Genomic DNA, 144,179 nt, shown 5'->3' on the forward strand with positions numbered 1-144,179 from the left:
TCCTGGAGCCTGCTTTGGATTCTGTGTCTCCCTCTCTCTCTGCCCCTCCCCAACTTGCATTCTGTCTCTCTCTCAAAATAAATACACATTAAACTGTTTTTTAAAAAAAGAAAGGGTCAGACTTTATGACTCTTAAAAAAAAAAAAAAACAACAAGTGTCCTCCTTAATACTCTTCACCCATTCATCCCATCCCCTATCCACCTTCCTCCATCAATCCTCAGTTTGTTCTCTATGATTAAGAGTCTCTTATGGCTTGCTTACCCCTCTTCTTTTTTTTCCTTTCCCCTATGTCCATCTGTTTTGTTTCTTAAATTCCACTTATGAATGAAATAAGCTGGTATTTGTCTTTCTCTGACTGACTTATTTCACTTATCATAATATATTCTAGTTCCACACACCTCATTGCAAATGGCAAGATTTCATTCTTTTTGATGGCTGAGTAATGTTCCATTGTATATTTGTACATCTTCTTTATCCATTCATTAGTCAATGGACATTTGGGTTCATTTCATAATTTGACTATTGTTGATAACACTGCTGTAAACATTGGGATGCATGTACTCCTTCAAATCAGCATTTTTATATCCTTTGGATAAATACCTAGTAGTGCAATTGATGGGTCATAGGGTAGTTCTGTCTTTACCATTTTGAGGAACCTCCATACTGTTTTCCAGAGTGGCTGCACCAGTTTGAATTCCCACCAGAACTGTAATTAAATTTAATTGTATGTTTAATTTAAGGAATTATAATGATGACACTGTATTTACTATTAGTGAAAACATAATTAATGTTAGGGCAGTACACAAATTTGCATCAGTTTCCAAAGAGGCTTTGTGTTCTAATGGAAAAAAACACTGGAAGAGCAACCAAAATATCGGACTTCCAAGTCCAATACTAGCCACATGGCAATGAGCGAATCTTTTGTTTCTTCTGCAGTTGATCTTTCTTATATTTCAAATGGGTGTCATACTAGCTCTCTTCTCCTCTCACAGGAATGTGAAATTCTAATGAGATAATATATATACATGTACTTTATAAAGTATAAAACATAACACAAATGTGACAAAATTATTACTAGATTGCTACTAAGTGAAATACTAATATTTCTCAGTTAATTCTGAATAGTTTCCATAATTCCAGAGTAATTAGGTTTCAGAGGTGGTGTAGCTTCCTCAAAAAGGTAAATAGATTGATGGATGGGTAGGTGGATAGGTAGTTAAAAGTATATGTATTCAGATTTTTCTTAAAAATATTATTTTCTAAGGAAAATTCAAAATGTATTTAGAAAGCTCCTCTTTCTGAATAAATGATTTTAGAGCGTTAATATCATTGCAAATGTCTCAACTCACTAAATACCACTGTGTAATTTATATACTTTTTTTAAAAGCAAAGTTGCTCAAGCAGCAAATTCAAAGTGGCAGGACTCTTTATATCATATATGCAGCATTATTAATTTTGCAGCATCTCCAGGAGATGCTAAAAATAGCATCCCGTTAAATCACAAATGTACACAGAGTTCTCTAAGGTCTAGGTATTCACAAGTAAAGATGAAGGCATTAAAAAGCTCATTAATATAATAATAGTGTGAGCAAAACAGATATTGCCTTAAGCAGTACAATTACTAGTCAATAACTCCTTATCAGTTTTCCATTATAATCTCTTTATTGTACTACTTCACTTCTTATCCTTTGATCTAGTAATTCTGTTTCTACACCTTTAGGCCCTTTTGTTATTTTCTGGCAAGAAAACTGATCTAGTAAAGATTGGAAACAATCAATCTACATTTAAGAGTTTTCACTAAATCTTTATTAATACTGACTTTAAAAAGTTTAAGGTTTCTTTTTCTTTTTCAGTGGTTATCAAGATGTGACTATGATGTGCATTGGTACTCTTTTCTATATTCTGATTGGACTTGTTGAACTTTTATCTGTGGGTTCATAGTTTTCATCTAATTAGGATAGTCATTGGCCATTATTTCTTTAAATAATTTTTCTTCCCTCTTCTGGCCATATGCTCTTTGTGCTTCATTCTATTACCATGTCTTCAAGCACACTGATCTTTTCTTTCACAGTATCTAATCTTAATACCATCTAGGGTATGATTTATTTGAAATATTGCTTTACACCCAAAAGTGCTTGGTCTTATTTATTTATTTTTTTTACAAATTTTCATCCCATTGCTATCTTCTAGTCCATTCCTCATAATAGTAATATTGTTTATATTCTTGCATATCTGGGGCATACACATTTATAGCTATTTTAAGATACTTATCTGGTAATTCCCTTATCCCTAATCATTTTTGCATCTCTTTCATTTGATTCATTTTTTTCTGCTGCCATGAAAAGCCACATTTTTTTCATGCTTTTTTGCATACCTAGTAATTTTGTATTGGATCCTGGACCTTATGAATTTTACATTGTTGGGTGATTCATTTTGTCTTATTTCATTCAAGAGGTTTGGACTTTTCTGGGGCATACTTGCATTCTTGCAGTCAATTTGATCTTTTTGGGACAGCTATTAAACATGATGAAGGTGGTTTCAAAGAAGTCTTTAGTCTACAGCTGAGTTGGCTCAACTTCTGAAGTGATACTATCACCATATGTGAACTATCCCTGAGGCCCCATAAATTTAAATGTATTTCTGCTTTGATATTTTTTCAAATCTAGGATTTGTTTAGATTGCTTGTACTCTAACCACCTCATGGAATTTCACCCCTTCCGCTTACAGACCACTAATAAGGTAAATATTCTAAGAGACCCCTCTTTAGTTCTCTGAAGCTCTCTCTCTCTCGCTCTCTCGCTCTCTCTCTCTCTCTATGCTCTTGACTCCTCTCCAGGATTCTTTCCAGCACAGGTGAGCTTTATCTCCTTTGACTCTGATGTCTGGCTCTTCATCTCACTGAGATTGTTTGTTTGTTTGTTTGTTTGTTTTGGTTTCTCTTTTCCTGGATGACAACCTGGAAACTGCCTTCAGAAAATAACCTATGTTAATCATAAGGTTGATTTATTTGTTTCCTTTCTCTCAGGGATCACAGTCCTGTTCTGGTTGTTGTCTAATGTCTGAAACCTGCAGATATATAGACGATAGATGATAGATAGGTAGATAGATAGATAGATAGATAGATAGATAGATAGATAGAAGCAGGGTCATTCTCATAGCACTGCATTGACAGAAGTGAAAATGCCCTTGAAGCTATGGAAAAAAAAAATGTCCTATTTCTTTTCACTGAAAGAGTCCAGAAATAATGACATATCATGAACATAAGGATATCCAGTACCTAGATCTTTGTTTTAAAATACTAATCACCAAAATGAGCCAGTACTCCTTAGAGCATATTTTAAATATGGAAGAGAGAAAGTAGAAAAGATGAACCTGGAAATTCTTGTTACATGAGAAAGTAAAAAATGCTAAAAAATTGATGGAAATATGTCAAATTCTTATAGGTGCCTGAACAGGTCATACGGACATTTGGCAAATACTTTAGGAGTTCAAACGAAACACAGATAAGCCAATGTTGTAGGAGTAAGGGTCTTTCTGAAAATAAAGAGATACATTATTGGAATAATAAAATAAATATAGATTCATCCTAACAAAAACCAAAACAAAACCTTTATAGGATAAAAAAGATCCACCAACAATTTAACTGTCATGTAGAAAAATTGAACACTCAGTGAAGATAACAAAATCAAGATTCCCTACAACTTTTCATCTATAATGTTTTGCATATAATTCAATATTTGTTTTAATGTGTATTCACTTTTGAGAGAGAGAGAGAGAGGAGAGAGAGAGAGAGGGAGAATGCATGGAAGCAAGGGAGGAGAGAGAGAGGAGGACACAGGATCCAAAGCGGGCTCTGTGCTGACAGCAGAAGTCCAATGCGGGACTTGAACTCATGAACCATGAGACCATGACTTGAGAGGAAGTTGGAAGTTTAACTGATTGAGCCACCTTAGGTGCCCCAATAATTAAATCTTAATAGACATGTGAAGAAGCAGGGAAGTGTGATCCATAATCAAAAGAGACAATAAGTGAATAGAAAAAAAAAAATACTCAGATGGTGGATTTGTTGGAATTAGCAGACAAACACTTCAAGATAACTACTAGAAATATGTTAAATAATTTACAGTAAATGATGAATAGAATGGTAAATAGGGAATTTCAGGAGAGATATGAAATCTCTTTAAAATGCACCCAGGGTCACCTAGGTGGCTTAGTCAGTTAAGCATCCGACTTCAGCTCAGGTCATGATCTCACAGTCTGTAGGTTCGAGCCCCACGTCAGGCTCTGTGCTGACAGCTCAGAGCCTGGAGCCTGCTTTAGATTCTGTGGCTCCCTCTCTCTCTGCCCCTCCTCTGCTTGTGCTCTCTCTCTCTCTCTCTCTCTCAAAAAATAAATAAACATTTAAAAAAAATTTAAATGCAGCCAAAGAAAATCTCAGAACTAAAAAGATTCAACATATAAAGTAATTTATTTTTTATTATATTGTTTAATTTTTAGTTATATTTACTTTTTTGTTTATTTATTTATTTTAGAGAGAGGGAGGGAGAGAGAGGATGTGCTTGCAGCTTAGGAGCAGAGGGAGAGAGACTCTTAAGCAGGTTCTATGTTCAGCATATAGCCTGATGCAGGGCTCAATCTCACAATCCTGGGATCATGACCTGAACTGAAATCAAGAGTTGGATGCTCAAACAACTGAGCCACCCAGGCACCCCAAAATAAAATTATTGAATGGGACTGATGGCAGATAGAACACTGCGGAGAAAAGAATCAGTATACTTGGAGACCAGTAAAGAGAAACTAAACTGAAGCACCAATTATCTTATCTAATATGAAGCACAGATAGAAAGAAAAGATTGAAAGAAATAAACAGAACCACAATGACCTAGGAGATAATAAGCCATCTATAACATGTGTAATTGGTGTCCTAGAAGGCAGAGAAAAAGTGATAATATATATATATATATATATATATATATATATATATATATATATATATATATAAATGTTATATATATATAAGCATATATATATGCATATATATATAATATATATATGCATATATATAATATACATATAATATATATGCATATATATAATATATAACATATATATAATATATAATATATTATATATAAGCACTGCCCTCAAAAAACTCTTTAAAGTATTAACCCACACAGCCAAGAAGAAAGGAAACCCAAAGGTAAACATAGTGAAAACCACTCAGGGTCACAAATAACCAAACTACTCAGTCTAAGATATAAAGAAAACATCTTGAAAGCAACCAGTAAAAAAAAAAAGAAAAAAGAGAGAAAAAAGGAAAGAAAAAGAGAGAGTGTGATATATACCATGGAGAAACAATAAGCAGGATAACTAATCTATCAGGCGTAACGGAGGACATAAGGCAATAAAATGACATCTTTTAAGGCTTTAAAAAACAAACTTACTTAGAATTTTAAGGATAATGAATGTATTCTTCAAAAAGGAAGGCAAAATAAAGACACGTTCAGATGAACAAAACTCAAGAGAATGGGCATTACTGCAAGAGCCACCATAGGAAGTGAATCAGGCTGAAGAAAATTGAGTGGGAATAATTCTTACATTATATGTGGAGATGTATGATATTAATTCAAGGTAGATGAAAAGTTAAGGAAGCATATTTTACTTCCTAAAATAACCACCATGAAGCTAATTGAAGGAGTTAATAATAACATTCCATATAGAAGATAAAATGGAATACTGAAAACAGTGATTTCAAAAGAAAGCTGCAGGGGGATGGAAACGGGGATTCCCAGTTCAGTGCTTTGCTTTTTTAAGGTGAACTAAACTCTGCTGACCCTGCAGCAGAAAATTACTAAAGAAATAGATGGCTTTTTACAAAAACTGAGGGGGAAGAAGAAAATTGGAATGCTAGGCAGGTAGGACTTTGAGAAAGTGTAGGAGCAACTGGGAAATGATGTGTTGAGGAATATGACTATATTTTTCAAGAAAATGGCTTGGTAGCATACAAAGATGGGAAACTCTGTGTAAACAGAATATTCAAGGTCAGCTGGGTGAGGCATTCAACTACTGTGTGAGCTACGTTGCAGAAATTAAACTTCCAAAGAGGGAGTACTTTCACTGCAATTCTAAATGGGATGTTAAATGTGTCCTCCTTTGGAGACAGTAACTTGGGATGTTGAATGTCACTGAAAGATCTTTCTTTGAATTGGATGTGGTAGGGCTTCCCAAAGGCATTATTCAACTCTAGCTTCTCAGGGATCAGGTAAGAGCCTGAAAATTAATAAGAAATAGAGCTGCACTTTATTTCTCTGAAAATCTATTAACAGAGGTGTCCACCCAGGCCCTCACACAGCCTTTGACTTAAGGTGTGGGAGCAGCAGTTGTGGGGACCCTCATTCCCCTCTTTCACATTTGGCAAGTTCTTTGTGAAACTGGAAGTAACCTCGAGGTCCCAGTCTAGAACATCGTGAAAGAGAGTTTTCCAACAACAGGGTTCACGGGTCACTTTTCAGTAGATGGAAATATTGGGACCCACAAACCTTCCACCGGTTGGTTCTGGGGCTGGGTTCAGTCCACAGGTGGTCTCTACTAAAGGCTCACCTACCTGAATATTCAGCCTAGGGGAACCCTGTGGTCTGCATCCCAGCCCCAACCAGGTGCTTTCAACACAGATAACCCTGGTTTCTTCCAAACCTTCAGGCCACTCAGCCTTGTCTCGCTCACGATTGGGCTGGGAGAAAACAAGAAGAAATGCCAATTTGTGGAGTTTTCCCGCCTCACGCACGTCAATTTATCTCCCACAGGATGGATGTATCCCAGTGATTCCCAGGACACAGCATCCAGTGACTCTTTTCCTCATTGAATTTTGCAAATGACATTGAACTGACCATTCAAAATGAAAAATAACAAAGTGATTTCATTGTTTCCTTAAAAAAAAAATAAGTCATTAGGAACAACGGGACAGAGAATGAAAAATGAAAATGATAATGAAAAATAGAAGACAAATAGAACACAAATAGATCAACAATTATGTCAAATAAATGTGGACTAAATGCTCCAAGTAAGAGTCAGAGATTGATGGGGTGCCTGGGTGGCTCGGTTGGTTAAGCATCTGACTTTGGCTCAGGTCATGATCTCAGAGTCTGTGGGTTTGAGCCCCACATCGGGCTATGTGCTGACAGCTCAGAGCCTGGAGCCTGCCTTGTATTCTGTGCCTCCCTCTCTCTGCCCCTCCCCCACTCTTGCTCTCTCTCTCTCTCTCTCTCTCTCTCTCCCTCTCTGTCTCCGTCAAAAATAAACATTAAAAAATTTAAAAAAGTCTGAGATTGTCAAACTAGATAAATAAGCAAGACTCATCTATATGCAAGTTATAAGAGATTAATTTTAGGGAGCCTGGGTAGCTCAGTCAGGTTGAGCATCAGACTCTTGATTTTGGGTCAGGTCATAAACCTAGGGTCATGGGATCTAGCCCCACATCAGGCTCAGCATTGAGCATGGACCCTGCTTAGTATTCTCTCTCTCTCTCTCTCTCTCTCTCTCTCTCTCTCTCTCTCTCTCTCTCTCTCTCTCCCTCCCTCCCTCCCTCCCTCTCCCCCTCTCTTCTGCTCATGCATGCTCTCTCTCTCAAAACAAAAAAAAACAGAGAGAGAGAGAGAGAGATGATTTTTCAACATAGGAAAGTTGAAAGCAAAAACATGGAAAAGTACACTATGTGAAAACAGTATAGTAAAGCTGATATGACTATACTAATATCAGATAAAGACTTCTGGACATAGGGTATTACCAGATATAAGAAATATTCATAATGATAAAAAATTCAATTTAACAAGATCTAAAATATTAAACCTGTATTCACCCACTAACAGATCTCAACAAAGCACAAAGTAATAACTGTCAGAGTAAAAGGGAAAGCTAGAGAAATCCATCATTATTATTGGACATGCTGTATGTTCTCATTTACATATATTTCTAGAACCCAAAATACTGATCTCATCTGAGGAAAATCTCAATAATGGTTGGTTTTGTTGGAGGTTTGTCTGTAAAGAGCAAGATGTATTGTCTCAGTATGATAAAAAATACTTTTTTTCTTGATTGGGATGGGAATTTTACAGAAGTACACATTTGCCAAACTCCTTTAGCTATCTACTTAAATATTTGCACTTTATTGCTTTTAAATTCTATCTTAACAAAACCTCAAAGTACTGTCCAGTATTCTACATAATGCCCTTTTGTCATTTACATTTAATATTGGATATTTATATGTATTATTTCCCTGTTAGAGTTCTGCTTATAACACTTTGCCCAATTTTGATCATTAATCAGTATCAATTGAAAAAATAAAAATGAACTGTAAATATTGAATCCAACATTTTATTTATTTTTATTTTTTATTTTTTTTTAAGCTTGGATTTTCACTTGCTTTATCTTTTTTTTTTCAATATATGAAGTTTATTGTCAAATTGGTTTCCATACAACACCCAGTGCTCATCCCAAAAGGTGCCCTCCTCAATACCCATCACCCACCCTCCCCTCCCTCCCACCCCCCATCAACCCTCAGTTTGTTCTCAGTTTTTAACAGTCTCTTATGCTTTGGCTCTCTCCCACTCTAACCTCTTTTTTTTTTTTTTCCTTCCCCTCCCCCATGGGTTTCTGTTAAGTTTCTCAGAATCCACCTAAGAGTGAAACCATATAGTATCTGTCTTTCTCTGTATGGCTTATTTCACTTAGCATCACACTCTCCAGTTCCATCCATGTTGCTAAAAAGGGCCATATTTCATTCTTTCTCATTGCCACGTAGTACTCCATTGTGTATATAAACCACAATTTCTTTATCCATTCATCAGTTGATGGACATTTAGGCTCTTTCCGTAATTTGGCTATTGTTGAGAGTGCTGCTATAAACATTGGGGTACAAGTGCCCCTATGCATCAGTACTCCTGTATCCCTTGGGTAAATTCCTAGCAGTGCTATTGCTGGGTCATAGGGTAGGTCTATTTTTAATTTTCTGAGGAACCTCCACACTGCTTTCCAGAGTGGCTGCACCAATTTGCATTCCCACCAACAGTGCAAGAGGGTTCCCGTTTCTCCACATCCTCGCCAGCATCTATAGTCTCCTGATTTCTTCATTTTGGACACTCTGACTGGCGTGAGGTGATATCTGAGTGTGGTTTTGATTTGTATTTCCCTGATGAGGAGTGACATTGGGCATCTTTTCATGTGCCTGTTGGCCATCCGGATGTCTTCTTTAGAGAAGTGTCTATTCATGTTTTCTGCCCATTTCTTCACTGGGTTGTTTGTTTTTTGGGTGTGGAGTTTGGTGAGCTCTTTATAGATTTTGGATACTAGCCCTTTGTCCAATATGTCATTTGCAAATATCTTTTCCCATTCTGTTGGTTGCCTTTTAGTTTTGTTGGTTGTTTCCTTTGCTGTGCAGAAGCTTCTTATCTTCATAAGGTCCCAGTAGTTCATTTTTGCTTTTAATTCCCTTGCCTTTGGTGAATCCAACATTTTAAATAGGATTAACTTTATTGTGTATTGTAGAGTAGGTGTTGGTAACAGTCAACATAGCCCCTAGCCTAAATTTGGCCCACTTCTTGTTTTGTATGATCCAAAGCTAAGATTAGTTTTTGTATTGTACATGGTAGGAAAAAAAATCAAAAGAAGAAAATATTGTGTGACGAGTTAAAATTATATAAAATTCCACTTCAGAAAACATTAAGTTTTATTATAACACAGGAAAGTAAAAGGATGAGAAAAGATCTGTGGTTCCTCGATACCTCAGTTAGTTAAATGTCCGACTCTAGGTTTCTGCTCAGGTCATGATCTCCTGGTTCATGAGTTCCAGCTCTGTGCTGAGGACACAGAGCCTGCTTGGGATTCTTTTTCTCTCTTCCTCTCTCTCTCTCTTTCTGCCTTTCTTCCTCTCTGTCTCTGTGTCAAAATAAATAAATAAACTTTAAAAAAAAAAAAAAAGGATGAGAAAAGATCGATCATGCAAACACTTAGCATGATACGGCTAATAGGATTTTCCTGGTATCAAATAAACGAGGCTTTAGGTTGAGAGGTTTTGTCAGATACAAATAAGGAGAATTCAAAAAGGCAAAAGTTGAAAGAGTTGCAGGCGCTGCTGAAATAGAGCCCAGGAATCTGGACTGCAGTAAGCCTTCAGGCCCTCTGTAACAAAACCTGCTGTGGAGTAATGGCAATAACAAAATATTTCTTAATCATGAGCCATGCAAATAATCAGCTGTTTCACAAGATACAAAGTGGCAGATGGGGTCATGCAGCAGATTTAGTAAGAGTATAAGTGATTATGTAGGCTACAGGAGTGGATACAATTTGGAAGGATGGGAGATAAGGAGATAACTGGTTTCTGCCTACACAGTTTCAGCAGCTTTGCAAAGATGAGATTTATAAATACTTTATAAATTAAAGAAATTAACTACAGCATCACTAAACTGAAAGTACCACCTACACCACTTGCACAGTGTTCTATTAATAGTGAGTGAAGCATTAGCTGCCAAGGCCTTGGAATAAATTATTATGGAATTAGACCTCGCAGAGATGAGTTATTGCCTCTCATATGCACATTACTTGTAGCAAGAAAATACCATATTTGGAGTCAATCTCTTGTAGAGTCCAAAAGCTACACACAGTTACAATGACATAAGAGCTTAGACTTACAGCCTTATTAATGTTTTATAGAAATGAGGTGGAGAAGATAAAATGGATAATAATTTAAATGAAGATGAGATGGCTCTTCAATACTTTTTGGTCCTTTTTTGGTCTCTCAGCTACTTCTAAGAGTACAAGCAGGCATTCCTTGTTTTAAGAAAAACTCGTTATTCTATGGCACTACTTATTAAGGAGAGAATAAATTCAGTATTAATTACATGAAAGATTATAGTTAGAAAAATGCTGAGGTCCACGTTTAATTAATTGTGGTCGATCCCTGCAATGTGAGTGAAAGGATGTGTCAGAACAGGATCATCTGCCTATAATTAATATAATGGTTATCATTCTTCCTACAAATAAAAACCCTGTTGAGAATTTCTTGGTCAAAATGGGAAATGTATGACTAGGATGGAATATAAGGGTAATTCGCAGTTCGAGGGTCTCATGTGGCCAGGCCTTAGGAAAGAAACTGGAATTTAGAATTTTCCCTTGAAGAGGGGTGCCATAATAGAGATTAAATGTTTACATTCCTGGGGTGCCTAGGTGGCTCCGTAAGTTAAGTGGTTGACTCTTGATTTCAGCTCAGGTCATGATCTTGCAGTTCGTGGGATCGAGGCCAGTGTTTGGTTCTGAGCTGACAGCTCGGAGCCTGCTTGGGATACTCTTGTCTCCCTCTCTCTCTGCCCCTCTCCCAGTCATGTGCTCTTTCTGTTTCTCTCTCAAAATAAATAAACATTAAAAAAAAAAAAAATGTCTACATTCCTTGCTAAGGAACTCTTCAGCCCAGTTGGTGTCAATAGATCACCACTCCTGGTCTGACCACAGTGGATCCTGTGGTTCTATTACTGTGTTCAGAGAAAGAGATCTCATTGTTTTTGTTTTTTTGTTGTGTTTTTTTTTTTTTTAATTTTGTTTATTTTGAGAGAGATAGAGACACTGCAAGCAGGGGAGGGGCAAAGAAAGAGGGAGAATCCCAAACAGGCTCCACCTGGTCAGTACAGAGCACAACAAGGGCCTCAAACTCATGAACTGTGAGGTCATGACCTGACTCTTACCCCACTGAGCCACCCAGGTGACCCATCTGTTCTTTTTTTCTTTATTCTTCTTATTTTTTTAACATTATTATTATTATTTTTTTTTTTACCATTTCTTTTCTTTTCTTTTCTGTTGGTTATAGTTCTTAGTCTTCTAATCTGACCAGTACTCACTAGTCAAACCAGAGACTATAATAATAAGGCTGAGCTAATAATGTATCAGTTGTCTCAAAAACAGTCTCATCCATAAAACAAAAATGGTTTGCTTGCCCTGGTTATGACTTTATAGAATTGATTAGTAGAAAAATGAAATTATGTATGTTAATAATATTTGCAATTTTTTGGCACCAATCATATAGATTTCTTCACTATATTTAAAGAATTTCTTTCTTTGTGGTTCTTTTTAGAAAGCTAAGCTCCCTGCACACACTATAGAAGTTAAAAATGCTAGATTCTCACATTCCAAGTCTCCCTAATACCTCAAGCATGAACATGTGACCTACATGGGCTACTCAGGGGCATTCATAAGGGACTGCATGTGGCACAACATAGAATTGCCATGAGTAGGATATTGTGTTGGGCCATGGCAACAACACTGACCAGATCTGATGACCCTACTTAATACCTTGACCCCGTGTTTCCTTTAGTTTCAAAGCCTGGATCTTCTAGCCTGCTAGTGCTTTTTCTATGCTTTTAATTAAAATAAATAAACTCAATAGATTTTCAATAAATTTATTTTCTATTTAGGCATAAAAGATCCAGATCTACTTGAGTTGGTTTTTGTTGCTTGCAACTTAAAACTCTAATAAATAGTGAAAGTACTCATAAAATACAATTCATTAATGTTGTATATTTGATTTCCATTTGTAGCCCTCAATCCACCAATCTGGAAAGTTATTGAGAAAATAATAACAAGAAGATAAGCTTACCATGAGTCAATGCCCTTTAAAAATAGACATCTAAATGTATTTTTCAGATTTCATTGAAAGGGCATTAGGACTTCTGCATTTAATCATAAATAAATTTCACCTCAAAAACAACAAAAAAGCACTAGAAACAAATTTAGAGCTTTGGTTAATAATATGCACATTGAAGTTTTTGTGGGAATATACTGATTCTATAACTTTGCTTGAAATGCATCAAGAAATAAGATAGATGAGTCAATGGCCAGAGGGATGTGTATATGAATATGGATGAATAGATATGTGATAAAACAAATATAATAAAATGTTGATTTCAGCCCTGACATAGTGTATACGTGAATTTTCACTCTGAAATTCTTTCTGCTTTTCTGTGTGTTTAAAATTATCATAATGAAATGTTGGAAAAAAATAAACATCTAGTGATTTGACACCTCATAATATAAAAAATTCATTCTCAATATTTCTATGCATTTGAGAATCTAGAAAAATCTCTATTCCTACTACCTCCACAGTGCTCTTTTACGTTGCTTTAAACCCACTTACCTTTGAAGTTTCTAAGTTGAGTGTATACCATACTTGCTGTTTACAATGGGTCATCTTAGTTATTCCTTTCAAGTTTTAATTCCACAATGAATAATTATGTCTTTCAGAAATCCACAAGAGCAAAATCTGAAAATGTAAATTATGTTTCCTCACTACTCAGAGATATTTGGTGTACATTTCTCTAGAATTTGCTTTACTAAATGCCCTTTAAAAAGTTGGAGAGACTAAAGCAAATGTATGGGAAGTATGTATTATCTTTGTCATTTAATAGATCGGGCCAGAAACTCGGCTTCTTAAAATCCAAATTTATCATTTCCCACTTGCACCTTATCATGACAAATATTTGTTTTTATCCTTCAGATTTCTCATTGACCTATTCCATGGGTATTTTATGTTCTATTGATTTTCTCAGCTACTACAATATTGTACATGTATTTCATAATACAATATTATTGGATTGTACTCTCTCAGTAGTTTGGGGACTGAGGTGTTTATCAAGTACTGCCTAATAGGCATCACCATGAATAGTGCCATAAAAATCATATAAAGGAAATAAAACTCATCTTAAGAAATATTAAACAGGTCATTTTGTTGAATGGTTAAGATAGGCAACATCTCTGAGCCTTAGTACTTAAACCTGAACAGCTTTAAAAGAAGTAACATAACACGCTCGTAGCACCTCATCCAGTATATGCCATATGCCCAGTCAGCGTAAGAGATAATTTCTATTAGTATGTTACTTTTGATTTGTACACTGCCAGCATATTTACAGAGCAAACTGCAAAAATCATTTATACTCAGGGGCGCCTGGGTGGCGCAGTCGGTTAAGCGTCCGACTTCAGCCAGGTCACGATCTCACGGTCCGTGAGTTCGAGCCCCGCGTCAGGCTCTGGGCTGATGGCTCGGAGCCTGGAGCCTGTTTCCGATTCTGTGTCTCCCTCTCTCTCTGCCCCTCCCCCGTTCATGCTCTGTCTCTCTCTGTCCCAAAAATAAATTAAAAAAAACGTTGAAAAAAAATTAAAAAAAAAAAATCATTTATACTCAAAAGAAGTTTCAACATTTTCCCTTGAATAATTTTTAACATTATCGTTATTTTTATTATGCCCTTTTTCACTGATAATGCAATCCTATCTTTAGCTTAGACAGGTTCTGACACCACAAAGTCTGGATTTTTTGAGCCTTGGTAAATGAGATTTTGTTATTTAAAAATCTAAGATAATGAACCTTACCTGGTGCTTTATAGTCTTTGGTAAGACATCATTCTTTTACCTCTATTCTGGACTAACAACTCTGGTACTCCATTTGTGTGCAGTGAGTCATTAGAGAAAGTAAAGACTTTCTTCCTAAAATTATATAATATTATTTTTTTTCTTTTTGAATTAAAGGTTTCCCATTTGTCATGTAATAGCCATTACTAATCTGTTCAAATCATTTGCAAAATTCTCACTTTCCATCATGCTTGCTACATTTTTCCAATCATAAAGAAGAACAGATGATATATTAATTTTGCTGTCTTCCTTATCTAATGGAATTTCTCTTCCAACCCACCTTATGTGAGTCAACTGACATGTGGCAAGTACCAGCCTCACAGATGGATCAGTAATGACAATCACACAATTGCTGCATTTTGCAACACAGGTGCTTGGATTGGCTTTGCCTGCTGGCCAGCAATTTACAGATTTTTGGCAGACCCCCACGGTTGTAAAAAGAAGCAAAGAGAGAGCACATACTCATTCAACTGGCACTCATCCTTCTCTGCAGTGGGTCCTATGGTGAGCCAGACTCACTGCTATCATTGCTTCTTAGTCCCTGAATCACTGTCAGGTTCTTAACCCCTATCTGCAACTTGTAAGGAAACCATTTTGGTTTAATTATAAATGTGTCAATTTAGTATGGAAATAATGTGTTCCTTTATGCAATATTTACTACCAAAAAAAAAAAAAAAGTAGAAATTAAGACACTTTTTCTTCCGAATCCAAAATGAAATGTTTTTACAGCAAACATAAAAATACACTTAAAAAGAGATTGTCTTTTAAAAAAGGTCATATTTTTGCTATTAATTTTTCAAGTTTGACCTTTGATTTTCCAAATATTCCTTTGTCCTTCAAACTTGAAGATGTATCTGGAGAGAGTGATTGCTATTTATATGTATGTGGGTGAGTATGAAAATGCTGCTCATGAGCCATTTTTCAGCATGAGTGCATATGAAAATTTGTCTTTAGTGAGAATTTATGCACTTGGCTGGTTTCCAGGAATCTTAATATGAATTGGAGATAGACTCACCCTTGAGGAACTCATGGTAGAGTTGACGAGAATGTCAGTGTGACACCTTCCACTAAAAAGTATGAATAAAGGAAGTAGTACTGCTGGGGGAGAGGCTTGAAAAGGGTCAAGGAAAACAATAGAAAGAAACTGACGTATGTACTTAAGGCTTACAGGATGTGTACTTCATTAGGAAAGTACACAGATGTAGTCAGTTTGAACAAAGGGAAATGGTTTGTTTTGGAAAACGGGATTTATTGTGTTTGTTGGGAATAACTAAAGATATGGTTGGAGAGATAGTCTTGAATCAGACATGAAGATGCAGTGATTTATCCTAAGGAGTATGGGGCTGATTTGAATATAGGCCATGTCCAGAACAGAACATTACACTAGTTAACTCGTTCCACTTCCTGAGCTTCCCCATCTCACTGCACCATAGTAAACCCAGTGAATCTACCTGAAATCTTAGAGTCATTCTCCAGTCTTTCTTTTCTTTCACACCCCATATCAAAACATTAAAAAGCTTTAATTTCATCTTCAAAGCGTATTCCGTCTTCTTATCTGGACCGTCACCAATATTATTCACTTTCAAGCCACAGTCATTTACTGGGTGGACTATTATAATAGACTCGTTATTGGTCGTCCTGCTTCTGTTTGGACTACCTTTCCCCCGAATCCATTTGCCACACAACAGAATGATCTTTTAAAATCGAAATAAAGTCACATTATTCTGCCTTTTTCCCTCCTAAAAAGCTGTCCACTGAAGATTCTAGAATAAAATGCAAAGTCCTAACATTCAGGAGACCTTGCATGGTTCAACTTCATCTCTTGTGGCAGGTGCTATCTTTTCTAAACTCCAATCTTTTCCTCAAACACAATAAGCTTATTTTTTGCCCTGAGGTCTTTGCACTAGCCTAGAATGTTCTTTCTCAGATATTGGCATGACAGTCCCATTCTTGTTATTTTCATCTCAGGTGTAGGTATCACTGACTTGCCAGGGCGGGGGGGCATTTCTGACCATGGAACCTACCTCATCCAGAAGTACATTATCACTGCTCTTCTAAGTAAAACCCCTGAGTGGTTGGAAATGGGAATAAGAAAATTGGAACAGAATGTGAGACAATGTACTGCTTTCTTTATCAAGAAAGTTGTGTAACAAAAAAAATGTGAACTATAATATCTTATGTGTATGAGTCATATTTGCTTTATTCAGAAATTACAGAAGGCAGTATGGTGGAAATTCTGGGAAGAATGAGCTTTATCTCAATCGGAAAACAGACCTGATTATCTGACAAAGCACCTATCTGGGCACGTATTTTTCCCTTTGTTGCCTTCCTTTTATTTGTCAACAGAAATGGGATGAAGGGAGCACGTATGCATAACATGAATATCAAAGGAATTCTGTCTGGTTACTATGCCAAAATGTTGGCGTTACTTTTCCTCTGTCTTATCAGAGAAGGAAACGGCTTGGGGTAGGCAGGCCTCACAACCATTCCAACAACATAGGATATAGATACATTCTGATATTGATTGAAGCAAACTGTAAGTGCCCATTTAAACATTCCATTATGGAAATTAATTAAAACTATAAATTGTATTTTTATTTAAGGAGTTTTGGGGCTTTTTTTTTTTTTTTTTTTTTTTGTAAAAGAATCAATGCCTTGATTGAAATCCCAGAGTTCTGTGCCACAGGGCATGGAAGAGTCATTTTTGGCATGGAAATGTTAAAGGCAGCTGTTACTGGTTATTTGTAGATATTGAGGAACTTTAGTAAATCTCTTGCCCAGTGTAGAATTTTGACTAGCACTGCCTTCAGGAGTCCTCCAGGATTAGTCCATAGCAAGATGATGCTCTAAGTAGTAGAAGGTATTAACAGGTCAGATGGAATTATTTAACATCATTCCATAATATTGCTGAACAATGTCTGCCCAAAGGAACAGTATGGGTATTTATTGTGGTTGCATTTTGTTCCCCCTGACAATAATTAAACAACAGACTGGCTACCTTTTTAAAAGTACATGCTATTATTTGTTTTGAATAGATAATATATGCACATGATGCAAGGTATAAAAGTCACTCAAAGAACATACAAAATAATTCTCAGTCCCACATTTTTAAAAAAATTTATTTGCTTTGAGGGGAGGGTAAGGGGCAGAGAGATAAGGAGAGAGAGAGAGAGAGAGAGAGAGAGAGAGAGAGAGAATCCCAAGCAGGCCCCATACTGTTAGCACAGAGCTCGATGTGGGGCTTGAACTTACCAACAAAAAGATCATGACCTGAGCCGAAACAAACAGTCAGATGCTTAACCAACTGAGCCACCCAGGTGCCACCCCAGTCCCACATTTTTATCACAGCCATCTAGTTCCTTAGAGGCATTCACTGTTAACTCTTCTTAGATGTGCTTCCAGAGATCATCTAAGTACATCCAAGCAGATATCCCATGCATATTGTCTTTAAATAGAAATCATAATCCATCTATAATATTATGCACATTGATTTATTCCAAAATATCTTGGAGATTTTTCCATATTCACACATAAATTTCCTATCTAACTACTGCATGGTATTCCATTTTATGGATAAACCAAATTACCTTCAATACTTTCCTGTTATTGGACATTTAAATTGTGCTTTTAGGGGCGCCTGGGTGGCGCAGTCGGTTAGGCGTCCGACTTCAGCCAGGTCACGATCTCGCGGTCCGTGAGTTCGAGCCCCGCGTCAGGCTCTGGGCTGATGGCTCGGAGCCTGGAGCCTGTTTCCGATTCTGTGTCTCCCTCTCTCTCTGCCCCTCCCCCGTTCATGCTCTGTCTCTCTCTGTCCCAAAAATAAATAAAAAAAAAAAAAAAAAACAAAAAAAAAAAAACGTAAATTGTGCTTTTAACTATCTAATAAAAATGAACTTTTTTAAAAAAAGTCTTGTGGAATTCCTAGGATATGTGTAGTACTCTCCCCCACCCCCACCCCCACCCCCGCTGAGAAATTGTGTCCTTTCTCAATCTATAGACAAAAAGTTGTACTTAACAAATTTCTTGATTATGTGAATTCTCTTTTTTCTATTTTAGTTCTCAAGCTTAGCAAGCTGATTGTATTAGATCTCTTTTTAAATTTTTTTCCTATTAACCTTTGTCTTTTTTTTTTACTCCTTCATTCCTTTTTTTTTTTTTTTTTTTTTTTTTTTTTTTTTACTTCCTTTTCAATCCTATCATGTTTTCAGTGAGGATAGTTTTTGTGTTGCTCCTAATGTGGGCTTTATACCTGAGATTTTATTTTTTTCTCTTCTTTCCTGTGCTTTGCTAACTCACGTGCTGTCTTTCTCTGTTATCTACCATATCTGTCTTGGATTCTTGCACCTCTGCTTTGAACTTGAGGTCATATAATTTTTTGCTTTATCATTAAGATTTTTTTAAATCTAATGGCAATATATTTGATCACAATTTTTATCTGGCCCATGAAATCTCTTCTTCCTTAGTGTTTTTTGTCCATTTTTCCATTTTCTTCCCTTTTATTCTAGCATTTTCCTGTAAACGCTGTTCTTGTTTCTTAATTTCAATGAACTCAGTTCTGGGACCAATAATTTGCCAAAATTTTATTGTGAGGCAGGAATTTTTCTTAGGACATTTTTTTTAAATTTTTTAAACATTTATTTATTTTTGAGAGACAGAGAGAGACAGAGTATGAATGGGGGAGGGGCAGAGAGAGAGGGAGCCACAGAATCTGAAGCAGGCTCTAGGCTCTGAGCTGTCAGCACAGAGCCCCACGTGGGGCTTGAACCCATGAACCGTGAGATCATGACCTGAGCTGAAGTCAGATGCTTAACTGACTGAGTCACCCAGGCGCCCCAGGACATTATTAAATTAAAGCAGTATTTCCTTCGTTTATCACTGAAATAAATTATTATATTCAAAATAAATTTTGCTATTAATGATGGCATTTAACATCTTTTGGCTTAATGGTCCCCAAATGTTCATCTTGGCCTTTATTGACAAAGGCTATCTTAAAATATTGAAAAGAAGAAGAATTGGGTGATTTAATATGTGTGGGCAGTAAGAGTTGATTTATTCCAACTCAAGGTTGGCAGCACCAGGCCTCTTGACTCTTAATTGAAAAGGACACCTCAATGAAAAATAACAGGAGTCCTCAAATGCTATTGAACATATAAGCATATCATATAATATATTCTGAGAGCTATGGAACCTACTGCAGAGAAATAAAAATCGTTAGTAGACGTGCTACTCAAACTGAAAATTGCTGTGTTCAGTAAAAATAATCTTATATTCCTATGTGATGGTGTTGACATACATTTTTGTTTTGTTTTTTACAGAATAATTAATATCAATATTGTGATCACCAGCTGATATCACTATTTCACCTACTTTTCTTGGGCTATATACCTCCTTGCGATTCTGATGAAAGATTTTGACACACTGGTCTACCTACAGTTTTTGAGGATATAATTTTGTTCTTCTTTTTCTAGCACAGGAATTTCTGCCCTGGTGTCACACATAATTCCATCCTATCTATTGCTTTACATTTTCAGGATTTTTTTAAACTTTACCTCTACAGGTCGGCAGCATTTGGACTCTATCATTTAAACTAATCATATTTCAAGTTCTAAAAACTGAGCCAGGCAAAGAGTAAACAGTTCTCTGAAGGAAAATGCTCATGCAATCCCAGGGCCATGGAAGGCGGAAATAATGAAAAATAAGACAAATAAGTAAAATGAAAAGTAAACTGGAGTGGGACATTGCTGAGGCAATTTCTGTCTATCACATCTTAGAGAAGAAACTCTCTGGAACCCAGATAAATATCCCTTTTGTGGCAGGACCCACCACAAGAATTTCTCCATAGACCCTACCAGATGTCAGATTTCCACATGTTAAATTAAAGTTCTATTAAAGATAATTTGTCTCCTTTTGTTTGTGTCTGAAGGAGTAGACTAGAAATACTCACCTATTTCTGCCCAAATCTCAACATTTGTATCACATAATACTGTGTTGGCATAGACTTATGGAAAAATAATTCATCCAAAAATGACTATATCCAAAAACAACCTGCTTTTGAAATTCTGTTAGGAAATAAATAAGGAATTTTTAGAATACTTATGAATATAAAAGAATCTGTTTTTTAAAAGACCAAAGGGAGTTTTTGCATTTATGAAATTATAACAATAAATCATGAAGAAAGAAAAAGGTGAAATAAGAAAAACTGTATGGTGCAAAACACATGTTATAAAATTTAATGAAAATAATGGTGGTGATAAAAATAATGGATTAGCTATAGAAGACAAATCTTGGAGAAGAAAAAGGCACTGGAGGGAAAGTGTTCAAATCAGAGTATTTCTGAGGAGAGGAATAAAATAAAGTGAAAGTAGGTCTGAAGTGGGGCAGATCCAGGTAATCAGACCCATGTATCACATACCATGCTGGTGAGGACAGAGTGGACAGAATAAAAATAACGAAGACGTATGTCTGAAAACTTTCATCAGAAAAAGACATATTTCAACTGGCAGGTTGCAAATACCTTTGAAAACCTAGGGAAAATTATGTTAGATAAATAATATTTATCATGGTGAACTTTGATGGCTATGTATTTGTTTCCTGTGGCTGCTGTAATCCATTAATACTGACTTGATGGCTTAAACGATGCAAATTTATTCTGTCACAGTTCAAGAGGTAGGAAATTTGAGATCAGTTTCACTGTGTCAAAATCAAGGTGACAGCAAGGCCACCTGCCCCATGGGCTCTAGGGAAGAATTTGTTCTTTGTCTCTTTTGGCTTCTGGTGGCTGCTGGCATTCTTTGGCTTGTGGCTGAATCACTCCAGCCTCTGCCTCTGTGGTCACACTGCCTTCTCTTCTCAGTGTCAGCGTTCCCTCCTCTTACAATGATACATGCATGTGATTACATTTACCACTCTCCTAGATTATCCAGTGTTCTCTCTCTCTCTCTCTCTCTCTCTCTCTCTCTCTCTTGATCTCCAATTTAATCATTTTTGCAAAATTCCTTAATGCAATATAAGGCAACATTTATAAGTACTGGGGATTAGGAAGTGGACGTCTTTTGGGGGGCCATTATTTAGCCTGTGATTTAGATGTATGTATGCATGTATGCATGTATGTATAAATTTTGCAAGCCTCCAAGCACAAGATACAGATTACATACATGGAAACAAAATTCTAGTTGTTCTTAGACTATCATTCTGTAGAGAATTCTACAGTGTTGAGGAAAAATGGTGGTATTACAAATTCAACCAAATACTCATTTATTTGCAAAGGCAACCAGAAGATTTTCTCAGCTCTAAAAAAGCTCAATTTAGTTTTCCTGAAGATAAAATTTTGTTGCATTACAGATGGATGGGAGATGATTCAAGGTTAGAAAGTTAAAAAGAGGGAAGTTTTTTATAAAAGTCTGGCAATAAGCACTGTAGCTTAACAGAGACTTAAACATCAAATTAAATCTCCATGCTGGAGTGCTTCTCTGCTCAGGCCAGATTTACACTCAGTCTCTAGGTATTCTCCTTCAGTCCTGTGACTTTGCATACCATCTGTATGCTGGAGACAACCTGATTTATATTTCTAATCTAGGCATCTCCTCTCAAGTCAACTCTCACTTAACCATGGTTTTTTTTCCTTTTTCTTATATACCTGATAGGCATCTGAAAGTTAACACACCCTGAACCAAACTCTTGTGTCTCTATTTAGACCTGGTGAACCTTTAGCTTTCCCTGTCTCAGAATATGGCAAATCTATTTAACCAATTATTTAAGCAGAAGATCTTGTATCCATTGTTTATTTTTCCCTGTCTTTTGGCAAATCCCATTGGCGGTTGTTTAGAGATATAAGAACTATCACACCTCTCACTCTGTGGCTCCTACCTAGCTGGAGCCATTCTCCTCTCTTGCCTCAAATAATTAAACATCTTGCTCTGCACCCACACTTGCTTTTGTATAGTCCAGCCTCCAAGGAACCAGAGTGACCTGAACTAAAGTATGATCATGACTGCATTACTTAGCTGCTCAGAGCCCTGCAATGGCTTGCAAGCTGCCCCTGTCACTTCCTGACTTCATCTCCTACCACCCTCTCTTATTTCCTCCAAGAGTTAGGCCTCCTGGCTGTTTCCTTAACACATGAGTTAGGGGAAGGTCTTCCCAGGGCCTTATGTTTGTCCCTTTTCACTGAATTGTTCGCCCAGATACTTGCATGGCTGGCTGCCTCAGTTCTTTCAGGATTGGCTCACATATCCCCTGTTGTCCAGGCCCCACCATAAATCTCTATTTCCTCACTCTGCCAAAAATTTGTTCATGGGTCTGACATTACACAACTGTATACATTTCATTTACAGTTTCATTGTATATCTCACACCACTAGAATGTGAGTTTCATAAGAGCAGAGGCTTTTTCTTTTTTGATCATTGCTATATCCCCTGGGCTTAAAAGTATATATAACAACTAATAACAGCTGTTAATATTTTTCAATAAACACATTAAATGAAAAAATAGTGAAAAAAAATTTATCCCAGTATATTCTAAAACACATTTTGAAATATATATGTCATGTAAGCATATATATTTTTATGTATGTAATATATAATAATTCATGAATATATGCATATGGAATGCCCTCTCCCCACAAAAAAAAGATTCTCTTTGGTCAGTATGAGTATAGTTTTTTTTTACTTTTTCATATTTTCTAAGTTTTTTCAATAAACATATATTTTTAGTTTTTAATTTTTTTAAGAAACAGACTTTTTTTTTTCTTTCTTTTTTTTTTTTTTAAGAGACAGAGAGCATGAAAGAGGGAGAGGAGCAAAAGCAGAGAGAGAGAGAGTTGTAAGCAGGCTCCACACTCAGCATGGAGTCTAATGAGGGGCTTGATCCCACAACCCTAGGATCATGACTTGAGCTGAAATCAAGGATCGAGGGCTCGACAGACTGAATCACCCAGGCACCCCCAACAAATATTTTTAAAATTAGGACTTGTGCTATTAACATATCTTTTTTATAGATGAATAAGACAGAAGAGGAGAGAATAATTAATTGGTGTATGGATATGCAATCATCAAGTTGTTTTTGAAGATGAAGGTAGCTGCCATTTTATATGGCAAGGAGTCCTCTTCTAAAGCTACCTTTAAAATTTGTTTAGGGGTGCCTGGGCGACTCCATTGGTTAAGCCTCTGACTCTAGCTTTCTGTTCAGGTCATGATCTCACAATTTTGTGAGATCAGGCCCTGCACTGGGCTCTGCACTGGCAGTGAGGAGCTGCTAGGGATTTTCTCTCCCCCTTTCTCTCTCTGCCCCTCCCCCACTCATACTGTCTCTGTCCCTCTCAAAATAAATAAACTTAAAAAATAAAATAAAACAAGATAAAACAAAACAAAAATAAAACAAAATAAAATTTGTTTAGTAGGAGTACCTTAAATGGGAAAATGTCCCAAGACATTCCACTACAAAATTTCTTTACATGGATACAAGCCAGACTCACTTAAATTGACAATGATGATAGTAATGTGATAAATCAAATACTTCTTGTTAGGACATCCGTATATAATAGTTTAAATTTTGTTCTTCTAAAAGATAGTCACAGTTTAAAAGAGTTAAAAGATGATCAAAGGATATCCTTAGAGGCATGCGTAGGTGGCTCAGTTGGTTGAGCATCTGACTCTTGATTTCTACTCAGGTTATGAACATTGGGTGGTGGGATTGCTCCGAGCTCAATATGGAGCCTGTTTAAGATTCTGTCTCTCCTGGGGCGCCTGGGTGGCGCAGTCGGTTAAGCGTCCGACTTCAGCCAGGTCACGATCTCGCGGTCCGTGAGTTCGAGCCCCGCGTCGGGCTCTGGGCTGATGGCTCGGAGCCTGGAGCCTGCTTCCGATTCTGTGTCTCCCTCTCTCTCTGCCCCTCCCCCATTCATGCTCTGTCTCTCTCTGTCCCAAAAAATAAATAAAAAAAAAAACGTTGAAAAAAAAAATTAAAAAAAAAAAAAAAAAAAAAAAAAAAAGATTCTGTCTCTCCTTCCCACTGCTTGTCTCCCCAACCTGTGCTCTCTCTATCTCAAAAAAAAAAAAAAAAAAAAAAAAAAAAAAAAAAAAAAAGAAAAGAAGAGAAAAGAAAAAGAATGTTTTCCAGGTGATATAAAATTTATATGGAATAGTGGAATTCTATGTAGCAGTGCCAACCATTGGTCAAGAAGTTTAGGTGCTCTGGAATTTGATGCATTCCTTGGTAGCCTTCAATCTACTCCAAGATAAATAAATAGTTGCCTCTGTAACTGACTGTAATACCAGGTAAGCAGACAGGGGACATGGTACTCACCCTCTGTCTTTGAAAGCTTCAAAAGTCTTTTTTTTTTTTTTTTAAAGGTAAATCTTCTCTTGACCCCCACAACCTTTTTACATTTTTTATTTATTTTTGGGACAGAGAGAGACAGAGCATGAACGGGGGAGGGGCAGAGAGAGAGGGAGACACAGAATCGGAAACAAGCTCCAGGCTCCGAGCCATCAGCCCAGAGCCTGACGCGGGGCTCGAACTCACGGACCGCGAGATCGTGACCTGGCTGAAGTCGGACGCTTAACCGACTGCACCACCCAGGCGCCCCTCAAAAGTCTTAAAGAAGGAATGGTGTTCTGTTAGAATTCTAACTTAATATTTTGCACATGACTTCAAAGGGACAACTCCAAGGGAGGTTATTAAAATTTTATCTTTCACGGTTTTGTGAAAATGTTAATTCACTTACCAAAGAGAATATTACACACACATTTGGTTTAAAATTGAAATACCACAGCAGATGTTAGCATTTGAGTTTTTCACTTACTTATTACCTTGCACAAAGATAGTAACTCCAAAATTAGCATATTACAATGTTGTAAAACAAAGATAACACATTGAAGCTAAAGAAAACCAGGGAAATATCTTTAAGAACAGTGGGAGAAGAATCCTTTTGGATTAAAAATGTTGTTTTCTGCGTGGAACTATAAACTAAAGATTCATTTCTGTTGATGGTGAAAAACCAAAGCTAACCCAAGTTGTGTTCCTCTCAAAAACTCATATCTTTCTAGTAAACCTGTTTAAAAAAATAATATGAAATTACAAATACAAAATTACATATAGTGCCTTCAGAGGAGTCCTTGCAAGTGAAGATTCCTTAAGTTATATTAGCTTCATGATAAATCTTTCTCTGTGAAAATGTTATTTTTCATCTGTTCCCAAAGGCCTAGCAGTATAATGGAAATATGCATTACAGATGTAAATGTAATCCTTTATATCACTAGTGGCTTCTAGACAACAGCACAAAGATCTATAGTTATTCCTTTGCATTAATAAAAAGGAAAAAGAAAGAGTAAAGGAGAGAAGAAAAAAATAAAAGAAATCATATATGCAAAATGAGAGAATCCATTTGCTCATGGCCACTCTAATAGGAAAACAGTATGAACATGAAAACTTAAATTTGATATAGAAGGGGAAAAAATGCTAGAATATTAAGAAATGCTAAAAATGAAAGACACCAAAGACTTGAGATTAACACAGAAATGCAAATTATTATCTGCTTAAAAAATTGGTAGAAATGTGACTGTGCCCCAGGCACTTTATTTTTTTTTAACGTTTTATTTATTTTTGAGACAGAGAGAGACAGAGCATGAACGGGGGAGGGGCAGAGAGAGAGGGAGACACAGAATCGGAAGCAGGCTCCAGGCTCTGAGCCATCAGCCCAGAGCCTGACGCGGGGCTCGAACTCACCGCAAGATCGTGACCTGAGCTGAAGTCCGCCGCTTAACCGACTGAGCCACCCAGGCGCCCCGGCACTTTAAAAAAGTGTTGGATTGGGGCGCCTGGGTGGCGCAGTCGGTTAAGCGTCCGACTTCAGCCAGGTCACGATCTCGCGGTCCGTGAGTTCGAGCCCCGCGTCGGGCTCTGGGCTGATGGCTCGGAGCCTGGAGCCTGTTTCCGATTCTGTGTCTCCCTCTCTCTCTGCCCCTGCCCCGTTCATGCTTTGTCTCTCTCTGTCCCAAAAATAAATAAAAAACGTTGAAAAAAAAAATTTAAAAAAAAAAAAAAAAAAAAAAAGTGTTGGATTTTAGTTTAGACTGTTAAAGTAAAAATTGCATTGGACAAAATAAACAGGCAAGGGAGACTTTATTCAAGACTATTACAGTCGTAGAGAGAGACTGAACTCAACTCTGTGAAACTAAAGAAGTAAGAGTATTTAACTGCTGAGGTGAGTTGGCAGAAAAGTACGAGGGGACTTTTGGGAAGGGTTGACTGATGGTAGGCATTCAGCACACTGAGTTATTCTTGAGTCTGCAAATGTTTTTATCTCTGGTTAGGGCATCTGTGTTTGGTACTTGGCTCTCAGTGAAGTTGGAGGGACTGGGAGACAGAGCCACTCTATCTTTTACTGTTTAATTTTGAAGCCCTAGTATATAGGTCCTTCAAAAAGCCATTTCCTAGTACTAACACTGGCAAAAGGCTGGGATATTTGCATACATTTCAAAAAGGCAGAGAAAAAAACTTACAATTGCAAGATTTTTAATATAGATGCTCTAAGGAACAGGAGTTAAAAGGGTATAGACAGCAAGAAGTCTGTCTAAATTTTAGATGAGCCGAGGGGACCATTAAGGCCATCTTCCTCTAAACAAGGACTTTGAATGTATATTTCAAGTTAGATGAGATTTATGAGTTACATTCCACTGGTCACCACTGCCCATGTTTGCTAAAATTGGGAGTGGCAATTTTAGAGAGATGATACAAATAGATGATAGATAGATAATAGATATCATTTTCTGGCATATTCATTTTTAAGGATTTTAGAATGCTTAACATTATTAAATACATTTTTATAGTTTATTCTCCAGAGACATTTTTAATAAGTTCCCCCCCTTCTCGCTAAATTATTAACGGAAATCAAAATAATTAGAATGGAAGGTCTCGCTTCAGAGAAACAAGGTAATACAGTAATTGCCTCAAGCAAGAGGCTTCTGCTAATTCTTCTGAGATGAAAAACAACTCTTAATACTCACCTACCTAGTTTAATAATCATTAAGCATTTAATCCTAACAACATCTCTTTATGAGTCTGGCAAGAATGAAAACCTACTTGCATTTTTGAGAATTCTCAAGACTGTCAAAACACTTTTTAAGTGAAAAGGACACTAGAAAATGAGAATTAAAATTCTGATTCCTTATCTTGAATCTAAATTATTATATTCAATTATTATCAAGTGAGCCAATGTGGGTTGCCTCAATGCAAACAATGATCTTCTGTAATAACTGCTGTTAACACCACCATAAAATATTATATATTTCAATTACCCATCTTATTTTTCAAACATATCTCTACCCAATCCTATATTTATTGGTAAACATGATTTCTAGTGTAGAGGAAGAAAGTATGCACCCCAAACCTGAAACGCTCAAGTGATAGATCATTTGGATAAATTTGGTTACAAATGGAAGCTGTCATACTCCTCCTTCTCTTCTTCCATTTTTAAAAAAATATTTATTTATTTATTTATTTATTTTACTCTCTTTTTTTTTAATGTTTATTTTCGAGAGTGAGCGATAGAGCATGAGCAAGGGAGAGGCAGAGAGAGAAGGAGACACAGAATTCAAAGCAAGCTCCAGGCTTGGAGCTGTCAGCACAGAGCCGGACTTGGGGCCTGAACTCACAAACTGAGAGATCATGACCTGAGCGGAAGTGGGGATGTTCAACTGACTGGGCCACCCAGACGCTCCTTAAAAAATTAATTTATTCATTTTGAGGGGCACCTGGGTGGCTCAGTCAGTTAAGTGGCCGACTTCGGCTCAGGTCAGGATCTGAGCCGGTCAGGTCAGGTCACGAACTCAGGTAGTTCGTGAGTTTGAGCCCTATGTTAGGCTCTGTGCTGACAGCTTGGAGCCTTGAGCCTGCTTGAGATTCTGTGTCTCCATCTCTCTCTGCCCCTCTCCTGCTCATACTCTGCCTCTCTCTCCTTCAAAAATAAATAAATATTAATTTTTTTAAGTAACAGAAATTAACTTGTTTTTAGAGTGAAAGAGCACAAGTGAGGGAGGGATAGAGAGAGAGGTAGAGAGTGAGAATCTCAAGCAGGCTTCACACTGTCTGCCTGATGATGCAGGCTTCGATCCCATTAATCGTGAGATTATGATCTGAACAGAAATCAAGAGTTGGACGTTTAACCATCCGAGCCACCCAGGGACCCATCACCTCCACTGTTTCTTATCCTTTCATTTATCCACTGAGTCAACAAGCACCACACAGTGTGGCAGCATTGTGCATGCAGTTCCTAGTTGGGAATCCAGTGATGAATCTCATAACATCAAGACATTGGCAGTTAATTGCCTTGGGAATTCAGGTTTTCCAACTTTCAGGGTAATTGTAAAGGGTTAAAGTAGGTTTGTAAATTGTAAAGTCCTATGAAAATGGACAATGCATAGAGAAGAAACCAGACTTCTTTGGTGAGGTAAGTAAGTTTTGTGTTAGGTGTGTATGGCTATTGGTGTTAAAATTCACCTCTAATATAACTATGCCACTTCTATTGCTTTATTATCTCATTGATTGGTAACTCTAATGGTGAGATTTTGGACCAAGGATAAGACAGAACAAGGTAAGCTGAACTCATGGAAGCTATGGCCTAATTGAGGAATTCCTTCCTTTTCTCCTTCCTTCTTTCCTTCCTTTTTTCCTTCCTTCTTTCCTTCCTTCCTTCCTTCCTGCCTGCCTGCCTGCCTGCCTGCCTGCCTTCCTGCTTTCCTGCCTTCCTAACCTCCTTCCTTCCTTGTTCCTTCCTTTTCTTTCTTTCTTTTCAGGAAAATTGTAATTTTAGATGTTGTTCACATTGGGATATAGAATTAGATTTGTGGCTTGGCTATATAAAAGTTTTACTTTTTCTATGCCCTACAACCTGTAATGCCCTTCCTGCATTTTGATTGACAACATCCTTCACAAAGTATTTGACAATATAATTGGTCTGTTATGAGTCTCTTCAATAAATTTATAAGTAAAATATTTTACAATTACAGTAGCTCTTGTCAATGGTATGTCAAAGTGACTATTGTGTTTCATCAGAATTGGTCCTAATATAAGATATATTGTCTATTATATAATTTCATAATATTTTTATAATTGTATATTAATACACAATAAATATGTATTAACAAAATATACATTTCGCATTAGTGTCTAATGCATAATTAGATGGCCATCATATGACCACCATGCACTCTTCTTTTCTAACACTGATCTTCCATGACTTATCATGCATGGGGTTACATCCCAGTAAACCCATTTTAAGTTGAAAATATCATAAGTCAAAAATGTATTTAAAACACTTAATTTATTGAAGTTCATAGCTTAGTCTAGGTCATCTTAAATGTGCTCATAGCATTTACATTGGCCTACAGTTGGCTATAATTGTCTAACAGAAAGCTTATTTTTTGTGTGTATTTATTTATTTATTTTGAGAGGGGAGGGGGAGGAGCAGGGGAGGGGCACAGAAAGGAAGAGAGAGAATCCCAAGGAAGCCCTGTGCCACCAGCACAGATCCCAATGTGGGGCTCAAACCCATGAGACCATGACCTGAGCTGAAATCAAGAGTCAGTCACTGACTGAGCCACCCATGCACTCCATAACAGAAAGCTTATTTTATAATAAAGTGTTGAATATCTCATGTAATTTATTGAATACTGTACTACAAGTGAAAAACAGAATGACTTTCTGGGTACAGAATTTTTGTAAATGTTCACCCTCCTGATTGTGGGGCTGACTGGGACCTGCGGGTCGCTGCCACTGTCCAGCGTCACAAAAGAGCATTGTACCAGATACTGCTAGCCTGGGAAAATATATCAAAATGCAAAATTTGAGGTACAGTTTCTCCTTAATTCCTATTGGTTTCATACCATTGTAAAGTCAAAATATTGTAAGTCAAACCGTCATAAGTAGGGGACTGTCTGTATTCCAAACCTCCTGTTTTTCCCCTATCTTGGGACTGTTCAGGGAATTCTTCAATGTGACCACCTGCTGGACATGAATAGAATAGTCCTGTATGTGTGTATGTGTGTACCTACCTGTGTGTGTGTATTTTAAAATCTGGTGTTTACTTTGTTCTTTAACAGTCTCAAGTTTCTACCGAGATTGTATTGATAAATAGCATTGCTGGTTTACATTTACATGAAGTATGTTTGGTTTAAAAATACATATGCCTTATTTTTCTTACAATCCTCATTTAAAAATTTTTTAAATGTTTATTTTTGAGAGAGACAGAGAAAAAGTGTGAGTGGTACTGGGGCAGAGAGAGAGGGAGACACAGAATCCAAAGCAGGCTCCAGGCTCTGAGCTGCCAGCACAGAGCCCGACAAGGAGCTCGAACTCACGATCCATGAGATCATGACCCGAGCCAAAGTTGGACACTTAACCAACTGAGACACCCAAGCGCCGCTCTTACCATCCTCATTTTAAAGCAAACTCTTTGTAAAGAGAATACTTTTGCTCAATTCAGTAAGGCTACAGGCACAACAAGAATTTTACTAGCTGATGAGTCTGTCCTCTTTCTTTAGCAATGTCAGGAAGGTCCCATTTATTTGAATATTCTGCTAAAAATGTCACAGCTGCAACTATGTTAAGATTTATCCATGAAATTTAATTTCTGATTGGTCAGAAACTAATTACCTTGCCTTCATGCTAATAATGTTCAGCAGCCAGCTTACTTGAGAAACAAAATCAGTTATAATGGTATTTTTTTAAGGTATGTGACTTGTTACCTTAATCCTTATACGTATTACATGGATACCAAACCATAAATGATGATCAATTTGCAATAAACCTTATAATGCAAAATCTTGTGGAGAGTTCCACACCACAAGAAAGAATAATGTCTTCACTTAAATAATTGATCAAGCTGAGTCTTGTGATACTGGTTGGAATAATTCCAGTTGTTCAGTTGTGACCTTAGACATAATTTTCCCTCATACTTTTGAAAAATGTACCTTAAAATTTTACCAGAATTAGGTGATAACCTCCATGGCTTTGTGAATTTATGCTAATATCTCCCCATACTCTGCTTCTGGGAAGGGTTTATGCCATTTTGAGGTTTTAATACTTCTGTACTGTTAGTATCTGAGACAATCAAAACTTTTTTCATCTATGAGCCTGCTGAAATGTAAATCTGCAAGATCTATTCAGAAGTATTAGTTTCCATTATTTTATGCAGAAGTTTCTCCCTTGGCTTGGGGTCCCTGGATTAAAATACTGCACTGAAACTGCCTTTTAAATGGCATTCATAGTAAGAGAAATTGTATAGACGCTGCTACACAGTGTTTTCTCCAAAAGCCTTAACCTAACTTCCGGTAATGGTGCTAGACACAGTGGATTCATAATAGTTTATTTACAGAGCAAACACGAAGGAGTTTATGTGCTGGTTGACTCTCCCTGTTGCATTTAGGTAAAATTTTCAGAGTAAGTCAAGGCTTGTGTCAATAAAATTCAAGAACAAATCAATTGATTGTCCAAGGTAGGGCAAAGTGATCCACGTGATCTTTTCAGATGACTGGAGCATGTCATTTAAGGCAGGTTACAGGTATTCTATAAACATAATCATGTTTTCCTAATTATTGGTCTCATCAAGAGTATCTTTAAAGGGTCTTTAATGATGTTGAACAGGCATCATCTCATTTCATATCTCAGAGGATTCTACATCAAAAGGAGGCTCAAATGATTCAGAAAAACATAATGGATCCTGGAAGAATGGCACCCAAAACAAAGATGGTGGTGTGGAATAAATGCCTGCTCATTCACCTATTATTTGTGGTATTTTTTTTCCTTCCTTCCTTTCCTTTCCTTCCTTCCATCACAGGATGAAGGAAGAACTATAAAGCAAAAATATCCATTTACAGCAGCACTGAAGTGATTATCAAAACTGACTTGACTTGTATAATAACTCCCTCTAACCAGCTGAATATGATAAGGTAGCCTGAACTCTGAATGACCTCGAGTGAGGATGGCAAAACCACACTGTCTCTAACTATGAACATCCTTATGGCCAATGAACAATGGGACATGCTTTAATCAACAGTCTACAGATCTACGAACTCACTTTGTCCTATCCTGGGTGTCAGTTTTCAATGCTTAATTAACACAATCAACTTGCACTGCCTCTTCTGGAACTTAAAGTCTCTGACTTCTCCTCTTTACTGAACTACTCAATTAATTTATTCATGGATGTCTTTAGTTGCCATGCCAGTTAGTAAATGCAGTTTTGTAATTTTTTAAATTATAATAATACTATCATTTGTCTACAGAAAGTACAACAATTTCTTTCCTGGAATTAAACAATTTCCTTTTGAAAATCCTAATATTTCTGGGTCCAGGCAAGAATTCTCCTAACCCAGATGTTTAACTGACTGAGCCACTTAGGTGCCCCTCAAGACCTAGTTCATTTTAAAAAGATACCTTTTTTATGAGTGGTCATAAACATACATATGCAACTAAAAATAGAATACAGGTATTTTTTGAGAGAATAAATTCTTAAGGTTATTCAGGAAAGAGAGTTTGAAGCTACAAATCATTTTAATATGCATAAAATTAATTGTCAAACTTTATATTGTGAAATTTAATTAAACATATTCTAGCCATTTGGGTTTTGAAATGCTAGGTATAATACTAAGTGAAAGATGTGAGGAATCGATATTATCCTTCTGGCATTTTTCTTTCAGCAGTATAATAGCTTTCTTACATGGTGTGTAAGAGAGCTAGTGATATTTTTACCTTGATCTATAGGAAAATGAACATTCTATAAAGGGTAAATCTATTAATTAGAGACCTGCACAGCTTTCTTTCTTGCTAGTATAATCATTAAATTGATTTTTCCAGTCCATCATGTAATTGTTCCAGCGATAGAATCCTGCTCTCCATTCTCGTTCTGCTTCATCAATATTTCCTGTAAAACATGGAATAAGTTGTATTAATCTAAATTTTAATCTGTTTACATTAATTGAAAAATAATTTTGATTATAGATGCTATTTTCTCCAAGTACACTGTGCAGTGATTTTTTACTTTTCATTATTTATTATCAGCTTCTTTCGCTACCTGAAAAGCTTTAATAAAATTTTATACTTTACATGGAAATGCAAATAATATATATGTGTAAATTGAATATATCATAAAAATGTGAACATGAATTGATATATTATGTCAAATTATATTACATAACATGTATTTAGTTTCTAAGAAGATATATAGATGTTATCTTTTTTTGAACCCCTCTGCATAACAGAAATCTCATTTAATGTATTTCACTTATATATGATACAACAGACTATTATTTCTGATGAAAATATTTATATATATTTATTAATGCATAAGGGTAACTTTGTAATTGACATTCCATGAAGATTTTATACTCACCCTATATGAGTTATTTTAATTCCAAACAATGCCTACTCATTGAAAGCAGCTTATTGAAACTACTACATGAAAGCAGTTTATTAATTGCTTTACAAATTAGAAAGATGACTAAGAAAATCTCTGCTTTTCAGTAGCTTGCAAAGTGTATGCATGTGTCAGGAGAAAGGAATGTTTATGTCAGAAATAATGTGAGGCAATGAACCAAAAATAGTCTGTGTGTACTACAGGCACCTTGAAACCTTGATTTATTTGAAAATCTATTACATTAAAGAATAAAGTTTGTGAGCAATAGAAACTCTTGAACACAAACTTCTGAAATTATGTATATATGTTCCTAATATTAAAATATTTTAATATTTATTTATTTTTGAGAGAGAGAGAGAAGGAGTGTGAGTGGGTGAGGGGCAGAGAGAGACGGAAACACAGAATCTGAAGCAGGCTCAAGGCTCAGAGCTGTCAACACAGAGCCTGATGCGGGGCTCAAACTCATGAACCTTGAGATATGACCTGAGCCAAAGTCAGATGCCTAACCTACTGAGCCACCCAGAAGCCCCTCCTAATATTAATATATATGATAAAGCTAGAAGATGGGTTAAGTGATTTAAATCTATAAGTATTTTACACATTTGTTGTTTTACTTTTTAAACTCTTAGAATGCTGTGCTATAGTCATTGAATTAAAAACAGCATTTTGAGTTATTTCAGTTACCTTGAGAATAAAGACTGACAGTGTTTTAATTATATACTTTTCAGTTAGGAATTTTTGAAATTAATTATAACTTTGTAAGATATTAATTTGGAGAAGGCAGTTCATATGATCTCACTACATTATACATGAAAATGTGTCTTTGTTTCATTCATACTGTTAACAATGGAGCACATTCAGTGATTTATTTTTAGTTTATATGAAAATCAAAATATTTAAAACATTTACACAGCTATTAAAATATCCCCTGTAATTTAAGATATATTTAAGTTTGAAATGTTCATAATGCTTGGACTTTGGATAAATATTTGAGAATATATACAAAAATTTCCCATTTTAAAAATGGCTTTTAAAAGGTCAATGACTATAATTATTTTGTGAATAATAGAACTTTTCTAAAAAAACATTAGATGTGAAAGACATTAAATATCATGCCAAATGATCCACTCCTATGATATTTTTTATAATTAAATGCTGTTTTAAGTGTTATGCAAAATAAGGGCTCTAAAGTTCAGAAAGAACAAAATTTTTGTTATAAGAAATAAATGAAAAAAAAAAGAAATAAATGATTGGTAATCTAGCACTCACACCATGAATTTTAATACTCAGAAAAAAAGTCTTAGATTTAATTTTTTTTCTTGTACATAGAATGATGCCAAATCCATTAATTCATATAAATGTAAACTTATTTCATTATGTATCATAATCAAACACTATACTTTGCTTTTTAGTGCACAAATGCATTGTAAACCTTAATAATTTTTTTCTTTAATAATACTGAACATTGACTGAGACAATAAAATATGAAACATTTGATTGTTTTCTAATACAACTCAGAAGAACTGAATACACCTTAGTAAAAAGATAACAAAAATTTTGAATCCATGACATAAATCAAACCAAAATTAGTTCTTTTTCTTCCTCTTACTTCTCCTCTTCCTCCAAACTTGAATACTACTTAAGTGGCTATAGATTGATTATCTGTGAGATGTAGATCTATCATCTTGTAGTTAACAAGGTACTATAATGTGAAATAAAATACATTATTTAGGCTTTGGACTGATGTGGGTTAAATTCCAGCTTGACCACTTATTATATTTCTGACATAGAAAGAATTCTTAACTTTTCAAATTAGTTTTCCAACTGTAAATGGGGTTGGTGTCCACTATTGTGCAATGTTACTGTGAAGGATAAATCAGCTGGTATGTACATTATAAAATCAAGCTCGATACAGCTATTGGGAGCTCCAAAAATGAATTTACTGCCCTATTACAAAAATTTATTCTTAACTTTGCTCTTTATTGAATCCATGTACAGCTAGATCAATACCAGTAGTTCATAAATATATTGACACAACTTTTTCAGGACTTTCATGCTCTTTGATTTGTCCACATTGTTGTCTCACTTGGAAAAAGAAAGAGTCAGGCTTTCTTCCTTACAGAAAGAGTAATACTAATAAAGCTACTTTTTGTCTTGCCAATTAAAAAAAGAGTGAGCATATTTCACCAGAGTGGAGTCTATTTAATCAAGTTGAAGGAGGTAAGAAAGAATACAGGGGAGGTGAGTTGACTCAAAATTATAAATGGAGGTAAAGTTAGAAGAAAAGATTAAAATGGATATTGAATTGTTCTGATCATTATAATAAAAAAAAGTGATTCATGTACTTTGAGATTTCATTGAAAATCTCTCTTGTCCCCATTACTTATTTTCCTATTTGTTAATCAATTACTAAAATTACCAAGGAATGCATAATTCTTTATGAGACAGATGAGAAACACATTTATTGTCCTGTTATAATTCTGAGTGTGGGACTAGAGTGAACTATATCTATACTAATACTACAGAGTGAATTACCATAAGCTCAGGCTAGGCTTTATGAAAACATCACTTACAGGCATACCTATTTTATTGCACTTTACTTTATTGTGCTTTGCAGATACTGCGTTTTTACAAATTGAAAGTTTATGGCAACCTTGTATCAAGTTAGTCTATCCACACAATTTTCCCAACAGTATTTGCTCACTTCATGTCTCTATGTCATGTTTTGGTTCTTCTTGCAATAGTTCAAACTTTTCATTATTCTATTTGAATTGCTGCAATCTCATAAAACTGTAAAGGATGGGGAGTTGCTTCTTATGGATGAGCAAAGATTTACTGAACTGGAATCTACTCCTGATGAAGATGCTGTGAAGATTGTTGAAATGACAACAAAGAATTTAGACATTACATAAATTTAGTTGACAAAGCAGCAGCAGGGTTTGAGAGGATTGACCCCAATTTTGAAACTTCTACTGTGGGTCAAATGCTATCAAGTAGCTCAGATGATAGTGTTTTTAGCAATAAGGTATTTTTATTTCAATTTTTTAAATGTTTATTTATATTTGAGAGAGAGAGAGAGAGAGAGAAAGAGAGAGAGAGAGAGAGCACCAGCAGAGGAGGGGCAGAGAGAGAGGTGGAGACAGAATCCTGAAGTCGGACGCTTAACTGACTGAGCCACCCAGACACCCCAGCAATAAAGTATTTTTAAATTAAGATGTGTTCACTATTTTTTTAGACACAATGATACTATGTCTACTACTTAATGGACTTCAGTATAGTGTAAATATAACTTTTATATGCACTTGGAAACCAAAAATTCGTTGACTTGCTTTATTGTGATATTCACTTTATGGTGGTGGTCTGAAACCAAATGGCAATATCTTCCATGTATGTCTGTATTTTTAAAATGCAACAAAGGAAAACAACACTAGATCTAATGCTTTTCTTCATTGGGAAGATTTGAAGGTCAAAGTGGTTTTTCCTTTAGGTAAATTTACTCTTTCACTTTTAGTGAAAAAATATTGGTATCTTATTGACATTGAATGGATCATTTCTCTACTTCCTTTTCTTTCTTTTTCAAACAGTTATGCAGTACTGTGCAGTTACATTTTGAGTGAAAATTGTTGATAACATCTGAAACAAATACTGCACATTTTATTTCTTGCAGGTGCATGCAATAATAGCACAGGCATATGCTGAAGTATAGTCTGAAAGTTAAGTGCTAGAATTCATGTGTTTAAACAAATCTTAAGGATCATTTTATTTGAGAACGTTTATTGCTCAAAAGTAAACTACTGCTCAAGTGGTACTTATAAAGCTCATTGGGTTTCCATCTTGAGTGAGGTAAATATTTCTCCTTTTAAGAAATCCAGTTAGTGTTTTTTTTTTCCTTTATGTGTAGAGCTGTTTTGTGTGTGTGTGTGTGTGTGCGTGTGCGTGAGTGCGTGCATGCGTGTGTGTGTGTGTGCATTTAATAATATTGCCATAGAAACTTCAGCACAGGTCATCTGAATAACCCCAATTTTCAAAATATCAAAGACTGAAATGTATGAGGTTTTGCAACTTGAAATACACAAAATATGGTAAGAACATGTTTTCTTAATCATTTTAATCCCCCTACATTATTTATTTATAAAACCTAAAAACATGTAACTTCAAACTGGTTTTGTTTAAATGTAAAAAAGTTGTTGATTATTAATGAAGACATTGATTTTACAACAATCATATCATGCATTTACTTTAAATTTTATAAAATATATTGAATATAACTTTTGGGGGAGAATTATCTGAAAAATTCTAAAGTATAAAATTGTGTTTTTTAAAGACACTTTGGAACTATTCCAAAACACCGTACAAACCCAGAGCAGGGTATGGTATTTCCAAACAGCTCAGTGTTGCTCAACTAGGGAGTGGTTCAGCACTGGATAGGAAGGAGTGGCAGCTAGCCAAAAACTTAACAGTGTGTTTATTCAACCTGCTTCATGACAATTCACTATTTAAAGATAGAGATTTTGAAGTACATCTTCAAAAATTGTTGACACTGAAGTTTTATTTTGTCAATAAATAAATTACAATAGGCTGCACAAGCTCAAACCAGAACAAGTCAATTTGGCTTATGATAAGTTAGTCATTGAAAATCCTCCCCACTCCCCTTTCATTGTCCCTCAAGTACAACCTTCTCATTTAAAAATATTTTAAGTAAAGATTAAGAATGTGCCATCTGTGATATGTTAAATGGTACCTCTTTTGGTCTCTTGGCAGTTTAAACATGTTACCTCATTGTTATTCACACCCGGAGGACACAAGGGCAGCACTGTAGGTTTGCCAAGGGATGCAGAAACCCATCTCTGGATATATATTATGTCACAGAACATTTGGTAATACACAGAGCACGGGTATATCAGAAACATCTCCCAAACAGATGGAGTACATAATTATAATTTTGGTGAGTAATGTCTGATGATTAAAACACATATTAAACAATCAAATATAGCTCTGAGATGCCCATATTTGCCTGAAACTCACCCCCAACCTCTCTAAACATTAAACCAAAACAGCTACTATATTGCGGTATCTAACACAGTCTGAAAATTGCAGAGTGTTATGATGAACAGAGTGGTAAAGTCTAAAGGAATGGGGCAGCAATATGTCTGATGGTTGAAAGTCAATTACTTTTACTTGAAAAATAAAGACCTGAGGAGTCACATGGGTTAGAAACAGCTGGGCATTTTAAAACCAGCAAGTGAGTGAGATACACATGTCATTTTCCTCACAGAAGAGGCGATCATTCAAGCTGATTGCTCGAGTTGATTTAAATATTTTCTTACTAATGAATTTTGAAATAACATAATAATATGAACCAGTTTTCCTAGCACTTCCTTGTATAAGCTTATGGAATCCTTTCTTAAAGATTAGTTAACTAAATTGTTGTCTGTTTATTGTATTATGGAATACATGTATGTGTTCAAGATAAATATCTCTAACCTGAGAATATTTAGAAATTTTTGGAGTCTGCTTTTAAACATTTAATTCTGGAGGGTTTTTCCCCCCTTAGAAATCAAGAGTTCTGTTTATCAATAAATTTGTTTTTACCTCTCTTTGAGTATAAATTATATTTCATTCTATATTTTATTAATTATATTTTTAGTTCTATACATTGCTTACTTTATATATTTATTTGTTCATTTATCCATTAATTAGTTACACATAGACTAACTAATGTGTTAGCAAGCAGTGCCCTATTTTAGTTCCACTACCACGTTTTATGTTCCTCTACGGGAGAATTTCTATTTTAGTTTTCTTTACTACTAAAGTGCTCCTCATATAGTAAGACCTCAAAACACATCTAAACTTGCTGGAAGAAAGTTGTTAAAATTATCTACTCACTGGAATCAAGTAATTGTAAAATCACAAGTTAATACCATCACTGTGCCTTGGATAGTCTACCTTTTCTCCCTTTTACATAATCCACAATCAGTTACTTGACCAACTACTAAAAAGCACATACCTGTCATTTCCAAGACTTTGGGAAAAAATAGTGTCCAGAATCGGCATTGTTGAGCACGTAGTTTAGTGTATACTTTTGGTGACTCTGCATTCAAGGTTAAATATTTTTGATCGGTGCTTCTGAAGGCAGGCCATCGTGTGCTGTTGTTCTGGGTTCCATTTGGATTTCTAAAAAATTAAAGAGACACAGTATAGTTCTACTAAAGTCATTGTTAGAATATTGTTCTCAAAAACCAACAAGAGCTTTTAAAAAGTCAGAAAAAATGTGGATTTGTTTTGATGAGGTCAGGTAAAAATGAACTGGGTAGAATGTTTTCAGTAACTTGAAGCATTAAATTAGTTAAAAGTGTAGGAATTAAAATTTAAAGAAAAACTTTTTCCATGCATTTTGGCTTAACATACAAGGAAGAAAAAATTTTTTTTCTATTTCAGGAATGCTAATGTTTTCTTCACACTTAAACAAGCTTGAAGGGTCAGTATTCTTTTTGTTTCCTTTTATTCCTTTACCTCAGATCCAATCTTTTCACAATGAAGATTAATACCATTTTCTCAATATCTTGCATCTATGTTTTTCTATTTGTTCCTGTCATTACTGTCTGAGTTTGTGACTGATTACACATCTTATTATGCAATAACTTCATTACTATAAGAAACTGCCTTCAGTCTCACTTTTAAAGATAAAGGTTCATTTATTTCTTTTGAGAGAGAGAGAGGCGGGGGGAGAGGCAGAGAAAGAGAGAGACAGAGAATCCCAAGTAGGTTTTGCACTGTCAGTGCAGAGTCCCTGATGAGGGATTCAAACCCATGAACCCTGAGATCATGACCTGAGCCAAAATCAAGAGTCAAATGCTTAACTGACTGAGCCACCAAGGTGCCCCAGTCTCACTTTTAAGTTGATCTTACATTCTTATAGATCTGCTCACTGATTAAAAATTGTTTCAGTGATTCACTGTGGGTTCAGATAAATTTAATTAATATGGTGCCACCCATATTTCCAAGCTTATTTTCAGATAGTCTCTGCATAAGGCAACCAACAGGAATTAGGGACAGTTCCTTAGTAATTCCCTCCTCTAATTCACTTCCTTGCCCTTGTCACAGCTACTCTGCTTGGAATCCCTTCATTTCCTAACAGCATGGGTCTAGGTCAATTCCAATTCTCTTTTTTATATTCTCTTTTTGTGCTGATATTTCCTATATCTTTCATTGTGATTTTTAAATCAATAACACTTGTCTCTATTTTTTAGAAAAAAAATTTTAAATGTTTTTTAACATTCATTTTTGAGAGACAGAGCGTGAGTGGGGGAGGGGCAGAGAGAGAGGGAGACACAGAATCTGAAGCAGGCTCCAGGCTCTGAACTGTCAGCACAGAGCCCAATGCAGGGCTCAAACCCACGAACCATGAGATCATGACCTGAGCTGAAGTGGGGCACTCAACGGAATGAGCCACACAGGCACCCCTCTATTTTTTAGAAATTTATAGTTTGGGGTTTATTTGCACCTTTGTAGCACTCAATAATATGTTCTTACCTAGATCACACAAACACAAATTCAAAGAGTAAACATTTTGAGACTCCAAATAGCCACTGGTGAGTCCCTAGATTTCCCTTTAATGAACTTTTGTGCTATGATTATGAATTAGAATCTGCTCTAAGATCTAGAAATACAAACAAATATGGGAAACATATGTACATATGTGCAAGGAAGAACATTCGTGAAAACAAAGAATCAATATATGGTAGCCTAAACCAAACATAAACAAAGGGGCACAAATTGTCAGAAGAGGGAACAATCACTACATGTTTGCAAGAAAATTGCCTGAAGGAAGGAGATTCTAACTGACATAAGAAGAGCAAATAAAGAACTGATCCAGGAAGAGAAGTTGGGAAAACTAGAGAAGGGGAAAACAATTAACATAAGTATAAATAATGAGTGTTCATCTTAGGTCAAATAACAATGAAAAAACTAGTTTTCTTGGAATATAGGATAAAGGACATCCTATTAGAGTTACAGCTTCAGGATATCAGTGTTATTGCATTAACATCTGACAGCCTAGGAAAATGGTTTGAAGTACAACTGCAGGCATTTATTATTCTTAAGGGACTTTTGACTAAATGGCTTATTTTGAACATAACATTTTAGAAATACTGACCTGGAAGTTATCCAGAATAATCAAGAACCTATAGTCACAGGTATTTCTATCATAAACAGAAGACTAAAGTGATAAGGATAAGTAATTCATTCCTTTCTCCTAGAGTCTACCTTAAGTAAAATTATGTAAGAAAAACTCTAGTTGAACTTTTCTAAAAATTCAATGCACAAATTTCTTTGTCATTCTAATAGTTCTGTAGATTGGTATGGATAGAAAGTTCGGAGTAGTGACAGCAGATACAAGGGTTTTTTTTGTTGTTTTGTTTTGTTTTGTTTTGTTTTCCAAAAGCCTGTGAACTCAGTAGATTTTGGAAAGAGAAGCAGGCATTCACTCAGCGTGGTTATCTACAGGCACATTTTGCCATCAAGAACTTGTATCGAATAAGCACCATAAATTCATATTTTATCATAAAAGTAGACATATTCAACCATGAATTCAGGAGCTTTGGAGATAAATAGCTTCTTGATGGACTAGTTGATTTTATGTAGGAATTGGATGGTTAAAAAGAATTATTAATAACCAGAGCTATTCAAGCTAAACCAATATCATAACAGGATTGAAACCTCCTGCTTTAGGGTATTATTTGAGAGAGGTCATGAAGAAAATTTCTCTGGATCACAGATGGCACACTTGTCTAGGTGAATTATGTAGTCTTTTCCCTTTCTTTTAAAGCTTTAGAAGCTAACAAGTACAGCTGCTGGAGGCTGGATATTAAACCAGGAGAACCATTGGTCTGATTCGGTACAGCAATTCTTATGTTCCTAAATTGCCCACTTTCCTTCTAATTCCACTCTAATTAACTTATGGCACGATTTTAACTGCTCATTCATTTCTGGCTGCTGCAAATGGTGACTTAAAGTGAGCTGACTCGTACTTGAGTTCAAGAGCAAAGCACTATTGGCACTGCCTGTGTTCATTTGACAAACTTTGTTCTATGAAATAACTCATGAAATTCCAAAATGCAATTCAGAGATAATAAAATTCCTTTGCCTATGGATGCAGATATAGTTTTCAAAAAGTGATTGAAATAGCTATTGAAGCGATGGAGCATTTTACTGTATAATTTGAAGAAATCTTCAAAGAATTTAAAACTTAACAAGAGATATAATTCACTTTCTATCTGCATCAATTAAAGACTTTATGAAATACAACGTATTTTCCAGATACACAATTCTGAAACACTATATAATTTTAGTCTCAAAACTATAAGATATATTTAAACATCTTGGCTTTGCTGTTTTTTAAAAATATTTCCTGTTCTTGTCACAAAATAGAGACTTCAAAGTGCTAATACCTAAATTTTTTTTTTTTATAAAATAGAGAAATCTCTGCTCTGTTTTTACTATGAGATTTTTTTTCCCTACTTTGTGGTATACAGAAGCGGTCTAAATATCATTCATTATACTTTTCCTCTTATGTAGGTTTGAAAAGTTTTAAGACACAGCTTGTTTAACCAAAAAGGCAGAGTATTTTCCTAACATCTGTATTTCAGGAAATTACCTGCTTGTCATTGATATTTGAGCAAAGATTTGATGTCTTATTTTATGAATAGACTTATAAAAAAGACTTTAATTGACTCAGGATGCCTGATATGAAGAAAAAGTATGCATTCGGCTCTGTGCATCAAGTTTTCTTGGGATTATAAATCCCAGGATTGCCTATCAATCTTAACATAAGAATTAAGATTCTTTTTGATTAAGAATTTTGAGACAATGGTATCTAAGAAAGCTATACAATGATTTTAAAGTGAATATATTTCTAATAAGATAAAGGCATGATTAGTAGCTGTAAATTGAAAGGCCATCTGAAATATTCCACTCCTGTGAGAGGGCTACAGATGACACTGGATAATTTCTTAAATATGAAAATGTTTATAGATTTATATTCTATGTTAAGTCACACTTGAATAAAATTGTATATTAATTTAAAGAGTAGAAGGGCTATTAGAGAATCTGAATTTAGCAAAAAAATTCATCTATTCATTCAACAAATACTGAATGCATATGATTTCAGGTTTATTTAAGTCACAGAAAATCAACAAAGACAAAAATAAAAACTCTTGCCCCTTGCAGTATTCATTCTTTGAGGAAGATAGACAATAAACAAGATAAATAAGGAAAATACAATATGTTGGGTAGTTATAGTTCTAGAGAGGGGGCAGTGGTGAAGGAATATGCAATAATGAATTTGATTGGCCTTGGTCCATAGTTCCTATGAGGTAACCTCTGAATGTTTGGAATTTTGCACCATACCGAACTGTTTATGCTAACACGGCGACTCATGATGGGCATCAATGGCTTTTGCTAAAGGCTTGACTCAGGGTGGGGCTATTCACACTGATATCTTATGGAAGGAAACAGCCATTCCAGAAGGACCAACCATGTGATTAGAGGGTTGGGACTTTGAGCTAGGTAATATCAACCTGACCTCCAGCAAGAGGAAGAGGGCTGAAGACTGAGTTCAAACACAGTGGCTAATAATTTAATCAACTATGCCTATATAATGAAATTACAATAACACTCTGAACCTTAAGCTCAGGTGAGCTTCCTGGGCTTGTGATACTCCATGTACACATTGCCACAATTAATGCCATGAAGGTAATGCATCTATGAGGTCCCAGAAGCTTTGCCTTTGGAATCCTGTCAGTACCAGATCCTGTTTTATGTATCTCTTCTTTTGACTGGTTCTGATATATATCCTTTTATTATATAAAAACTGCAATTGTGAAGTGTCTTGGTGGCTCAGTCGGTTAAGTTTTCTACTCTTGATTCCGGCTCAGGTCATGATCTCACAGTTGGTGAAATTGAGTCCCTCATCTGCACTGAGAGCACAAAGCCTGCTTGGGATTCTCTCTCTCTCTCTCTCTCTCTCTCTCTCTCTCTCTCTCTTTCTCTCTCTCTCTGCCCCTCCCCTGCTCTCTCTCAAAATACATAAAGAAATCTTTTAAAAAAAGATTGCTCTCTCTATCTCTCTCTCAAATAAATATTGAAGAAAAAAAAAACTTCAATTGTAATTATAGCACTCTCCTGAGTTCTGTGAGTCATTCTGGGGCATGATTAAATCTGAGGAAGTTCACAGAGACTTCAAATTTAGAGCCCACTATTCTGAAGTGAGGGTGGATCTGGTGGCTTTGAACTTGGAACTAGTGTCAGAAATCTTGGGCTAACTTGGAAGTCTGAAGGCCTGAGCCATTAACCTTGATTTGGCTACCTCAGGGTAGGGAAGCTGCAATATTTGATAGGAAAGGAACTTTTAAGTAAAGACTTGAAGAAGGAGAGGACTGAGATATGCAATTTTTTGGAGGAAGAACATTTCAACAGAAGGGCTAGAAAGCAAAGGCTACAAGACAGATAAGCATCTGGAGTTTTCCATGAAAAGTGAGTAAGATAGTGGGGCTAGAGTAGAGCCAGCCAGGGAGGGAGTAGTCTGAGGGGAAGTTGGAGACACCACATTAATTAGTGAACTATAGGTCCTTGTAAGCTTTTTACGTCTACTCTCAGTGGGAGAAGTAATTGGAGGGTTTGCACAAAGAAGAGACAAGATCTCACTTATATTTTTCAAAAGATTATCTGGCTGGAATTCTGGGAATAGACTGCAGAGAATCCAAAGCCAGAATCAGAGAGAGCACCTAGGAGACCACTGTATAATTTAGGTGAGAGATGATGGTTGTTTGAACCAGGTAGGTAGTAGTAGAAGTTGAGAGAAGTGGTCATATCTTGAGTGTATTGAAGGTAGAGAGCACACTTGCAATTTGCCAATGGAGTAGATATAGAGAGAAAGAGAGCAGTCAAGGATGACACCAAGGATTTTGGCCTGAAAAATTGGAAGGATGAATGGAGTTGCCATTACTGAGATAGAAACTGCTGCAAGAAAAACATATTTGGAGGAAAATATTGAGAATTCAGCTCTTTGCATGTTAAATTTGAGATCCAAATACAGAATGGAAGTAGACAGTTGGAATTTAGTGGTTAATCTTTATTTTACTGAGGGAATCTGTCTTACAAATGGATTCACAAGCTCTTGAAGGTACTATTCCCCAGGAACACCAATATTCTGACTCAGTTTCCAAATTTCAATGCAGAAATGACATTTAAAAATATACACCTTGCAATAAATGAATTCATAGGACACACAGCACCTGTTCCTTCCTATATTGTAGCTCCTTGGTCTAATGCTCCTCTTACCATCTTGTCAGACAGGCCTTCCTTGATGACTCCATTAAAATGGCCAGTCTCGATTTCCTCACACTTCAAAATTTACTTTTTAAGTTTTTATTTAAATTCTGGTTACTTAACATACAGTGTAATATTAGTTTCAGGAGTACAATATAGTGACTTAACACTCGCATACAACACTTGATCCTCATCACAGGAAGTGTATGCCTTAATCCTCATCACCTATTTTACCCATTCCCACACCCACCTCCCTTCTGGTAACCATCAGTTTGTTCTCTACAGTTAAGAGTCTGTTTCTTGATTTGTCTCTCTTTTCCCTCTTTGTTCGTTTGTTTTGTTTCTTAAATTCCACATATGAGTGAAATCCTATGGTATTTGTCTTTCTCTGACTTATTCCACTTTTTATAATACTCTCTAGCTCCATCCATGTCATTGCAAATAGCAAGATTTCATTCTTTTTTATGGCTGAATAATTCTCAAAATTTATTTTAACTGCACATTTTCCTCTTTCCTCATCACAGAGTGCTGTGGTCTGAATGTTTGCATGCTCTCAAAATAAGGTGATGGTCTTAGAAGCTGGAGCCTTTGGGAAGTGCTTCAGCCATAAAGGCAGGCCCTCATGAATGGGACTGGTGTCTTTATACAAAAAGCTTCATAGAGATCCTTTGACCCTTCCACCATGTGAGGACACAACTAGAAGGAGCTGACTATCAGTTAGGAAGAGAGTCTTCGGCAGAAGCTGACCATGCTGGTAACTTAATCTTTGACTTCTAGTCTCCAAAAGTGTAAGCTGTTGTTTATAAGCTACCACATCTGTGGTATCTTGGTATTGCAAGAATGGGCTAAGACAGAGGGTAAGCTCCATGCAAACCATCATTTATTTACAACCTAAAACTGTGCTGAATCATAGTATTTAGGAAATAAATATGAAGAAAAAAATAAGAAACATCACAACATCATGGTAGTTTATCTCATTTGTCTTTAACTATAGTAAATATTCACATTTAAAAACCACCACCACATGGGAAATTATATTTCAAAGATGACTTATATGACTATAAGAGTCTATGGGATAGTTTTAACATATGCTTTACATGTAAACTATTTTTTACCATGACAGTTTAACATTTAAATAAACATAATTGATAACATAGTATAAATTTGTACCTAGGAGATCTCATTTAAAAAGTGAGATGTGCAGATTTATTATTCTTAGAAAAAAATTAGGAACCAATTGAGCAAAACTGATCAAAAAGAAACTAAAAAGGAGATAATATCATGATTAGTAGTGGTAGCAGAAAATGAAAAGTTTCACAAGTTGCTTCTATTTTGACATTTATGTAAAGAGCAAACAAAGCAATTTAACATAGTAAACAAATTTTCTCTTCATATATAAGTATATGATGATGAACATGAATTCATAATCTAATCTGTTTTAGAAAAATATGAAGACAGGTAAAACAGTGATGCTAGTACATAGCAAGGGATAAATAAAATCCTGTTTCTCTCAAGATCATATTCTTCATTTTGTATACAGGCAACTCCTTACGATAAATGTAGACATTAAATACATTTTGAAGTAGTTTTATTCCTTCTAGAGACATTTTCTGTGACTATATTTATAAATTTGACAAAGTGCCATTGTTGATTTCACTTAAGTGTGCTAAAAACTATTCAATCTTTAAAACTGACTAAACAATAGCTTTTTTAATTAAATTAATAGTAACATTTATTCTTTAAAAAAATTTTTTTAACGTTTATTTATTTTTGAGAGACAGAGAGAGGCAGAGCATGAGCAGGGGAGGGGGAGAGAGAGATACAGAATCCGAAGCAGGCTCCAGGCTCTGAGCTGTCAGCACAGAGCCCAACGCGGGGACGTGGGGCTCAAACTCAAGAACTGAGAGACCATGACCTGAGCTGAAGTTGGACGCTCAACCAACTGAGCCACCCAGGTGCCCCAATTGTAACATATATTCTTAATCATATAACCAACTCAATATCCACTGAATTCTCTTAAATCAACTTAGTATTAATTTGTGAATGCATTCCCAATAATTCAAACATACTGCCTCCATTTTAACCTATAAGGCTGTATCCTAGGTTGATCAATTAATTTTATAGAACTTATACTGAACTTGATCGTTTCCTACAAGTTTCCAAGATGAATCTTTAAAGACAAATGGAATAATTTAAATACTTTTTCTTTGCATACAAACACACAAACATGCATATTTCTATGTATCTGACTCCTGACTCTGTGTGTGTGTGTGTGTGTGTGTGTGTGTGTGTGTGTATTCTGCAACTCGAATATTAGAGGTACCAAAAACAATTGAACAAATATCACTTATATACAAATGTAATTTATATCATACTATTGAAACTCACTGTAAAAGTACCAGTACCAGATTATATAGATAACAACTATATTTTGAGCTTTAGAGTAAATAACATCTTACTTATTTTTGCATATTCAGCATGTATCATAAGCCTGCACAGAAACTATATGTTCAATAAATCCTTGCTTAAATGAGAACTAAGTGACTAGCCTTCAGAACTTTGGATGTATTTTATTTTTTTTTTATTTATTTTTTTTTTAACATTTATTTATTTTTGAGACAGAGAGAGACAGAGCATGAACGGGGAAGGGTCAGAGAGAGAGGGAGACACAGAATCTGAAACGGGCTCCAGGCTCCGAGCCATCAGCCCAGAGCCTGACGCGGGGCTCGAACTCACGGACCGCGAGATCGTGACCTGGCTGAAGTCGGACGCTTAACCGACTGCGCCACCCAGGCGCCCCACTTTGGATGTATTTTAGATGAATTTAATATCAGTTATAAAATATTAATTTTCACAGTATTAGAAGAGAGGAATTAAATTTATTCTCATGTGTTAAGATGACAAAAAGTCTTGTAAATAATACTCTTCTCAGGTTAAAAACTTGAAAACTCACATTAGCTCTTTAAGTGTCTAAAGTAATAATGCATTTAATGTCCAAGTCCTACATCAGCTGATGAGGAGTCACAATATGCACGACTTTCTGAGTTTCTCGTAAGCCCTGTTCACAAACTGAAACTCAGCTCTTTTCCAAGGTTCATTTTAGATTCACTGTAGTTTGTTAGGAAGGTTTTTATGGTCGTACTGTTCTCCCTTTGTAGGCAATAAGGGCAAAAATATTAGTTACTAAAGCAATATGTAGTGTATAATAATGTAGTTGCGCATAGAGAGTTTTTTATAAATAGATTATTTGCAATTTAAATTATATTTAATGCAAATATCTAAACCTAGTTCACTTTTGTTGTTGGCTTCCTTCCATCTCTTGACATTTCCAGTGCAAACTGTGGAGATGAGAGAAGTAATTATGGACGAACAAGTCTCTAGATTCATTGGTTTCTTAAGTTTCCTCCTTACTCCAACAGGTTCGTTATTCTAGGCAAGAGTCTGGGTACCCAGAAGGGCAGGACTGTATTAGTACAACACAGAAGTTGTCAGTAATTCAGAAATTCTTTAACAATGACTTCTTGCATCTAAATCTACTGTGTGGATACAGTCCATGGTCAAGTTGGTTATTAAATTTTTATTATTTATCATTCCTAACTAGTGGATTGGCATACATTCTTAACCTCACAGAAAAATAGGAATACAGATATTTATGAGAGAAAGAGAGATCAGAGGAAGAGGAAAAGAAAAGAAGGGAAGAAAAGAGAAGAATCCTAAAGGCCATGTAAAAAACTGTATGATCCTGTTACCAAATTTGCTCAAAAGACAAACCATATCAATAGGCTAAACCACCTATGGAAGAAAAAAAGAGAGGGAGGTTTATTGTCACTCACCATTAATAAAAAGGAACAGATTACATTTCAGTTAAATAAATACCATTAGTTAAATGAGATATGTTTAGCTGCAGATCATCTAACTTTGAGAATAATTAGTAACTGTAGTAACTGAAGGTAGGCAGCATATGGGCTGAGGTTTCAGCACTAGCAATAAGCAAAGGCCCATTATGATATAATATAGCTAGATATGTGCTATGAAAGTGGATGCCTGGTAAGAAAGAAACATCTAGTCTAAAGGATGATCATAAAAAGTAAAACTGTGGAATATTGAAGGTAAGATTTTTTTAAGTGTATTTACTTATTTTGAGAGAGAGAGAGAGAGAGAGAGACATAATAGGGGGGCTAGAAAAAGGAGAGAATCCCAAGTGGGCTCTGGGCTGGCAGCACAAAGCCCCAGAAGGGACTCAAACCCACGAATTGTGACATCATGACCTAAGCTGAAATCAAGAGTTGGACACTTAACCGACTGAGCCACCCAAAGTGCCCCATGAGGTGAGAGTTCTTCAGGAAACATGTCTAAACATCTTCTTCTTCTTCTTCTTCTTCTTCTTCTTCTTCTTCTTCTTCTTCTTCTTCTTCTTCTTCTTCTTCTTCTTCTCCTCCTCCTCCTCCTCCTCCTCCTCTTCCTCCTCCTCCTCCTCCTCCCCCATCTTCCTCTTCCTCTTCCCCTCCTCCTCCTCCTCCTCCTCTCCCATCTTCCTCTTCCTCTTCCTCTCCTCCTCCTCCTCCTCCTCCTCCTCCTCCTTCTTCTTCTTCTTCTTCTTCTTCTTCTTCTTCTTCTTCTTCTTCTTCTTCTTCTTCTTCTCCTTCTTCTTCTTCTTCTTCTTCCTCCTCCTCCTCCTCCTCCTCCTCCTCCTCCTCCCCTTCTTTCTTTCTTCTTTCTTTCTTCTTTCTTCCTTCTTTCTTCCTCTTCTTCCTCTTTTTAACTAGTGCCTAACAGAGAACCTGGCACTGGTTATCAATGTTGCTGAACCTAATCATATTTAAGAAAAAAAGGGGGGGGGGGAATGTTTCAAATACACACAAACATGTTTCTCCTTTTAATCCAAATCTAAGTCCTCCTACACATATTCACCTTTGCTGAGATGTAGTATTTTGTTTTCCCCAAATTTATAACTAAGAAAAAGTTACCCAACTTAAAACACATTTCTGTTTTGTAAGAACTTTTAAATCTTAATTACTATTTAAATGTGGCCACTGTACTTAACCCACTCTCCTAAATACTGCACTGCAATAGTTGGATAGAGTCATGCAAACAAGTTGATTTCCAAGACGCAGTTCCCATTTAGCAATTGGTTTGCACTGCACATCTTCAGTTGTTTATCAGCTGAAAGAGCAAAAGGTTGCCAAACAAAAGATCTCTAAGATCTTTACTATCCTGGTAAAGTATGGTATGACGGATGACCAAAGCTTTCTTGGTCTGGTAAATTATTCTTTCTTCTTTCCTCTGCATTGTTTGGACAGAATGATTTGTTTAATTATCTGGAGAGTTAAACAGGAATACCAGGCAATGTTTGGCTCCTCCAGCTCTCCAGAAAATGAACTGGGTTGAACACTAGAGTGACTTATTTAGTTATTTATTTAGTGCTTTTTAAAGTTTTTATTTAAATTCCAATTAGTTAACATACAGTGTGGTATTAGTTTCAGGAGTAAAATATAGTGATTCAATACCTGCATACACCTGGTGCTTATCACAGCAAGTGCGCTCCTTAATCCCGATCACCTATTTTTACCCATCCCCCACATACCTCCCCACTGGTAACCATCAGTTTGTTCTCTATAGTTAAGGTCTGTTTTACCTTCCCCTATTTCTTTTTTCCCTTTGTTTGTTTGCTTTGTTTTTAAAATTCCACATACAAATGAAATCATATGGTATTTTTCTTTCTCTGTCTGACTTCTTTCCCTTAGCATAATACTTTTTAGATCTATCCATGTCATTGCAAATGGCCAGATTTCATTTTTTTATGACTAATATTCCATTGTGTATATATACCACTTCTTTATCCATTATCTGTTGATGGACACTTGGGCTGTTTCCATAATTTGGCTATCATAGATAATGCTCTATGAACATTGAGGTGCATGTATTCTTTTGAATTAGTATTTTTGTATTCTTTGGGTAAATACCTAGCAGTATTTACAATTGCTGGATAATAGGGTAGTTTTTTTGTGGGGGGAGGAGCATCTATATTGTTTTCCAGAGTGGCTGTACCTGTGCACATTCCCACCAACAGTGTGAAAGCTTTCCTCTTTCTCCACATCCATGCCAGCACCTGTTATTTCTTGTACTGTTGATTTTAGCCATTCTGACAGGTCTGAAGTGATATCTCATTGTAGTTTTGAATTGTATTTCCCTGATGATCAGTGATGTTGAGCACCTTTTCATGTGTCTGTTGGCCATCTGTATGTCTTCTTTGGAGAAATGTCTGTTCTTGTCTTCTGCCCATTTTTTAATTGGATTATTTGTGCTTTGGGTGTTGTTTTAGAAGTTCTTTGTATATTTGTATAGTAACCCTTTATCACATAAATCATTTTCAAATATCTTCTCCCATTCCATAAGTTGCTTTTTAGTTTCATTTATCACTTCCTCTGCTGTGCAGAAGCTTAGAGAGAAGCAGAAACTTATTCTCCCTCCCTTCCTCCCTTTCTTCCTTCCTCCTTTCCTTCTTTTCTTTCTTCTTTTCTCTTTGTTAGCTTGGCAAGTGCATCCATATATCTTGCCTAATTTCCAAGTGTCCAAATGCATTATATTTGCATTATCATTTTGTTTCTAGTGGCAATAGATCAACCACTATCATTTCTATATGATCACATGAATTCCCAGAGACACTACAGTCCAAGGGTCTGTAGAAATTCCAGAAGCACTTTTACATAACAACACTAGAGCTCTTATTTTAATAAAAGGCAAACTTAACATTAATTATGGATAAGAAAGTGATCCCAAACTGGAAACAAATTTGTTTCTCTTTTGAGTCTTCCAAATTCTATCAGTTTTATACTTCATGTTGGTTTGCTGTAGTCTCTGCCATAAAGATAATGGCAGCAAGCCCACAGTTTCAGGAATAAGCCTAGGAAATGCCAAGAAAAAGTCCTGGAAACTTAGTTTTGTAGTAGCATACATATCTTAAAATAGTTTGCTTTTAAGGGAACACTTGAACATTAGAAGAGACTTGGGAAATCAAATGCTCTAAGAAAATTATACAAAATCTCAATTATTGCAATTTTTTTTCTTTAATGGGTAGTTTGAGCATACCAAATAATTCTCCTTGAATTAAAAGTTATTTTCTTTATATCACTATTCACTGGAGGTCCCTATATTTGAGTAATCACTTCCATTAGACTGAAAAGCTCCATGAGAGCAGAGAACATGACTGTGTGCTCATTCCCATAGCCTAGTATAGTCAGTGCTCAGTAAAGGCACGGGGTAGCCTACTAGACCTTGCTGAAGCAAGTAAACCATTAAATTGATTATATTTCAACTTATTATAATTTTATGTATAAATATATAAATATAATTTTTTCTAATGTGCAAAGAAAGATTTAGCTAATTAATATATTACAAAATATAATTTTTCAACTATCTATATATGATTTTATTTGTATATTTACAGGGCATTGTTTTTAGGGAAAGTAAAGTAATGGAAACAAGTGTGCCACATTAAGGTACATGGATAGCAATAATATCATTTTTGGAGAAACTGTCAGCATAACAAATAATTTAAGTAGTAACTTTTATGGCAATGCACATACATACAGAGCTTCAAGTTATACTCAATGAATTTTCCAAAGTGAGCACTCAAGCATATTTAATTTCTAATCATTAAAATAGTTACACATACAAACCAATCTTATTTCATTTTAATGAGAGGTAAAAACATTTGATCTAAGTGGTATTAAGTCTATATGAACATTGGAGAGATAACAGTAAATTATATATTTTCTATCTACAATATAAAATAGGATGCTGTTTTTCAATAATTCTATTACATTACTTGAACAATAATTAATAGATTAGAAATTATCCTATCCATATTTTTTTAAATATTATTTAAAATTTTTATGATGTCCTATCCCAGCCTCAATCATTTCTCATTAAAGAATTATATTTATTTATTAACATGGAGTTGGAAATGTTTTATAATCAATGATTTTCTGTTCTTAACTCTTTTCTGGATATTTTTCTAGCTTTTCTATTACTTAATTTTTTTTTTAATATTTTTACTCAATAATAAATGAAGGTTTCCTGAAGTAATGTTGTCCAATCTCCTATGCAGTATTTTATTCCCTGTAAAATATCTACATAAAGCTATTCCAGCTTCTGTTCATTCACTTTCCATAATGGGATGTGTGTCACATTCTGGACCAGGTCATTCCAATCCCTGACAACTTTATTCATTACTAATTCTACTTGATAAAACAGACCTGTATTCAGGCCCTGCTAGGATTCCAGGCACTGTGGATATTTTTTATTCTTTCTCAAAGAGAAATATGTTTTTTTTTTCTTTTTTTATACTGTTAAAAATGGTCTCTATATGAATTTTACCCAAAGGTTCTCTGCTTTGTGCCCACATAGAATATATCTAAACTCTCTTTTATGACATAATTTTTTTTCTTGAAACCAGCTACACTCACTGCCACAACAAACACCTTTTTTTCCACTCCAGACTAAATGTAACCTCTTCACTTGTGAGACAGTGAGGTTATTCTTAATCGGAGATGTATCACATAATAGTGTTTTGTTGAATTTTTTAATCCACAATAAAATATCAAGCTAATTTTTTTTCAGGAAGTTGTTTGTTATTTCTTCATTGAATTTTATCACCTAGTGTGTGCCAGGAACTCCTCTCTGGACAATGGATATAACGGTGAATAGGACCGATAAGGTCCCTGATCAGAGATCCATTATTTTAATTTGTGGAGATAGACAATATATAAACAAAGTAATAGATATAAAAAATTCAGATAGTAATATTGTTGATGAAGAAAGACAAATAGTATAGCCAAACATCTTTAACAAGCATGTACTAATTCATAACTGGCTATTGATTCATGGAAAAGTTTGAGATGAGCTGACAGGTGTTGAAAGCAAACCTTACTTTTTGTGCTGTTTCTTGGCTACAGTTTTCTGGCTTTTCCTTAGAAAAGGAAATTTAAGATGAACAGAGTGGACTTTGCAGTTCTCATAGATTCTAAGTACAGCTCAAACAGTCCCTCCTGGACTTCCTTAGAGACAATGACGAGTGTAATTTCTGAATGACTTGCAAATTGCGGCTAAGTCAGTCATAGGGTTTTACTTCTTATATACGAAGCAGATGTATCATAATAAAAACCAAAAAGATAATCATTTTACATTGGCTAGTAAGATTTAATAACTTGTGAATTTAAAGACAGTGTTCCTTGGACACTTTTTCATGAATTTTATGTAAAACTATCTGAAGTAATGCTAAAGAATTACAAATATTTGTTTCTGGGGCACCTGAGTGGCTCAGTCAGTTAAGCATCTCTGAATTTTGGCTCAGGTCATGATCTCATGCTGATGTAGTTTGAGCCCTGCATCAGGCTCTGTGCTGACAGTGTGGAGCCTGCTTGAGATTCTCTCTGTCCCTCTCTCTCTACCCCTCCCCACTCATGCTGTTTCTGTCTCTCTCAAAATACATAAATTTAAAAAATATATTATTTTCTGTTAAATTGTATGTTGTTTTATTATTATAGCTATAGAAATTATCTTCCTATGATCAGATATATTTTTGACATTTTATATGAATATATAATTATGAAGTAAATATAAATTATGAAATATAATATATAAAAGTAATAAATATATACTTGAAATTAGAAATTTTAAAACTTTCTTAATCTGAGAGGTGGGAAAAATTTATTTTCTACATAGAAATGGTAACTATATAAAGAAGAAGAGGAACAAGTGATCTTGGTTACAATGTATTTATCTCACAGTTTAAGTTTCTAAACTATTATTTCAGGTACCATAATTTAGAAACAACTTTAATATCAAGAAACAAGGTGGCAAAGGTATTTACTAAAAATACTATTGCGGGGCACCTAGGTGACTCAATCAGTTAAGCGTCCAACTCTGGATTTCAGCTCAGGTCATGATCTCATGGTGTGAGATCAAGCCCAGCATGAGGCTCCATGCTGGGCGTGGAACCTGCTTAAGATTCTCTTTCCCCCTACCCTCCCTCCCAAAAAAGATTCTCTCTCTCCCTCTTCCTCTGCCCGTCCCCAACTCACATTCTTGTGCACAATTTCTTTCTCTCTCTCTCAGAAAAACAATGTTATTGGCTGTGTGATCATGGGCAATTTGCCTAAACTCCCCAATCATCAATTTATTTGTAGAATAGGAATATTAATGCATTTTACACACATTCATTGTAAAGAATGCATGAAATATCTATATAGAATGTTTAGAATCATAATAGAATATTTAATAGTAAACATTAATAAAGTATTTAACAAATGGGTCTTAGTCTTAATAAAACATTTAATAAGTGGAAAGTGTGATGAATAAGTAGATGACAACAGCAATGGTAAAGGTGATAACATCACTGTCCTATAACCACCAAAGCCACTCTGGCTGTTGCCTACAGGCTTTCCACAGTAAAATTCATATTACTTACTGGACATGTTTTCCCAATAAAGATGTAAGGTAGGTTTTATTAGGGAAATAGAGACATGGTAGAATTAATCACCTTGGAAACTATATGGCAAGGATCAAGTGTATCTTCCTATAATGGCCATGTTCTTTCTGATCCATTATAGTTGGAAGTTCAACAAAAAAGTAAGGCTATTTTTGTTGGATGAAAGAAGAACCAGGAAATCAGTTCAGTGTGTGTTAGATTTTCAACTTTTAATGTGATTTATTTCAATCTTTTTGGAATTAAAAAGTAATGAAAATAAAACAGTGTTTTATCTTTTAAATATACTTGTAATTAAGAAAAAAATCTTCATGGGACCTCATCAAAATAAAAAGCTTCTGCACAGCAAAGGAAACAATCAGCAAAACTAAAAGGCAACCAATGGAATGGGAGAAGATATTTGCAAACAACATATCAGATAAAGTGTTAGTATTCAAAATCTGTAAAAACTTATCAAACTCAACAGCCAAAAAACAAATAATCCAGTGAAGAAATGGGCAAAAGACATGAATAGACACTTCTCCAAAGAAGACATTCAGATGGCCATCCGACACATGAAAAAATGCTCCACATCACTTATCATCAGGGAAATACAAATAAAAACCACAATGAGATACCACCTATCAGAACATGAACAACTCAGGCAACAACAGATGTTGGCAAGGATGCGAAGAAAGAGGATCTTATTTGCATTGCTGGTGGAAATGCAAACTGGTGCAGCCACTCTGGAAAATAGTATGGAGGTTCCTCAAAAATTAAAAAGAGAACTACCCTACCACCCAGCAATTGCACTACTTGGTATTTTCCAAGGGATACAGGTGTGCTGTTTCAAAGGGGCACATGCACCCACCCCAATGTTTATAGCAGCACTATCAACAATAGCCAAAGTATGAAAAGAGGCCAAATATCCAATGATGGATGAATGGGTAAAGAAGATGTGGTATACACACACACACACACACACACACACACACACACACACACACACTATGGAGTATTACTCAGCAGTCAAAAAGAATGAAATCCTGCCCTTTGCAGCTAGGTGGATGGAACTAGAGGGTATTATGCTAAGCAAAATTAGTCAGAGAAAGACAAATATCATATGACTTCACTCATATGAGGAGTTTAAGATACAAAACAGATGAACATAAGGGAAGGGAAGCAAAAATAATATAAAAACAGGAGGGGGACCAAAACATAAGAGACTTTTAAAGATAGAGAACAAACTGAGGGTTGCTGGAAGGGTTGTGAGAGAGGGAATGAGCTAAATGGGTAAGGGGCATTAAGGAATCTACTCCTGAAATCATTGTTGTTCTATATGCTATATGTTCTATATGCTAAAAAAATAAATTAAATAAAAATTTAATAAATAAATAAATAAATCATAAATAAAAAGAAAAAATCTTCATCCCAACACTTTTTTAGAAAACCTATTCCTTCAGACATGAATTTACCACAATTTATCTTATTTGCACATCGATGAGAATATTATGCATGAAATAGCTTTTAATTTAATACACATTTTTAAGTTATATCTCTTTTGCTACCACCATTATTTTCTCTTATATTAACCTGCTTTTTGTCTGTGTAGTTGAAAAAAATATTTTAAGTATGTTTCTGTTTCTTATGCTATAAAGCAGTGATTCTTTTTTTTTATTTTTTAATATATGAAATTTACTGTCAAATTGGTTTCCATACAACACCCAGTGCTCATCCCAAAAGGTGCCCTCCTCAATACCCATCACCCACCCTGCCCTCCCTCCCACCCCCCATCAACCTTCAGTTTGTTCTCAGTTTTTAACAGTCTCTTATGCTTTGGGTCTCTCCCACTCTAACCTCTTTTTTTTTGTTTTTTCCTTCCCCTCCCCCATGGGTTTCTGTTACGTTTCTCAGGATCCACATAAGAGTGAAACCATATGGTATCTGTCTTTCTCTGTATGGCTTATTTCACTTAGCATCACACTCTCCAGTTCCATCCACGTTGCTACAAAAGGCCATATTTCATTTTTTCTCATTGCCACGTAGTATTCCATTGTGTATATAAACCACAATTTCTTTATCCATTCATCAGTTGATGGACATTTAGGCTCTTTCCATAATTTGGCTATTGTTGAGAGTGCTGTAAAGCAGTGATTCTTAATGTGAAGAGAAATAAGAGAGGAGAAACGGTGGTGATAAGGAGACACATCTAATTAGGGGTTATTCAGAATTATTTGCAGGACCTTTTAAAATTGCACCTGGTCACCTAGAGTTTTTGATAAAGGTGTAAGTCCTTTTCTTTATCTTTACAATCACCGTCATTGTGACCCAATATTCTGGAAGCAAGTAAAGACCTTGTTATTCAAATGTTTGTAATAAATTAAAAATCAAGGGGCACCTGGGTGGCTCAGTCGGTTAAGCATCCGACTTTGGCTCAGGTCATGATCTCACAGTCCGTGAGTTCAAGCCCCGCATCGGGCTGTGTGCTGACAGCTCAGAGCCTGGAGTCTGCTTCAGATTCTATGTCTCCCTCCCTCTGACCCTCCCTCTTTCATGTTCTGTCTCTGTCTCAAAAATAAGTAAACATTAAAAAAAATAAATTAAAAATCAAACTTCTATTCAGATTCTGGGTTCACAAGTGTTAACTTTCACTCAAATTTGCTTCTTGCCTCTGTCCCCTTTCTTGACAAACGTATCCATTTTCAGTTTTAACTATTCTTGTACATGATGAACTCACATGTCTCTGTCCACATTCTTTCATCCACAACACCTTGCTGGACTCAAGTCATAAAATCCCAGCCACTGCATATACACCTACATTTATTGTTCTGCTTTTCCTTCAACTCTATGAGACTACACCATATTTAACCTCCATGAAAGCACTCTCTGTGTTCTCAGATTCAATTAATGTCTTCAACTTGCTCCCAGTATCACATTACACCCTGAGGGGCTGCATAAAACGTGGTTTGGAATCACAAGCTTTGAAACTATACTCTCCTACTAAAAACTGGCTGAACTCGCATGACGTTATTCAACTTCTCAGAGCCTGTTTATCCATACATTTTTAATAAGTGATCTCAAGAGGACCACAAGGTTGGCTGGAGCATTGTAAGCAGGGACAGAATCTTAATAGAAGTAGACAAAGAACATCTCATAGAGGCCCTTTTGGATAATGATAAGAAATTTAGATTTTATTCTAGATAAAATAAGAAATCACTAGAGAGCTATTATCTAAGCAGTGACAAGATTTGGCTAACATTTTGAAAAGATAACTGCAGCTATAAAGAATGAGAATAAACTATAAAGCGACAAAGGAGGGACCAGGGAGACTGGCTATTGTAGTAAACCAGAACAGGTACGTTGGTGGTGTAGAATAGGCTTGTATCTGAAAACAGTGAGACCTAAATTATTTTTGGATCTATTTTAAAGGTTGAGCTGATAGAACTGGCTGATGTAGAATGGAGAAAGTAAGGATTTAAAGATAGGGAAGGTTTAAGTTTTGAGTAACTTGAAATGTAGGAGACATTTACAGATGGAATTAATTAATTAATATATATATGTTAAAGACTATATATGTTTATATATTAAACACTATATATATATAGTGCTTAACTAATGTTTATATATATATATGTATTATATAATATATATTAAACACTATATATATATATATACACACACACACACACACACACATATATAGTAAGTAATCTCATCTATTTCTAACACAATAGAAATAGATGAGATTACTTAGGGAAGAGTATAGAAAAAGAAAAAAGGGAAGAGATCTAAGAACTAAGCTCTCTTAGGTAGAAAACTTGAGAAGAATCCATTTAATTATTCATTTACTCACTTACTGAAAAATTATTCGTTGACTACCTATTATGTGCCTAACAGTGTTACAGGTACTGGATATACAGTTTTAAATAAAAGCCTTATTTTTCTGGATCTTATATTTTGGAGGGAGAGTGAGATGGTGAGTAAGACCAATCTGCTCAGTAATATGTGTTAAGAGGACAAAAATATGCAGAGAAGGAAAATGTTAAATGTATAGAAAATTGGGCAGCCTGGAAAATTGGGCAGAATTTTGGGCTGAAGAAAATGAAGGGTATATTCATGAAATATCTGAAGAAGGAGGCAGAGATCAGTGAGGAAGACTCTGCAAAAGTTCTGAGTATAAACAGCATCAAGTGTGCCCTGTAAGTTCAAGAAACATTAAGGAAACAGAAAGGTGTGGAACAGAGATGCTGTGTTGACAACAGATGAAGGTTGAGCAAACACAAGAAAGTTAACACCAGGCATAAAGCTAGTGAAAAAATATATATGGGACACGATGGTGGTTTGAACCTAAGTAGTAGGAGCAGAAGTAGTCAAGAGTTATTAAACTCCTTTCATCCATTCATTTGTTTTATGCTGTAATACAGACACCACAGTCTGCACCTAAGCAATTTAGTTTTCATCTTCCTCTCCCTAAAATGGATATATTCCTACTTAGCCAAAACCAATGTGTCCTACCAAATAAATTTAACAATAATTTCCAAATATCACTGAATGTCCAGACTATATTTATGACTATTTTAGATGAAAAGATATATAATGGGCATTAGTAACTATAAGTAGTATGTAACCTTAAGAGAATTCTTGCTTGCTTATTTTTGTAAAGGTCAAGTTGACAGAATTTACTGATAAACTGGATATGGGGAATGATAAAAAAGGGAGGCAGCAACATTTATCCTGAGATTTTTGGCATATGCAAATGGAAGAATGGAGTTGTTTTTAACTGAGATAAGAAAGCCTAAGAGGAGAATATTAAAAGAAAATTATCATTATTTAGTTTATGATAGTAAGTATCTAAACAAATACACACATAAGGTCCAGGGCAATCAGGGAGGGGTCTGGGCTGCAGATACAACTTTGGAAGTCATTATTATGTTGATGGTAGTTAAAGGGAGGAAGCTGGTTGGGATCACCTATGGGATGAAAATGTACAGAAAAGAGAACATATTCAAGGACTAAGTTTTGGAACACTACAACATGCAGAGGTGAGCTGAAGAGGAGAAACCCCAAAGGAGACTAAAATAGTTTTAGAAAGGTTAGACAAAACTTGGTGATGGCTGGGTTTGCAGGACCCAACTGAAGGAGATGCTTCAAGAAGGAGAGAATGCACCAAGTTCAAACACTGGTAAAAGGTTAAGTAGGAAGACTGAGGAAGGATTATATAATTTGGTAATGTAGAAGCAACTGCTGACCATTATGAGACTAGTCAATTTGAGGTGGCTGGGAAAATGGAATAGTCTAAATACAGAATGAGAGAAGAAAAGTAGGCAATTGGTAAAGATATTTTGCTATCAAAGAGAATAGGAAAATGAGAAAGTAGCTATTGAACAATGTGATGTCTTTTTTAAGATGTTATACATTAATAAAAATAGGAATGATATATAAAGAAAAATGATGAAAGAGAGAAGGAAAATAATTTTTTTCATGTTTATTTATTTTTGAGACCGAGAGAAAGAGTGCAAGCAGGGGAGGGGCAGTGAGAGAGGGTGATAGAGAATCCCAAGCAGGCTCCACACTGTCAGCCCAGAGCTCCACACAGGGCTCAATCTCACGAACCATGAGATTATGAACTGAGTCAAAATCAAGAGTTGGACGCTCAACTGAGTGGGTCACCCATGCGTCCCTAAAGAGAAGGAAAATAATTATAAAAGCTACATTCTTGCATAGTCATGAGTGGATGGGCTCCACGCATCCCACCTGCGGTGGGCACAGGAGACAGAAACTTAGCTACAGAAGGAGGAAGGTAGGGTACTTAGGCGTGAATTCTGATAAGATGATTGATTTGGTGAGCTAATAGAGTCAGGGTTTGTGTGTATGCATGTGTGCGCGCACACGTGTGTGTGTGTGTGTGTGTGTAAAATGCAGGTTTATAACTGAAAGTGTGACTGGCAGAGGAATGTTTAGGCTTTGAAGAGTGAGTAAATAATAATATTCTCTAGAAATGTTGGAGAAATAAATAAATTCGCTAGCAACATTTAATAGCAAGAAACATTACAGATCTTGAGTGTAAGGTCTTAAAGTCATTAGTACTGTGTGTGTGTGTGTGTGTGTGTGTGTGTGTGTGTGTGTACAACCACATTAAGCTGTTTGGTTGCAATTGTATATTTAGACATAAAGAAGGTTGTGATTTCTGCAGGTGAGAAAGATTAAAAAGAGTCATTGGATGGATTATTGTTATGAACACTGAAATAATTAAAAATGCTTACAAGATTTATGGTAGAAAGAGGACAAGGAAGCTAGATGTTCAAAATTGGTGAATGAGTAGGATTCACTAGGATTTAAGCAGACTCCTCCAGCAAGAACGGGGAGTGTGTAGCGTTGTCTGACATTGTTCAATAGAATTTGCCTCAGAGTGGAATGAGGGAGGTGGGTGGAATGATGTTTTGGAAATGGTGATGAGCACTGAGGTAGACAGTTGTATGACTCTGGTACATGAATACTGAAATAAAAACAGTCATCCCTTGAATGGGCTGAAGGGAAAATAGAATCTTCAGGACCAAAGAATGAAGGAAATGCTTAAAAACTGAAACTGCAGTGAATTTTGTTGACAGACCGGGAATCCCAGAAGGGACAGTGGGAGGGGTTTGGAAGCTTGGCAAAAGTGGAAATTTGATTAGGGTGTCTTTCAGTATAGGTTACTGAAGACACACAAATACATTTCCAAAGGGATTCTTAAATACAAGCTTATGTTTCATAATGGTATAAGATGTTTTGTTACATATTTTGATTATTTAAATTGATGTGTGCACACTCATATGTATAGCGGGAGAAGAAGAGACGTTTTTCTGTCTTCATATGATTCTGGAAGATCTGAGATATAGCACCAGGAGTGTCTGGGTGGCTCAGTCAGTTGAGCATCCCATTTCAGCTCAGGTCATGATCTCACAGTCCATGGGTTTGAGCCCAAAGTCAGGCGCCGTGCTGACAGTTCGGAGCCTGGAGTCGGCTTCGAATTCTTTGTCTCCCTCTCTCTCTGCCCTTCCCCCCCATGCTCTGTCTCTCTCCATCTCTCAAAAATGAATAAACATTAAAAAAATTTAAGATACAGCACAGATGGATGACACCAATGACCTAGATCATTAAATATAAAGGTCATTGTTTTGGTGCTTATTTTGCTGATTTTTTACCTTTCTTTTCCAGAAATTTACTTGCAATGCCTTCAGAAACAGCACAAATTTATTTTCTTTTTTCTTTTTTTTTTTTTTTTTTTTTTTTTAATATATGGCCACTCCTTCTTACTCTGAATTTTAGGCAGCTTGTCCTTTTCTTCCTCCCTAACGTTGGATATTGTAAAGTATCATAGTCCTGTTAGGTTTCCTATTGTACATAAAGTATCTAAGTGATCACACCCAGTTTGGCTGATTACATTACTATTTATATCCAAGTACCTAACAATGAAAACTCATGGGTGTTTCACAGACACTAACTCAATGTGTGAAGGACTGAACTCCTCAATTTATTATTTCTGTCATTCACATGTATCTCACTCAGTAAGAGATACTGACCAGTCGGGGCACCTGGTGGCTCAGTCGGTTAAGTGTCCGATTTGGGAGCTCGAGCGGGGAGTCCGACTCTGTGTGGACAGCTCAGAGTCTGGAGTCTGCTTTGGATTCTGTGTCTCCCTCTTTCCCTGCCCCTCCCCGGCTCATGCTCTGTCTCTGTCTCTCTCTCAAAAATAAATAAACATTAAAAAGAAAAATTTGTTTTTTAAAAAAAGAGATACTGAGTCAAGTCAGAAAACTGTGTAAACTTCATTGATTTCCCCTTCTCAAATACCCTTTATAACTATCTAAGTAATCATCAAACCGTCTTATATCATCATCGATTCATCAAACTGACATATCCACTGAACCTCTCAAATCGATCATCTGACTGGTCTTTTGTTTTTTTATTTAATTTTTTTAAGTTTGTTTATTTTAATCTTTTTTTAAGTTTATTTATTTTTGAGAGGCAGAGAGAGACAGAGAGACAGAGAGAGAGACAGAGCATGAGCAGGGGAGGGGCAGAGAGAGAGGGAGACACAGAATCTGAAGTAGGCTGCAGGTACTGAGGTGTCAGCACAGAGCCCGATGCAGGGCTGGGAGATCATGAGCTGGGTCGAAGTTGGAAGCTTAACCGACTGAGTCACCCAGGTGCCCCTATTTATTTATTTTTAAGAGAGAGAGAGAGGGAGGAAGGGGCAGAGATAGAAGGAGGAGATGAGAGAGAGAGAGAGAGAGAGAGAGAGAGAGAGAGAGAGAGAGAGAGAGAGAGAGAGAGAGAGAGAGAGAGAGAGAGAGAGAGAGAGAGAGAGAGAGAGAGAGAGAGAGAGAGAGAATCCCAAGCAAGTTCCACACAGCACAGAAACTGATGCGCGGCTCAAATTCACAAACCAGGAGATCATGACCTGAACTGAACTCAAGAATTGGACCCTCAACTGACTGAGCCACCCAGGTGCCCGCTGCCAGGTCTTTTCATTCTCAACATAACCCTTCTAATCTAGGATTATTATTGCTGCCCTGGGCCATTGAAACACATCTCTAAATCATATTCTGTCACCTTTCTTGCTCACCTCTAGGCCATCTTTCCCCTGCAGACAGGATGATCTTACTAAAATGCAAATTTAATAGCATTCTGCCCTGACTGAAACAAACAAGGAAGCAACAAAACAAGATATTTCCACATGGTGCCCTTCCGATATAATCCTAAAACTAGTAGAGTTGACACATTTATGAACTGGTTTCTGCAAAACTCTTCAGACTCATGTCTCCCCACTCCTGCCTTCTTGCTTTCTCTTGCTCTCTTTATCAGCTTTGGGTTTTTGCAAACACTATTTTATCTTCCCAAAGGGCTCTCTCCTTGAGAAAGGTTTCCATAAGACTCTAGGACTGACTTGAGGTTCTTCGATGCTTTATTCCACAGAAGCCTATTTTTACTCATGGTGTAGCCCTTGTCACTGTGCATGGAAAATTGTTATTTGCTGCTGTCTTTCAGCAGTAAGTGGTACCTCTTAGGTGGCAGGTCTGCATTTTATTCTGAAGTATATTTCTACTAACTCTACAACATTCACCACAGTGTCTGGCTTATAATTGGAGCTCAGAATTTTTTTTTTCAATGAATAAAATTATAAAATATCATAGAGATGTAGGATACAATTTAATATAAAATATTTGATTTTGTATAATCAAGATTTTTTGTTCATAATATTGGATAATATTAGAACCAGATGCCCAAATAATGGTATAATCATATCTTTACAATAATGACTATGTAGTTTATTTTGATCTGCCTGAATAATAGCAAAATAGATCAAATATTGTTCTGATTGTTTTAATGACCAAACTGGGTTCTTTCCCATGGCCGTGTTGATTGAGAATGCAAAATTGTGTTAAATTAGAAAAGAACAGCGTTACTAGAACACTGTGATCTTCTAGAAACAACTATTATTTTATGTGGGCTATTTGGGGAGTTGGAAGGACAGCATTAAGCCAGTATAACTGAAAATACTGAAGTTCAGGTATAAAATATAGCTAGACCCAATTTCCATGTGGTTTCAATTAAAAAACTGATTTTTTTTTCAACTTTTAGGTCAAGACTACACTCTTGCTAAATTGGAATATTCATGGATCTCTTGTGCAGCATACTAAATACATCTTAAATACAGGACACTTTTCAACTTTTTAAAATTGTTATATAATAAGAACATAAAACGAATGAGTAGATTTTAAAATTTTTTTGAGATTCGAGATGATTTAAAACATGTTACTTCCCATTCTATATAATCACATATGCATAACTGTTTAGATCCAATGTTCATATTTAGCATAAGTTTAGCAGGGGTACACAAGGCAAATATTTGTTAGGTATATTTCCTTCTAACTATCTCATCCATTTTAGCATGCATTTTATAATCCAAGCATAGTATAATTTCATTTTACATTATTTTCCACATTAAAGTGCATAATATGATAACGTTAGGTTCTCTAAGAAAAGTGACAAAGTTTTTATATTTATTAAAACTTTAATATTAAAAGTTGACTTTAAGCATGTCTAGTGGAGCATGGTCCTTAGTTAAATTTCTGTAACTGTTAAGCTTTAAAAACAAAAAGTGTTACCAAGCTAAGTATTCTTTCATTATTATAATTCATTGGAAAATACCCCTATTTCTTTGGTATTTTATAGAAGTCAGCAGAGTTTTACACATTCCTAGGATGGTGTCTATATTTATGATTATTCATAATATTAAAATTACTGTTTTTAATAATGCTTACCATATGGCATACATTGTATTAGGTGATTAGATTTTTGAAAATCTCTATTTTCACATCAGTTACAAGAAATTGATATTTATTTTGGAGACAAAAATAGTAAGCTTCAGGCAGGCTATATTCTTGCATGCTGAATTTTTAGAAAAATAGGTCTTTGATAATAACAAGTTTTATTGTCTATAGTTATACTCAGTATGAGTTAAGGATAATGTTTTTCTGTTCAAGTTGTGATTTTTCTAGCAGCACATTCCAATTCACAGAGAAAAATTTATGAGGGTTTTCCATATTGTTCCTATCAGGAAGATTATGCCCTCTCAAAATATCTTAATATACATTGTATACAGTGTCTTGGAAGGTGTATAGATTCCCAGTACTTAACACTTCCTTCATTTGTGTGCTCACATTGTATTTTGGGAGAGTCTCTGTATACTTGTCACAGCTTTATCACTTTATTTTTTTTTTTTAATTTTTTTTTTCAACTTTTTTTTTTTTTACAGATTTATCACTTTATAACATTTGTTTCTATTTTGTCCTTGGGTGTGTTATTTTGTTGGCAGTTTTTCAGTTTTTAGTCTGGCTATGATTTGGGGATAAACAGCTCTAGCCACTGGGATTGAGGATGCACTGTCATCAGCTCTGCCCTCTGGCCATTCAGAGAATCAAGTTCCTCCGTTTGAAATTAAGAGTAAGCAGTTAGACATTGGTTTCCTTGGCAGTATTTTTTTTGAATGTGTATTTATTTGTTTTATTTATTTATTTATTTATTTATTTATTTATTTATTTATTTTAGACAGAAACAGAGAGAGACAGAGTACGAGCCAGAGAAGGGCAGAGAGAAGGAGACACAGAATCTGAAGCAGGCTCCAGGCTCTGAGCTGTCGAAACAGCGCCAGATGCCTGTTGTATCTCACAAACCAAGAGATCATGACTAGAGTGGAAGTTGGACTCCTAAGGGACTGAGCACCCATAAGCCCCTCCTTAGCAGTATTTGAAGCAAGCTGTTATTCCTTTTATCTCTTTTGAAAAGTTTTGTTCTTTAGTATACCATTAAATGAAGAACTGGTGTGGAACTTTTAAAGCACAGACTGTGGCCAGATTAGAAGATAAAACTAGGGGTAACTTTTGGAAGAAGAGAAACGTCTAACTCAGTGTTAATACATTAAAACACGCAGGGAGTACTCCCTTTAAAAACAAAACAAAACAAAACATTTTACTTAAGAGTTAGAAATTAAACTTTTCGGACTAAAATTTATTTCGTAGTGATGATAAAAATAAAATTGCACAATTGATAACTAAAATACATACAATAAATCATTAATTTAAAAAGTCAGTCATTGTAACACGGCAGCAATGTTGAATGTTAATTAGTAGAATATGACAACCCAATGAATGAAATGTTCTTGCTCACAAGTGGAAGACCCAAATTGCAAATGAATCTAAACCTGAGAGATTTAGATCTCCATTTAGCATGAAGTTATGATACCCACAGAAGAAGTGAAATTAGAAATGACTCTGCATATGCAAGTGGAGGTCTAATTCTTTTTTTAACTAAATTTTCATTAGACAAAGGACAATAGTCTGAAATAAAAGTGAAGGCATATGTACCTATATATTCATTTATAGATGCCCCATCTTGTGCAAACATTCTTAACAGAGTGTGTAATTGTATGGAGGAGAGGCAGGAATGTGGGATAAGTGAAAAGAACAATAAAATAATTTTACTGACATGAGAGAAGTCTTGCATGAACAATGATAATGTTTTAGGAATAACTGAATTTTCTGCATCTACCAAAAAACAAACAAACCAACAAAAAAAACAGAAAAATCAAACCTCAACTGACCAAAAATTAATTTGATTTTCTCCTCAAAAATTCCCTTTTTGGATTTGTTTTTAGCATTAAAATTTTAATTTGTACATTTGAAATAAAGACAATTTAATCTGATAATTTGGACATTATTTCCTCAGCAAGATGGGAGGGTACATGGATAACCATTGTTTTACCTTCCTACTGTAAAGAGTGCCAATCTAAACCCAGAATTATAAGTACTGAGCAGAATGGGGATTATATAATAATAGATAAAATGGTAAAATCTAGAGTGACAAGAGGGTTAGGTGACCTAGTGGAAAGAAGTGGGCTTTGGTGTCATAACAACTTCCTTAGGTATCTCATTTCAAATCACCTCCAGCCATCTGACTTTGCCCAACTTAACTCACCCTATCTCTTCATTTAATTAGCAGAGATAATAATTTCTTAGCAAATTTGTTATGGAAATTAAGTGGGTTAATATTGTGAAAGCACTTAGTCCAAAGCTAGAAACTTGATAAACTTTCCTCTTTTCATTTATTTCCTTTTTTCTCTTTCTCATTGATTCTCTATTGACTCTTTTTACTATAGATTGGTTCAACAGTTCAGAGGATCTTCAGGTCAGATCCTAAAGACTCTGTGAATACTGTGACTTTCAAGAACAGATAAGTGACCACATCAATTCTATCAGGAACTAACAGAAATTTATATAAATAAATAATCTGGTCTTTATCCGTTCTCAACATTTTGGTACCACATCTGAAATATATAATTTTATAATAGTTAGACAGTTTGAAAAGAAAAGAAAGAAAATACTATCATATCCTTATCTAAAGATTTGTTAGATATGAATCCATAACTGGATAAAAGTTGGATCTCATAAGTTTTTTACCTTTTTGTGCTTCTATGACAAGACAAAATACAAACATATTTATCACTATTTATATTCTATGTTTAAGTTTTAGTTATTAATTTGCTTTTCTTGGCATGATAATCTAGCCATGCTTACTTCACATGCTAGATAAAAGAAAACGGTAAAACTACTATAGTTTCAAATAAACAGCATGCTCAAACTTTAAAATGTGTTTAGATAGGCACATCTAATTTTGTGGATTATAATATCTTTATTTCTTTTTAATTCGCCGCTTGCATTATTTTTATAACTACTCTAAAGCACTAGAGAAATAAAAGAAAATTAAGTATTTTACATATTTCCATATGTATTTATTTACTAGTTACTGGTAATACAATTGTTATTTAATTGCACTGTCTTTAATGTGGTATTTTCCAATGATGAAAAATATTTAACTAATATTCCATAGAAAGAAACATAATACTGTGAATAAGCATGCACTCTAATAGCATGTGATGTGGGAGGGTATGCCTTTTAAATACGGATGTATAGTCCAGTCATTAGCAGACTGTGCTCCAAAACATTGAACATTGGCATTAGTTACTCCAGATTTTGTCTAGAACCCTTTCTCTGTTGTCTATCATTGCTAGTTACTAAAAATGTTCAGATGTCCTTCATAATGTCATAAGATTCCACAATTCTCTAATTGCTAGACCATCTTTACTTTCATTTACAACTATTCAGTGAGGGTCCTCTGCATACATGTTTTGTCAGAGTTTTGGTTCAAAACCTTTTTTTACCAGGAAAAAAAAAATGATAAAAAGAGAAGCTGCCATGAATTAAATAAACAATACAAACTGCAAAATTGTAATAAATCAGTGCTCTATGGCATGTTGATAAACAAGAAGTAAGTTCACTTTGATGATTTACCAATATAATTTAAAAGATACTTTGTAGGTAGAATCTTTTTGATGTTGAAATAACTTTATATTCTTTTAGGTATTGAATTATTAAATATTATTTTTGGTCATTTTACTACAATTGTCTTTTATCTCTTCTGGTTTTCTTCCTTATGAAGTAAATAATTTTCAGTTCCTAATCACTAAAGATTGAACATCAATTCTGATTTTTCATCTTATTTTCCATTTGTAGATACCTGATCATGCTTATATCAAGAGTAGGTTCCAATCAGAGAACTTAAATATGTATACCAATACTTTGTAAAGTCAATACTGTTTTAGAAAATAAATATAATTGATCTTTAACTTAATCCCATTGAAAAGTTGGTTGAGAGAATATTCTGTTTAAACCATAATGGATCCACCATTTAGATTTGCTTATTTACACCAAAATCTTACCCTAGTCCTAAAAATGAAAAAGAAAGGAAACTCAAAACACAAGGCTGAAATAAATTTCCAGGCCCAAAATGGGAGTTGTTTCTGCTTGGGGTGATAGGTCAGCAAACCAAACTTAGATAACTTTTATATCCCTGTAAATTTTCCACTTGATCAGAAACACCCAGTCAGCTGATCCCCAAATGCCAAGTCAACTCATGACTCTCTACTTATTTGTTTCTTGATATTTGTACATAAAATCAGATATGCAAACCCAGCTAGTAAAGTCCTGCCTTCCCATTACTGCTTCTAAAGCTCTATAAAATTTGCTCTCATCCAAACATCCCCGGGGGTAGAATGTTCTACTGCTTGATAAGCACTGTATACTCCCCCAATCCATGCACTGCTATTACTTAAACAAAGGACATCAAACTTATTACTAAATTGTTTCATTTTTGTCATGTGACAGCAATAAATATAAATTTGTAAATTTTAAGCCAATTTTCTGTAAATGTTTTAACAAAAGAAAGGCCAATTATAAAGATGATGCTCAATTAAAGGTTTAAAGATTAATAATTTTTCTCACTTTAATATTATTTATTCATTACACATAAATGATCTCCATTGTACTAATGGTAGAAAAAGAATGTGATGAGGTTTTGGGTGACGGTGGGGTTCATGGGGTTCAGAGCTAACAAGCCAATAAAGAATTCTTGAAGATGTCTTTGATACAAAAAGATGATTTTGTTAAAGCACGAGGACAAGACCAGTAGGCAGAGAGAGCTGCACTGGAGTTGTGAAGAGTAGCTCCTTACATAGATGGGACTGGGGAAGGTAAAGTCAAAAGAGAAGTTTCCAAAGAGATTTTCATATGCTAAAGACTCACAGATTACTGGAGGCCAAGATATCGTCAAGTTAAGGTTTCTCCCTCTAGAAGAGCATTAACATTAAGATAGTAGGGAGTTCCTGGACTTTAGGCCATTGATGGCATTGCCTTTTTCTTATAAGCTGGTGGACACTCTTCTCAGTTTAACCTTTTTTTTTTTTTTTTTTTTTTTTTTTTTTTTTTTTTTTTTTTTTTTTTTTTTTGTCCTTTGCTTTTTTGGGTAGGCAGAAGTGTCCAAGGAATATCACACATATCCCACCTGGGGCGAAGGTGGTGGGGAGAGAGTGGGAGGGAAGTGCTAGCTTGTACTTTGTCCTCAGACTGCCTGTGCTCCCTCATCAGAATGTAATTAAATACAAAAGATATAAAGTAATCAATTTGGCTTTATGCAATAATTTAGGTAGAGATCAAAGGCCAATCTTAATTTACACACAGTCAATTACAGGCCTAAGTAACAGAATATCTGAATCCAAAGTTGATGGAGAAGACAAGATTAGGATTTGTACTTCCTTGAATTTTAATCATTTTTGTAACTGTTAGGTTTCTTTGACTACCACAATGTTTACCTTGTAATAAAACCCTTTATATAATTACAAGGTCTGAATAATTTATTTTCTAATGATTCAAATTTATAAGTAAACAGAGCATTGCAAATAATTTTTAGTAATAAATGATTTGAAAATTAAATTTGAGATTGCAAAGTCTAGTGTTATAAATAGAATTAGATTAAAAATCCTGAAAATAATGTTCCTGGTTTATCTTATTTTTCTCTTATTCTTTATTTCAGCGTTCATTAATATGATTCAAAAGTCTTCATAAATATATTTTATGAAACACTCATTTCCCAGAGGTTATCTTTTCTTAGGTGGAAAAGGAAAAAAAAAAAGATTCAAAAACAAACAATAAAATAAACTTAAATGCATATTCAGAGTTTTAGAGATTCAGGCTGAGGGAGAAGGAAACCTTATTTCTGTTATAATGTTAATATTTAGATCAACTTTTTTTGTAATGTTTACATTTATTTATTTATTTTTTAATTTACATCCAAGTTAGCTAGCATATATTGCAACAATGATTTCCTGAGTAAGTTCCTTAATGCCCCTTACCCATTTAGCCCATTCCCCCTCCCACAACCCTTCCAGCAACCCTCAGTTTGTTCTCTATATTTAAGAGTCTCTTATGTTTTGTCCCCCCTCACTGTTTTTATGTTATTTTTTGTTTTCCTTCCCTTATGTTCATCTGTTTTGTATCTTAAAGTCCTCATATGAGTGAAGTCATATGATATTTGTCTTTCTCTGACTAATTTTGCTTAGCATAATACCCTCTAGTTCCATCCACCTAGTTGCAAAGGGCAGGATTTCATTCTTTTCCGTTGCCAAGTAATACTCCATTGTATATACCCCACATTTTCTTCATCCATTCATCCATCAATGGACATTTGGGCTCTTTCCATACTTTGGCTATTGTTGATGGTGCTGCTATAAACATTTGAAACAGCACAACTGTGTCCCTTGGATAAATGCCTAGTAGCACAATTGCTGGGTTGTAGGGTAGTTCTAATTTTAATGTTTTTGAGGAAACTCCAAACTGTTTTCTAGAGTGGCTGCGGCAGTTTACATTCCCACCAGCTGTGTAAAAGAGATCCTCTTTTTCCACATCCTTGACAACCTCTGTTGTTACCTGAGCTGTTAATGTTAGCCATTCCAACAGGTGTGAGGTGCTATCTCATTGTGGTTTTGATTTTTATTGCCCTGATGAGGAGTGATGTTGGGCATTTTTCATGTGTCTGTTGGATGTCTTCTTTGGAGAAGTGTCTCTTCATGTCTTTTGCCTATTTCTTCACTGGATTATTTGGTTCTTGGGTGGTGAGTTTGATAAGTTCTTTATTGATTTTGCATATTAACCCTTTATCTGATACATCATTTGCAAATATCTTCTCCCATTCTGTCAGTTGCCTTATAGTTTTGTTAATAGATTCCTGTGCTGTGCAGAAGCTTTTTATTTTGATGAGGTCCCAATAGTGCATTTTTGCTTTTGTTTTCCTTGCCTCTGGAGACTTGTTGAGTAAGAAGTTGCTGTGGCTGAGGTCAAAGTGGTTTCTGCCTGCTTTCTTCTCCAGGATTTTGATGGCTTCCTGTCTTATGTTTAGGTCTTTCATCCATTTTGAGTTTATTTTTGTGTGTGTTGTAAGAAAGTGGTCCAGGTTCATTTTTCTGCATGTTACTGTCCAGCTTTCCCAGCACTTTGCTGAAGAGACTGCCTTTATTCCATTGGATATTTTTTCCTGCTTTGTCAAAGATTAATTGGCCATATGTTTGTGGGTCCATTTATGGGTTCTGTATTCTGTTCCATTGATCTGAGTGTCTGTTTTTGTGCCAGTACCATACTGCCTTGATGATTACAGCTTTGTAATACAGCTTGAAGTCCAGGATTGTGATGCCTCCATCTTTTGTTTTCTTTTTCAAGATTGCTTTGACTATTGGGGTCTTTTCTGGTACAAATTTTAGGATTGTTTGTTCTAGCTCTGTGAAGAATGCTGGTGTTATTTTGATAAGGATTGCTATTTAGATCAACTTTTGTCTTTATGATGTTAATCTTTACTTACCTCAGCTCACAATACTTAATGTATTATAATGTAAACTTGCAAGCTGAGCTCTGACTAGCCCTAGAACTAATCTTGAGAAATGTAGCCAGGACTTTAGAAATGCAGGGTGTCCCTTGAGAGTCCCATTCTCCAGTCCCTTTTGGTTTCATACAGATGTGAGAGCCAGCTCTCACTACAGTGCCCTGTATTTCCTTCTGTTTCCCTTACCTACTCAATGGGGCCTTTTCCAAACTTCCCTCTGACACCTTTCTCAGCTTTTGTCAAACTCTGCTCCAACTCAGAATATTTTCTGTAAGCCATCTGACTTGCAGTTAGAGTTACCAGATTTGGCAAAAATAAAACAAACAACAACCACAAACGGAACTCCCAGCTACATTTGAATTTTAGCTAAACAACATGTGATTTTCTTTACTTTTTAGTATAATATGCCCATGCAGATTTATGGGACATACTAAACACTAAGGAAAATTACTTGTTGTTTAGCTAAAATTCACATTTAACTAGGCATCCTGTACTTTATCTGCCAACACTACCTGTAATATGTTTCTGAAAATACGTCAGCTATTTTCCATAAAGTTGTGGGGTTTTTTTCACATTTCCATGCCAACCCGGGAGATAGGTATTAGGATGATATGGAAAGATAGAATTAAATAGGCAGAGAAGGAAAGTTTAGGACCTGAGGTCCCTGGGTAGGAAAAAATACATATTTTAAAACAATGCTGGAAGCATCTGACTGGAGCAAACTCCTTCAGGCATAAGATCCTCTTAAGTATGTAAGACACCACCTATGGTCTTTCAGGTTTCCCTTAGGAATTTGACAAACAAAAAACCTGACTAAAAATAAGTAAACCTTAAAACTTATGCTATACTGGGACAGTGTGACCGTAGTCTGACTCTTCATACAATGGAATTGAGCCAATCAGGAATGGACAACCCAGAACATAGAGTTATCCAGCCAATTAGGGTAAACCTGAGAAGGGACAAGGGGGAAGGGTGATGTTGGAGGATTCTTTAACTGAAAGCCTGGGGTTCCTTGTCTCACCACTTCAAAGAATGAAGAAGTGGACACAAAATGAGCAGCAGGCAAAAGTTTATTAGAGTATAAGATCAGAAAGGAAGAATCATTGTATGAAAGCTCTCTTTACAGAAAGGGAGCATTTGAAAGTGATTGCCTGGGACTATCATCAAGAGTCCTAGTGTTATAAGGTTCTGGTCAGTCTTCCCTTCCCTTCCCCCTCCCTTGTTTCTTCTTAGGTTCTACCCTTATTGGCTAGGTCACTCTAAATGCCTAGTCATTACTTTTTGATTGGCTTGTTTCTATTGTATGAAGAGTGGTCTATGGCCATATCCCTCCTTGTGAGTCATATATTTTATGGATGGTCTACTACTTATTTTTAGTTAGGTCTTTTGTCAAATTCCTGAGGGAAACCTGAGGGGGACTAGGTGGTGTCTGTTACATTCTTAAGTGGAACCTTAAGACTGAGGGGGTTTGATGTGGTCAGACACTCCCATCATTGTTCCAAAATAGGTGTTTTTCCACACCCAGAGACCTCAGGTCCTAACCTTTTCCTCTAGGCCTACTGAATCTTATCTTTTCCTATCATACTGAGACCCTCCTCGCCCCCACCCCATGTATTGAGGTAAAACATCCTTCAACATTAGCACTCCCATATTAAAGATAAGGAAACTAAGGGTAAACAGGATTCAGTTACTTGTTCTTTCCCTTTCCCAGTGGCACACAAAAATTCTAATAGGGATCAAAGTATAGGGAAGAGGTACCTGTGTTCCTCCATGAGACAACAGGATTCAAATTGGAGCTCTGGTTTTTATTAATACCTGTAGAATTTTGAGAAGCTTAAGCTCTTTAAGCTTCAGTGTCCTATCACACTACCTGTTGACGATGACCATACTTCCTTAGAGAGCTGCATAATGAAAGTGAAGTCCTGAGAAGACAGCGCATGTTAGCATTTGATTTATTTTAATTGATGCTATTAATATAAACAACACTATATAGGCTTACAATGATTAATCCAAGGGCATTTAGTTATTACTTTCTTTTTTAAAAATGATTTTAATGTTTATTTATTTTTAGAGAGAGAGAGAGAGAGAGCTCACAAGTGGGCCGAAACCAAAAGTTGGATGCTTAACTCACTGAGCCTGCCAGGTGCCCCATAGTCAGTACTTTCTTCAGAAGATTCTGGCCACACAGTAAGGCTTAATTATTATTAATTATAGGTCCTGTGCAAAGCATATTCCTTAAGTGTTCAGTTATTTTAATTATAACCACATTAATTTTATTTTAACAAATTAATTTTCCTAACAGGGCTGCACAATATTTCCCCGAATGTTAAAGGACACCTAGAAGGCACTACATAACATGTTAGGTGATCTGCAGTCAATATTTTATTATCACTTATACTAGCTCTCATATCAGAGGTTATTTCCCCCTTCAGCTCCTTGTCTTGCTGTTCCTATGACCTTTCAGACTGTTGTAAAGTTGCTTACTTCCTGCCTTAATTCTCAGAAAACTGCTGCTTCTGATTTGTCTCTTCTTAAAAAATAAAGGAATGGTTCTTTCAGAATTTAGGGTACATTAGAAACCAAAAGATTCCAAGTGATGAAATACCACCTTTTATGTGGAATAAATATCAAAGAAATATTTCATGATAGGTTTTTTGATGTTCATAATATTTGGGTGGTGGTTTTATTTATTTTCCCTTTGATTTCCATCTCTTGATTCCCTTAGTGTGTGCTCTGCAAAATCCAAGTTACTGATGGCCTGACTTCTAACCAAGTGGTTTGCATTATATTGAGATGCATTGTTTTCCAACATAGAAAATAAATAAATGAGTAAAATTAGGTAGATGATTATGATGCTGACACAAAACCAAAGTAGTCACACTAATCACTGTACTGGTCCCATCAGCACACAAACATGTTGCGATGGCTCTCATAATAAAGCAGAAACAATTGTGAAAAAAATCGAAACGACTGGAGCCATTTTAAAATAGAGCCCGAACAGCCACTGCAGAGACACTGCTTTACCTGCCTTTGTTTGCACTGGGTCAAAACCGTTGTACTGGGCAAAAGAGCAACTGTTTTAGGAATCAGTGGGAGAATAGATACCCAATCACAAGAGTGACTGCTGTGGACTCTCAGTCCACAATTGATAACTGAAGAGAAAATAATCCAGAGTGGTTTGCAACTTAACACACATGGAAAGCTTGTTAACACCCACAGAAAACCTTTTGCTTTCCTTCAACTCATGTAATTGCCTCTTGCCTTTTCCTCATAAATCAGCCCTGGTTTCACCTACAAGTCAAACACTGGTTGGGTCTCTACCTGAATCTGTGCTCCCCAAATTGCAATTCTTTTATACCAAATAAACATTCCTTTTTCTCTCATCCTGGCTCTTCATTTTAAGCTAACATAATCAGAACGGCTCTTGCTCTCTCTTGTCCCTACATCTCCTGATTCTGATTTGGCTTCCCTGCCACACTTCAGAGTAAGCCTTTTGCAAAAACTGATTCAAATTGAAATTTCTAATTCCTCTTCTCCCTTTCTCTTTGGCATCTCCATTAAGGTTGTACTTCCCACCATTGCATCAAAACATCATGTCTTTGCCACCAATAACCCATAGGCCTTTGTATAAGTTTCATGTAGTTTTCATTATACTCATTCTATATTTGATACTGGTATCACTCCCTCCTTGCAATGTTTTCTTCATTTGCTCTGGGGAGATACTTTGTTCTTGTAGTTGCTTTTCTAACTCATGGGCTAGTCATTGTCTCTGCTGGTTGCTCTTCTTCCCGACCTCTAGTCTAGGAGTGCTCAGATATCTGCTCCCTCTAAAACCCGTATGAGTAAGACAATCCTGTCTCATGGCTTTAAATACCATCCTCATGCTGTTAGATACCAAATTTATATCTCTAACCCCTACCTTTCCCTGGAGTTTTAGACTTCAGTGTCCGAATTGTTATTTTATTGATACAAGTGTCTGAAAAATAGGCACCTTAAACTTAAAAATATTTAAAATATCACATTTGGTTACACAATCCCAACCACCTCCTCCCATAGGTATCCTTATCTCAGAAAATGGCTGGGGCGCCTGGGTGGCTCAGCCGGTTGAGCGTCCGACTTCGGCTCAGGTCATGATCTCATGGTCTGTGAGTTCAAGCCCCGCATCGGGCTCTGTGCTGACAGCTCAGAGCCTGGAGCCTGTTTCAGATTCTGTGTCTCGCTCTCTCTCTCTGACCCTCCCCCGTTCATGCTCTGTCTCTCTCTGTCTCAAAAGTAAATAAACGTTAAAAAAAATTAAAAAAAAAAAAAAAAAGAAAAAAAAGAAAATGGCACCTCTGGTGGCTTAGGTCAAAAACCTCGGAGCAACCTTGCCATTACTTTTTCTCACATATCCCACACCCGATTTATCAGCAAATCCTGTCCGATCTTCCTTCAGAGTACAGGCATATCTTGTTTCATTGTGCTTGTCTTTAGTGCACTTCACAGATAATTGCATTTTTTTATACATTGTGGGTTTGTGGCAACTCTGCCTCCAACAAGGCCATTGGTGCCATTTTTCCAACAGCATTTGCTCATTTTCTGTCACTGTGTCACATTTTGGTAATTCTTGCAATATGCAAACTTCTTCAGTATTATCATATTTGTTGTGCTGAACTGAGATCAGTGATCTTTGATGTTATTGCCATAACTGCTTTGGGCCACCACAAACCTTGCCTGTGTAAGACAGAAACTTAATTGACAAATGTATGTGTTCTGACTGCTCTGCCCACCTGCTGTTCCTCCCTCTCTTTCCCTCTATTCAGGCCTGCATAATATATGACCCAACCATACGAAAAAGGTTAATTTGTGACTAATAGCGCTCTATAAAAAATGCAGATTTTTATATCAAGGAGTTTTACAAAATGTCTAAGTTTCATACTTCCAGAAGCAATATGAAACCAGTAAAGCCATGATTGGAATTATAGCTTTTAAGCAAAACATGGAATTCTAACATTTATGACCTCCTTGGATTATTATGGTGGTTTGCAAAGGTTTATCAGATCGAATATATTTTTGTAGTTAATATTTTAACTCTTGTCTTAAAACAAATATTACTTTGATATCAATCCTTACAGATACATCAAAAATAATGTAATTTGTATAAGATACTCGATGTATATAATAGAGGTCTGTGAACAAGTTAGTATTAGCATTTCATTCACAATAAATCTACATATCATCCTTTCGGGTTAATAGTACCTATTAAGCTAATAGGAAGGAATCTAGATAAAACATTAACATATAAAAATAAAAATAGGGTGCAGTTGTGCTTTTTAGTACTCAGAATGTTATTGACTAGGAAGGAAAATTGGAGCAAGAATAATTTCTTGGAACTCACAAACCTGACTAAATACATTTTAGTTATATCTGATTGTGAAACAGTCCGAAAAATAGTATTTTATACAGTAAAATATTTAAAATCACACTATGGTTACTGCATTTTGTTACTTAGTGAAATATTATGTATTATTTTGTATGTGACAAGTCTTTTGAAGTATTGAATTTATATGTTACTGAAATTATGACTTTGTTTTTTTAAAAAACAATTGATTAATCTAATTTCAGATTGAATTTAAGATTTACAAGTTAAAGAAAAATGTAGTTTTTCCAAATACAGAAAGTATGTGGAAAAAAATACAGAATTAATCACATTGTTATTTCCAAGTAAATGGATCATATCAATGTGATTTTCCATGTTTTAATGAGCCCCTTATACTCTAAAAGCATTAGCTTTCTCCTACTTCACTGTGATAAAGTATTCCAAAACACTTAGTCAAACATATTTTAGTTTTATAGCTATCTTCATAGATGTAGCCCTTTGGGAGATCTGGTTTTTCTTCATTCCACTGTCACTGATGGTAAAATATTGCTGCACTTTGAAATGGTTTTGCAAGTGATCTTATATACACGTTAAACTGTCCCATAATGTAATTCCTCCTTTTCAAATAAGTTACACTAATGCATGTATTTTTTTTTAGCATACATTTATATTCTATCTGCTAAATTTAAGGTACTTTACAGGAACACTGCAGCTAAGATGCACTGTTTTATTCCTTACTGAGTAACTCCTCACCTAATTCCTAAAGTGTTGGGGAAGGGGCGCACAGAACTTCAAGTACTAGAACAGTGATGCTGTCATGATAGCCATAAAATAAATCCAAGGGGACTGGAACCGTGACCCTTTTGCAAAGTCATCAAAATGTTTCAGTTAGGTTAATTATGATAATGTACCACAAATAATTATAGAATCAGAGGGTAAGGATTTTTTCTTCACTCTGGAAACCACATGAACTATTATCTGTCAGAAAATCTAATTATAAGCCTGATAATAATTGCAGTAGATGACCAGATGACAGTCTTTCACAAACTTAAACTTGTCTCTATATCTCATGATGTCTAATTTTAGCCTGTTCTCTGCCCTTACCCTTGTAACGTTAACCAGGTAGGTATCAGCATGCTAACATGTTAAAATTATTAGTTTGTCACCAAATTCATTTCCTAAAAATGTTTAATGACTGCTTTCAATAATTCATGGTGATGGCAGCCTGGTGAATGAATAGTACAAGGAAATGAAGTTAATAGTCTTGAGTCATAGTCAATCTTTGTTCTGTCACCTATTAGCTCCAATTCACTTTTCTTCTGTGGACCACACTTTTCCCATCTGAAATGTTAGATAGTGTCATCATTTCATCATTTTTTTCATCCTAATAATAGAATCCCTATACTTCCTACCTTGTCAGTGCAATGGTATCATTCACATTAAAACAATCTTTTACTGCTCTCGTTTTGCTACTTAAGGCATCTCTTATTAAGAAATGGGTTGTAATGAAGTCCTAGGATATTTATTTTGTTGAGTTAAAAAATAATAAAAATAATTTCAAGTGTAATTTGAAAATTAATTTCTTGATGAAGGGGTTTGTATAAACTTTACATAATGAATAGGGACACACACTAAATTCCTATGGAGAGATTAAGAATGAAGAAGCACTGCTTCTTTATTTACACATACTTTGATTTCCTTGGGTTTATCTATTATCTTTTGAAAACACAAAATGACTGCAGGAGAGGAAGAAAAAGAAGAAAATATACTCATTTGAAAAATAAGTGTGGTTGAATGTTGTTCTTTCAATTACTTTATTTCCTGTGTCATATATAAGGAAACAAGATATAAACATACCTATTAAACAATAATATTATTAAATCCACTTCACATTATAAATATCAGAATATATATTATTATAGACTGTGTTCCTAGTAGTGTAGTGAGGTTATAATAATGTATATGAAACACACATCCCATGGTGCATGATGTGTGTGTGTGCATGTGTGTGTGTGTATGTGTGTGTGTTTGTATAAATGAACTTTATTTCTGATTTGGAATATTTGGGATATATCTATATACATGTATATATACATACATATATACATTTGGAATATTTGTTATGTATATGTACGTATGTATATGTATACATGTATACGTACATATGTATATATAGATTCCAAATATTCTAAATATATATTTATACATCCCAAATATTCCAAATATATATGTATATGTGTGTGTATATATATGTGTGTGTATGTATGCATATATCTATACGTGTGTGTGTGTGTGTGTGTGTGTCTATATACATATATATATCCCAAATATTCCAGATGAGAAACAAATGTCATTGCTTTAGAAATCTGGCAAATCTGTAATTGTACACATTATAATTAGAATTTAGAACATGGAAGCATACTTATTTTTAAATTGTCTCAATTATTAAAAAAAATTGTTGTGCACTAAGAAATTATGGCTTAGCATTTAATTTAATCACACCTACTTCCCAGTAGAGAAATCAAGAACAGTTCTTATTTATTTTTAATAGATAAGTGAATCATGGGATTGAAAGTTTAGTATTACATTTTTGTTCCCATATAATTAATTGTTCATGTGCGATAAAGTTTCTTACGGTGTAAGGGACTAAATAATAAATAAATAAAATATATGAGAGTAGCAGTGGATAAGCTTATGTGAAGTTACAAATATTTTGTTAAGTAATTTTTTTTTTTGTTTCACGATATCAAAATAGTACAAAGGAAAAGTGTTTTGTGCCATAATATTTATCTCTGGCAAAAGTGTGTTAGGAAACATTAACCACTTCAGAGGGATTCTGAATAAACGAATTATCAACAAAAAGACAGAAGGAAGTTAGCTGCCTTGATTTTGCAGTTTATTTGTTTGAAAACTGAACTGATTAGTTAATGTGGAACTGGGATGTCAAACAATTTTACACTTTGGGGGGAAGGCAAGTTTGATTTTAGATAAGAATAGATTGGGGTAGGTTATGACTGGTGGGGAACGGGGGGATTAATTTTTTCAGTGGGAAGGAGGAATGCAATTCCCTGCAAATGAGAAGGTAATATTTAAATATGTCAGTGAAGGAGGTATATTTATATGCCCATTTTATAGATAAGGAGAAGTAAGGAATTTTAAGTAATTTGCCTAAAGTGATAGAAACACAAGATCTGTAGAAAGATTACCACTGGACACATCAGACCTGTCACATACAATTGGGAAGACTGTGTAACTACACTGTGAATGTCTCCCCTTGAAGTTGCACACTGGAGGTGCTCTGGATATAGCACCTGGGAGCCTACAGTAAACAAAAGATGTTCTGAAACCGAAGGAAACAACTGGAGGGGTCCTGGAATAATGATCCTACTCTATCTTACATCATGCTGCTAATTACGTTTTGGCTATTTACTCTCTTTAGCTGTTCTGGCCTCCCTGGTAAATTAAGTTTGATTTCACCAGTTTCCTGCATAATTGGGATAGTGCTGAATGGATGTCATTAAGTGCTGCTTAATTTAATTCCTTGACCATCAAGTTATTACGTGGATGAATGATTGATGGATAAATATGTGAATTGATATTTCAACATATATTAGCACAGAATATTGGATGTAATGCACATACGGACCCGTGTGCTATTTGGGTACAGTTTTAAATTCATTTTCAGAGATCGGACTGAGGGAAAAGCAGGAGCAAGCAAAGTACATATAAGTGGTTAACAAAGTCTTACATGATATTGTGGCTTTTGTTTTATAAGGAATTTAAAACGCTACAACTAAGGATACCATATTTCAATACAATTTAGTGCTACCAAAGAATGTTTTCTTATTTTTGCCAAGAAGTAAGTGACAAAAGCTTTCATATGTATTGGAAATTGATAAATATTCTAAAGTAACTGCAAAAAATGCACTTCATATAAGGGAATGAAAAATATAAAGGTTAGAGTACCCTCAAAATACAAATGGGAGTAGTTTGGGCTTTCATCTTCATCCATGATGGAGTGATTTAAACTGAATTAGCCTTCCCACCATAAACAATTTTAATACTATATAAAAAAACGAACAAAAACAAACAAACAAACAAAAAATGGCAATGAGTTTCAGGAACCAGGTAATAGGCAGTAGAAGTCTGTGTTATATGAGAGAAGGGAACTCCAAGGTGAGCCCACGTTTACCGTGGTTACTCACAAGAGCATAATTTCTTTTTTTTTTTTTACTGTTTATTTATTTTTGAGACAGAGACAGAGCATAAATGGGGGAGGGTCAGAGAGAGAGGGAGACACAGTCCAAAGCAGGCTCCAGGCTCCGAGCTGTCAGCACAGAGCCCGACACAGGGCTCGAACTCACGGACTGTGAGATCATGACCCGAGCTGAAGTTGGATGCTTAACTGACTGAGCCACCCAGGCACCCCACAAGAGCATAATTTCTTATCCAAGATGCAGGGAGCTTAAGCCTAAGCAGTAGAGCGGCTTCACTAAGGTCAAGAGACAGAAATAAGAGTTCCTGGATATAGAAGGAGCTAGAATCTGTGGAGCAGGACTCCAGAAAGAAGGAAGGAAGGCTCAAATTTTCTTCAGGGGTTCTCTACAGATCTTTGATTCAGGCCTGGACTAAATATATATAGGATGAGAGTATAAAGGGGCTGACCAGAGACAAGATGCTGCAGGGCTAAGAGCAGGAAAGAGATGGAAAAGTTGGAAAGTGAATAACTATCGTCAAGTTGTCAGTACTTAATTTACATCTCATTAATACCTCTTTAATGTTCAATGTCCAGCTGGACGGATGGTCATGCCTTAGAAGTACAGAATACAATAAGACCTAGTGTATCCCCACCCTGACAGACTATTAAACCAACTACCCCCAAAGCGCTCAGTGAACACAGACTTTCGAGTTTAAGTCCTGCCAAATTGGAGGGTCTATAAAATATCTTGGACCTTCCCTGGATCCATTTGAACAAAATATAAAACCATGCTGATTACACATTTGAGAAAAATTCAATTCTATATACATCCTTTAATTGAATGGCCTGGTAAAATAGAAAAAAAACATTCTTCAGTGGAAGCATACATTCTTCGGAGAAGGTTAAAATAATATAGAATTTTTGCTGCATATAATCCACAAAGTCTAGTATAAACTTGAAAATTACTAAGCATGTAAAGACATAGAAAAATAGAAACTGAACCCTGATATTAGATGAACAAACAAAACCTTAAGTTATTTTAAGTATGTTCAAGAACTTAAAAAATAATATGTTTTATATAGGAGACAGGGAGGGACTCTTGGCAAAGAAAGTATTTTTAAAAAAGGAAATTTTTATCTGAAAACTAAAGTAAAATAAAAAATTCATGGGATTCATTCAGCTACAAATCGGAAAAGGCAGAAGGGTCAGTGAGCTTGCAGAAAAATCAATAAAAATTATTTAATTTGAAAAACAGAAGCAAAATTGAAGGAAAGAAACAAATTTAGTCACCTGTGGAATAATATTAAACAACCTAGTGTATGTATAAATGGAGTTTGAGAAGGAGATGAGAATGAGGAGACAAAAAGAATATTTGATGAAATACTGACCCAAAAAATCTCAAATATGACATTAAAAGTCAACAAAAAGAATCTTAGTAAACTCGAGATAAAAAAAAAATTCATACTTGGAAACGTCATGAATGAACTATTGAAAACCAAAGATAAAGAGAAAATTTTGAAATCAACCAGAGGGGTGAAAAAGCAGATATTGCATACAGGGAGAAAATCATATGAGTAAAAGCTTCACATAAGAACTAGAGAGATAAAAACATTACGGAACACATCTTTAAACTGATGAAAGAGAAAGAAACAAAGATCAACTCAGAATTCTATATTCCAAAAAAAAATCCTTCAATTCAGGTAAAATAAAGACATTTTCATATAAAAGGAAACAGACAAAATTTGTGACTAGCCAATGTACACAATGAGAAATCCTAAAGTATGTTCTTCACCATGAAGGGAAATGATACCAGATGAAAACTAGAATCCACAGGTAAGAAGAAAGAACATTGGAAATGACAAGTCTGTGGGTAAATACAAAATATTGTTTTCTGTTTTTCCCATAAATTTACATAAATATAACTTATGGTTAAAGTGAATAAGATTTTAGGAGAGATTTTATATTACACATTGCCTAAACATGTGGCAGCAATATTGAAAAACATCGAGAATGCATGAAATGATATTGTTGGTCTCCTGACTTTGTGAGGTAGTAAGGGTGAAATAGAAAATGGGAAGCATGAATTGTGAAGAAAGTGGGAAATGCCAGTTGCAAAATGAAAAATGTTTCGATATTAACTCTAAGTTGACTTTCATAAGTTAAAGACACAATTGTTAGCCCTAAAGCAACCACTGGAAAACATATTAAAGGCAAATTAAAATGTCTATATAAAAACTAAATTAAAAAAAAAAAAACTTTCAATTAGGGTAAAAAAATTGGTGGATTAATCACACCAATTGTAAGGAAGATTTCTTAAAAAATGTAAGTGGAAGAAAAGGATAGAACAAAACATGCAAACATAAGTATAGGAACCTTGACCTGTCTATCTTAATATTAGGCAAAGCCAACTTCAGGATGAAGAGACATTTCATAATGGTAAAACAGCCAATTAATCAGGACTACATAATTCTAACTATGCATAGAAATTAATAGCATAGCTTTAAAATACTAAAAGTAATTAGGAGGGCAAAATGGAGAAATGAGTAACACCACAATTACAATTGAAGATGCTAATACCCCTCTCTCAGCATTTGAAGCAAGTAGACAAAATTATTAGGAAGAGTATTAGAAGACCTGAGCAATTGTGAACTAATTAATTTATGGAACGAATCATACCAAGTAAACTAAAGAGCACATAAAATAATCACCCATATGGATCATATACTGGGTCCTAAAATAGTTCTTAATATATTTCACAGGGAAAAATCTTAGAGTATTGTCTCTCACTAGAATGGAACTAAATTGGAAATCAACAATGAAATATATAGAAATTATCCAAATACTTGGAGGTTAAATAACAGTCTAGTAAATGACCCATTGGCAACATAAAAAATCACATAGAACAATTCAAAATTATTTTGAATTTAATTATAACAAACAGTACAATATGTACTAGACATTATTTGTTAAATTTGTTAAAACATTTTCTGAGCCATGAACTTGATACCTTGTTTTTCTGAAGAATTATTACAACTCCTACTTCTACTTTTTTTTATTTTCTTAATGCATTGTTTTTGGGTTATGAAGAAGTAGAAACCTGTAGTTTCTCAATCTTGGAAGTATTCACTTTGGGAATGAATAGTTAATTCTTTGTTGTGGGAGCTGTTCTGTGCTTTGCTGGAAGTGTAGGAGCATCCCTGGCCTCTTCCTTGCCAGCGTTACCCCCACTCCCAGTTGTGACACTCAAATACAGTTCCAGACATTATTGAATGTTCCCAAGTGTGGGGTGGGGGGGAGGCGGTGAGAGCGTGAGAGGGTAGAGGATTAATCTCCCAGCATTGAAAACCAGAGTTAGAACATCATGTTTGTGGTAAGATAGATGTGGATGGATTTACAAACTGTGTATTTGCCAACTTTGTTTCCTTTGGAGTTTACTTAACTATTTTAAACTTTTATATTTATTCATAGATATACTTTGAAAAAAGACAATTTGTACCAGGAGATTAACATCATGTTTGCCATCAAGTTAACTGTCAGCATGTATGAAGTATTATTATTTCTGTTCAACTGTGTGAATATGAACTGTAAAGACACTCCCTAACTGAAATGACATCATGTGATAGCTAAACTACACTGAAAAGTTTACTTTAATCTTTATGGCTTAAAATCTTACTTATATGAACTTGTCTTTATGATTGAAATGTGTTAACCTTCATATATTTCTCATTAAAATATATTAATAATAGAAGTAGATTGGGATTAAACAATATATTCTATTAAGTGTCAAAGATTCTCTTCTTGGAACTCTTGCTATCTGTGTGTCAGGATATATTCCACATCCGATTCTCAGTGTTCTCCATTGTGACATGAGAAAATATAAATTTTCTGGTAATTTCAATATGCAAAATATAAAGTCCTTTAAAAATTACAGGCCCATCAATAATCTTAAGAAATATATCTCCTTAAATTCTTTACAATCTCTAGAATTATAAGAAAGAATTTAAAACATATTAAAATGATTTAATATGGGCATAGCCTTTAGGCAGAGAACAAAATGAGATAGAAATACTTCTAATGCTTCTCCAGTAATGATGATCCTTCTTCAGCAGAAATTTGATGTTGAGAAGGCAAAAGATATTGCACAACTACAGGTAAATTAATAGCCCACAAATCTTAAATATATATATATATATATGTGTGTGTGTGTGTGTGTATATATATATATATATATATATATATATATATATATTTACTCATTCTAGCCTGTACCTATTTTTGCTCAATCATTGGATAACATTGGATAGCCAAATATTTGATAAATATGTTATATACCAATGGCAGTAACTCTAATGAGTGGGCATCCAGTAAAACCAGTTTCTCTTTTCAGAAGCCTGTTTAGTTTAGGTTAGGAGGCTCAGCATATGATGATAAATAACACAGAGACAAATTACAGTCAATCACTTTTGTGGAGAGTGAAAAGAGGTCCGAAGCAATTATAACTTTAAGAATTAAAGATATGCTTGGTGAAACATGTGGGTGCTCAGGATCTTCAAAAAAAGTGGGACGTGTGTCATTAAAAAGAAAGGTAGACATTTTAAACAGGGTGCAAAGCAAGAGCAAGGCTCTAAGGTGTATTAAGCTTGAAATCTTTGGCATTCGTGAGATAACTGCCCTGCCAAGAAGCCAGATATTGTTGGGGAATATGGGTTGCAGTGAGATTATAAAAGCCTCTTAATGAAAGATAGAATTTTAGCTTTAGACACAGTGGCTAAGCATTAAAAAGTTTTGAGAAGAATTATATTATACAAGTCCTTTGTAGAAAGATATATATATATATATATATATATATATATATATATATATATAGTGACATGAAGTACAATGAATTTCAAATGGAGGTTGGAAAAGAAAACTGGAATGCAATAATACTAGTATCAACATTTTTTCAGTTATAAAAGATATGACAGATTGGATTAGCACATCCATCAATTTGTGTGTCTATAACTATTTCTTTTAAACATAGGTGCTCAAATTTCTATTTGTTTTGTTCTTCCCATGGATACAAGGTATCCCAATATAGAAAATTCTTTTTAGGATTACAAAAAAACCCTTATATCAATGCACATGCATTTATATATTTGAGAAATACACAAATTAGAAAATACATGTGAACAGATTATTTTCTTCTGATTCTTGAGGATATAATATCACAATATTTATAACAGATGAGGAAAAATGTGTTCTTTTGTCATATGTCTGATTATCCAATGTTAGCTATATGACTGCTCAAATGCAAAACAGCTTAGCTAAACATGGGGACCCTTGTAGACGCCCTTGTCCAATACAGATCACTTGAAAACTCTGAACAAACCTAGTAGGGGAAAAATTGATAAAATGCCAAACTCTGCATTTGTATTTGGAGTAATCTGAGGGCCAGCTCCATCACCATCTTGCCCTTTGATTTTCCTAATCAGGAATGTGTTTTTTCACTACCTCTGCTTAGAAGCATGAAGAGAAGATATATTCCTGCTCTTCCCTAAACCTGTAAACATTATACATTTCAGGTTCAAGAGTATGGTCACAATAGCTTTAGTTTTCAAGGTAAACATCCACTTCCATACAAACTTTGGCTAATATTACTGAAGTACTTCACAGTATTTTGGGAATGAAATCAGAAAATTTTTTTTTTTTTTTGTAAAAGTCATTTGATGATTTATGTTAAGCACCCTGATGCAAGAAATTGAAATTCATTACATAATAAAAACCAAAACTAGCTTATGGTACAGAAAGAATAAAAAACTAAAACATGTCTGTGCCTTTAATGAAGTCTACACCACAGAGCAAGCAGAGTTAAGCAAAAGCAATCACAATCAAAACAATTCCAAAAATCAACACTTACCCATATTTTGCAAAATTTGCCCAGTAGTTCATGATGGATCTGCTCAAAATTTCCTCAGCTCTTGTGTAGTTAACTCTTCTTTCCAGAGGCAAACCAAAGACAAACTCAATTTCATAACCATGCATCACTCCCATCCATTCTGGCCAAGGAAGTTGGGAAGATCGGTGTTCAAAATAGTAGAAAAAGGCATTATTTCCCAATTCTGAGAATTTTGTGGTGAACTCCAAAGCAGGGCATATGATATTGTAATCCCCAAGAACATCATCCAAGGCCTCACGGTACTTTTCAGCTCTCTGATCATCTAACAAGTCCACATAATAAAAAAGAATCGCTTCCCTTCCAAATTCACTCACTCCTGGAAAATATATTTTTAAACCTTCTTGAAATTCTTTTCTAGTTATGATACTGTCATTATCTTTGCTGAAACCAGGAGCACCATATACTAAAAATGCTGTCCCTTCATCTTTATTAACACCCACCAAGATCTGGGTTTTTTTGAACTGTCCAAGTTGGAGCAGTGTGTCCGGCATATCAGTGAGAAAATCACCATCCACGACTGGACCAAAGTTTACAGATAAAAGAGTATCAGAGGGGACAACCAATAGTTCATTCAGTAGAATTTCCTGGGGATCTTTGTTTCGAAGGCATTTGATGATCTCTGTGTCATTTTCTTTAGAGCAACCAATAAATTTAGCTAAGGTCAGTGTTCTGTTCTTGGCTTCATCCAGAGACATTACTGCCCAAGGGGCATTAGAGGATCCACTTTGCAGAATGGCTCTGGTAAACAATGGCTGGCTTCTAGGAGAAAGTAAATGAAGGCTAACTGAACCCGCCCCTGCACTTTCTCCAAAGAGAGTTACGCTTTTAGGATTTCCACCAAAGGCTGCTATATTTTTTTGGACCCACTGTAGTGCCAACTGTTGATCAAATAAGCCCATGTTCCCTGGTATCTCAGGATTTCCTGGTAAAGCTAAGAATCCTAGGGCACCCACCCTATAGTTCATTGAAACTACAATAACTCTTTCAACCCAAGCCAGAAACTTGCCATCATAAACAGGTAAAGATGATGTTCCGGTTTGAAAACCACCTCCATAGATCCATATCATTACAGTAGCATTTTTTGGTTTAGGTGTTGGAATCCACACATTCAGGTATAAACAGTCTTCACTGAGATCAGTGTTTGGGTTCCACATCTCTGATCCAGGGAAGCCTGGGAAACTTTGATCTGCATTCTGATAGCAAGAATTTGCATATTTTGTGGCATTCCAAATATCGGACCACTTGGTCAAGAATTGTGGCTTTTTGAATCGAAGTCTACCAACAGGTGGCTGTGCATAGGGAATTCCCAGAAAGGCTGTCACCGTGCCATCAAGAACTGGCAAGTTCATCCCTCTGACTTTTCCATTCTTGGTTGTAATTATGATGTCTTCCTCCGTGTGTGACTTCCCAATGAGCACCCAGAGCAGAAGAAACCGCAAGAGAAATTGGATGCTTATGATTGTACCCTTGCTCTGCATATTGATTTCTGAAAGAGAGGTGATTAGGAAGTTTTAAAAGCCTCATGCATCAAGTATTATATTTTATTTATGATAATTAATTAAAACACAGTAGTTCTTATTAACCCTACCAATTATGAAAACTAATAAATCTGCTACCACTATAAAGGTTTTATCAAAAAAAAAAAAAAAAAACAGAAAATGCTTGAAGATATTTCAGTTTTCAATTTAGAATAGAAATAAGTGGAATGGAAAAGCAGAAATCATTTCACTTTGGAAAGATTCATTATCAAGTGTCGGCAAAGAAGATTTAGTATTTAAATGTTTTTAGTGTTTGTTTAGTTTTGAGAGAGAGAGGCAGAGAGAAATAGAGCATTAGTGGGGGAGGGGTAGAGACAGAAGGAGACACAGAATCCAAAGCAGTCTCTGGGTCTGTCAGCACAGGGGCCTGATGTGGGGCTTGAACTCAAGAAACGTGAGATCATGACCTGAGCCAGAGTCGGAGGCTTAACTGACTGACCCACCCGGGCACCCTAGAAGATTTAATATTTTCAAGAGGAAGTTTGTCCCAGGCATATATATATATTTCTCCACCATACACAGACCCACCAAAAGTGGAATTAAGTAGTAGTCAATTTATGACAGATATAATTTCCTCCTTGATTAGAGGAGGAAATACAAGCTTGTGTATTTTCTGAAATACACACTGTTCTATTCATGGCCAGCTTAGACTTCTGTTACTGTATTTTTCTGTTTCCATGGTCCCTTCTGTGGTCCTTTCTGCCTCATGGTTTCTTCCTCTACACAATTCAGAAGAGAATTTGAACAATCTGTTCATAGAATACTAAGTAACAAAAATACAGCAGTTGTCATTTATCTTAAAAATTGTGAAAACGAACACATCTGTGACCCCTATAAAGAACTATGGGAAAAACTGGAAGAGAAGGCTGCAGACATATAACACACAAGTTCTGGAAAGTGAATAACGAAGAAATTCCTTCTCTATACCTGAATTACAATGTCAATAGAGAGAACCAGTAGCTGATAATACATCGTGTGGGAGAAGATAGTTTGAAGAAATTTAACACTCAGGTATTACTCAATGCACATCTATTATTTGTTAATTGATTAACAACTTGTGATGATAAATATGTTGACATGATCAGATTAGTTGCATTTTGATAGTGGACAAAATTAGTGAAATTAAGAGAACTAATGCTGAGAAATTACTGGAAAAGGTAGAAGAAAAAGCAATATTTGACATTTAAAAAATATTTATTGATGACATGAAGAGATTGCTTATGGAAATCAAAGTTTTATTAAAATTTCATAATTCACACTCGAATTTCTTTGAAATTAATAAAATTTAAAACTCAGATTCTGAAACTCCAAATGACAAAGAGGGACACAAAAATGTAATGCCCATATCAATAAAAAAAACTACCATCTTTATATAATTGAAAGAAGACCTGATTAAAACGGTCAAATACAAACACTGACTCCATCCACACAATAATAACAAAGGTCCATAAATGTGCAAAATTTTTTCTTTATTATTTTTGGTATTATAATTGTAAAACAATCTATGTGTCTAAGAAGCTAATCATGTGAGCATTGAGAAATTGTATTAGCATGTGTGTGTGTGTGTGTGTGTGTGTGTGTGTGTGTTTAATTTAGATTATCTCGAAGGCAGAGAAGAAGGCATCATCCTGAAAACTGTGCCAGAGTTACAATTTTCACATTTTAAATCAACCTCATTTACCACTGCTAATAGTGCAGCTAGTGATCAAAAAGTATTTCTTGAGCCCCCCAAAAGATCTAAATAAATTGATCAATTGTATACAGTATTTTGTTCAGTGTACTTATAGATCTCTTTATCTCTGCTTCTGTCTATATCTATATAGCTATACATGTAGATCTTATTCTTTCAATGTCCATAAGTATATGCATATTTTTACATATATGTCTATATATAATGATTATGGTAATCAAGTTCTAAAAAATCAAAATGTGAAATTATTTTATGTTCTCAAATTTGATACAATTGAATCTGTGTTAAGACCATTGAAATATATTATTGAAGTATATAATATCTTAATACTATTTGTATATTATTATATTATTTCTATACTATGATATATTTATATTATTTATGATTATATTATATTATAATCTCACACTATTATGATAATGTAATAATAATGTAAAGTTTCCTGTAGACTTGACACTTACTAATGAGATTTTATATTTCTGACAGTTTAGGAGTTTTAGAGGCATGGCTACCACAGTCTTTTTTTTTTTTTTTCCTTTTGATAATTTCTAAGCCCTTTCTTTTAAATAAATTTCAGTGACATTTGGAGAACAAAATGCTGCAATGGATTTTTTTTTTCTTTTTTAAAAACCTGTTTGGGAAGGAAAAAAAGAATTAAGATACCAAGTGGGTTTACTTTAAGCTGCATTTCAATAGATTAATTGCAGCATCTCTGGTTGGCCTCATTCCTCCCTGTGGCTTGGCTCAAGCTATGTTCTTCTGAGTCTGAAGCAGAGATTGTCTGGGCTTTTTTCTTGGTTTTATATAAATATTATTTTGCCTTTATTAACAAAACACCTAATGCTAATAATTTTTGGTCTCTGATACTTTTCAATCATTTGCTGTACAGTTTATTAATTTTATTGCATAGCAAGTATACCACCGAAATGTTTTGTTTTTGCATGTAATTAATATATGCAATAATCTTCCTTGACTATTTAAAAAAATATCTACTATAACAGTTAAAAGGTTGTCATATCATTCCCATGCCACTTAGCTTGATTTACATAACTGTTTCTTATACGGTTTTATTTATATTTGTGCTGAATAGGTGTTAATGTTGTATAGTATGATTCATCCAAATAATAACTAAGCTTGCTTTTTCAACCATGATCTGTGAGTCATCATCTTATAAATAATGTAATTAGGAACATTCAAAAAATTCATTGTAAGCATGTGTTTACTGCAAGGATGGCAATATAATTCCAACTCACTATCATGCTGCCTGTTGGAATGTTTATACACCATATTATGAAATCTAGACTTTAATACAAAAATACTCATGTGCTCACATACTCATTGTTAGTGTAGGCTAATATTTTTATATTTAGCCGCAGCACTTATCTAAATAAGCATTTTCATAATCTGGTATTCTCTAGTCTAACAGGTTTCTCTGTAGTTTTACTACTAAGAGATATTTGTATTTTTTTTTTAAATTTTTTTTTTTCAACGTTTTTAATTTTTATTTTTGGGACAGAGAGAGACAGAACATGAACGGGGGAGGGGCAGAGAGAGAGGGAGACACAGAATCGGAAACAGGCTCCAGGCTCCAAGCCATCAGCCCAGAGCCTGACGCGGGGCTCGAACTCACGGACCGCGAGATCGTGACCTGGCTGAAGTCGGACGCTTAACCGACTGCGCCACCCAGGCGCCCCAGAGATATTTGTATTTTTAGTAATGCTATCATATGATTAAATAATCAAAAGATAAATAAAGGAGACTAAGAAAATTTTATTAGTTTGTATGTCTAAATCTTTATTTTTTAACCAAATTGATGTTTATTCATTTTTGATAGAGAGGGGTGGGGAGGGGCAGAAAGAGACAGGCACAGAATCTGAAACAGGTTCCAGGCTCCAAGAGTCAGCACAGAGCCCCACGTGGGGTTCGAACCCACAGTCTGACTGTGGTCAAGATCATGACTTGAGCCGAAGTTGGTCACTTAACCAGATGAGCCACCCAGTCACCCCATATATATCTAAATCTTTATTAATAACTAAACCATTTTATTCAATAAATTCTAGTGCAAATTGGCTAATGTCACATTATTTTTTTTTTTTCAACATTTTTTATTTATTTTTGGGACAGAGAGAGACAGAGCATGAACGGGGGAGGGGCAGAGAGAGAGGGAGACACAGAATCGGAAACAGGCTCCAGGCTCCGAGCCATCAGCCCGGAGCCTGACGCGGGGCTCGAACTCACGGACCGCGAGATCGTGACCTGGCTGAAGTCGGACGCTTAACCGACTGCGCCACCCAGGCGCCCCGGCTAATGTCACATTAAATAAACAATTTAAACTCTGAGAATACATAACACGTTTACTATAAAGAATAGGGAAAATTTTCATACCAAGAAAAACTGAATATCTAAATTTTGATCACTTAACTTACTGTCATAGTTTTTGAAAGAAAGGCAGGAGTTTTTGTTTGGAATTGCAAAAGAAATTGAATGATGGAAGTGGGAAGAGGAAAAAGCTGAAAGATATTTAAGACTATAGTATTCTAAGGATATCAGGTGCTCTAGGATATCAAAATCTACTGGCCATCTTTGGAAAATATTCTAAACTTTGAATAGTAAAACTTTGAAAAATAAAAAAAAGGCAAAAAATACATTTTTTGGATTTTTGATTTAATTTTGAAAGCATCAATTTTAAGAAATATGTTATGCTATAAGATATGGGTGTAAAACGATTGATAGAAAGAGCTATTTCTTTGCCATAAATTTTCCATAGTTGATTATCAAACACATTTTCAAAATAATTGGCCACCCACGGTCAAGCAAATATTGATAACAGTTTTCTCTGAGTGTAATTTCCGTTTTTAAAAACAGTATAATATGTATTTCTATATAAAAATAAAGCTTCTTAAAATAGTCGGGCAAGAGACATCTAGACGATATGATCTAGAACAAGCATCTCTAAGATGTATTTGGCCAAAGTAAGACAGTTAAACCTTTATACCAAACCTAAAAAGCTTGTTTTGTTGCAGGCTATCTGAAGTGGGCAATTGAGGAAGTCTGTTTATAATAGACTCTACCACTGCCTTTCAGGGATCTTTCTGATATCTTTTAGGCAATAAAAGAATGTGTACAGATAGAAGTCACGATGTTAGGTATTAGAAATGTAAGATCTGTATCTCTCCTCAACTCGGAAGAATATTCACAAAGTCTTCCTTGTGTGAATAAATCAAACATTTAATATTAGAGAGATAACTTGGGTCTTCTTTGAAAGTTGAGTCTGGTCTTTGGTTGACATCTATTCAACTATAATTCTCTAACATCCTGTACAGTTCAGTTTCTAAGAATAAGCAGATTTTGGCATGAAAGCATCAGTATGAAGACAACATGTAATTTAAACATGTTATTAATTTTTATCAAAAAACGACTCAAAGCAGAAACTAAATTTATAAACAAATGTGACTTGCTAAGATATTATTAACTTGTATTTCAAAAACTGAAATGTGGAATAGATCTCAAGCAGTTTCTTAAGGTTGAAGAAGCAGAGCATTAAAAACAAAAAACAACGAAAGAACAACAAATCTAGGAGAATAAAACAACTTTGCAAATCCAATTAGAAATTTTATTTGTCATTCAAAGATAATGTCATTTCAAAATCACAGAGAATTCCTGAAGATCTTCATTTAAAGTATAAAGACATTTAAAAACTCATGTTCATCCTTAAGAAAGTTCCTATTTACATAAATGAAATATAATTAAGCTTACCATCAGTATGAGATAGTTTCTATTATGGAAGATATTACACAGACTAGGGATAGAAACTTCTGGTTGAGTGTATTACTATGTTATACACTCATAAAGATTGGGAAGGCCTACTCTTGAAATAAAAGGAAATTATATATGGAAATCATAAACAATTAAATAATTTTATTCACATTTCAGTTTACTTTTATCATTCATACATATTACACTCAATGTTCAATCCTCTGATTAAATAAGTACTGATATCATCAAAATAAGAGTAGATTTGCCAGACGACAGGATGAATAGAAAATCTGTATTTCTAATTGTTTCCATAATAATAGTAATAATAGAAAATTTCCAATATTTTGCTATACTTTAAATGTGCATATTAAAAAAAAAAGAGGACAAACAGGACAAAGGTGGGGGGAGTTCGTAAATGAAATTAGAAAACAGAATTTTCTTTTAGATACAAGAAACTTACACCTCATTCTTTGCCAGTTTGATACTGGTAAAGTTTCAGATGACAAAATGTTGATTAAGAAAAGTACCCTGTCAAGCCAGACAATAAGAGGACTATTAATTTCATTCCACTTAAAAAAGAAGAAAAGAAAAAAAATAGACTAAGACAGGTCAAAGACCACTTTTATTACCCTTTTCAGGAGAGATTCACTAAATCGTGCTTTTAAGGGCAAAATAGAGCATAAAAATATTTCCTTCAGAGAGTGCCCTGAGAACATACATCACAGTGACTCCACAAGTGCTGCGGTCCTTTACACCAAGTTGAATAAATTCATTATTTTCTCAGCAGTTAAATGGACTCAGTTTGCGTTCCTTGAATAATAGGCAGATTTGATGCATGTGTCTGCTGGCTCGCTTCATCTGTCCCATTTGCAATAACTGTCCTCCACAGAGCACCAAAGGGGCACAGCAGACAAGTGAAGGGATAACAATCCTACAGAATGAGCTTCACCGCAAGTTGCATCTCTACACGAACACGTAAATTCTGAGCAGCTTACCTGACTCACTGCAACAAAGATGATAAAGTTTGCAAGGAGTGGAAGTCATGGAATACTTCAGGGAAATGCAGAATGCAGCTGCTGCTCCAGCCTGTAAATTGGACTGCACTGACATTACAATCAACTGTTACTGACAAAGCTCGCGAGAGTTGGCAGCAGCAACTTGATCTAGAGGCAGCCAATCTTTACACTCTGACATCTGTTCAGAGGCTAATGGTACGAATGCAATAGTGATTCATTTACAAAAGTATCACTAGATTTCTTTACGAATTGCAGGCGCTAGTTTCAGAGTGAGGGGAAAAAAAGAGAAGCTTCTTTAACTAACAGAAGCTGATATTGAACAGAAAATGCACGTGTTTTCCTTTTTAAACACTACCAGAACTTTTAAGTGTTTTTCCTCTTTTATAGAATATGAAATTTTTGTGCTTATTTTAAGATTTAAAGACATGCACATTGTCCTAAAGAAGTGTGGTATTGAAATTCTTTATACCTTCAATCTGTGCCTTGCATGTAGTTATAAAGGAGTGCAAAAGAGGAAATAGGAAACAAAATAATTACTCTGTAGATAAAACTATGCAAATCAAAAGATTGCTTATACTAACTGAATGTATGTCTCTATTAGTTGTGTCCTTCCAAGCACTGTGCCCCGATACTTTCTTTAAGTTCTACAAATCTCAGCATTGGTAATTTCCTATTCATGGGCCCTGCAAGCAGTCAAGTGTGATGAGAAGCAACAATTTTCTCGTCAAAACAAAAATACAATGAACAATCTTCACCAAACTCTTAAAAAGACACATTTATCAGCTGGAAGAGTATGAATTCCCAAGGATGTATTTATAACTTTCGGGCTTTTATCTTCCTTGAAATATATATTTAGGAAAATGAAAAAAATAAACTTTAATGCCTCTTTCTCAGTGCAGTTATTTCTTTATCTGTTGCAAATGAGTTTTCACTTTTAAATTTCTCACTATTGGGCTCACTGAGGACTAATCAGTAGGCATGTACTTATAGATAAACCCATTTTTGTTTTTAATATTGTGCTGAAATATCAAACATGCAAACATAAGAGCTGTCATTTGTTATGCATACTATCTTGTTCCAGTCATTATAATAGACAGTTACATAAATTATTTTATTTTATTCCAAAAAATATATAAGTTAAATATCACTAGTCATATTTCTCAATGAAGAAGCTAAGGCTTACAAAGATAAGAAACTTGTTATATATCCTACCGCTAGTAGTTGTTGGAATCAAAATTTTAACTTTGATTTGCCTGATGTCATGTCACGGTAACCGTTTCTAAGGTAACAGCAATTTTGGTCTTAAAAATGATCTTTTCTGCAAAAATTGCTACCCAGGAGGTATTTATGACATAAAAAATTCCCAATCACAATGATCCCTAATGCATTTAGAATGTAGTTTATATAATGACTACCTAGTCACATAAAAGTTACAAAATACACGGTCTATCTAAAAGGAAGGAGGGCTTTTTAAAAGGGAGTACACTGACAATTAAGCAATGCTTTGTAAAGTGATGGCATTTCTGTTTAAAATGTAGTCATTCTGGCGAAAGAGCATTCATTGGTTTAATAAATGTGATTTGGTATGCAAATGTCAAAACTCTCTCCAACACAGCTCTGTTGCACTGTTTTCTGGACCAGCATGACTTATTCTCAAATCCTGCAATTGTCAAGGGATGTTTTTGATATTAGCGAATTCGGCAGAGCATTTTGCACCCTCCTACTATCCATTCACCACCAGGTAAAATATATCACATGGATACACATATTTCATTTTCATCTGGTAAACAAGCCAAACAATAAAATAATCTGTTGCAAGCAGATTTTTATTTTGAACACATGTTTGCGTTGGCTGACTAGCAGCATCAGCTGACTACAAAACCTGGCAATTTTTCCTCAGTTCAGTATTTTCACTTCAGTGAAGCATCTTTAGCCACTGCCCCTTTAGTTTGTTTTCTTTGATTTCTCAGCTATGCTACATTATCTGATGCATTATTTCAGTGCATTTCTTCCTCCTGTTTTATTTGAAGGTTTCTTCCATTGTGGCTCAACATACAATGTAGCAGGAATCTTGCACGGAGTCCTCACACAGAGACTTTTCTTTCCAGGAAGCAACTTTATTCCTGTCAGCACTGCTCAGTTGGGTTCATACCAGAAGAACTGAGCCCCGAAGGAACATCCCGTGGCATAGTTTTTTTTTTGTTTTTTTTTAAATACATTTTCTATTTCTTTGTCTCCCATATATGGTAACACACACAAAATTAAGTAGTCCCAGTTTACAAGGTCATGAGGGTTGTTGTGAAGTAGGCACATAGCCAGGTTACCTTGAATTTTTTTTTTTTTCTTTTCTCTCTCTTTTTTCTCTCCTTAGGGAGGGCACCCTACCACATTACCCCCTTTGATGCTCAAAACCCTCTATTTTGGGTCAAAGAGCATCATCTTGGTTTAGAGGTTTATATTTTTATAACATTATTACATGAATGGCCATCCTTTTTAAATCATGGCCTCAGTGAGACTGGAGACAGACTGTACAATCAAGGAAGCTAAGCAGGGTAAGATTAAGCACCCTCCCAAAATTAGAAGGGTAATTCCCACGAAGGTTTTGAATCCCCTGAGAGTTGAAAACCATCCTCTAAATAACTCCCAGGTTTCCAACCATTCCAAGTCTGGACTGGGACTTGAGCAACCTTTCCCATTTGATCTGTGATGTCCTCTGTGACTTTTCCCTCATCATCTCTCTGTAGGCAGCAGTTGCTCAGGTTAAGTTTTCCACAAACACCTCCCTCAGAAGCAAAACAGGTAATCTAAGGCCAAGCGATTTTGATAGATGGCCTTGTGCACTTTGGTTTGCCACGTGACTAGTAAGTTAAGAGCTCTGGCAGTTTCATTGGTTATAATTTCTACAACTGCTTGCAGTCTGATTATGTGATTTAGCATGTAAATGGGAGTGCAGCAGCCCCAGGACCCATCCTCTGCCCAGCTGACAGGGCCATAATACTGGATTATATGCTCAGGAGGCCATTTATCATCTTTTTAATTGCCAATTTGTAAGGCACACTGCTTCCTTTGAGTCTCCCTGTCCCTATACACTTGGACTCCCAAATATTTCCCTCTGGCAAGTGGGAGCAGGAAGAAAGATGGACAAATAGTTTCCAGCACATATGACCCTGACCAGACTGAGGGAAGTACTATATAGGATGTCCTTCCACAGATCTAGTATAGTCCACCTGGACCTGCCATTTGATGGCTGTGACATTGTCTCAGGCCTCTCAGAGATGAGACAAGTTAGACAAGGGGTGGGGACCTGGCTCAAGGTGATCTGGGGTCCCCCCCCCGACAATTGGGTTTTTCGGGTAGTTGAGTTATAAAATCTTTGGCGTAGGCATGTTAAGTTTTTAACAGAGACAACAATCAACTTTTTCCCCACTACTCAAGACAGTTTTTCCCAATAATTGAGCTCTTGAGAAGCCAAACCCCAGTAGTAGGACTGGGGTATTTTGTTTTACTATAAGGTTTGTGGGGATCTAATTTTCTAGTCTCTAATGGCCATTGTTGCCCCATGTCAGTGCCAATGAAGTACCCTTTCCACAAAAGGAAGGTGAGTGTCAACAGAAACCTCTCACCACATTTCCAGCTGGCCAGGCAGCCTCGGCCAATCTTATGGCAAAGAGTAGAGGAAGAATCACAATAATAGTGAGAACTAAAGCATGACAGTGCATCAGAGTAAGGAAACCGATATAGAAAATAAGGACAGTCTTTCGTTTCACCAGATCGTGGGGTCCTCAAGCTTTTGCCGTACGTAGATTAGCAGGACTCCAGTCTGTTGGAGCCTGGGGAGTTGCAGATTGCTTCTTCCTATGGTCAGCTTGCACAGCGTTGATGAATCAGGAATACACTCCCAGTTTCGAGAGGGCAGCTTCACTCTGCTGTAGTGAATCCAGGGACCCACTTTGGCCACCTTGACTGCAGTAGGGGTGGACAAAATGGCAGTAAACGGGCCCCTCCAGAGGGGTTTCAGGGTTTGGTTATTTCACTCCTTTATCCATATTGCATCTCCTGGTTTAAAGGGGTGAGTGTCTGTGGTCAGATTCATATGTTATCGCTCCCTGACTCAGTGGTGTAAGGTGGTTAAGATAAAGCCAAGGGCCCGCATCTGTTGTCTTAGGGTTAGATTGCCTGTCTCACTTAGACCCCCCTGCTTTATGCCCTTGGTGCCCATAAAGGCTTTTATAAGGGGAGAACCCCATCTGCTTTAGCCTCCCACCTGCAGTTGCAGTCTGCCTCCCTGAAGGTCCCTTATCTCTCCCTGCCTAATGTTAACCCTTTCCCTATGTATTTCTCCCCTGAAATAGGGCCTGTAACTGCTGTTAGGAAAAAGGGATGATGACCTCTCTGGCTTCTTCAAGCTGATAAGGGGCAGTGTAGGGTACAGCAGTTAGAGTCTTCCCAAGGGTCAGTCAAGTGGCCCACAGTATGGTTTTATAGGAAGGCTGGCAGGCATAAGAGAGCATAAACGTTAGGAGACACAAAGAGAAAAACAAAGTAAAGATTATATTGACCAACAAGATGGCATCTTAAGATAATGTATATAGTTTCCAAACCTGTCCAACAATCTAGGAGAGACCCTGGCTATGTAAACATATGTCAGGGAATCTCTCATAACCCAGGTGATGGAGAAGCAGGAGCAGTAAGTAATTAATGGTGGTTCTATTTTTAAGAGTTTGGTCCTAACTTAATTTAAAAAAAAAAATTTAAAGCATCTAATGCTTGTGAGGTGTTATTTAGAGATTTCCTGAGTATGGGCTGACAGTTTGCTTTATTTTGAGGTGTAAAACTTCTCCAAGAGCAAGGCGTTCTCCTAGAGAAAGAGTCGAGGCAGCTATTTACCATTATTAATTGGTAAATTTTTAGGTAAGCCAAACCTGGGTATTATTTTATAAAGCAGGATTTTTATTACTTTTTGTGCCTTTTCTGTCTTGAAGGGGAAGGTCTTTACCCAATTAGTAAAAGTATTGAAACCTAATTGTCAGTCTTTTCTGGAGAGCCTCCACTTTCTTGATTGCCCGGGAGAGAAAGTTTGTGGTTGACCTTACAGGCTGATACTACTTTCAGTAAACATCCTTTGGGCCATTTGGTAAGTTTTGGCTCTCCCTAAATGAAAGGCTCGATGCTGTGTTTTAATGATCTTTTAGCCCTGTGAGCTTGGTAATAATAATTGCCCTGCTATGTTTGTAACCATTCCAAGGGCTGGAGACAGTGTCTAGGAGTCAAACCCCAGTTTTTTGGTGTTTTTTGGGGGGAGGGTTGGGAAGAGTAGGTCGGATTGAGTCTCCTTTAATAATTGATATAGCAGGCAAACTATTTTCCTGAACCCTGGTATCTACAGCCTCAAATATCTAGTAATTTCCCAAAACTCATATCATTGTTTATTCTGTTCTGGAATTAGTAGCAATGTCCATTTCTAGCAAGGGAGTAAGGCTCTCTGGCATTATCAGGAAAGAATGAGAAAAAAAAAAAAAAAAACAAAAAAAACTAGGTTTTCCCATATACCTCCCAGGGGCTGAGAGAAAAATTTAGTTAGAAGTTTTCCAGAGATGCCTCTAATCGTTATGCTGCATTTGGATAGCTGGCCTGGAGTGGAAAGGAGGACAGAAAGGGTAGCTCTGGTGTTAAGAAGGAAATCAACCAGTTTTCCTTCTGTATTTAGAGTTACCTGAGGTTCTGGGTTTCTGATAGACAGTTGGTTTAGGGGAGCCACAGTGAAGAGCCCTAGGCCCCAGTTAGTCCCTTTCCAGGGACATTGGTTATCGGAACCCTCACAGATAGAGGTCCCCGAGGGCATTCAGATATCCAGTGATTGTCTCCACATAAGGGACATGGCTTATGGGGTTTTCATTTTGGTTGTCCCCTCTGAGGACATTCTCATTTTAGTGCTCCGAACGGCCATATAAATGGCACCTGGTGCCAGGACCTTGGGAAGTCTGGTCTGACATAGTACATAAGGCCACAACTAAGGCCTCATTTTTTTTTTTTTTTAAGCCTCCTTTTCTGTATTTTTTTTTTTCCTCCTCTTGATCTTGGTTGTAATATACCCAACAGTTCATAAGAGCTCCTCTAGGGTCCCTTCAAGGCCAAAAGCCAATTTTTGCATTTTCTCTGAATATCTAGGGCTGATTGAGTGACAAACTTGTCCTTTAAAATCATCTCAGCTTTAGGGGTGTCAGGGAAGATAGCCATATATTTAATGACAGCCTCCCACAACTTCTCCAGGAAGGCCCTTGGGCTCTCACTTTGTGTTTGTAAAATAGTGGCTAATTTAGCATAATTTAAGGGTTAAATCTTAGATTTCCTTATTTATTTATTTATTTATTTGTTTGTTTGTTTGTTTATTTATTTATTTTTTCAAAACATCTGTCTCATTAAGAGTCTGATTTAACAAAAGCATTGTATCTTTCCAGGTCAACTCAAAAACATACATAATATTCTGAAAAGCATTTATATACTTGTCTGATCAGAAAATTTACCTAGATCTTCTTTTATCTGTCTTAAACCCTGTAATGTAAAGGGTTTTTCTTCTGGCATTTTAGCTTATTGTAAGGGAAACATGTTTGTTACATTACGGGGATGGTCTGGATAAGGTGGGTGGCAGGGCGCAGAATTGTGTTTTGTTTTTAAATATAGACCCAGGACCTGAGGAGGAGAAGGTTGAGGTGGAAGACTTGACTTCCCTTCCCTTCCCTTCCCTTCCCTTCCCTTCCCTTCCCTTCCCTTCCCTTCCCTTCCCTTCCCTTCCCTTCCCTTCCCTTCCCTCCCCTCCCCTCCCCTCCCCTCCCCTCCCCTCCCCTCCCCTCCCCTCCCCTCCCCTCCCCTCCCCTTCCCTCCCCTCCCCTCCCCTCCCCTCCCCTCCCCTCCCCTCCCCTCCCCTCCCCTTCCCTTCCCTTCCCTTCCCTTCCCTTCCTCCTTCTCTAGGTCTGGTTTGGATACAGGTAAGGGGTCCTTAATTGTTTCCCCTCCTGATTGCTGGACTTCAGAAAGGGTTGCCATTAAATCAGGATCCAACTTACATTGCTTACATATATCTTGATTTCTTTTATTAAGGCCCCAAAACCATGAACATGGGGGAATTCTCCCCATTTCCCTTCACATTTGCAAAACAAGTCCAATTGTAGAACAGTATTGTCAGTGAAATTTCCCCCTGGCGGCCAGGTCCCCTATTCCAATATGTATTGGGGCCAAGCCTTTGTGCAAAAGAAAATGAGTCATAATGCATTCCAAAGGAATAATGGCCTTGGTTGGGGAATTACCCATCTATAGGAAAAAGGAAGAAAGCTGGCTCTTCTCTCAGTTTCCTATAGCTGGCCAGGAGATGAGGTTTCTGGCTGGCTATGCGACTGGCAGCCAAAAGCCCTGTCAGTTTCCCGAGGTGCTGGGAGTAGTCATTCTTAACCTGGCTTGACCCTATCTCGGAGAGCTGACCTGGTCTTTCCTATTTTTCTCTTACCCCTCCGTTTCCTGCCTGCAGGATCTTGGGGGAATGGACTGTGATTGAGCAAGACTTTCTTGGCTGTTGTAGGATGCACTAATTTTACTTTGACCCAACAGTAACTTACATATTGCTCACTGGCCATTGAGGAAGGAGGTTAAGGGGCCAACATCAAGGTCTATTTCACTTCTTTTTTCTTTCTTTTTTTTTTTCTTTTTAAAATTTTTTTTAACGTTTATTTATTTTTGAGACAGAGAGAGACAGAGCATGAACAGGGGAGGGGCAGAGAGAGAGGGAGACACAGAATCAGAAACAGGCTCCAGGCTCTGAGCTGTCAGCACAGAGCCCGACGTGGGGCTCGAACTCACGGACCGTGAGATCATGACCTGAGCCGAAGTCGGACGCTTAACCGACCGAGCCACCCAGGCGCCCCTTCACTTCTTTTTTCAACAATGCCCGCATAAATATGTTTCAGCCATGTGGATATCCATTTTTGGCATACAGCGGGCTAACTTTAGTAAAATGACTCCTATGTATCTTAGCAAAAGCCCTTCATTTATCACTCATCACTCATATGGCAGAGGCATCCATTACTCTGCTAAACAGGAACAACACAAACGTGGAGGATTTGGAGGCTGGCACCAAGGGTATTACCATCATTTTCCCAGCCTTTGGATCAAATCAGGAGGAATTTTAATCTTAACCCAGTGTACTTTTAAAATCCATTTATTTTAACCTTAATCTGTCCTGACCACACATAAAACTTCTTTTTAAAGATTTTCTTTCATGAACCTTCTACAACTTTTCTTTTCATTTAGATTTTGTCCCAAGCCATTTCTCTCCAAATAACCAGTCTCATTTAGGACAAAATTACTTTCTTTTACCTTCAACAAAAATATATTTCCATTTCTTATTTCTTTCATATCTCCTACATTTCTACATACAGAGTTGCTTTTTTAAATTTTTATCAGTTTTAACTACATTTTAACTACATTTAGCAGAATTTTAACTCTTATAAACCTAAGTCTCCAGTGAAAACTAAGTAGCAACCAATAGTGAACTCTACTTTACATCAGAATTTTTTTAGATGGCAAACTTATAAATCCATTAAGCATAAAATATGTTTTCCCATAGATCCATATATCATTAGTTTCTCTGCAGCAAGTCAGAAGCACAAACCTACATCTAGTAATTAGTGCTTTAGCCTCTTATCTCGTTAGATATCCAATGAATTCAGTCTTAATTTATCATGCAAGGAAACATTTAACATTTTGGGTTACCAAAGACTTTGAAAGCTGTCTTAACAATTACCCATGAAAACTTTGAGACAGACAAAATTAACCATCATTTTAAGTCACCTTTTTGCTAACAGATTACAACAGAGTTAACAAGAGCTTATTTGACCTTTAGAAAACCTTAGGTAGAAAAAAGTTTTATATATTTAATGCTGATAACTCTAAAGATATATAAAGACCAGCAAACTTAACTCCACTTAAATACCAAATATGTTCCATCTGCGTCCATTTAAAAGTTAATTTGTTCCCCATTGTCTATTTTTACCTGGGGCATCAGTGGGGAAATCTGAAGTGTGTGGTCTTTGCTCCACGACCTCTAGGGTGGGAGGAGGAGTTGACAGTGCCTGAGGCATTGAGGAGCCAGTTATGCAGGCTGCCCCCCCAGGTGGTGCAGTAAAGGAGCAGGGGAAGGGAGGGCAGAAGAGGAGAGGTGCCAACAGAAGGTAGAGAAAGAGAATCCCCTGTTTTAAATCTTGTCAACTCAGACAGGGGAGCAGACTCCAGGTTTCTTTTGTTTTGGTTTGTTTTCCATTAGTGGAATTAGGCAGTCCATGTCAGCCCAGAGAAGTTAGGGAATTTCCCCAAAACAAAGGGAGTTTCGGCAGCTGCTTAGGAATATTCCTTAAAGTGCCCTTTCTAAGGTTGAATAACCAGACACAGTTGGCTCTAATTATAATTGTCATTGACCCAGGAAATGAAGGAGAGACAAGTCCCCACACACAGTCACAAGGTGACTCCAACCTGCTACCCAGTGCCTTAGAGTTGCAGCTTCATTCCTCGTCCCTTGTGGGACTACTAGGGCAACTCTGGGAGGTGATCAGGCTCCCCTTCTGTCTCTTAGGGACAGGTCTGCCAAAACAAACCCTGATTCTTACCAGTCTGACAGGCAGTGCTCCTTAAGCTGGTTCCTGGGCCTCACAGTTTCTGTTGGTGCACACAGGGTCCTCACCCCAGTGTGCCAGGAGGGATAGTCTCCTGCAGATCACATGGTCCACTGGCCCCAGGTGAGCTGCCTCTCCCGGTGCCCTGAGGTCATATCCTCTGTGGCAAAGGAGGTGGACACACGCCATCTTGAATCCTGGACGCGAGCCCCCAGGTAATGTAGCAGGATTCTCGCACAGAGAGTCGTGACACCGAGGCCTTTCTTTCCAGGAAGCAACTTTATTCCTGCCATTACTGCTTAGTTAGGTTCACACCTGAAGAACTGAGCCCTGAACGTCCCAGGGCATAGTTTTTTTTTTTGTTTTTTTTTTTTTTAATACATTTTCTGTTTCTTTGTCTCCCATACATAGTAACACACACAAACATGTAGGCTGATTAAGTAGTCGCAGTTTACAAGGTCATGAGGGATGTTGTCACGCAGGCGCATAGCCAGGTTACCTTGAAGTTTTTTTCTTTTTTTCTTTTCTCTCCTCTCTTTTCTCTCCTTAGGGAGGGGACCCTACTGCAACAACAGCTCAACAGCTGTTTTACTTCTGTGATGTCATTATTTTTTTTTTCTTTTACATATATCCAGCCGACCGTGAGTTGTGTTTTGTTGTTGTTGTTGTTTTTTGTTTTGCTTTTGTTTTGTTTTTGAGAGAGAGAGGGCACAAGTGAGTGAGGGACAGAGAGAGGGAGAGAATCCCAGGAGGAGCAGAGAGAGAGAGAGAGAGAGAGAGAGAGAGAGAGAGAGAAGCAGGGCTCACCTGAAGCAGAGCTTGTATTCACCCCATGCAGAGCTCCCGTTCACCCAAAGGGGGCTGAGCTCACCCTAAGTGGGGCTCATGCTGTTATCTGTTGAGTATGCCTTGTAAGTGATGCTGCTGAAATATAATAGGACACTGCTCAGATTTGGCACACATATGCTGAAGCTCAGGCAAGACAACCATTGTAGTCTTGACTCTATGCTCATTTTCAGTTAGTCTATCATGGTGGCTTTTTACTTTTAAGTTTTCATTGTAACTTAGGTACCACTGAGCTGGTTGTTTTCTAGAGAGCAGCATTCAAGGGGATTTGAAAGAGTGGGGAATACCTAATCCCATATTACATGTTAGTCTTCCTTAGGCATATTGATGCCACAAAATGCCCTAATCTTTTATTAATACTTTGTTTTTTTGACAAGAATAATGCCTTCTCTAAAGAAAATATGGATTACAGAAAGGATATTTTTACATTTTACATATCACAGAGATGGAAAAAATCATGTGATGTATTTTATTCTAAAAAATGTATACATAATTGTAGAGTTATATATAGCAGTAGTCAAATAGGTTATCATAATTTGTTTCCTTTAAAAAATTTATCATGATATTATTTTTTATTAAAATATTTTAATGACCGAGTGATATATTATAGTGAATGTACCATAATTTATTGCACATTTGTTATATTTATTATAATAATTTTAGCTAATAACTACTGCTTGCAAGCATTGTTCCAAGAACTTTAAATATATTAACTCATTTAAAATTTAAAAACACCTTTTAAATAAGACAGTTATTATCCCTATTTTACAGTTGTGGAAATTTAGCCATGAAAGTTTTAAGAAACTTGACAAAAATCATACAGGTAATAAAACTATTTTCTAGTATTTTTTATGTAAACACTATTACAATTGACATATTTGTATATGGATATTTAGATGTAACTTTTGCTTATTTTCTTAATTTATTTTCCCAGAATTGGAATAACTGAATATGACTAGTACAAAATAAATTATTTTTTTTTGCAGTCTTCTGAGAGCCTCCACAGATTTTTAAATAAGAATAAGTTTCCAGGGGCTCCTGGGTGGCTCAGTCCCTTAAGTGTCTGACTCTTGATTTCAGCTCAGGTCATGATCTTAGAGTCATGATCTCACAGGGCTGAGATGGAGACTGCTCTGGGCATGGAACCTGGTTAAGATTTCTTCTGTCCCTTGCCCACTGGTGCTCTCTCTCTCTCTTTCTCTCAAAAAAAAAAAAAAAAGTTCCCACCTTCTGGCAAAAAAAAAGGGAAATCTTCTTAATCAGAATAAATCTGAGCAAGTCTCTGGAGCCAAGAGACAGTACATTCAAATACCTGGGTGTGGAAGGTGCTTAAAAGTGGATTTTTGGACAAATTTTAGAAGTGAGCCTAGCCCTGCAAATAATAAAATTATTTAAGAGTGTGGAAGTGGCAAATATGGAAGTGCCTGCAGGCAGTGGCAACAATTAGAGCTACAACAGAGATCTTTTGGAGTTAAGGAAGACTGGATGAAGGGGAGTCTGAAGGAACCCTGTGCTATTTATATGGGTATACAGGTAGTTTGTATAAAGGAGTTCTGGAAAGAGATTTGTAGGCACCAACAATGTGGTTAGAGTCTAGAACACTAGACTCTAAGGAAACACACTCTGAAACTAAATCACACAGTGCTTAAACAAAGAAAGAAAGAGAAACTCATTGTTCTAAACATGAAAAAAGGGAAAAGAAGCAGTACCTTTCCTTGTTTATCATCTAAGTTATTGAACTGGCTTCAATATACTCTTGCCAAACATTTGATTCATCTTGGAGTTCTACTTTCAGAAAAACTGCACATTAACATGCCATAGAATCAAGCCAAGTGCTCTTTGAAGATCCAGATTCCTGGACCACATCCTTGGGCTTTGGCTTTAGAAGATCAGCAGTGGGATCTTCTAAACTAGCCTCCTCTGTGGGGTTGACTAGGGAAGTTCACAGACCACACTGTAAGAGGCAGGGTTCCAGGGTTGGGTTCCTCAGGAAATTGTTAGTCTATCATATGTACAGTTTATCTTTTCCTCCTATCTACTCGTGTGCAATTATATCTTTAACTTTATGCTAACTTGGAAATAGGTCAACTATAATATTTTGTAGTAGGCTTTCATATAACTGCTATCATATATTTCTTTTCAGCTTAATTTTATTGCCTGTATTTTAACTGGTTTTATGGTTTTACTATAATGTTACTAACTCATTTTCATTGTAAAGGTAGATTGTTTTAAATTTATCATGGATAGTAGTATAAAAATGGACATAATAATTGCAAATATCTTTATATATCTATTTTCTCATGGAATAATTACCTAAATCCAAATTGTTCAAAAGTAATTTGCAGTTCATGGCTAAGACATATATGACCAACTATCTTTACAAAGTATTATCAATTTAAATTTCCAATGCACATTAAGAAAATGTTTTTTTCTAATGCTCAAAGAAAATGGATTGTTATTTATTTTCCCATTTCACTTCATAAAATATTATTATGTTTAATTCATTTGCTTATTGCTACGCCTTTCTTGTGTTTATTAGTTTTCTGAAATGTAACTTTTACTTAGATGTAATTTCAAATGAATGAAAAAGTTTCAGAACTGTTTAAAGAAGTCTCAGATACCTTTACTCAGATTCACATGTTAATATTTTGACCCATTTCAATATCATTCTTTCTTCACATATATGTATATGATAATATATGTGCATGTATACATATGTGCCTCTTATTTTTTTCTGAGTTATTTCAGTGTTATTTGCAACTAACAAACAAATAAAAGGATATCCTTTACCCTAAACTGTCCTATAAAATCTATGAAAATCCTCTGGCTGTTGATATAAGTGAATTCAATCAGCAGTGTGATAAATAGAATACAACTGAATAGCTCTGTTATCGAGGGGCAAGGCTAACTTAAAAAAAGACAACGAATAAACATAGAAGGAATAATATGCTAGAAGCAAAAATTTGACAAACCCTGGTGAAAATATTGAGTCAGACAACAATTAACAATTGATATTAAAATCATTAGGTATATGATTGATGGAGAACTGGATGTTTGATATTCCCAAGAAACCTGAATTATGTTCAGAATTTCATTATTTAAGCAGGGGGTCAAATTTAGCATCATGGATAGTGGGATCAATGGAACATCTGGCATAGAACAGCATCTAGTGTACCTAAAAATTTTTAAATCATATATTTTATCACCAAGCTTTAAGATATGACTTATACTTTATATGAAATAAAGAAAATAATGAGAAAATAAATTATATCACAATGAAATAACCAGACAACTCCAGAAAGTGGAATATTTGGGCCTGGTAATTTCAACCAAACAGTGAAGAAGGGTTCTGTTATGTAAGATTGGACAACACATAAAGGACATAATCAGATGCAGTGTGTGGCACAGAATAGAAATGGGTTTGAATATCATTTTTGAAAATCTGAATAATTATTTGGTGTTACATTAGATGAGAAAAACTGTGGTGAAAATTCTTGATTAAAAGAAGTGGGTCACAAAACATTATGAAATGCATCCCATTGTGGTAGTGCACAGAGAAAGATTTGAAAGGATGTGCATTAAGATATTAATGGTGGTTGCAGCTGTGTAGTGAGTATATATAATATTTACTTCTAGATGTTTGTTTCTCTATGTTTTCCAGTTTTCTGTAATGCAAAATTATTGTTCCTATAATCCTATAATCATTATGTATATATACCCAGATAGAGAGTCAAATTTAAATAAATAGCGGTGAAACAATTCCACCATGGACCTCACGCTCAGGTGATCTAATGAGATCTTAGCGCATGTTAACTGGTTTAGGGAATTGGAAGGAGGAAAAGCTACCCAGCTGATATTTTTTAAATGATACAAACTTCATGGCAAAATAAGTTAAGGGCAAAAAAAGCAAAACAAAACAAGAAGTTGCAGTTTAAAGAAGCTGAAGCAAGGAGATTTTAGGGTGGGTGAGGTGAACAAGCTAAGGAGAGGGAAGTGATTTGGGGAACTGCCCTAAAGAGTGCAATTGTTGGGGAGTTACATGCATAAGAAAAACTTTCAGGAAGGGAAGATACTTGTAGTGAGGTGTAAATCCCTCCTGAGAATACTCAAGTTTGAGTTTGGTAGTATAGACTAACATTGTTTTTCAATGATTCTGGAACAAATGTATGTGTGAGTGTGCGCGCGCATGTGTGTGTGTGTGTGTGTGTGTGTGTGTGTGTGTGTGTAAGTACTCAGAGACACTGGCTGCAAAAATACGCAGAGAGACCTACGATGGAAAAAGGAGAGAGATTTATGTGGTATAAAATAAAATAGTTATGCTACTATATTTCTGAGGTGGGAAATTGTAACCTTTGGTTTCTTCACTTCTGTAATTGAAAACTTTCCTAATTTACACATAATATGTTTAATTAAAAATAAGCTTCTTATAAAATAATTTTAATCCTTACAGGAGCACATTTTGGAGTCATACAGCGACTTCTGAGACAAGAGTTAAAAAAGAGCAACGGTGACCCCTCCCCAGGAAGATCCTGCCTTCATTCCAGGGTAATGTCTCCTCAGTTCCCCCCACCCCCAACTTCTGTCTCCTGTATCTTTTTTCCCTTCATCCTCTCTGCAATATTTCCATAGATCTCTTTCTGCCTTTTTTTAAGAGCAACTATTTTTATCACCTCAGGATGACTTTTCAAATGCCAGTATTTCAATCTTATTATTTTTGCAGAGAGTAAGGAGTAATAGAGTCAAAGCCGAAATGCAGAAATTGTAAACTGCTGAGACTCACCTTTGCTGTGCAGCTGGAGTGTGCACGTGTTGCCGAAAGAGTCGGACTTTAGCGGAGGGCTGGATTGCTGGGGCATGACTGCAGTTACTAAATAGAATCAGGCAACTAATAATTAATCTTACCATGTCTGAGCACCGTCTGCATCTTAATATCGTTTTTCGGTCTGTTCATATTTGGTGATTACGTTCACAGAATCATTTAACCATATAAAGGAAATTCATTCAGAGTACAGTCTTAAACATGGAGAAGCTTATTTTGGGGGCCGCGAGAAAACTTAAGATAATCTACTGCCTCCAAGCTATGGTTCTACCTTTGATTTCTTCCTTAAACCCATCAGATGGCACTTTACTTCTCTGTGTCATCAATCATTCCTCTGATGTCAAATTTCTGGCTCTGTTTAAATAAGCAACGTGACATAAAGCATGAATTAGTACTACAAATACCAAGAAATATAATATGAAAGGGTGACCTACTTGTCAACCTTGCAAAGTGTTCTTCTACAAGTAGATTATACATATCTAGCTTATTTTTATGCAGTAGTTATTAACTTATGGATGTGTAATTTTATTACTAGATATAGATAAGACATGAAGAGCCCTCAGTAGAGAACATGTACTTCTGTTTTGTCTATTTTATTCAATTTTGTGAAAAATCACATGAGGTAATGTAAGGAAGGGATGTGGTGAATTATCATTCTCAACTTTATAGTTTATACATATAAATGACCAGAAAATATTTTTATGTCTGTTGCTAATCATACTCTGTCTCCAGAAGCACAACAGCATTGCAGTGCTAGTAAGGATCAGTGCCGCTCTTTGCACTTGGTCTTACAAAAGCGAGAAATGCCCATTTCTGTTATGACACCAGTCCCTGGAGGATTTCCAGAAGTAGCCACGTCAAAATACAAGAGCAAACATAAGCACATTTATGGGCAGTCACAATGATCTTGAGGAAGGATGGCCATATTGCAAGAATATATCACTTTTGAAGCAAGGATGTGAAAATAGAAGGACAGGTGCTTACTCCTATTTCTATTTCTTCTCCCTTTGATACCACTCGAATAAACAGTAGCCTTGAAGTGAATATTGTGCTCACTGATTGCTTCAGTTAAAACATCTGAACAGGCCAGCATGAGTTAGGGCATCAGAGAAAAAAAGAGGGGGCATGCTTTTAGAGTAAATACTTTATTGTAGTTTAAGTTGATTTTCTTGTGTCACCCTTTGCATTTGGATTTATAAAATGGGCATAATTTTGTTTATGTTTGTATTTGTATTCTCAGCACCTTGCAAATTCCTTGGTATATACTAAGTACCGCATAAAAACTTGGTAGTTGTTTGAATGTATACAGGAATGTATAAAACATATAGAACAATTTACTCAAAACCATTTAAATATACAATGTGCCTATCTCTCTAAGAGTTTCATTGTTAGAAGGAGAAAATACATTTTTTTTTAAACAAGAAATGTTTCCCATCACTGGGGATTTCTTTGAAACCATTCAACTGTTATAGGTGGTTATCTACTATAGGAATTTCTCAGTATCTTTCCCAAAGGTGTTTTCTGAACACCTTCCATTCCAGCTGGATACACTCAATGAAGTGATTTATTTGAAGGTTAGTCTTGTGCCTTTTGTCTAAAGAATGCAATAGGAGATTCGGAGTATAAAATTCAAGATGTTCTTGATCTAGTCACACATATTTCTAAGGTGGTAGGGATGCTGATTGTGGTATCATGAAACATAACTGCAAAGAGAGACTTCATGGAATGGATAGGTACACCACAACTCTTGATCTTATACATTAGTAATTATTACTGAAATCAACACCTTACCATTATTACTTTAAGGAAGATTTGTGTAAAATTTTACCACCCCAAGCTTAACGACAGCTGATTATTTATGAAGTTCTGGAAACAAACCATCAGTATCTTGAAAACATTTTGATAAGAACTTAAGTTTTTACTTGAACGTTACAATATTTAATGGATTCCATTTTCCCAAATTGTAGACTTGTATTATATTTGTCTAGGTCACTCCTGGTATATGCCTGTTTTCTCTGCATGCTGCCTTCCACTCTCAGAAATTGAAAAACAAATTATAAAGCCCCCTACTGATAGTTAAAAATGAGTCACTGAGAAATATTATACATATAGCCAACTGGTAAAGAGCAAATATGAACTCAGATTTTTTAGTAAATGTCCTTTTATGTAGTGATTTAGATGTTAATATGTAAAAAACAGTATCCTTTCTTGAGGTCACTCTATAAACAAAGCAAAAGATCTTCAGAATCTCACTGGAGCAATTACTTTTCATCATATTTTCTTCAATGCATCGCCAAGGCATTTCTTCCCTTGGTAGGATAAGCCTGGCATACCAAGGATTTATTGACTGTGTAGTCTGGACTGTGACATCGTGATGAACACAAACCTTGCTTCTTGCCACTCACACTTCACCGTACAGTGTTGCAGCTGTGCTTAGCAACAAAATGCCAGATGGCACGGAGACCTCAATTGATTAGTACTCAAGAACAATGTCACCTACCAGAATGGACTACAGACAAATTGACAAAGACAATGCTATGTTTGCAGGCCTGAATGAAGAAGCCCTTTAAATAGATTTATGGCTGCATTTTTAAATGTGTGCTGTTTGGAAAGTTTTGTTTGTAGGATAAGGCTACAGTCTTAATTATATAACCATGCGTGCTTTGCTGGAATCCATTTTTTTAGTGCTTAATCCTCTTGTCTACACATCTAGAAGGATAATATAACATGTTAAAGGTCTCCGTTGTCTGCCACCGCAAATCCAAAATTATCCACCCTCTTCTTAAAATGCATTCTTAGTCACCTTTTTGTGATAATCAGTCAACATTGTAAACTTGGGCCAAAGAGAATAGCCAATAGAAGCATTGCCTGAAGAATTCTGGAATTCACAAGCTGTCAGCATGAGTTATCTGTCCACAAAGAATGTCTTTTATGAGTAAGTCTTGTTTTTATAAAAGAAGGCATTTATTATTGTATTTGGCATCATTTTATATAGCATATCTTGAATTGTTTGCACTCAAACTTTGGCTATAAGCTTTATCTGATGGCCTTAGAATGGATGCCAATATTTGAAAAATACACATGTCAGATTACTCAGCTTAGTTTTGGTAAATAAATCATTCTGATTTTTCAAAAATATTCCTGGGAAACTGGTCAATTGTTGTAGCTTCTCAAATTTATTTTCAGAGATTCTGGTATGTTAGTGAAAATTCTGCTTCAACAAATACTACTTATTGCTATTATTTGAAATGCATGGATGACGTGTAACTGTTTTTTGTTTTTGTTTTTTAAGATAGTGTGCATTTACTTGGGTGCAATATAATATCACTTTGGACATAAAATTGATCTATTTATCTGAGAAGTTAACAAAATGCCTCACTTGCTGCAAGGGCAGGGTTTACTTGGAAGATCCGAGAAGTTTATTAGGGAAGATAAGTCCATGAGTCCTACTGCTTCTGGTTTTGTTATACATTTTAACTCTGAAAACATGACTTTATTATCTGTAATTCACCTCATTGTCTCTTGGAGCATATTTTCCTGCTGATGGTGTTGACAGAGGAGTGGACCTTTCATTGGCTTATTAAGTATAATTTGATCTCTTTTGGTTTAATATAGTTGTTTTCCTTAAATATTTAGTCCATATAAAGTTTAAGCATACTATCAGGATATTTTCTGTTTCAAAGTTCTCTTCGTATCATGACTCTCCATTTTGATACCTTGGTTCAGAGTGAAACTTTTTAATCTCTGTGGAAGGCATTGTCTATGCACATCTTCCTGTCCTCCCTGATCTCTGAGCTGACAGTCACTCTTGAACTGTTGTCCACCCCAGTGTAGCAAGTTTGGACTGGTTTTAGACCATCAGGCTGGTACTTGTTGATGAGACGGGGTAGCTCCACTGCCTCACATCACAAGGTTACCAGATTCTGCTACTCCCTTATTTCAACTTGAGGCACCTTGCAGGTCACAAGTTCTCTGGGTTACCACGTGTTCGCATGCTCAGAGAGTAATTGAAGAGCTCTGTAGCTCTTGCATGCTTTAAGCAAGCTGTGAGATAGATCCCAGTGGCACCATCTCCAGTTCTCCTTCTGCTTGTGAATGTCAAGCTGCTAGTTCTATTCTTCTGTGGTCGCAATGAGCGTCAGGTTCCAGATCTTCTCTTTCAGCTTGCTCCAGCTTTTCCTCATCCCCGATGGGGCCTTTGATCCCTTATCAGAGACCTACTCAATAACTTAACAAGCCTTCTATTGTATATATTTATATTTCTGTCACTGTTACGTACACTTATTTCCTTTCTAAGTCACAGTAAAGCTGTCCTGATTTCATTTATATACTGTGTTCTCTCTATACGTTGGTGTTGGCAAAATGTCATGCTCAGACCTCTAAATTTCATCTTGGTATTTAAAAATAAGCTCTTAAAAAGCACAAAAAAATAATGATCATGTTTATTATCTTCTGGTAGATTAAAAAATATCTAACTTGAAATTCAAAATTAATCAATGCATACTTTATTTAGGCTGAATTTAAACTTCTTCTGAAACTAATGCACAATCAATGGGTATGGAAGCCAAGGTACAACTGAGATATTGGGAATAGAATTCTATTATATTACCTCAATTTCATCCTACTCCAGTAAAACAATATTTTCTTGAAAAAGACCCTTAATCTTATGTAAGGCGTAAAATACTTAGTCTTTTGCCATTTTGTACTAGACGTTGAGGGCTAATTATTGTCAAACTTGATTTTTCTATCACTTGCCATTTCTCCAACATCTGAACACTAGAGGACATTAGTCTTATCCTAGAACAGTGATTTTCAAATTACATCAGAATCATTTTCAGGGCTTGGTGGAGCAAATCCCTAGGAACTAGTCTCAGAGTTTCTGATTCAGTAGGTCTGCAGTGGGCCTAAGAATGTTCATTTCCTCCACTAGTAGCTATGCCACCAGCACAGGCAAAACTTTCTTTGAGTAGTTATGCAGCGTTTTTTCAGTTATGAGTCACAATTGCATCTGATTCAAGAGGAATGCAAGTGACCTTACATCCTAAATAATGACAAGACTCTTCACTGACTTCCCAAGACATCTCCAGAGGGACTTAGTGTCTGCCTTACCAATAGCACATTTTCTTTCTAAGCTGATTATGAATACCAATATTTTCCTACATATTCTAACCTCTTCACATATTCTTTAGGCCAAAACACTAAGGGATTGAGCTGTGGAAACTTGTATTCTGTATTTAAAAGGAGGTACCATATTTTGAAAGTTCTAATTCCAAGAATCAAGTTTAAAGGTTGTTTTCTATGCCCTTTATTTTTCTTTTCTCCTTTTTTTCTTTGTCCTTCCACTCCCACCCACCCATGAATAACCTGATTTTTCCTTGGCATAATACTTTTATTCCTTAAAAGGTCATGACCTTGGGTTCAAATGACTAGGCTTCTATTTTCTTTCCCGGGGATTAGTAATACCTCTGTGGTGCCAACATAAATCCCCATGAGTAACAAGTCTGGGATGTTTACACCTCTATAGTCCAGTAGCTAAGGTCTTTGCCTTCATATCATTCTAACTTCATAAATTCTCTGTGTTATTCAAAAGGCTTACAAAAAGTCCAGAAATAAATATTGGAGCACTGTGTTGGTTGTTTTGGATGGAGTTCTGAAAAATCTTGCAGCACAGATGAGAATCATTTTCCTGAGATGACTCACGAGCAACCTGCAGGAAATTGTTGATGAAAGCCCTTATCAGGTGATGATGAGAAGTATAGCCTACATGATTCCTCAGCCCAGCACACATGAAGCATGTGCTCATGTGGGAACCGATAATGCTTCATGCATTGGTGAGAATCCCATGTAACTCTGATGGGTGGTGTGACCCATGCTGGCCAGGCTTATGATGCTGTATTTGCTTCTCCATACATGGCCTCCATTAAGTCTCATCTCTTATAGCAGTGTCTTATTCTAAACCCCATTCCATGCCAGATAAGGTACATCTTCCTGGGTCTAAGTAATATGCCTTTCTTTATTATCTCTTCAAATTTTATTGTGACATAAGCTTATGTTCTTCTATGCTAAGTACCTTCAATTTAGCTTTTCAAGAATACTGTGTTCTCTTAACAAAGCCCATCCCTTATAATCAAAAGCTTTGACTATATTATATTATATTATATTATATTATATTATATTATATTATTATAGTATATTGTAGAAAAAGAGAGAGCACAAGTGTGGGAGAGGGGCAGAGGGAGAGAAGGGATCCCAAGCAGGCTCCACACTCAGCACAGATCATGACCTGAGCCAAAATCAAGAGTCAACTGTCTGAGCCATCCAGATGCCCCAAAAGCTTTGACTTTAAAATAGGCTCCCCAAAGCCTATATTGTAAGGATATTTTCCTTTACTTCTTTTTCTATTTCTGCCATAATAACATTTCTCAAGTCAGTATGTGTAGCCCCAGTGTGGTCTGGAACTTCTGTAACTAAGGCAACATGACGTTAGGTGCAGAAAGGCAGTCACCTTGATTCATTGCTATAATTCCAGTTAAATAATAGCTAAGGCATAATAATTAATATAAAAATGCAAAAAGCAGGATTCAGTAAACAATGCTTCTTATCAGATACACGCTCCAATTTCACAAGAGGATACCTCTTAGTTGTAAGAACATGATAATGCGGGACAGTTTCCTTCAATGATAGACATAAGGTCTTGTTGATCATTCTACACCCAGTAATAGCACAGTGATTTTAAAATGATAAATTTCAATTTTTTTTAATTAAATAAATTAACAGAAGAGGTAGATGTGTATACTAGGCATTCCTGGCCACTTTAGTTTTTATGGAAAATGGCAATAATCTCAGGTACTGAAGATTAACTTATGGTAGAGTTTCTTAAAGTTTTTGAATTTTGGATTCTTCTATATATTTAAAAATCATTGAGAATTTCAAATAGCTTTTTGATGTGATTTGTATATATTAATATTCAAAGTATTAGAATTTAAGATAGAGAAATGTTTAAAATGTATTAATTCATTTAAAATAGTAACAAACCCATCACATGTTCATTTAAATCCATTTTAAACAAAATAACTCGGTCCTCTAGATCACAAAACAGTTTAGTCAGAAAAGCAGTGTTGATATTTTTGAAAATATTTGTAATGTCTGTCTTAACAGACGGTAGGATTTCCACATCTGTTTCAACATTCAATCCGCTGTGATATCACATGTCATGTAGCTTCTGGAAAACTCCACTGTACACTCATAAGCTAAAGAGTGTGAAAAAGGCAAATAACGTCTCCATGTCATGAAAATAGTTTTGACATTATAGAACCCCTGAAAAAGTCTCCTTGAAACCCAGGGATCCCCAGACCATATTTTTTAAATGTTGACTTGGTTATTTCTTGACAGTTTTCTTGTTTTGTTATAGCAACTAAACACAATACCTCAACATGAGAAAAATAAGTAAAAGTAAAGAGCGAAGAGAGGAAAATTAATAAAAATACAATAAATTCAAGGAATTAAAAATAGCTCCTACATTTTTTTATTGACTAAGTAAGGGATTATATTTTTCTTAATCAGAAAATGATAATTTATGGTCCACATAAATTAAATCAAAATATTATAGAGTTTAAGTTCCAGTTTTCAATACTATCACAGTTTGTCTCCATGAAAGTCACTGATAACATTTAAAATTTGTATAATAGAGACATAGAAGTTATTATATGTCAATCAAGTTTATACCTTGTTCAAGCAACTCTCAAGTGTGCCTAGGTAACAAGTGTTCGTAATTCAGTTTAGAAATATAAAACCGAAAGACAGGTGGCACATAATTTAGTTTGCAATTCATCACTATTGATTTGCAGACGTAAAGTTCAATAATGACTGCCAATATGATATATATATGGACAGATGAGAATTTCTCATGTATAACTTAGAAATATCAAGTTTAAAATGAAGTTAAAATAATTAGTAATATTTGTGTATGTTCCTTATGGTCCCATGTCTGCTTCACTGAATTTTTAGAAAGCATGTTTGTATGTACATGTGCTACGTGTATGAGAGACAAAGACAGAAAGGCAAAGAGACATATAGTAAATATAAGTAAATTAGGGCCTAGAATATACTAGGATTCATGTGTTTTTCTCCATATATAAATCAGAGAAACTAATAATTGTGTTTGGAGCTAAGATTCATATGCCAGAATGTTAGATTCTTAAATATTTCAATAGCAAAGAACCAAGATATAGATTGTTATGATCCATGTTTCTGCCAGTTATTTGTATTCATATTATGTCAAGTGATTTATCTGCCTTTCTTGGGAATCATCACTCAACATTCTAAGTCACTAGCTCCCTATTAATATCATCTTAAAGTCTTTTACAACTCAAGTTGAGTGCCTCTGTGCTTTTGGAATAAAATATTTTTTCCAGAGTGGCCCAGTTAACCTGCTATTCTGTGACCTGTATTTCAAGGAGAATTAACATAGAACCATAATTCATATGTCTTGATATCAACATTTTATTTTTCACTTGAAACAACATTTTCTCCATATAACAAATTGAAGTTTTTCTCCTGACAGCCTGGAGAGCACTGTGGTTGAAAATGAAAATCTTATTGAGATCTAGAAAGCTAGTTTTGTAAATTCCTTGAAGCCTGAGTGTTTTCATCTCCTTTTATTAAAATGAATAAACTCTAAATTGATCTTTTCCATCAAAAACTTCTCTTAGAAATATTTTACCTGAATGACTGAGACCACTAAATATATTTACTTCCTAGGGAATGCATCACCCTTAAAGCAAGCAGCATCTCTAAACATTACTAAAGGGAATCTCACCATTTAAGTGTCTTGCACAACAGAAGGCTCTGTCGTTCTCTGAATGTGCAAGTGGTATGTGATCATGAACATCTCATTATAAGCATCTGTGCAAAGTTTCCAGAGTCATGCCACGATTTCTACATACTGGGTAATTTATCATAGTGCCATCTGTTTAAAAAACATGGTTGCCAATATGGATGGATTATCAAGAAAATAAATTATTTTGTGTCTTTATGTAAACGCTCTTGATGATATATGCATGTGAAGTCTCCATAGATCATTAGCTTCTAAAGGCCAAATAACATTGCAAAGATGGAGTAATCCTTGAAAATAAACATAATTCCAATCAAAGCAATGACTCTTAACGAAAATGATAACCAAGTATTAGTTGTTCTGGTCAGTTCATGAAGAAAAACAGTATGAAGAAAGGTAACAAAGTGACAATATTTGGGGAAAAAAGTCCTTGTATCTAGATTTTATTTTCGTCTCTAGCCATTTGTACTGGTATCATATGGACATAACTTATTTCCTTAGAAACTGAGTCTATATACATAATTACTTAATTTGTATGTAATTACAACTTTTGCTCCCAAGCACATTGTGATCAACAATGAAAATAGAATGCAAGTCCTGCAAGATTTCATATCTCATATCTCATATCTCACCTTAAATTGTGGTTCATAGAAATTCTGGCTATAAGGAATTTTGAAGTCATCCAGTCTGGTTCTTTTATAGATGGGGAAATTAGTATTCAGTGTGATTAAGTATTCATGTGACAGAGATAGTTGTATTAGTCTGGGTTTTCCAAAGAAATGGAGAGAAACAGAGAAACAGATAGAATTCAAGGAATTGGCTCACCTAACTGTGAAGGTGCAAGTCTAAAATCTGTAGGGCAGGCCAGCATGCCAGAGACCCAGGGAAGAACTACAGCCTGAATCCAAAGGCAGTGCACTGACAGAATTCCTTCTTGCTTAAGACAGGTCAGTCTTTGCTCCTTTAAGGCCTTCAACTGATTGGATGAGGCTTACCCATATTATAAAGTAATCTGCTGTAGTCAAATTTAATGATTTAAATGTTAACCTCATCAAAAATACACCTTCACTGAAACTTCCAGAATAATGATTGGCCAAATCTCTAGGCACTACCACTGAACCAACCTGACACATAAAAATTAACCATCACACTAATGTATATGCTGCACCTTCAATGTTTTATTAACAATGATTGGAGAACTGTTTGGGTTTTTATATATTTTCTCCCACAAGTATTTGTTACACAACACCCTCCCTTTAAGGAATTCAGTATGAAATTGCCATTACAAAGTATATGTTTAAAAAATGTCTTAAGGGTATGACTTCCCTATTAACTGAACTAAGATGCCTACTTAAGTAATCGGTTTTAAGATGTTGAATAAATACTAGATAATACATTTGTCTAGAATTTTTTACACTGCTTATAAAATCTGTATGTGATCTTTAGATCTATTTTAAAAGAAAAAGTACATTAATTTATGAGTAAGAATATTACTAAAACATTTGCACCATAGATCACATATGTTTAAAGGGACCTTCTCAAATAGACTTGGTGACACTACATCTTTTTTTTATTCTAGAGAGAGAGAGAACAAGGGCACATGTGTGAGCGGGGGTGGGGGCGGGGCAGAAGGAAAGAGAGAATAAATCTTAAGCAGGCTCCAGGTGCAGCATGGAGCCTGACTTGGGGCTCAATCCCATGACCTAAGCCTAAACATGATCATGACCTAAACCAAAATCAAGAGCTGGGTGCTCAGACAGCTGAGCCACTCACGTGCCCCAGTGACAATATATTTTAATTAAATGTACATTTAAGCCCTTAATATGCCATTCTTTTGCATTTCTGTGTCCATTTCTCCTACTCCTTCTCTGCTTTTGACTGATGTTTATTCTTCACAGCGAAACTTAACCATTTCTTGCTCTTCTGTTTTCTGTTGGCTCCCCTTTCTCCGTGTTCCCAGAGCACCATGTACATGTTGCAATCCTGCCAATCTCCTATGGCTTCGTTTACAAGTTTAAGTGGATCAATATCTTCTCAATAAATATCCTAACACACTTAGTTCCCTATGAATAGTATTCATACTATCAAAGCACTAGTCAAAAATGTCTGGAACTACAAAAGGAAACTTTTCAGTCCTTAGGACTAACCTTGGGAAATGTATTAAATGAAATAGAATTCAACTTTCTGATGAGCATAAGTGTAGATTTCACTATGACAGCTATACTTGTTAATGTTTCTTTCCTTCTTTATTAAGAAAGTAATGTTTATCCAATGTTATATTTTAAGATATAATATCAAGCTTTCCTTCAAGGTTTTCTCAAGAATGTGGCATTTGATTTCAACAATTTTATTAAGGACTGAAAAGAATGTATTTGAAATATATAATGTTCATTTCTCTGAGTGTAAAATATTTGATTAAATGTATTGTGTCTCATTCATCTATCAGTGGTACCTGTTATCTGCTATAATTGATACTACCCAATAATTGTTATTTTAAAAACACTAAATAAATCAGATATACTATGGGATGGCTACTAAAAAGGTTTGGTTTTGGATTTCTACCAATGTTAATCATAATAAAATTACAAATTTGCTTTTCTATACCCTCAGCACTTTTTAACACCCACTTTGCCACCTACACATTTTTATATATGACTAAATTCAGGAGCCCCGTGCTATCTTTATTTCTTCCCATCAAAAAGATTCTGATTTAAGTATCTGTCATTAGCAAGTTTTTAATAATATAAATGCATTCATTACGTAATATTGTCAAAAAGATATCTAACATAGAAATACCAACACAAGTGGGTAGAGACAAATGTAAATTAATATTGATTGTAAAGGTTATATTTGATATTTATGTACCTTTTATTTTGAAAATTATAAGAATAAATTATCAATACCTCATATGTAGATAGAACTGCATATTGTAGTAAATACATTCATTATGCTCTCAAACTTGATCTTCCTCCCAAAAATCTGTGACAATTTAAGGCGCTCTTTAGTGTTCACTGGGTGAAGAAAATCTAACTGGCATAGTTCAGTTTTCAAGCAAGATTACCAAAGTCATATCTTTTAGTTTATGAACTAGCAGTTGCCCAATCCTAGTATGGTAGAATGTGACTGGGAAAGTAGGAGAAATGGATTCCTTTGGTAAAAATCACTGTTGACAGCATCCTTTAAATGTTTTTACCATGGGCAAACCACCAAGGTTTGCAAACTCAGTGTATTAGTTAGCTACTGCTGTACAGCAAATTACTGCAAATTTAGAGGCTTAAAACAACACAGATTTGTTATCTTAAAGCTTCCACGGGTCAGGAGTCTGGGTGCAGCTTAGCCTCCTTATTTGCTTATAAGGTATAAACTATTTGCTTATAATGATATAATCATTAAAGATTACAGTCTCATAAGGCTGCCATACAGGTCAGCTGGTGATGCATTCTCATCTGGAGGCTTTATTGGGAAAGAATCCGTTTTCAAACACACTCAGGTTTTTGACCGACTTCATTTCTTCGCAGCTATAGGGTTGACTGCCTCACTTAATGTAGCTGGCTAAAAGTTCGAGGTCATCCTCAGCTGCTAGGAGTTGCCCTAGTTCCTAGAGGTTGCCCAGTTGCTAGTCACAGTGGCTTTCCCAACATGTCATTTAACTTCATCAAGTCAACAAGGAGAGTCTAGAGCAAGTATACTAGTGAGACGGAGTTTTATTTAATGTAACATATCCACAGGAGTGATATCCATCATCTACCTTTGCCAGCTTCTGTTGGTTAGAAGCAAGTCTGTTGGTTAGAAGCAAGTGTGGTTCTAGCCACACTCAGAGGGAGAGTTTTCCACAAAAGCATGGATCTCAGTTGGCTGGAATCACAGTGTGGGAACAGAGGGATCTTAGAGTATGTCAGCTGTGTTCAGTAGAGATAGGTTTTATCATCCCCAGATGAAAACAGCTGAACTAAAATTTTCTCTCAAGTCTTACACCACTAGCAAATAATGACACTAAGACTTAAAAATAAATCTTTCTTGTTCCTGGAAGGAAAATCTTAGTACGGTGAAAAGTTTATATCTGGCTCTTTCTCTTGGTTCTGTGACTTTTATTGCACCTTTCAGCATCATAGGCCAGTTTCACCCTGGTTCCAACTCCCACTCCCCCTTCATCCCTGGCCTCCACTCAGTATTCACCCCTGTACCTTGTTGGTAGATGATGTGTTTCAGATGCCTGCACTCCACACCTGCTTCTGAAATTTAACATATAGAGACGCAAGCCATGGGAAATACGCCCCTAGGATACTTTCAAGGAAAAGAGACCCCGAGGCAAGCAGAAAATAAAATAACTCAATAGAGAGCAGAGGAAAATTGAAGAACAGAGAAAATAATATGATTAAAATGAAAAAAAAAGTCTCTCCTCCTTATGTTCTGCATGTTATATCTGGGATTTTTAAAATTTCAGACATGGCTATAAGTACAAAATTGTAGGTGGCAAATTACTTCCCTGAGGGCTGCATATTTTAAAAATGTAAAAAGGAAGTAGGCTGCTCTCTATTTCTCCCCCTTTGTGCAAGATGAGGGGTGACCCTGGATGGAGGTGAGCATGGATGCAATATAAAGATCTGGATGAAAGAGCAAAGAGCCCAACTAGAGCCCAAACAAATCATCGACATGAAGGGAACAGAGGCTGAGATACAGGCCTGAAGTATGAAGCCAGGGACCAAAAAAGACAGGTTCAGAGAGCTGGCTAAGCACGAGGGCCTTTGAAGTGCTTATCCTGGGAAAATACCCAACAACTGGGTTGTGTCTATGGATGATTTCTTGCTGCTCCATTAGCTTGCCACATGTGTCAGGGGTATAACAGAGTATGGCCGACAGAAGGCATGTATCCTGCAGCACCAGGGAATCCTGAACGCCCTTTGCTTTTGTCATCTTATGTGTGACTACTCATTCATTCATCAGATATGGCAGTGAGTTAAAGAGACAAGAATGCCTTCTCTCCTGGAGTTTATATTCCAGTCAAGGGAATCCAACTCTAACATAATAAATATGTATATTATATGGTGATAGGTGATGAGTTCCTTGGGAAACAAGTAATAGGGCAAGGGTTTCCAGGAGTAGTGAGCTAGTTATTAGTCTTCACTGAGACGGTGACATTAAAAAAAAAAAAAATTCTTGAAGGAAGTGAGGGTATGAGCTGAACAGATACACTCTGAAATGGGATCATACCTGCTGTGTATGAGGAATAGCAAGGAGGCACGTGTGTCTGGGTGGAGTGAACAAGAGGGTAAGTAGTTGTAGATTAGGATAAAAGGTAATAGGAAGCCTTATCAGGTCGGATCTTGTAGGCCATTAATAGGGTTTGGGCTTTTACCCTGAGTAAATGAGAAGCCCCTGGAAAGTTTTGACAAACGACAAGAAGCCCAGAGATTAAACAAGGTAGTCCTATGTTACACCTACAATCAGGCTTCAGGGTCTTCCCTTGTCAGTGATTTCTGTCTCTATGCCTTTCTACCTGCGAGCAATAATAATCCTATCAGACATACAGAGGTCTCCTGACCTTGTATCTGCCCTCAACTTCAGCAGCAGATAGCCACATGCATTCTTTTCATATGGCTTGGAAAATAATACACAGGGATTGACAAATACCCTTTTAACCAAGCGTTACTGGATGAATGTCTTTTTACTTTATTTTTCACGTTGATGTTTTGGTATTGTAATAACATTTAAAAAATCTGTCGAAGTCTGCAAAGAACTCTTTTGATGAATTTGTGTATCACCAAACTCCAGTGATAGTGATCTGTGTTACACAAGGTCCAAGACTGCAGCCAGTGATGCCTACAATTCATGTCCTGATTTCACATATTTTCTTCATATGCATTTTGCCTCTTTCGTAAATAGAGAAGGGCCTTCTTTTATGCTCCTGATTTCAATGTTCCCTGGACATTTCTTTCCTCTTCTTCCACCACTACTTTTACTCACACAGGCAGAACCAATTATCTGGTTGCTAGATAATAGGTATTATGAATTTTTCGGTTTTACCTGTGTATCAAAAATTACAAGCATCGGGAATTTTATCTCTTCTGCCACCTCCACGTCAAACCAGTATAAGACAGACAACAGAATAAGCATGTTTGCTCTACAGTCTTCAACCTTTTGCAAAAACCTGAACTGAGGGTTAATCCATTTGACTCTTGTTTTTAAACTGTATTCACCAAGGTAGCCTTGGAAAGCTGACATTTTGGACTTTTTTTTTTAATCTTTTTCTCAATGCTAGGAATGTTGGGGGTGGTCATAAATATTTATTAGGTCTCTTCAAGTCCTAGATACTCTTTATAGATTCAAATATTACATTGGTCTCAAGAAACAAAATATTTGGAACTATGGTAACTAAAAGATAAGATCCTTGAGAAGCCATGATTTGCCATTGTTTGCAACTATGTGCTGCAATTTTCCTTTTAAGTTTCATTTTTTTTTTTTTTGGAATGGTAATATGCTGCTACTAGATGATAATATTGCCACATAGTCTAGACTTCAAGGCTTCAACTCTTTTGATTGAGCTGGAATAAGTAAGCATATCATTTATGACACAGAAAAATGACCAGTGTAAAACTCTATCTTAAAATCCAAACAAAAGACATCAGCATAGATCACTCTATTTTTTGACGACATTTATATATGAGGAATTTATGCATAGATCTCATTTATGTAAATCAGTGAGCTATTACCAATGCATATACCCATAAAGCCAACAACCCAACTGATACAGATAACACTTCCATTACCTCGGAAACTTTCAGGTAACTTTTACATTATATGATTTTTTTTTATATTACCTGTTCTTAATTGTAAGGGGATATGCTACACACAAAAGTGGGAAAAGACCTTATTTAGAAAACAAGAGGCTATCCAAGATTAAGTATAGTTGAAAAAATATGCCTCCCCATAAATCACAAGGAGGAGGTGGGAGTAGATATACTAGCTTGGCCTGTAGAGTGTTACTGATGAGACTGTGTTGTGCAAATGAATACTATTAATAAAAAAAAAAAAACTGGGGGGGGGGAATGTAGAACGTTTAATGAAATAATAATAAGTCCCCATAAAGCAACATGATACTTCCTCAGTGTCTCTCAACTAGTATCTCTTGTGGAAACATTAATCTTAAACACAAAAATAGACTTTATCTATTTGTTGGTTTCAAGGCAGAAGTCGTGAAACCTGAGACCTTTCTTGTTAGACCCAACTGAAAGATAGATGCAGTTTAGCTAAGTGACAGCACATCTCTCCATCTTATCAGTTGTCTCCCATGTGTGGTACAAGGGAGAAAAGAGCTATCTGTGTGGGTGGGTCCTCTCTGTAGAAGGGTTTCTACCACTCTTGGGACGTTTACTCCCCCCTCCCAGATTTATTGAGATATAATTGCTACATATCGTTGTGTAAGCAAAAGGTGTATAAGGTGATGATTTGATACAAGTATATATTGTAAAATGATTACCACAGAATTAGTTAATACATTCTATCATATCATTACTGTTTGTGTGTGTGTGTGTGTGTGTGTGTGTGTGTGTGTGTGGTGAGAACATTTTAGTTGTATTCTCTTAGCAACTTTCATATCTATGATATAGTATTGTTAACTACAATCAGCATACTATATATTAGATCCCTAGATTTCACTCATCTTCTAATTGCAAGTTTGTACCCTCTGACCAATATCACCCCATTTCTCACAACCCCCAGCCTCTGGTAACCATTCTGTTCTCTCTTTCTATGCATTTGTCTTTTTAGACTCCACATGTAAGTGATCTCATATAGTATTTGTCTTTCTCTGTATGAGTTATTTCACTGAGCGTAATGTGTGCTTTCATCAAAAGGAAGGAAATAAAAATTCACTCATGAAGATTAACAAATTACTCACTCTTTCTAGACATTTCAGCTGAAGTTTTCCAGCTAGACATATTTTGATATTTTATTTTTTGCTCCCCTAAAATGGCTTGGCAATTTGCAACATTTACAAAAATGCAAATTGCTGTCATAAAAATAGCTCTAAAGATATTATATGTTAAGAAAATTATCAACCAAGAAACAAAACAAAACTCAACTCAAACAGATTAAATGAAATTTTAAATAATATATTATCAAAAGAAATAGTAAGCATTAAGGGAAGCTGCTTCTAAATATCTTTAATATAGAGTGCTGTTCTATGCCCGTTAGATGGTGATGATGATGATAGCAGAACTTAATGGCTCCTTCCTAGTGCCAGACTCTTAGGTAAATGCTTTACACGAATCACCTCATTGCATCCTTACCTGGAAATAAGCATCATTATTATCCCTGGTTTGTGGTTAAATTAACTGAGACATCCGGGAGCCTGGGGGCTCAGTTGGTTGAGCATCTGACTCTCGATTTTGGCTCAGCTCATGATCTCCAGGTTTGTGACATCAAGCTCCATGTCGGGCGCTGCACTCGCAGCATGGAGCCTGTTTGGAATTCTCTCTTTCTGCCTCTTCTTTCTCTCTCTCTCTCTCTCTCTCTCTCTCTCTCTCAGAATAAACAAATAAACTTTAAAAAATTAACTGAGACTGAACTCTGTTAAATTATAGATACCTGTGGTGGCCCAACTGAAAAGCAGCAGAGCCAGTAATCAAAACTAAACAGTATGAGTCCAAAGACCTTCAACTCAACTCTCATGGCAATGCGCATGACCTATGAACCATTTGTATCAGCATTCATGAAACACGCACTCTTTGGCCTCACACCAACTCCTTTATGTGTTCATCTAAAGGTAATAATTAAAATTGGCTCAATTCACAGTAATTTCTTAAAACAATTCCAGTGCAAATGTTCTCATAAGAGCTAAAGACAAGGAATAAATATCATATCCGCAAAGACAAGGAATAAATAACAAGACCAATTTCTCTATTAAGTCAGATTTTGGAATGGGGTAGAAACAATTTATGTCTACTTTCATTATCTATGAAAATTGGCCAAATACTATGGCATTAGAAGAAGTGAGTTTGTTTTTACTAAATATGAAATTATTTTTAATGTATTAGAATCCAATGATTCTCAACTATTTGCCTGTCCCTCCACACACCTAAGTAATAGAATGCACTGTCAGTAAGAGTGGCTGACTAAAGCATCGTAAAAGATGTGTATAAGAAGAACACTGTTGATGGGGAGCCTGCTTAATTAAAATGATCTCCTTACATCATTCTGATACAACCCCTGGTTTAGCTGAGAATCCTTGGTGTCATTTTTGTCAACCACTACTACTGCTAATTTCAATAGTGTGCTATTTTGAATCTTGGTAAAAAAAAATCACAGAATATATTACTGGCAATATTCATATAAGTATTTATTTGTAAATCGAGCATCATCTGTAATAGTAACTGAACCACAAGATTTTCAGAAACTAGCCAAGAGAAGAGTCCATTTTATCTTGTTTCATTAGAGGAGGACCAAAACCAATTTGCTCTTCAGTGACAGGGAAAGTGTATTGTTTCCACACAAAATTATAGTTAATAAATTTTACTGGACAAATTATAATATTTATAAATAAAAAGTGATTTATAAAATATTGTCCTTTTTGACATAGAATATTCTGTTTGGTATGAATATATAATTTGTAATCAAAGTTCAATTATTTTGGAGATTATTTTGTACTTTATCACTTTACGTTCTAAATATTTTGATGCTGAAAAATCAATAGTCAGTTCTAGTTTAGACTGACAGATATCTCCAGATTACACTGTCAGATATTTGAGTTACTTATTCTGAATAAAACCACAATGCCAAATGTTGCTACAGAGTGTAAAGGAAAGTGTCATATCAATTAAGATGAAATCAGTAATGATCCATATGTTAAAAAGCCATAATTGTCAACGCTGAGTCATTACTCAGAAACCGGAGTGTTATATGTTCATGAATATATCAGTGACATATTAACTATTTTCCTCTTTTTAAATCTACAGAAAAGAGTGATATAAAAGAAAAAAAACCTACTTTTTTTGTCATCAAATTTCAAGCACTGTTTGAATTAATTTTTTTTTATTGGTAAATGGATGCCCCTTAGACATGTGTCTATAATCATGGCTCTACCTTTCCACAACAATATAGGTACTATCACAAGAGAGTGTCAGAAACCATCATTTTCTTTGTAACTTTCACACAGCACATTGCCTCTTGAAATCTTGTCTGTGTGGCACGTCTCTGTGAACATTTTTTATCAATCCTACTGAAATATAAGCTCTTTGAAGGTAGAGTCGCAGTGTTATCTTTGTTTCCCTGTTTGTAGCATAGAGACTTGACAGTGGTAGATTTTGAGTAAAAATTGTACTTGCCCGTATTTGCTCTTCACATGAATGACCTGAGCAAAGAGGTTATGAAAACAAGCATTCCGCTTTCGTGATATAAACCATGGGAGAGCGAGGACCTGTGGTTTCCATGAGCCGTTATCACAGAACTGGGCTATTTATAGTTGTCATAAGCACTTGTCTCAAAAACACAAAAATTTAAAAAGCATTTTCTCATGGAGATGTGGCTGAATTACAATGTTTCAAGGTTCTTCTCTCTCATACATTGTGAGAATTATTTAATATACTTATTCACTATCTACTCTGTGCAAGGCACTGAATAGGCAAGAGAGGAAAATGTAAGCATGCTCCCAGACTTTACTGAGCATCTCAGAACTATAGCGATCAGGATTCAACCTTAGGTTACCCGGTGAGGAACACTGTAAAGTTAGGGTAGAGGGACTTAGAGGTAGCGTCTACACACTGTTCTGCGTGCCCCACTGGTGCAGGGTTAAGACTCTCTTGAAACATAGTGCGTTGTTTCAAAATACATTTCCAACATAAGATTGTGGGTCATGCATTCAATATGAAGTCAGCTCTCTCCTTCTTGAACATTTTCAGAGTCTGAATGGGCTTTGATTCTTATTAAGGATCTTATAGTGGAGGTTTTATGATAGAGCTTTCTTGTTGATATTCAGGGTTATGTGGGATGGGAAGGAATTAGAGGCTGAAGTAGTAAGTCTTCTAATATCTCACTTGACCATGTTTCTGTGTGTCTGGAATTAGATTGCCAAACCAAGTCAGAAAATCTGGGCAAGATTTTTTCTAAGCCTACATCACAGACAAAGGATATGGAAGTACAAAGATGGATTCAGTAAAATTCTAAGTTAAATAAATATTCTCAAGTGCTATTAATTGAGCCATATTACTTCATTTTTCAAACCCAAGTTAGATTAACATTTTTATATATTAGTGATGTCAAGTTATAATTGATAACACATAAATAATTAATATCTTCCTATATTACTTAGAAATTATGAATCAAAGTATATCTTATGTTTCTGTTAACATTAATGTTTTGCTTATTAAACCCCAATAGCTAGACCTTTCAGCTAAATACAATTTTCTTTCTTTTACCAAAAGAGAGCTGTGAAAAAAAATATAACAAAACTAACTGATTTTTAATTCTAAACTACGGAATATTTTTGCATTTAGACAATGTACTAAAAACAATATAGGATGTGATCTTAACAGCCGTTCAAGAATGTGAACCTAAGATACTTACACAACATAAATTCTAAAATACAAATACATTGTATTAACTCTTACCTGCAAAAATGGAAATGTGGGCTGATGTAATTTACAAATATGTTCACTGAGAGCTGGAACAATAAAGAAAAAATCTATTTTAACATATGATGTTTCCAGATACAAAAGGAATGGGGATTATTTCGTTTATTAAGAAAAAAAAATGAATTCAGAGAATTTTCTAGTGCTAGTCCTTAAGCAGGAACTCACCTCATTTGTACCAGTAGTTTTTTGTATTAGTTATTCCATTTGTTCTTTCTGAATACAAGATGAACAGACCATGAAATTTCTAAGTAAAATTATCACTGTTGGGGCGCCTGGGTGGCGCAGTCGGTTAAGCGTCCGACTTCAGCCAGGTCACGATCTCGCGGTCAGTGAGTTCGAGCCCCGCGTCAGGCTCTGGGCCGATGGCTCGGAGCCTGGAGCCTGTTTCCGATTCTGTGTCTCCCTCTCTCTCTGCCCCTCCCCCGTTCATGCTCTGTCTCTCTCTGTCCCAAAAAAAAAAAAAAAAAAAAAAAAATTATCACTGTTAAAGTTTCCCGTATTTTTTAATTACAATTCATCTCTCTTTTTGCTACCATGGCCTCCTTAAATCATTTGACACTTCAGTTCTTTGTCTTTTACTGCAATAAATTGTCCTCAATATTAATACCTAAATATAATAATCAATGTAGCATCTAAAAGTCAGACTAAGAGTCTGTCTTATCTTCCTTTACCTTTCCTACATAAACTATTTGGGGCTCACAAAGGACCTCATAATTGTTAATACTAATTGAGTGATTTCCCAAGAGTTGGCCAGTGTAGGAAAAAGTGTGAGAGGTAAAGAAAATAATGCTCTCGTGCACTGAATATTGTCATTATGTGAAATGATCCTCAATTTTCAAAGAATTAAGAATAGAATAGTTATTAATAAAAAGAATTGGATGTAATCTTTCCTTATACAGAGGCACACAACCTGAGAATCAACTAAACAGAATCTCCTGATTCTGTTAATCTTGCATTAATCAGCAGGATTACTTTAAAGAGAAGTTTCTGTGACTCTAGTGGTAAATCAGATAATTTTACCAATAACGACGTAGTCCCTCTTTGGACTGTTTTAAAGTATTTGCATTGTAGATGGACTTATTCATTCCAGAGTTTCGCCACTATACACCCAATTGGCTATCATGAAGAAAATATGTTCAAGCTTTTAGTCACGTTAAAAAAAGGCTGATTTGAAATTTAGGTGATTGGGGTGCGTAGGTGGCTCCATCAGTTGAGCATCCAACTCTTGATTTAATCTCATGATCCCAGGTCATTATCCCAGAGTTGTGGAATTGAGCCCCTCATCAGGCTCCTTGCTGAGCATGGAGCCTGCTTAAGATTCTCTCCCTTTGTTTCCCTATCCCTGTCTCCTGCTCACACTCTGTCTCTCAATAAATAAATAAATAAATAAATAAATAAATAAATAAACATAAATAAAATAAAATTTAGGTGATAGAATCAGCTAATAACTGCCACAGGTGTTTTCCTAAATCTAGAAATTGAAAAAAAATTATCTCCTATAGTAAAATGATGGACTATAAATTTACAAAATCAAAATAGAGTTCTGAGTCATCTTAAAAGGGAAGGTGACGCCAAGGTATGGTTGACCAGATTAAGCTTCAATAAAGTCTCTTTAATACAGAATGAAGTGAAACGTGGTTACTAAAGGAAGAACAAGATATCACCAAAGCAAGTAAATTAATTAGTCCACATATTCTATGGTCAAAGGTCTGTGCTAATTTTTGAGGATACAGAAGTAAATCCTATCCCCATGGTCTAAAATTGAATGAATAAACAAAAATTAAATAAACAAATAAACATCTAGTAAACAAAAATGTTTATAAGATTGTCATATATGTGTATATAATATGTGTTAATATATGCAAATATATCCCCATATGTATGTATGTATATTCAGATGTATGAATACACGAGCATATCTTGGAGATACTGCGGTTCAGTTCCAGACCTATTCTATAAAGCGAATATTGTAATAAAGTAAGTCAAATGAATTTTTGTGGTTTCCCAGTGCATATACAAGTGATGTTTACAGTACACTGAAGTCCATTAAGTGTGCAATAGCATTATGTTTTAAAAACTCGTGTATATACTGAGGCGCCTGGGTGGCTCAGTCGGTTGAATGTCCAACTTCAGCTCAGGTCATGACCTCACGGTTCATGAGTTCGAGACTTGCACCAGGCTCACTGCCGTCAGTGCAGAGCCCACTTGGGATCCTCTGTCCTCTCTCTCTCTCTGCCCCTCCCCAACTCATGCTCTCTCTTTCTCTCTCTCTCAAAAAATGAATAAACATTTATTTTAAAAAAACGCTGGGGCGCCTGGGTGGCTCAGTCGGTTAAGCGTCCGACTTCGGCTCAGGTCATGATCTCGCGGTCTGTGAGTTTGAGCCCCGCGTCGGGTTCTGGGCTGACAGCTCAGAGCCTGGAGCCTGCTTCGGATTCTGTGTCTCCCTCTCTCTCTGACCCTCCCCCGTTCATGCTCTGTCTCTCTCTGTCTCAAAAATAAATAAATGTTAAAAAAAAAATTTTTTTTTTTAAAAATTTTAAAAAACGCTGTGCATACCTACCCTAATTTAAAAATGCTTTATTGCTTAAAAGTGCTAGCCATCATCTGAACTTTTAGTGAGTTGTAATCTTTTTGCTGGTAGAGGGTCCTTCTTTGATGGTGATGGCCGCTGACTGATCAGGTGGTTGCTAAAGCATGGAGTGGCTGTGGCAATTTTTAAAAATAAAACAACAATAAAGTTTGCACAGCCATTAACTGTCCCTTTCATGAGTAATTTTTTCTGTAGTAGGTGATACTGTTTGATAGCATTTTACCCAAAGTAGAACTGCTTTCAAAATTGGAATCAATCTTGTCAAACCCTGCCAGTTCTTTATCAATTAAATGTATTGAATATTTTTAATACTTTGTTGTAATTTCAACAATCTTCATAGCATCTTTATTAAGAGTAAGGCCATCTTAAGAAACCACATTCTTTCTTCATCCCTAGAAACAACTCTTCATACATTCAAATTTAACATGAGATTGTGGCAATTCAGTCACATCTTCAGGCTTCACTTCTGATTCTAGTTCTCTTGCTATCCTCACCATAACTGCAATTACTTCCTCCACTGAAGTCTTGAACCCCTCAAGTCTTCCATGAAGTTTGAAATAAACTTCTTCCTAACTCCTGTTCATGTTGATATTTTGCCTTCTTGCATGAATCATGAATGTTCTTAATGGCATATAGAATATAAAGTGACATCCTAGAATATAGAATTTACTCTGCACAGATCCTTCAGAGGAATTACTATTTATGGCAGTCATAGCTCTACAAAATGTATTTCTTAATAACAAGACTTGAAAGTCAAAGTTATTCCTTGATCCATGGGCTACAGAATGGTTACTAAGTTAGTAGGCATGAAAACTACATTAATCTTATTGTACATCTCCATCAGAGCTCTTGGGTGATCAGGTGCATTGTCAATAAGCAGTTATATTTTGAAAGAAATCTTTTTTTTTTTTTTAGCAGTAGTTCTCAACAATGGGGCTTAAAATATTTGGGAAACCATATTGTAAGTGGATATGCTGTCAGCCAGGTTTTGTTGTTCAGTTTATAGAACATAGGCAGAGTAGATTCAGCATAATTTTTAAGCACCCTAGGGTTTTCAAAATGGCCAAAGAGCATTAGCTTCAGCTTAAAGTCTCCAACTTCATTAGCCTCTAACAAGAAGGTCAGCCTGTCATTTGGAGCTTTGAAGCCAGGAATTGACTTCTCTCTAACTATGAAAGTCCTAAATGGCATTGTCTTCCAATAGAAGGCTGTTTTGTCTACATTGAAAATCTGCTGTTTAGCTTAGCCACCCTCGTTAGTTATCTTAGCTAGATCTTGATAAGTTACTGTGGCTTCTACATCAGCACTTGCTGCTTCACCTTGCATTTTTATGTGATAGAGATGGCTTCTTTCTTTCAACCTCATGAACCAATCTCTGTTAGCTTCCACCTTTCTGTCTGCAGCTTCCTCACCTCTCTCAGCCTTCATAGATTGAAGAGAGTTAGGCCTTGCTCTGGATTAGGTTTTGGCTTAAGGGAATGCTGCGGCTGGTTTGATCTTCTGTCCAGATAAGTCAAACTTCCTCCCTAGTAACAGTAAGGATGTTTCTTTTTCTTATCATTTGTGTGTGCATTGGAGTAGCATTTTTAATTTCCTTCAAGAACTTTTCTTTTGCACTCACTGCTTGAATAACTGTTTGGTGCAAGGACCTTGCTTTCAGCTTACCTCAGCTTTTGACACGACTTCCTCACTAAGCTTAGTTATTTTTAGCTTTTGATTTAAAGTGAGAGACATGTGACTTTTCCTTTCACTTGAGGACTTAGAGGCCATTGTAGGGTTATTAATTCGTCCAATTTCAATATTGTTGGCTCTCTGGGAATAGGGATGTCTGAGCAGAGGGAGAAAGATGGGGAAATAGAACATGTACATTTATTGTGTAAGTTTGCCATCTTATATCATCAGCCTTTATTGTGGAGCCCCAAACAATTCCAATGGTAACATCAAAGATCACTGATCACAGATCACCACAACAAATATAATAAGAAATTTTGGCATATTGTGAGAATTACCAAAATGTGACACAGATATATGAAGTGAACCGATTATTTTGGAAAAATGGTGCCAACAGACTTGCTGAACACAGCATTGCCACAAACCTTCAATATAAAACACACACACACACACACACACACACACACACACACACACAACACAGTATCTATGAAGTTCAATATAGCAAAGCACAATGAAATGATATGTGCCTGTACTATAAGAGAAGGTAGGTGAGTTAACAAATAACAGAATATTCTACTTCAGATTGGGCCATCAGGGAACCTGGCTCTTGGGAGTTAATATTCATGCTAACACCTGAAGGTTGAGCAAAAGCTAGTTAAAGAAAGAGGGGCAGGGGAGCACTTCAAGCAATAGAACAGAAAGTTTGAAAGTCCTGAAGGGAGATAGAGATTTATCTGTTGGATAAAAGGAAAGTAGGTCAGTGTGACTGGAACCTAACAAGGGAGAGACCACTGAATGATAATTTTGTGATTTTAGTGAAAGCAATTTTATCCTTTCAATTATTTGGGGACAAAAATAGTGTTATCTTTGGCTCTTCTCTCATATCCATAGAAGCTGTAAGTAATTCTTATAGGAGACACCTTCTAAACATTTCCAGTTTCTGCCCACTTCTATCATGTGTCCCAGCTATCATCATGCTTCATGTGGATGACTGCAAGAGCTTCTCAGTGATCTCTCCATTTCACACTTGTTCTGCTTCAGTCTATTTTCAATGCAGCGACCACTTCTCCAACCTTATCTCTCCCTCTGCTAGCTCTTCTCTTTGCTCACACAGCTCCAGTCACAGAAAAACACCATAAATGTACACAAAGTTTTCCAAGCTTTAGTTTCTCACATCTATTTTATGAAATTATTCAAAGAGTTTTATAAAAATATGCATGGAAAAGTTTCCTATCAGGATTCCTAAGTTCTAATTTAATATTCGCTATTAACATTATTATTGCTGATTACAAAATTGACCAGTCAAGAGAAACAAAACATGCCAGTCACAGAAACTTTTACCTTTCTTGTTCTATTTCTAGTTGTTGCCCTAAATTAATACAATGCCACTTGAATTTAAACAATGCATTTTCTTTTATAAGGAACCTGGTCAAAAGAGTTATTACTTTTGTATTAATTTTGCAGTACATCTGGAACAAGTAGACAAACAATACTTTTTAACATTGGAATATGGTTGACATACAATATTACATTAGTTTCAGGTGAACAACATGTGATTCAACATCTCTATATGTTATGATGTTCTCACCAGGAATATAGCTACCATCTGTCACCACACAATGGCCATTCTAATACTGTTGACTGTATTCCCTATGTTGTACTTTTTATCCCTATGACTTACTCATTCTATAACTGGAAGCCTGTACTTTCCCCGCCGTTTTACTCATTTTGCCCGTCCCCTCAGTCCCTGCTCTCTGGCTGCCATCAGGCAGACAAATAATACCATCAAGACTCACTTTTTAGATTTTAGGTGACTGAAAAGGTACAAAAACATCACCCCTTATGGAAAGCTGCACTATAAGCTATGAGCACACGGACTTCTCAACAGTGTATGACTCTGAAATGTTATGGAGTGAGTGAAAGTGCCATGAGGTCTTTAACCTCCACAAAAAGTTGAAGGGTGTAATCAAGAGGATATTGCAACAAATCTATGATCTTCCTTTGTTACTCATTTGCAATTTTTCACTTTCATTTTCTTATCCTTGCATCAGGTATCTGAAAGGAAGTAAAAAACGGACTTGAAGAAAACAACTAACTCCAGAGTGAGTTATCTTCAGACTATTTGTTGCTCTTTAGATTTTTTAAATAGCAGTTTTATTGCTACTACTTAAAGAAGAGATAGAAAGCACTTCATGATAGGCACCAATCATGTTTAAAAAAAATAATGTTCTCTGTGCAATAGTGAGAACGCTATCAATTTCACTCTCTGCACTACTTACCAATTACTTGAAAGAAGCATTACGGGGTTCATTGGCTCATCTGTTTCATTTTAAAGCTGGTGAACTATCTAGTCTATGTGCATAAAAAAATGAGACATATGCTCTATATTCTAATTAATCAATTATTTATGAAATGATAGCACAAAAGAGAAATTTGCATACCAAGGTTCCTAAATCCCTTTCAGGAAGATTTTCCTACCAAGGGAGAATTTAACTGTATGTATAATATTATAAAATATGCTTTTCTGTAGTGGTATTTGAGCTCTATAAGAGGAAAGGTACATTCCTGATAAATAATAATAGAAACACATTATCATTTAAAACTCTTCATAATAAGACATTATTAACGGGTGCTTCATGTGAATTCATGCTGCTTTTCTGGCAAAAAATGTAATTTTCTAGACTCAATCTAAGCTTCATTATATATGAATATAAAATATGTCTATTGTAAAGCAAGTTATTTTTCTCTAGTGTGTTTCATGAAATTTATCCTGACAAAGTATGATTCTTAGTTTATCTTGGGGTCTGTTTCTCCTTTTTAAATAAAACTAATATTTAAGCATATAAATTAAACTAGCTATATTCATTGTTTAGGAAACTATGATTGTTTATTTTCTAGTTAAATGAGAGGCATCAGTAATGGGACCTAATATAACATGAGTAGAGTATCAAAATATAGAGCAAAATTAATCAATGTTTATATCTATATCAATGTTATCATGTTACATGACTTTCTGTAGTGTTACATATGGTCATTAATTTAAAAGATATATGACCATAGGACAATGTGTAAACTTTATTTAGGGATAAAGTTCATATCTTCTAGTAACATGGATACTTTGAAGTTAAAATTCTTATTAAACAGTAACTGATTAGATATTTTAACTGGGAAGTCAATGAGAATTTACATATTTGTTCAACCTGCAACATTATAAACTATAGAACATGTTTCCAATGATATACATGTACATATATTTTTTCAGTTATGTACCTATATACATGTGTGTATGTGTGTATTTAATATATACATGTGCATATTTATTATATATATGTATATATATATGTGTGTGTATATATATAAATATGAAAAATGATGACAATATTTAAGAATTCAGTTTGTGGTACTCATCATCTACCTTACAATGAAGAAATGGCAGACTTGGCAGAAATATATTTTGTCATTTTCTTATTCATTAATAGGATTGATGTCAATACTCTCAATCTTCCTCAATTGACAAAATAATTAATTAAAACCTAGGTACTCTGGGCCCCAAGTTATAGGATGATGGGTTGAATACAGTATAATATTTGGTCCTAGACATCAAAGTTCTTGTAATCACGTTCTAGAAGCAAAACATAAATGTAGTGAACCGAAAGTCACATATGTGCCAGAGCAAGCCAAGCCAGTAACTGTTGGCCAGCTATGACTCCTAACGAGGACTGACATGAAAGCTGAATCCAAACAAAAAAACCGATAAGATCTGGACCACTTATATGCTCTTCCTCCAGATACTGACCTAGAGATGTGGAGATGAGGACAGGTATGGTATTCTGGTATATATGTGTGTATTTGGAAGCAGAACTGAAAGAGAAACAGAAATGGCAGAGGATAGACATGTGTGTCAAACCTACAAGGAGGAAGGAAAGTCATGCATAAACAGAAGCTAAGATTAAGCAAAAGCCATGAAGTGCAGCATAGATATGCAGACTAAAAGTGAAGAGTTAATAGTAGCCACAGGAAGGATGTAAATAGAGGCAAAAAGAACTGACTCGGTTTTAAAGAGAGAGCGTGACATTTCCCCACTGTTATGGAGATGCTTGAAATATGTTTAAGAGTCCATGAGACAGTTTCAATTCAAGCTGTGGGGGCTGGTCACGTTCCTGGAAATAAAGATGTGTGGCTGACTCTCCTGTGCTTTTTATTTCATGTGCCTCTTTACAGTGAAGCACCCATCTCACTATTGTATGTGGTGACCTCATTCATTATTTTCCTATAGCTGTTGCAACAAATTACCACAGAGTGGCTTAAAACAACACAAATTTATGTCTTATAGTCCAGAGGACAAAAGTTCTAAGTGGTCTTGCTGTGTGAAAATCCAAGTGTTGGAAGGGCAGCATTCCTTCAGAAAGGAAAGGCTCAGGGGGAGACTCCATTCCTTTCCCTTTTCCACCTTCTCGCCCTCATCTCTTCTTTTTCGTTCTTTTTAGCTGAAGGATAAGTGACATATCATATCCTGTTAGCTTCAGGTGTACATCATAGTGATTTAATAGTTTCAAAGTGATCCCCGTGGTAAGTCTAGTTACCATCTGTGACCATACAAAGTTATTACAATATTATCGTCTATATTCCCTATACTGTACATTACATCCCCGTGACTTATTTACTTTATGACCGAAAATTTGACCTCTTAATCCTCTTCATCTATTTTGCCTGCCCCCTGCCCTCTCCGTCCTCTGGTAAATGACAGTTTGTTTTCTGTGTTTATGAGTCTGTTTCTGTTCTGTTTTGTTTGTTCATTTGTTCTATTTCTTTAGATTCCACATATAAGTGAAATCAAACAATATTTGTCTTTCCTTATAAGGCTTAGCCTCATAGTTTCTGGACCCATCCATGTTGTTACAAAAGGCAAGATTTCTTCCATTTTATGGCTTAATGGTATTCTGGTATATATGTGTGTATATATAGGTATCACATCTTTTTTATTCATTCATCTATCAAAGGACACTTAGGTCGCTTCCACATCTTGGTTATTATAAATAATGCTGCAATAAAATAGGGGTACGTATATCTCTTCAAGTTGGTGACTTATTTTCTTCAGAGAAATACCTGAAGAGGAATTGCTGGACAATATAAATCTATTTCTGACTCAGACTCTCCTGCTTCCTTTCATAAGGACCCTTGTGATTACATTAGACTCACCTGAAACACCAGTGAAATCTCCCCATCTCAAGATAACTTAAACACATCTGCTGGCGCCTGGGTGGCTCAGTCGGTTAAGCGTCCGACTTCAGCTCAGGTCACGATCTCACTGTCCGTGAGTTCGAGCCCCGCGTCGGGCTCTGTGCTGACTGCTCAGAACCTGGAGCCTGTTTCAGATTCTGTGTCTCCCTCTCTCTCTGACCCTCCCCGTTCATGCTCTGTCTCTCCCTGTCTCAAAAATAAATAAAACGTTAAAAAAATTAAAAAAAAACCAAAACACATCTGCAAGGTCTCTTTTGGCATGTGAGATGACATATCCACAGGTTTTGCAAATTAGGAGGTGAACATTTTTAAAGGACCTTTACTATTCCAACCATACTTCACATAATGAAAGTTCTAGGCGCTAGTTGACAAACAGTTTTACAGAAGGCTATGTCATGGGACTTTATTAGGAGAAAAATCTTTGGATTTGGCTAGCCAGAGAAGTCACTACAGAAGAGAAGCAAGTTGGGTAGAATTGTGAAGGTCAGGTGAATTTTTTATTGTTAAAGAAGAGGATGAATTCAATTCCAAGGTGCGTGTAGAGGAAAAAAGATGGAAAAAGAAACAAGTTCAAAAGAGAGATATCAGTAGGCTGTTAGAGGTAGAACATTCACACAAGAGAGTAGATGGGAGGCAGCTGGTGAAGTTACATTTGGAAAAAATGTGGAACTTATGAAAATCTAACAAAAAAGTTTTGTTGTAGCACATAATCATGGACTTTCAGGTAAAGGCTGTGGTGAAGACAGTGTCTAAGTGAGACTTCCAAGGAGCTATTACAGTGTAAAGTCGTAAAGTGTGCCTAACTGAAGTAGGGAGTAACAAATACAATGGAAATTGAAGGGAAAATATAAAGAAAAATTTTTATTTGATGAATTCATATATATATATAGATATAGATATAGATATAGATATAGATATAGATATATATAATATTTACT

General features: G+C 35.7%; 1 protein-coding gene across 1 annotated transcript; it reads right to left on the reverse strand.

Annotated features, from left to right (window-relative positions):
• Positions 1 to 32,970: 32,970 nt before the first annotated feature.
• On the reverse strand, positions 32,971 to 98,060 carry BCHE (butyrylcholinesterase). Its single transcript, XM_058730417.1, has 4 exons — positions 97,929 to 98,060; positions 89,911 to 91,435; positions 39,859 to 40,025; positions 32,971 to 33,359 (listed from the first exon to the last, which is right to left on the reverse strand). The coding sequence occupies exons 1-4, from the start codon at positions 98,041 to 98,043 to the stop codon at positions 33,235 to 33,237; spliced, it is 1,932 nt and encodes a 643-aa protein (XP_058586400.1). The 5' UTR covers positions 98,044 to 98,060; the 3' UTR covers positions 32,971 to 33,234.
• Between the last annotated feature and the right edge of the window lie 46,119 nt (positions 98,061 to 144,179).

The sequence above is a fragment of the Neofelis nebulosa genome, chromosome 5 (genome assembly GCF_028018385.1).
Source record: "Neofelis nebulosa isolate mNeoNeb1 chromosome 5, mNeoNeb1.pri, whole genome shotgun sequence".
Taxonomy (NCBI): Eukaryota; Metazoa; Chordata; class Mammalia; order Carnivora; family Felidae; genus Neofelis; species Neofelis nebulosa.

Excerpts from the sequence above, each read along its gene's own strand:
- BCHE (XM_058730417.1), bottom strand. The coding sequence starts at position 98,043 with ATGTCAGTGCAGTCCAATTTACAGGCTGGAGCAGCAGCTGCATTCTGC. Across the intron at positions 40,026-89,910 it reads GCAAATTTTGCAAAATATGG|AAATCCAAATGGAACCCAGA; the intron begins GTAAGTGTTGAT and ends TTAATTTTTTAG. Across the intron at positions 33,360-39,858 it reads CAAAGTCTTGGAAATGACAG|GAAATATTGATGAAGCAGAA; the intron begins GTATGTGCTTTT and ends CATGTTTTACAG.